General features: G+C 44.4%; 1 protein-coding gene across 1 annotated transcript; it reads right to left on the bottom strand.

Moving 5' to 3' along the window:
* Positions 1-82,793: 82,793 nt before the first annotated feature.
* Positions 82,794-134,285, bottom strand: CNP (2',3'-cyclic nucleotide 3' phosphodiesterase). The gene is made up of 4 exons (XM_069237666.1): positions 133,991-134,285; positions 110,932-111,610; positions 103,782-103,918; positions 82,794-85,347 (listed from the first exon to the last, which is right to left on the bottom strand). The coding sequence occupies exons 1-4, from the start codon at positions 134,021-134,023 to the stop codon at positions 84,898-84,900; spliced, it is 1,299 nt and encodes a 432-aa protein (XP_069093767.1). The 5' UTR covers positions 134,024-134,285; the 3' UTR covers positions 82,794-84,897.
* Positions 134,286-144,179: the final 9,894 nt, after the last annotated feature.

Genomic DNA, 144,179 nt, shown 5'->3' with positions numbered 1-144,179 from the left:
CTTATCTACGTGCAATTCTCAATACTCAAAAAGCATTAGCCTATCCAAATCCACAGAGAATACAAGCTTTTCAATAACTGATATCACAAATCTAGGTCAATCAAACTTACACAGTAAGATTTATCATGAAACTATTGGGAATAATGGCATCGTGTTTAGCAATGCACCAGTACTGCATGCAAGACTAAACTTGAGACCACTACAACAGTGTCTCTCACAACAATGGTCTCAGGCACAGGGTCAGTTACAGGATCCAGTGTTGTTAGACCGCCAGTGGTGGAATCGCAACAACTTAACAAAAGGGCGGTCCTTTAAAGACCCAATGCCACAGACCATAATCACAACAGATGCGTCAATGACAGGTTGGGGAGCTTATCCCAACAACCTAACCATACAAGGGTCATGGGACTCAACACAATCAAATTACCACATAAACCACTTGGAATGATTAGCTGTGTTCTTGGCCTTCAAAGCATTTCAACCTTAGAGCACATACAAGACAGTCTTAATAAGAACTGACAATGTATTATCTGAAAAGACAAGGGGGGACACATTCATCCCAATTGTCCCTTCTAGCGCAAACAATATGGAAATGGGTAATTCACAATCAGATTCACTTACTAGCGGATTACACCCCCAGAGATGCACAACCAGCTAGCAGACCTTCTAAGCAGGACGCAGCAACAAATACACAAGTGGGAGATTCACCCACAGGTACTTCAACATTACTTTCAAATGAGGGGAACACCAGACGTAGACCTTTTCACAACAAGCGAAAATGCAAAATGTCAAAACTTTGCATCCCGACACCCACACCCTCAGTCCGAGGGTAATGCTCTATGGATCAACTGGTCAGGGATATTTGCTTACGCTTTTCCCCCTCTCCCGTTCCATTTCTGGTCAACAAAATGCATCACACCTCTCTCACCATGATACTCGTAGCTAGCACATGGGCACGTCAACACTAGTACACAACACTCCTGGATCTGTCAGTAGTGCCCTATCACAAACTTCCAAACAGGCCAGATCTGTTAACACAGAACAAAGGTCAAATCAGGCATCCCAGTGTACTCAACTTAGCAATTTGGCTCCTGAAGTCATAGAGTTTGGATATTTACAGCTTCCATTAGAATGTATGAAAGTTCTAAAATAAGCACGTAAACCAACAACCAGACAATGCTATGAAAATAAGTGGAAACGGTTTGTATACTACTGCCAGCCTAAAAATATAGATCCACTTAAAGCATCAGTACAAGATACTGTGTGCTATTTGCTTTATTTACAAAAGGCAAACTTAGCTTTTTCCTCTATTAAAGTTCATCTAACAGCCATATCAGCATACCTACAAACCATACAACATACTTCTCTCTTTAGAGTTCCTGTCATAAAATCCTTTAGGGAAGGACTTAACGCATTATTCCACCCAGAACTCCACCAGTTCTTGCATGGAATCTTAATATTGTACTCACAAGACTAATGGGCCCACCATTCGAACCCATGCACTCCTGCGATATTCAATTTCTCACATGGAAGGTTGATTTCTTAGTAGCAATTACTTCATTAAGAGGAGTAAGTGAAATTCAAGCATTTACTCTAGAGGAACCGTTCTTCCAAGTACACAAAGTAGTACTTAGGACAAACTCAAACTTTTTACCTGAAGTGGTTTCACCTTTTCACATTAATCAGTCAGTGGAATTGCCAGTCTTCTTTCCACAGCCAGACTCTACTGCTGAAAGAGCTCTACACACTCGACCTTAAGAGCTCTTCTGCAGGAAAACATTCTAACAAAGGAGTCGATGCCCATGCGCACTATCACCGAGAGGAGGAGTAACTCGAACCCATGCCTCAAAAATAGACTTCTTAGAACAAAAACAACTTGTAACACTCTAAGCCCAACACTAGATGGCGGGATATGCACAGCATACAGATCCCATTGAGGATGATTTTTTATTTAACACCTTAACGCCTACTCATAAAGAGTATCAGTGTCTCCCCATGCTTCCAGGCATGCTTGGACATGCCGAAGATATTTTTAAACAACCCGTAAAATCAAGAGTTATTACACCAAGGGTTGATTAAAAATATATATATATATTTATATTTAAACCTGCACCCTCTGATCCAGTTTTTATTACAGCACAACTACCACCTGACTCTATAGTGGTCATTGCAGCAAGAAAGTGAGCCAATAGCAAGTCTACAAGGGATGCTCCTCTTCCAGCCAAAGAGAGTCACAAATGTGATGCAGCAGGTAAGAGTGGCTACTCAAGCTGCTGACCATTGGAGGATTGCGAACTCTCAAGCACTCCTAGCAAGGTAGGACAGAGCTCATTGGGATCAAATGGAAGATTTGGTGCAATATCTTCCACCAGAGCATCAAAAAAAGGGCACACCAAATAGCTGAGGGACAGGCTATTGCTAATATCCAAATCAGATCCACTATAGATGCAGCTGATACAGCAGCAAGGGGAGTGAACATCAGCATCATTATTAGGAGACATACATGGCTAAGGGCTTCAGGTTTTAAGCCAGAGATAAAACAAACAGTATTAAATATGCCCTTTGATGAACAACATTTATTTGGGCCAGAAGTTGATACTACAATAGAGAAGCTCAAAAAGGAAAAGATATGGGTGTGCTGTGCACTACACCTGCTTGGGGAACTTTTCGTAGGCCACAGTTTAGGGGTGGTTTCAAACCATCAGCCACAGACCCATCCACATTCCAACAAAAACAAGGGCCACACGTCTATAGCAAAGGTTAATTTAGAGGCTCTACAGAGGAAATAATTATAGAGGAAGGGGTAAATCAGCCGCTCCTAGGGGGTTCCTGTACCTCCACAAGCAGTGACTTATTACAAATCCCCACAGAGCATACATCTCCTTTGGGAGGAAGACTGGTAAAGTTTTACCCGCATTGGTACAACATTATTACAGATCAATGAGTTCTATCAATTATCCAACATGGCTATTGCCTAGAACTCACCTCTATTCCACCAAACATTTCCCCTCGTTCACACGGGCTTACTCAGAAACATCTCACTTTATTAAAACAGGAGGTGCAATCACTACTACTCAAAGGAGCCATAGAGATAGTGCCTATATATCAACAAGGATCCGGAGTATATTCACTATACTTCCTCATACCAAAGAAAGATGGTACTCGACCAATTTTAGATATCAGACCCCTCAATCTATACATCCTTTCAGAACATTTTCATATGGTCACGCTACAAAACATCATTACCCCACTACAAAAACAGGATTACATGATAGCATTATACCTCAAGGATGCTTATTTCCACATTCCCATCCATCCAGCACATCAGAAGTATCTAAGATTTGTTATAGCAGAGAAGCACTACCAATTCAAGGTACTACCATTCAGAGTAACAACACCACCAAGGGTAGTCACCAAATGCTTAGTGGTGGTTGCAGCATTCCTCAGAAGACAACATATACATGTTTTCCCATATCTGGAAGACTGGCTTATAAAGGGCAGTACAATTCAAAATTGTCAACAACATACTCCATATACCATAAACATCCTACACAATCTAGGGTTCACAATCAATTACCACAAATCTCACTTGCAACCATCTCAAATACAACCGTATCTGGGAGCAATTCTGAACACTCAGTCAGGATTAGCATACCCCAACCCAGTCAGGATTCAAGAATTTTACAATCTCATATCTCAACTACAATGCAACCACACTCACACAGTAATGTTAGTGATGAAACTATTGGGAATGATGGTGTCATGCATAGCAATAGTACTCAATGCAAGACTGCACATGAGACCACTACAGCAGTGTCTTTCTCAACAATGGTATCAGGGTCAAATTCAAAATCTAGTGTTGTTGGACTGCCAGACTCACTGCTCTCTGCAATGGTGGAATTACACCCACCTAACAAAGAGGTGGCCCTTTCAGGACCCTGTACTCAGACCACAATCACAACAGATGCATCAATGATAGGCTGGGGAGCTCATTTCAACAACCTCAATATACAGGTGGAATGAGACTCAATTCAACAGACTATACCATATAAACCACTTGGAATTACTAGCAGTATTCCTATCGCTCAAAGCCTTTCAGACACAAATCACACACAAGATAGTGTTAATAAGGACAGACAATATGACCACAATATATTATCTGCAAAAACGGGGGAGGTGGGGGGAATGAGTGGGGACACACCAATTGTCCATTTTAGCACAGACAATTTGGAAATGAGCAATTCACAATCAGATTCAAATACTGACAGAGTATATTCTAGGGATACACAATCAACTTGCAGACCTCTTAAGCAGGACGCAGGAACAAGTACATGAATGGGAGATTCACCCACAGGTGATTCAACAATACTTCTGAATGTGGGGAACTCCAGACATAGACCTTTTCGCCACAGGAGAAAAGACAAAATGTCAAAACTTTGCATCCATGTATCCACGCCCTCAATCCAAGGGAAATGCTGTATGGATCTATTGGTCAGGGATATTTGCTTACGCTTTTCAACCTCTCCCACTAATTCCATTTCTGATCAAAAAGATGAAACAGACCTCGCTCACCATGATACTCATAGCTCCCACGTGAGTACGTCAACATTGGTACACAACACGCTTGGATCTGTGCATCACAAATTACCAAACAGATCACATCTATTGACTCAAAAGAAAGGTCAAATCAGACATCTGAATCCCAGCATACTCAACCTAGAGATTTGGCTCCTAAAGTCCTAGAGTTTGGCTACTTACAACTTCCATCTGATGTATGGATATTCTAAAGGAAGCACGCAAACCCACAAATAGACAGTGTTATGCGACTAAATGGAAGCACTTTGTCTACTATTGTCAGCCTAAAAACATTGATCCACTTAAAGCTTCAATACAGGATAATATTTGCTATTTGCTACACTTACAAAAAGCAAACCTTGCATACTCCTCTATCAGGATACATTTAACAGCAATAGCTGCTTACCTCCAAAACAGACAACATACTTCCCTGTTATAAATGCTTTTATGGAGGGTCTTAAAAGGGTTGTTCCACCTAGAGCTCCACCAGCCCCTGTGTGGAATTTTAACATTGTACTCACAAGACTTATTGGGCCGCCATTTGAACTCATGCATTCTTACTGTCTTTAGTTTTTATCATGGAAAGTTGCCTTTTTAGTAGCAATCACTTCTTTAACTAGAGTTAGTGAAATTCAAGCATTCACTTTAGAAGAATCTTTCTTCCAAATTCACAAAAACAAAATAGTTCTTAGGACAAATCCAAAATGCCTACCAAAGGTGATTTCACCTTTTCATATCAATCAGTTAGTGAAAGTGCCAGCCTTCTTTCCACAGCCAGATTCCGTTGCTGAAAGAGCTCTTCCCACGCTTGATGTTAAAAGAGCTCTTGTGTGCTATATAGACAGAACAAAAGATTTCAGAAACTCCAAGCAACTCTTTGTGGCTTTTCAACAACCTCACAAAGGTAATCCTATTTCTAAACATCGATTATCTAGATGGATAGTAGAGTGTATTCAGACTTGCTATCTTAAAGCTAAAAGAAAGTTAACAATACCTCCTAAAGCACATTTTAGTAGGAAAAATGAGCTTCCATGGCATTCTTAGTGAATATACCAATCGCAGACGTATGTAAAGCAGCCACATGGTCTACACCACACACATTTACTAAACACTACTGTGTGGATGTGTTATCTTGCCAACAAACAAACGATGGACAGGCAGTGCTCAGAACACTATTTTAAAGTACTCCAACCCCTACAGGCTATCCACTGCTTAATTTGGGAGAGGACTGCTTTACAGTCTATGCAAAGCATGTGTATCAACACCTACACATGCCATCGAACGGAAAATGTTACTTACCCAGTAGACATCTGTTTGTGGCGTGTAGTGCTGCAGATTCACATGTGCCCTCTCTCCTCCCTGGAAGCCTGTGGCAGTTGTACTATATATTGTAAATATGTATATACATTGCATGGACATCTCTTTTCTTTGTTATATATCTACATATATACCTGTATACTCTTTACTTCACCCTCCTGCGGGAAAACAATCTAAGAAAGGACTTGATGCACATGCGCACTATCACCAAGAGGAGTCACTCGATCTTGTGACTCGAAAAACCTCCCTTGAAGAAAAACAACATGTAACACTCAGAGCCCAACACTAGATGGTGGACATATGCAAAGCATGTGAACCTACAGCACTGCATGCCACAAACAGATGTCTACTGGGTAAGTAACAGAGTATATATATATATATATATATATGTGTGTGTGTGTATGTAAGAGCTTTTCTTCCATCTCTTCCCATCAATGTTGAAATCATCAGTTGTCATTCTGAAATAAGCTGTCTCTGCTGTTAAGCTCTTGGTTTTTTTAAATTGTTATTTAGGAAATCAAAGCAATTTAAAGTGTTTCAAAATAATCTGCTTGCCATTATCATTGAACCTTCATAAGCCAATGCTGTGCCTCTAGCACTTTTGGTGCTGTGCATGATCTCGTGTTGTGGCTTCATTCATGAGTCTCTCTTGTATAGAACTGGGATAGGATTACTGCATTGCTCCTTTAACACAATGCTTGCTCTTCGAAAAAGTCTTTGACTCCTGCAGTACTTTTAATGTTGGTCCGACATCTGTGAATCTGATTGCAATGTCTTTCATGATGCTGGTGAAGTCGGGCACAACCTGAGCACCAATGACCCCTTGGAGGGATTTTATCCTCCAAACTAGCAGAAGAAAGCAAAGAGTAGATTACCTAAAGTGTAGAGGATTCCCACTAAAGAAAACGTAAAGGCCTGAGTTCTTTCAGTTTTGTTGATCTACTGTAAATGGTAAACCTCCTCTCACGAACCTTTGCTCATTGGTTTGCAAAATGTTTATACTCTGGATGTGTCCCATCAATAAAATGTCCCCACCCAGTATGATATTGCATGTGAGGAGCTTTCCACTTATGTCTTCATGTCTGAAAAAGTGTTGTAGTATTTAAACTTCCTCTTTCAAGCCAAGTCCAACCTCAAAACCAAGCTGGAATGTGCAGCAATTTTATCTCGCAACATTGTGTTTTTTGGATACAGGATTTGTGAAACTGTGCCCAATTCTCCTGATTAATAGCCAGAAAGCACTAACTGGTGGCTTCACAATCTTGTCTTTCTCTCACTGCACTACTTACCTGAGATTTACGTTGTACAAACCTTGATAACCAAACAAAAGCCAATGCCTTTGTCTTGCTCCTTTCATGTAAGGAATCCAATAATCTACATGCCTTAGTTCTGTATTTTACCATTTAGCAGCGGTGAGTTGCGAACAGATCTATTTCTGGTGTTCCTCATTATCTGTATATGTCTGAGTACTGTTTGAGTTTGTCTGCATCCCTGTTGTGTTAGAACATTGTTGTTGTTTTGTCCATTTGAACTAGTAATGACTTTCCCACATATGTTTCTGAAAGGCTTTTGAGGATAGGAACACTGTTTTTAGTTCCATTACATTGATATGTTGTATCCCTTCTTGTTCTTTCCAGATTCCTTTGACTTTGAGTCTCTCCATATGAGCTTCCCAACCCACATGTGAGGCATCGGGGGTAATGGGTGTGACCTGTACTGTGTGTGACAACCACTAAATCTTCCCTACTCCCTGTGGCTTGTGCCAATTGGCTTTATGCCCACTGGTCACACGAGGGAGAACTCAATCAAACAGTACTCAGACAGATATTCAGACAATGGGGAACACCAAAAATAGATCTCTTTGCAACTCCAGAAAACACAAAATACTAATTCTCAGACAACCACTCCACCACCGCTACCTGGGAAATGCGCCATTGATACTGGTCAGGGACATTTGTGTATGTTTTTCCCCTGATCCCTCTGTTACCCAAAGTAATCACAAATGCAAACAATCTCCAGTGACACTGATATTAATCACCCTGCAGTAGGCGAGACAAACTTGGTTCTCAGACCTAAAAGAGACAGCACAAAGCAACATACAGAATTTCCTGGGGCAACAAGATCTACTATCTATGCATGGGGGAGAGTTCTCCAGCAATACTTGCAAATACAGAAGGACACAATAGTCTTGAGAACAGATCCACAATTCCTACTCAAGGTCATCTCACATTTCCACATAAATCAATTCAAATACCAAGCTTCTTTCAAGAGCCAAAAAAAAAAAAAAAAAAAGCAAGCGGAAAGAGTGTTACATAAGTTGGACGCAAGAACAATAAACTTGTACTATATGGAGAAAACAAAACCAATCAGAAGGGGGAAGTTTGTTTCATTGTTTGTTTTATTTGCAGATAACAACAAGGGAAAACCACTTACAAAAAAAATACTATCTCTAGATGGATTATGCAAGCAGTCCAAATGTGTCACACAGCAGCAGGAATACAACTACAAATTAAACCAAAAGCACACTTTACTTGCAAGAAAGAAACAACAATACCGCTTCTAGCAAATATACCAATGCTGGATATTTGCATAGCAGATACTTGGTCATCAGTGTGCATATTCACAAAGCATTAGTGAATAGACATACAAATTACCAAGAGAGCTCCAGTGGGGCAAAAAGTATTAAAACATTTATTTACAAATTCAAGCTTATCTTCAACCCAGTCACCACAAGGATAAAAAACTGCGACAAAATCAATGCATAGCGTGTGAATCCAGAAAAGACAACAAAATGGTTTCTTACCTGTGTGAGTAGTTTTGCAGCTTGAATAATTTTCTGGATTCACATGCAACCTACCTGCCTGCCCAGAAGATGGGGGAGCAAAAAAAAAAAAAATCTGAAGATGGCAACCACACTTGGAAGTTTCCGGGGAGGCTGTATGATGTCAGGAGGAGTTAGATTAGGCACCAAATGGTGGGACAGTTGACACACCCAATAAAAGAAAAGACAAGAAAGAGAAGGACTACTAATACGGTGGGGAATTTCAGACCTTACCACTAGATGATGGAATAGTGCACAGCATGTGAATCCTGAAAATTCTTCAAGCTGCAAAACTACTCATACAGGTAAGAAACCATTTCCTTTCCTGGCATCTGAGCTGAAGGATACCGTCAAACAACATTCAACAGATTTTGAGGACTGGTTATTTTGGTGTGTATTTGATCAGGTCAGTGAATGTTTGGGAAATTGTGCTTGTGGCATGTGTTGCTGTAAATACAGATGCTGTGTATACTCCTGCCATCTAATATTGGGCTGGATGTTTGCAACTCGTTTTTCTTCAAAGAATTCGCTGGAGTCACGAGGTATATGGTGACACCGCCAAATGTCTGCGTTGTGCATCGGCACTGACTCAGTTTTAGATATTCCCCCCCCCAATGGTTTTGGACGTGATGATCAGAGCTTCATGATTGAGGCTCAATTTGACGCTTACTTCCACTGTTCTCAGACTTTTTTTCAACAATGATAAGAGCAGAAAGTATAGTAATGCAACTTCCTACCGAAACATCCTTAATGCTGACGATCAGCAGACCTTCCACTGCTGAGACGTGGGCCAGAAAGTACACAGGAAGCGTACTAGCATCCCGCTCTTTTTCTATATCCATATACCTTGGATCCGCTTTTGGCATCTACTTGAATTCGAGGATTGACAAAAATCATTAAATGGTATCCATCAGAACTGTCAACGTCAGCTAACTTCCGCTAGCCCATCTCTCTACATAACAACAGGCACCTTTGTGCCTTTCCATGAAATTGAAACAGCTATTAGTCATCCACATCATTCAAACTGATATAAAAGACTTCACAAATATCATGACTACATTATCCAAGTATATCCAGAACCTATTATTAAACTGACCGGAAAATTTGGCTGCTAAAACTAGATTACTACTGAACAGTACCATTGGGAATGGCCCTGATGAAGGTGACCTATAATATCTAGGAACACCGAAACGCGCGTAGGCTTTTGGTCCCCACGGTACCTCTCCGAAAGAGCAACGTTACCATTGTTTTTTTCTCTATATAGACTATTTTTGTATTAGAATATTCAATATTTGTATATCTTTATCATTGAGAACTTTTTTAGTCTTCCTGTGTTATTAGGATAAGCACAATATGTGCAGATCCTCACTTGTTTATATTCTTTTCTTTGTCTCATTTCATTCAGTCTGAGTGTGGTTTGTCTGAGTTAGGTATTTTGTCGTCTTTTTTCCTTGATTGTTTTTTATATTCGGTATCTATGTATTCTAATGATTGTATAATTATTTAATAAAAATGTACGAATTTGTAATAGAATTATTTTATCTGTGATTATTTATCAATGTTTAGCAGCTCTGTATCATCTGCCATTAATAGGTTCTAATCTATAGTGTTGCCACTATCAATACTTATAGTGATTTATTCTTGAAGATTATTATACCTTCATGTTTATTATTGTAGCTCTTTTAGTAGTTTTTCCTACATTGATTATTTCCCTGCTTGAGCTACGTGCATTCTATCAGGGAACCCCCTTATATTTATTCTCCTGTGGGCCGGAAAGGGGCCTTGAGCCCTCAAGTGTTTACTCTACGTTTCTGCTACAAGAATGTACAGCTGGTGATAGAACAAACTCATTTTAACACTGCCCCTGCTGTCACACAAAATATCCTTAGCCTGACCACCACCACGTGTGTAATTTGTGTTTGTCTTCTCAACACGATGACTCCAAGTATGAGGCCTGGCTGGTGTTTAGATCAAAAAAGGCTTAATCACAGAAGGGACAGGCACTGGGCACATCATTAGCTGTACAGAGAATACACAGATGACACCCTGGTTATCTTTGCGGAAAAACTCCTGGCACTGAAGACATTGAGGAAGCCAGCCCTTAGGACATTTCTGCTCACCAGCCATGGCCAGAAGCAGTTTTATCTTTTGCTTCGGATGAAGACCAGGAACAATCTCACCTCAACATTGAGACAACACGACCGTGCACGCTGACAACACCGTGTGCTGTGAATAAGCCAGATACTCATACCAGTCCCACAAGGAGGTGGAGCAGAACATACGCCCCTTTAGGTCGAGCCAGATCTCAGGGAGGATGCCACATGGCTCTGGACAAAACTCTTGAAAAGCCCACAGAAATCCCCCAACCACTGCCCATGCATCAACAAGCTCACAACATTCCTGACCAGCAGCGCAGCCCAAGATCTTAGCTTCCTCAACGCCAAAGCCCTAGTCAGAGCCAAAAAAGCCAACAGGCCCAAAGACTCCGCCAGCACTGAAAGTCATCACTGAGCCAACCCTTTCTTTAATGCCCAAACAACAGAGACATACCTTGGTGCCAAGGCTGCAGACCTAAAGGATGTCACTTCTGAGGCCTACCCTTTTGATGTCAAAGATTACTGACTGTGAAAGACTCTGAGCAACCAATCCTCTAGCAACTCAAAGCAAAGCTCGATGCCTTGCAAAAGAGAATGTACAACCATCCACAGACAGGAAAGATTCTTACCAAGCCACCTCCTAAGGTGGTTGACACCTATGACCTAAGCGCAAGCTGACTTTTGAGAAGGACTATGCTTGAGTGCAAGAACCTTCTTTGTCCGCCTCCTGCTTTCCCTGGCAATCCAACCACGCACCATGAGGAATACAACAGGCAGCCAAGTACCATAAAGGACACCCCAGTGTAGTTTAGGAGGAGGACTATAACTTAGTTGAGATCCTCTCTAAGACCTGAGCATAGTTCCTTGTTAAGGACCTGGTCAAAGCCAGGGCAGTAGCACCTCGGGTAGAGCGCCACTTTGTAAATATGGTGTGGGAAAATTGCCTCCTTAACGCCGCACTATTGTAAAAAAAAAAAAAATGGCTGCTAGTGTGGTGCAAGGAGGCACAGGTGGCTTGGAAATATGCCCCTTAGCTCCTAAATCAGACGGGAAGACATACCTCACACATATATTTGTCAAGGAGCATCACGAGGACATTTAGACCGTTTTTTGGACACACACCACAGATTAATGAATACATACAGTGTGTACTAGAGGATGAACAATTCATTTGCCAGGATATGGATACTGACTCGCCAGAGTAGGAGGTTAAGCTGTATCGACCTAGGTCATCTCCGCTAGATGGTATAACAGTTCATGCAGTAGCTAAGCGAGTTGCAGACACGTACGAAGAGCACGAAGATCCATGTTCCTTACTGGAAACACTTGACCCACTACAAAGAAGAAATATATTACTGTCTTCGTAGTCTAAAGTGCTGCAATAGTGTAAAGTAATCCATAAACAAGCATCAGTTTGTGCATTAACGTTTTTTCATTGAACTAAACCATCACGAAAAGAACCATTATAAATCATAACATAAGTCGACCCTGACTTTATTTGTTTCCTCTGCTAGGAAAATAGTTGAAATCTCATCTCCACGAGGGACATCCCCAGGTAAAGATCATAAACGCTTTGAAACGGTGGGGAGGACAATGAAAGCAATACAATGGAGTATGCTAATACTTTCCTAGATATATATATACAGAAGGAAATGGAAAAGCTGTTTAAGCATATCTTGGAGGAGTGTCAAAAGAGGCAAACCTTCATAGAAGAGGGTAGGACGTTTCTGTTTTTGTTCACACCATTTGTTTAATGCAAATAGTAGCCAACTATGTATTGGAACTGTACTTCTCAGGCAAGCATAGCTATGCATTGCAGGATTCAAACCAGAGGTCCAGGCGAACATCAATATGCGCTTTACTGTGGAAAGTATAGCTGTCTTGCCTGAGTGTATGTAGCATGCCATAGACCCTGCCAAGGCCGGGGAGCGATACAATGACGAGGGTAGCATAAATAATGAGAGAGGCCAAAATCATTCAATTTTTTAGAGTACACAACAAGATGCGAATACGGGGCCAGCATGTCCAAGGACAAGCCATTGTCCGCAGTCTTCTCCACTTGAGCATTATAGCGGAAGATGGCAGAGTAATGGAGGTTATAAAACATCCAAACAAGTATCTCCCTGGAGCCTTCCACACAGCAGAAACATCAGTAGAGATGTACCACAAATTACTTGCAAAACAGTTGGAGGTCAATAACCACAAGTAAGTGTGTCTTAGGCTTGTTAAACACAACTGTTGCATAGGATTCATCAAACACCGAAACCAAAACAGACATACATAGGCTGCAGCCGTCTCCTGTTACTACAAGACGAACAGGACCTTTTGTAAATGGGAGCAATAGAGATCCCACTAAAATAAATGTGGGGTGTACTCAGCATATTTCCCGCTGGCAAAAACGACTTGATTCTACAAAGAGCAGATATTAAATCTTAAAGTTCTCATCCTATTGGTATAAATACAATCATTGAAAATTGCCACTCTTTACAAAGTGATAATTTTACTAGTGAGGGAAGGTGATAGACTAGGGTGTGTATTGCCAGATCCTGATATATTCAAGTAACGGGGAGTACTTCAGATTAGTGATCAAAGGAATACCTTTCACTTCAAAGCACTATCCTTTGGCATCAAATTGGCACTGAGTGTTAAGCAGTACTGGTGGTTATAAAGCCAGGCCACTGATATATATCTAGATGACTTGTTAGTGGAGGGGAATTTGAATCAGGAATGCCAAACCCGAATAGAGAAAGCAGTCGAACAGTTGATGTAAAAAAAAAATAATCCCCAACCCAGAAAAGTAAAGGCTGTTTCTGTGAACTCTGCTGACCAAGGATTCAGCATTAGCATTTCTCACTCCAAAAATAGTATTATTATTGCAGAATCAGATTCTCCTTTTCCGTATGTCTTTGTCTTAGACAGTAAGGGCTGGTTTGAAATTGTTCTGTATCATTGTGCCTTGCTTTCATCTGGCACCAAATGCAAGTTTTCATGAGACCTATTCAGGAAAGGATGGACATTCGCTGGGCTCGGGTTTTGGGTACTGGGAAAGGGGAGAGAAAATTCCACTGAGACTTACAATAGTAAAACAGCAGCAGACTATTTAAAGAGCAGAACTGCTTTACAACCAGTAGCATCAATTTTAACAGCTGCATGTTGCATGCCATTGGCCGTTCATAGGGGAACACACGGCCAGGAGTCGATGGTTGGACTCATCACTGTCCATCAGTATCCCAGAATTTAAAACTATCTTCGTCCTGGAAGTTTAAGAAAGCTAAATAAACAAGTAGGTGTTTTCAAATGATTACGGACAGCACCACCTCTATGTTGTATCTAAACAAGCGTGGGGGAACGACACTGTATGGATTATCAAGATTGTCACAGCAGATTTGGTACCAAAAAACTTAAGAACATCATATTCCAGGAGACAAAACTGTGCACGCAGGCAAGAAGGCATATCGCAAAGACGTATTTGCATCCGAAGAAAACGTAAAAATGCCAAAGCTTCACATTCGGACATTAGCTTCACTTCCTTTGCTGTTACTTTTGAGAGACCATTTTTTTCCTCTCCGCAGAGCAGGACAAACTTGGGTGTTTTCCGATTAATTCTTGCGCTAATCAACTGTCTGCTCTGTCTTCTATTCAATCACTCAGCACCAGAACACAATATGGTGACTGTCGCACACTATAAATGTAATTGATAGTACAGCATCCTCACCCAAAGGAAGTGCACTGTTGAATTCTTATGGAACATTTGCACACATTTCCACCTATACCATTCATCTGTCTAGTGTGAGTTCTTAAATGTCCAACATGATATTTAAGGTAGATTTACTCCAAAGTAGGCACACTGTGTTAATCTGTTCTGCTAAAATGGTCAAACACAAACTTCATGCTCTAATTCCTATATTTCAACACTTTCAACTCACAGGAGGATGTATGAATACCATAAAAGAGGCTAGAAATCTCATCGATTCTTACTTCACCTTGTGAATACCCCCAGGTGCCAGACTGGATCTGGAGATGTTTCTGAGCACTTCCTTCCGGTAGGTGGCATCATGCAGCTCCACAACTGATCCTTCCCGCCACGGATGTGACGTAGAAATATAGCCAGCACATTTCTGTGTGAACATCAGTTCCTTTCTTTTCACAACTTCCGATGTGGATTGGGAGCTCACTCCCTTAGCTTCTGTCACCTGCCAGAGGTCTCTTCAGAAATGTCCCCAGTGTGCAGGGGACATGATTCCCCTCAGCAGGGCTAACTCTGCTATATTGGTCCTCACTTGGCTCAGCATGATGTGACAAATACACTCGATTGAACCCGAAGGCTACCCATGGCAGCAAGGCCAAACTGTCGCTAAGAACTGTAGGGAAGGTTGGAAGGCCTGGTCGCGTTCTGATTCAAAGATGCGTTCTCATTCCCAAGGCAATTTCAAAGGTAAGAGGAACTTTTGGAGCACCTGGGATTGCTTGAGCTAGAACTTAAGAAGCTCAGTGGGCCTAGGCTTATTCGGGGGGGATGGTTTGCAACCCTAAGATTTGTCTCCCACCCAGACCTCCACTCTCGGCTCAGGAAGTGGACGCAGAGGCTCCGCTGGTCAATCAGAGTAGTGTTGTCGTTTGCCTGCTGTCTGCGCTCAGAAGTTGATGGCAGAGCCTCTGGTGCTAATAACAAAGTCCCAGTGGGGCCTAGTCCCTTAAAGTATGAGCTTTCAACATGTGTTCCTGCCAACAGGCCAAATGGATCACGTTTAGAACTTAAATCATTGCTCCAATCCAAAACAAACACACATTAAATAAGGTAAAAATATTAAGCATTAAATATTAATGTAAACTCATTAATTAAGCACAAAGTGTAGTGATGCAAAACAAATTCAATAATAGCATGTAAACGTCGTTCTGATCTTAGGTACACAGCATGGAATCAATCAATCAGCACCGCATCAACAAAATCTTTATTAAATCTAAATAAAACTGAAGTCTAAACCATTAGCACTAATACAACAGGTAAGCTTACTCATAATATATATATATATAATTTCAAATTAATCATGACATTTGTTTCTAAGCAGAATACTAACAATTTTTTCTACAGTTCATCCAGCATAAAATACAATTTTCTTCTCAACAGATACCACCACTGTCTTCTCAAGCAACACCGGAGCACATGCAACCACCACTACACCCTCCACGACATCGCCTGGACATCTCCACTGCCTCCTGCTCAATGTCAGATCATTGAGCAAACATGTCTCTAAGATCTGGGACACCATCACCTCCCTCACCCATGACGTCATCTTCCTCACAGAGACCTGGCTCAATCCTGCTTCTGTGCCCGACATCATCACGGCCATCCCAATAGCTACAATAGCACACCCGGGACCACATCAACAAACACAGAGGTGGAGTCGCCGTCATCCACAAAGAAACCATCCACTACACTACTGCCACAGATGATGCCATCCTGATCCTGGAACACCTCAACTTCCAATTCAAAACAGACAGTAAGACCACCATCAGATGCACCTTTGCCTGCAGACCTCCATGACTGTGCCCCGGCTTCAGCGTCACCATCTCAGAGTTCATTGCACCGTAAGCCATCATCACTGAACACTTCATCTTCCTCCGAGACCTCAACTTTCACCTTGACAACACGAACGATGCCAACACAACCAACTTCCTCAAAATCACGAACAACATAGGCCTCACTCAAATAGTCACCAACCCAACTCACAATGCAGGACACACGCTCAAACCTATTTTCACAGCTGGTGACAGTCAAGTACAGCCATGTCAACGAACTCTCCTGGATGGACCACTCCATCATCTACTTCACCATCACAGCAGCCTCCAGCACCCCACACTGCAGCTGGAACAAAGTATCCAAAAGCCAATGGACCGACACCCTCAACACCTTTCACTCCAACACCGCAACCAACCTTGATTAGGTGGACAAGAACTTCACCACCTGGATCACCGACTGCTCCACAGTTGCCCCCATCAAACCCACCAAACTCAAGAGAACCACCAAACACACCAGCTGGTAGACCTCCGAACTAAGAACTACCAAAAGCAATTGCAAGCAACTAGGAAGAAAATGGCACACCAGCAAGGGTCCCACACAACGGACTACCTCCAATACATCACTCAACCACTGCCACCATCTCCTGAAAGAGAGGAAAAAGTGATAGTGCGCTTTACAAATACACGTACATAACAACATAATACATGCTTTCCCAACCACCCTGAAAGACAGAGTGGAAATGTATGGAAGTATATGAAAAATTGATGTTTTCTGCTACCCTGCCCTTTAGGTCTGTAAACTTGAGCTACCTCCTGGGTTGTTACCCGAATACGTTGTGGGATATGGTGGCCGATATCTTGCCCACAGTCCCTGATTACCTTTGAGTCAACTTCCAATAGGTAATTCAGGATGGCCAAGACACAGCAAGTATGTCAATAGGTCGGTCCTTGACACTAGCGACTGTTTAGGTAGGGCAGTTGATAGCAACATGGTGCTTCAGCGCCATGCCAGATACTCTATAGGCTTTTCGAATGATGTCCAACAATCAGTCATAGATATGCCCTTAGATGGCATCCCACACTTTAAGAAAAAGTCAAGCACTCCCCATCTTCTGCATGTAGTGGGTAAAGCAGCCTGATTCCAGGCTGAGGGCTTTTTACATTAGTACAATTAGGTGACAATCTTGATAGGCCCCCTTCCAGCATAAAGCCACCCCCCAAGAAATGTAGGCAAGATGTGCTTTCAGAGGAGCTTAGGCTTAACACAATAGTTGTTCCTACATCGCTCATTGCACTGAGACTCTGACCAGACACACTGCCTGTGTGTCAAGACCCAGAGGAAGCCGGCCAGCAGCAAGATGCATGACATGACTAGAAGGCAGACGAGGCACGACTCGACTTTGGAGCCATATCCTGTTGGGGCATCTTTGCCTACTATGGAGTAACAGCGACACTCTAAAATGTGCCCAGGAATGTGGAAGAGGAAATGTCTTCATTGAGCTCCTGTCCAGAATCGAGCATACCACAGATTTCCTGCACATGCTCAACTGCTCCCCAGGCAAGTTTAAAGATCCTGTAAAGACAAGAGTAGTCACTTCAAGGGTGGGAAAACTGCTTAAATACAAACCAGAGACAACTTGTTCATCCGCTGACTTGTACTGCTTGTTTCTGTTTTTTGTACCCAGTGCATTAAAAGAGCTATTATGCACGACACAGGGGACACTCTATATACAGATTAGAAGAATGAGAGGATTGCCACTGCTGGATCCAGGTGAGATGCTGCATAAAATTAATAAACATGCAGCACTGCTAAATCGATGGGTGTCCTCCAACGACAACAAAGAACAGGTTGCGGCTAAACCATGCACCGTTCAAAGCACCATGTGCTGTGTCTAGATATCAATATCAGCCACTGTAGTTCTTTCAGGAAAGTCCAAATCAGCAAAGCAGACAAGGGAATTATGCCTGTTGGAAGTAGACTGGGATTATACATTCCCAGATAGGGGCAGGTAACCTGAGAACCTCTTAGCTGCTTGGCCTTTTCCCCCCCAGTGCTGAGCCCTTTTTTGGCTATTTGGGGTAGTTCGCACTTAGGCCTTCATAACTTTTTGTCCACATAAGCTATCCATGCCAAATTTGCGTCCTTTTTTTCCAACATCCTGGGGATTCTAAAGGTACCCAGAGTTTCTGGGTTCCCCTGGAGGAGACCTAGAAATTAGCCAAAATACACATAACATTTTGTTTTTTTCAAATAAATTGGAAAAAAAGGGCTGCCGAAGAAGGCTTGTGTTTTTTTCCCTGAAAATGACATCAACAAAAGGTTTGTGGTGCTAAAATCACCATCTTCCCAGCTTTCAGGAACAGGCAGATTTGAATCAGAAAACCACATTTTTCAACACAATTTTGGCATTTTACTGGGACACACCCCATTTTTACTATTATTGGTGCTTTCAGCCTCCTTCCAGTTAGTGACAGGAATGGGTGTGAAACCAATACTGGATCCTGGAAAGCTAAGCATTTCTGAAAGGTAGACAATATTCTGAATTCAGCAAGGGGTCATTTGTGTAGATCCTACAAGGTTTTCCTACAGAAAATAACAGCTGAAAAAAATAAAATATTGAAATTGAGCTAAAAAAACAGCCATTTCTCTCAGCGTTTTACTCTGTTTCTTTTTCCTGCAATGTCAGATTTTTTAAAGCTATATATAGCCTTATGTGTTATGGACTCTTCTGGTTGCGGGGATATATAGGGCTTGTAGGTTCATCAAGAACCCTAGGTACCCAGAGCCAATAAATGAGCTGCACCTTGCAATGGGTTTTCATTCTATACCGGGTATACAGCAATTAATTTGCTGAAATATAAAGAGTGAAACATAGGTATCAAGAAAACCTTTGTATTTCCAAAATGGGCATAAGATAAGGTATTGAGCAGCAGTGGTTATTTGCCCATCTCTGAATTCCGGGGTGCCCATACTAGCATGTGAATTACAGGCCATTTCTCAAATAGACGTCTTTTTTACACACTGTCTTACATTTGGAAGGAAAAAATGTGGAGAAAGACAAGAGGCTATAACACTTGTTGTGCTATTCTGTGTTCCCCCAAGTCTCACGATAAAAATGGTACCTCACTTGCGTGGGTAGGCCTAATACACGCAACAGGAAAGGCAACATGGACACATCACATTTTTACATTGAAATCTGACGTGTTTTTTGCAAAGTGCCTAGCTGTAGATTTTGGCCTCTAGCTCTGCCGGCACCTAGGGAAACCTACAAAACCTGTGCATTTTTTAAAACTAGACACCTAGGGGAATCCAGGATGGGCTGACTTGTGGGGCTCTGATCAGGTTCTGTTACCCAGAATCCTTTGCAAACCTCAACATGTGGCCAAAAAAACACTTTTTCCTCACATTTCGGTGACAGAAAGTTCTGGAATCTGAGAGGAGCCACAAATTTCCTTCCGCCCAGCGTTCCCCCAAGTCTCCCGATAAAAATGATACCTCAGTTGTAGGGGTAGGCTTAGTGCCCGTGACAGGAAATGCCCCAAAACACAACATGGACACATCACATTTTGACAAAGGAAAGAGAGCTGTTTTTTTCAAAGTGCCTAGCTGTGGATTTTGGCCTCTAGCTTAGCAGGCACCTAGGGAAACCTAGCAAACCTGCACAGTTTTGAAAACTAGACGCCTAGGGCAATCCAAGATGGGGTGACTTGTGGGGCTCTAATCAGGTTCTGTTACCCAGAATCCTTTGCAAACCTCAACATGTGGCCAAAAAAACACTTTTTCCTCACATTTCGGTGACAGAAAGTTCTGGAATCTGAGAGGAGCTACAAATTTCATTCTACCCAACATTCCCCCAAGTCTCCCGATAAAAATGGTACCTCACTTGTGTGGGTAGGCCTAGTGCCCGCAACAGGAATAGATCACACAACGGTCAATGTTGGTACTTACATGAGGCAACTGTTGACCCTGGGGTGATCCATTCCTTACGCAGGCACTAGGAATAGGTACTCAAGTGGGGTAGTGTTGTTATCAAGACAGGTGAGGAATCACTGGGTGGTAGGAGTTTTGTGGATAGCAGCATATTCCTGTAGTTTGTGTGACAGAAATACAAGAAAAATAGAGTTTTTATTCAACATTTCAGCTTTGCAGGGTATTCTGGGTAAGAAAACTTTGGGGAAGCCACACAAGTCACACCTCTGTGGACTCCCCCGGATGTCTAGTTTCCAGAAATGTTTGGGTTTAGTATGTTTCCCTATATAGCCACCGAACCCAGGACCAAAAAGACAGGTGCCCGCCTTACAAAACCAGTTTGTTTTGTGATAGATAATTTTGATGTCTCCACAATACAATTTGGGCAGTGGAATTCGGGGATGAACTAAATTGGGGAGCTCCCAAGAGAGCACCCTCTTTGTGCTTGCCCCTGCATTCACCTGCTGTCTGGGTTGGGCTAACCCACTATTGCCCTGTTGCACAGACTGTGCTTGCGAACGGACAACAAGACTGCCCTCATCACCTCCCTCACAATTTACTGGAAGGAGTTATCCAATGGGACTCCTCCAACTGAAAAATCACTCCCAGAGTCTGCGCCATTGTCCTATCCCTCAGATGCTGTCTCAGTATCTGCTGTCTCAGTCTCTGATCCTATGTCAGAGCTGTCCTCTATAACCAGAGTGACATCAGCAGCAGTCATCCATCAAGATGCCATCTCTGCTATTGGCTAAACTGTTGCTCTAAAACACTAGCCTACATAGACAGTCACAAAATTGCTGGTGTGTGTGATACGTGCAACAGTAGAGGCCACCTTACATGCGCTTCTTCCCTCAATCAGCACGTTCTTTCAAGACACTCAAACACCTTGTCACATACCATTCGTCACAGTCTTTAGCACCTCCTGCGCCCAGTCCAACAATCATTATTGGTGCTCCCACTCCCATGTCCTCCTCCTCGGAATTCCTCATTACCACCCAGCAAATGTGCTCTTCATCTCTCCATAGCCACCCCCCACCCTGCACATACATTTCATTTGTATTATAGCGCAGGTAGTGGCTGACTTTACTAACGTACTCAACTTTTTACTTAAAATACAGATTTGCTCTTTGCAGTAGTCATATAAACCTTCTGTGCTTTTTTATGGCACTAAAACTGCCACTAGACAAAAGTCTGATCCTTTTGTAGCAGAAACATAATCACAAGACTTACTTGACTTCTTTATTGCTGCCTAAAAGCTATAGTTGAAATGCGTCAGTTGAAGTATGTGCACTGCTTTGAAGACGCAAGCTGCAACTGTATGACAACTGGTGGCAAATATATATATATATATATATATAGAGAGAGAGAGAGAGAGAGAGATCACTTTTATATGTGGGTCTGGTTTTTGTGGGGGCCGATTGAAGCCCCCAGGGAAAACCACACATGCACTGATAAAAGTGATATATTGTTGTGATAAATTGAGACATTTTATCGGCATCAATCATGATAATATGCATATTTATCTATTTATTGAAATTGATCCGTTTTACTGTTTCTCTTATCAGCCCCTTTCAATATAAAAGTGGGAATCATTTACTATTTATATATTTATATAATTATATATTTATATTGATTGCATTTAAAAATAAAAAAATTAAAATAAAAAAAAATTGATTGATTGATTAATTTATTTCTATATATATCATATTTAAGAGTGATGTTAGAAAATATGTATAGTTTTGTAATAGAAAGGAAGAAAAGAAAGAGAAAAAGAGAAGTACAAACATAATATACCTTTTTGCATATCATTGCTAACAATTTCAATGTGGGATGTTCAATAATGTTCAAAAGGTCTCTTTTACAAAACTTTTAAAAAATGTATTTACAAAATGTTTATAAAATGGTTTTAAAAATGTTTTAAAAAATGTTTAAAAAAAATACTTACAAATGCTTAAAAATGCATAAACAACACTCTTCAAAGGAATTGGTTTATATAAGGGATCACAGTGGATATATAAAATGTAATAGGTGGGCTTTTGAACTAATTATTTGGACTTGAATAGATAAGTTCACCCTAAACATTGTGACGTTATAAGATGGCCGCTGTTTTGCACATTTTGCACATTTGGTTAGTTAGGTTGTTGAAGACTGAAGAAGGACTAGAACATTTAAATAGATGGATCTAAAAATGTCTGCCAATGTCCAGTTGAAAGCTTTTGCCGAAACGCGTTGACATTTGGCCGGGACAGCGTGTGTGAGTTGTTTGTTTTTGGCACCTTATTGCTTCATTCGCTTTTGTATATGATTTTTCAAGTGCCGTTTCATGTATGAACTTTCTTTAAATAAATAGAGCCAATGATTATCTATTGCATTTATTTTGCAATTGTGTTAATTTTTTCATTCAGTCCGAGCTTTTGGATATTGTGCGGCTTGTTGGTGCACTATCAGACGGCACCGCGTTTTTTGATATATATATATATATATATATATACATATATATAGATCTATATACATATATAGATCTATATATATATCCATGTAGATAGACATATATATCTACATGGATTGATATATATATTTATCTATATATATCTATATCTATATATATATATATATACATATAAATATATATATATATCTGTATTTTTTTTTTTGTAGTTGTAGGGTTTCCTTGGGGCAAAATGGCCCCCAGGGAAACCCTACAACTACTAAAAGAAAATTGCCGCCACAGGGGGTCGTCCTGCCTATGGGCGACCCCCTGTCAATTTAGTTATTTTTTTTATTTTTTGTTATTAGCCCCTGGGGGTGGCGCGATTGCGAACCCCCCACCCCCCCAGGGGGCCCGAACATCAAAATTGAAAAATATGGCCCCACAGGGGATCGCCCTGCATACGGGCGAACCCCTGTCAATGTCCTTATTTAAATTAAAAAAATTAGCCCCTGGGGGTGGACGCTATCATGCCCCCCCAGGGGGCCCCAACATTAAATGGCCCGTTTTCCTAGGAGGGCCGACCCCCCCAAGTGAAATCCCTGGTGTCCAGTGGCGTTTCCTGGCCCCTGATCGCAGCTCTGCTGTGATCGGGGGCCAGGAAACACATTCAGGAAGGCCTTGTATGAAAGGGGAGAGTCTCGGGAGAGGCCGTTTGGGGCCGTTTTGCCCATCGGAGCAGGAAGTGGCCCTATGGCCACTTCCTGCTCCGATGGGGAAAACAACAGGGTGACGTCAGCGCGCCTCGCGGCACGCTGACGTCCCAAAGGTGCAGGTGGGGGCGGGGGGGAGACACGGAAGCTCTTCCATGTCTCCCAGGGATTAAAAAAAAAAAGAAAATCATTGGTTGCGACACACCCAAGGATTTTCAAACCCCGTCCCCGGTGTCGGCCACTGGTCGTGACCCGCACCAGGGAGGTAGTGCGGGCGTCGGCACTAAAGAGGTTAATGGATCATCTCCAGCGTCACACAACCCAAACTATTGTCACATTACAACATCAGCAAGGATCACCGTAGGTGGCTGTTTGAGGAAGTGGAGGTACTCCTCAAAGGAGCAATAGAAGTATATCATCACACAAAAAGGACTGAGTACATTCTCTATACTTGGTAATCCAAGAAAGGACAGGACATTGTGACTGATACTCCACAAATAGATTATATTCAGTCTTTTTCAAGATGACAATACTGCATGAACTCAATCTGCTTCTGAGGTGGGAGATACTATGATGACCCTTAGTTTCAATGATGCCTACTTCTGCATTCTTGTACATCAGGTTCTGTGCCAGTATCTCAACTTTGTAGTAAGTAGAGTTCATTACCTATTCACTGTTGCCATTTGTAATCACTGCAGGCCCCATTGTGTTCACCAAATGTTCTTCAAAGGTGGCATGACACCTAAGGCACAGACATGTTAATGCCTGTAAAGGGATAAATAATATGTGATGCCTCGCCCACACTCAATTAATCATTCTACTACTTAACCAATTAAGCTTCACAATCAAGTGTGAAGAAGTGACACCTGTATCCTCAAGAAAATCAGGACTTTTTGAGAGCCATTCTCAAAGCAGTCGCAGACGGATTGCAGAGAGGGTGACATCATTTCAAATGCTGCTCCCCCCTTAGAAGCTGTTGCATCTTCTGACAGAAGGATAATAAAACAGTTTGGAATTATGTTGTTATCATCATTAGCACTAGTTATGAATTCAAAGTTACATATGTGCAGTCCACGAGTGCCTTTCAAAATCGTGGTCGCAAACTACTGGGAATTGCAAACATTTAGGCCCATATTTATACTTTTTTAGCACCGCATTTGCATCATTTGTTGACGCAAAAGTTGTGAAGTTTGCGCCACTTTTGCATCAAAAAGCGGCGCAAAAAAAGTATAAATATGGGCCCTAGTGTTGGTGGAACCCAATGTTCACCACAAACTGGTAGGGTGGGACATGAACATATTGTTAATTGGCAGATTGTTTCTCAACCCACAACCAAAGGTGGCATTGTCTCCCACATGGGTTGGGCAGCTCACATTGGTGGTCTCCACCTTCAGCATTGCATATGCATCATTTTAGAACTCATGGCAGTATAGTTAACTTTTCAGGTAGGAATTTGTAACAAGGTGGTTCTCATTCGAACAGACATGTCGGATAAAGAAACAGGGGTGCACAGACTTCTTATATTTGTCCAGGCTCTCCTAGAACATCTGGTATTTTGAAATCCATCATCGAGTATCCTTGCTGGCGGAACACCTCCAAGCGATAGACAATGACTGCATGTTTGAGCAGGAGTCACCACAAACTCACAAATGAGAAATAAACATTGACGTACTTAGTCATTACTTCCAACGCTTGAGCATGCCAACAATAGACCTGTTTAAAGCTTATGAAAATGACAAAACCTTGCGTGCAAGTACCAACACCCGAGATATCCCAGATTCTGTATGTAGTAAAAAAACATTCCAGTGATGCCCTTTCATCACCCTAACTGTGTGTCTTTTGGAGATGTCGATCCAGCCTTGCCTAAAAGCTACAACTGCACCCAGGCTTGCTCACATCAATGCCAATTAGAACACCTCAACAGCAAGGCACGCAACCTTGAATTATGGGTGTCTGAAGTCTTAGCAATGAGATACTTAAAGCATCTTCAAGAAAGCACCAAATACTTAAGCTAGAAAACCTACGACACAAGCCTGTTATGTAGCTACACATGAGATTTGTACTCTGCTGTCCCAGTCTTAACATGCAGCCCTTAGCAGTCAAGGTCCAAAATATTACTTGCTATGTGTTACATCTCCAAATTTCATGCCCTGTTTACTTGTCTATACGAGTGCAGCAGTAGCAGATGCTTGCTTACAAAATGCACACCAATCAATTTTTAATTTTAGGAACGGTTTTAAGACCTTAATCAGCCTCTCTGCCCCCGCAAGAACATGCCAGTCCTAACAGATGGCCTTAATATTGTACTACTAGGGAGTTCCTCTTCGAGACACTTCATTCTCGTCCTCTGGTGTTCCTCATATGGAAGGAGGTTATACTCAATGCTAACACCTTTGAAAGGCATTTCTTTGGAAGGTTTTATTGGGAAGGAACAGTCTAGTGACATGAAACGCAGTTCCTGCTGAACCTTTCCACAAGGGTCAGAGGTTACCCAATCCAGCCAATGAGGGGAAGGGTATGACAGAGTCTAAAAAGTTGTCTACTTTGATGGCATGTGAAACTTTTTTGGATTAATGATCGGCTAAAAAGTTTTTTAGCACCTAAGGTTTGATGAGATAAGATATCCACCTTTCTGTTGTCAATCAGTCAGCAAAAAATTGCATCCATCGAAGCTGGCGAGGCGAGAGTTGTCAAATTGACTTCATAAATTGAAGGTTCCGATGATCTGAGTACACAGTTAAAGTCTGTGTAGTCCCCCCCCCACAGGTAGTTCCTCCAATTTTTAAATGCACCTATAATGGCCAACAATTCTGTCTCGGCCAATGTGTAGTTTAGTTCTGAAGTGGTTAACTTTCTAGACATAAAGGCTCTACAGGATTAAGTTGACCATTTTTAGGTCGAGCATAGCAGCGTGCAAGCGCTGCTTTTCTGACATGTTGGTATGTATTTGGGCTTTTAACCACGCCCATCACTATAACTTGTTCATGGGCTTGCCTTTTAAAAATCCTTTGTTTTTATTCGTAACTGCTTTACGTTTGTCCCTCCTTAGGGCGGTTTTGTTGCTGCCTTGGCCATCGACCCCGTTACATGGATAATTGAACCTTTGCCAATAACTTTGTCTGTGAGCGAACTTCTTTTTCCTTTTGTCTCTCTCTTCGGACTCACGGCAGCACTTTGAATTGGCTCACTTTTGGTGTACCCTGTGATCTATGATCTTAATGGTGTTTTACAACTGCAAGGAAAGACAGGCCAATAGAGTCACTTAGCACTAATGATCCCTCTTTTGTGAATAAAAGTATCATGCATGTTGTCACACAGCGAACATTATCCATGGCTGTCTGAATGATCTTTGATCATTGACTACCTATATCTTTCATGATTTTGTCCATTTAGCAAAGCCGTTTGATGTTTGTACCTGGTATCTGCGTTTGTTTGGAATGTTAATTTTGGAGCTTTTTTGGGTGTGTTTTGTGTTGACTATAATTCTTTTTGATTGTCCCCTCCCATTTTGTTTTCCATGCCTTCTAGTCCATCTTGTGCATTTGCCCTTCCTCCGAGTACAGCCTCCAGATAGCCCTGGGTGGGTGACAGGTGTAAAGAAGCTGCACAGCCTAATGGCATTAAACAGATAAGTGGGACAGCGCTAATGACGAAGGGGAATGTAATAAGACAAGCTGAGTGATGACATGTTTGCAGACTTGAGGGAGCATTAGGGTTGAGATATTGGAGGAGTGTTCCACAGAAGGTTTTGGGAAAGGGGTCTTTTTCCAGTCCACTCCAAAAGCCTTGCTTTCATTTGGTCCCCAAACAAACCCCTCTTCTTCTTGCCAAGACAATAACCATTAGTCTAGAATTTGCTGAAACACAAAGACAACAGCATAGGTCCTGTGTAACATTTAGTACCAGAGTAAATGGTCATGGTGAGTTTGAAAGTGAAGGGCAGGGGGGAGTCATAGTATGTGACTGTCTCCTGAAGTGGGCCTTCTGTTGCATTGTGAAGACCCTTGCAGCTTGCCAAACAAGTCATGCTGGAATTGCTTTAACCTTAGGGTGGTTTCTTTGCAGATGTATCATTTTGTGGTGTTAATGCTGTGGGATCAGGGACAATATACTGTTTTGGGAGTCATGTTACTTAAGAGGTTTCAACATTCCTGCTGCCAGACTTCTTGTTTTTGTAAAGATCAGCAATCAATGCCAGGTTCAGGTTTAGATTTGTGGTGACTGGCGTGCGAGTTAGAAGCTGATAGTGGGGAAAGATCTTCAAAATCAGAAGCAATAGAATTATGACATGATTGCCGAAGTGCATCGGTGCCCATTGAGCCTGCTTTCATTGTGCACACATTGAATACAAATTGGAATAATACTTAGAATGTTTCAGGGAGACTGTTTTTGCATAAGTTGATGTTTGGAACTTTGGGCTGTTTTTTAGACTTGAACTTGGACAGCTTTGGGCTTGGGAGAGGTCTCAAAATCTGGCAACACTGCACCCACCGTGAGGCTCGAGTAAGATGGTGGCCGCCCTCTAGGCTCTGGGCTGGGACAAACAGCTAAAACTATGAGTCCTGGTACCCTGCTGGCCCCACGCAACACCCTCTGCAATCAGCGGTGAGATCCACCACTAATTTGGCAGACACTGTCAGAGGTAAGAGACACTGCTGGGCGTCGTAGCACCACACCACATGAAACTCCAGGGCCCTGGATTTCTGGCCTGGATGTTGCTCCTGCTACTGCCGCTTTGGCTGCGGGGCCTCACACTGCATGCTCGAAGCTGTACATAGCAACATTACAGCCCTTAATTGGTGTAGGACAATGGAGAGTTAGGGGTTGCTGTAAACCCACCCCCACCCTGCGGAAGCTGTCTTCTCTTTCCCTCCAGTACCCATGGTTCCATCTGAGTCTGGTACATCTTCCTGAGCAGGGGTGGGAGGCTTGTTGCCTGTCAACTGATAGCTTGGGTCTCTCTTCCCCCTGCCTCCCATTCAATGCTGAATACAACCACCTGCTGAGCATGGGTGCCAGACAACTGTGGGCCTCTTTCGGGGGCAGAGGTGAGACCACCTGAGGGTCAAGCTGGGAGCCGTTCACCTCCCCTTTACTTCCTTTGATGACTTGAGGAGCACTGGGCCTGATGACGCCAGTGCTGGAGCAGGGGCCTCACCTCCTGGGAAATGACTGCACAGGATCACCACCACTTCCAAGATTGCATAGCAGGGGGCATACCCCTCTTCTCACTTACATTACAGTGTTCAATACTGCTGAGACTACCCAGGTGCGTTCCACACAAAGGGGGAGACTTTGAGTGCTGTGCAAGGCATAGAGATGTGAGAAAACACTATGGTGGTGCAACAAACTGGATTTGAGTCACTCCTGACACACTCAAGTGGGATACTGGAGGCCTCCCGACTGAGCTGGCTGCTTGTGCTGCCTTACTGGGTTAAGCAGGCTCCAGGAGGTGCAGCCACCCATTCACAACAACATCGCTTGACATGCGCATGAGAGGGGCGAGACAATCTCCCCGTCAACTCTAGCGCAGACAAAGATGGATCAATATAACAGGCCTATCTCTGGTGCCCTTGAGACTGAATTGCCCCGTCCCCCCCGTTGCCATTGACACTCCCCTCATCCAAGCAGACCTTGACATTATCCTTTAGGCGATTCAAGAGTCCCAGGAAGTGGTTGAAACCAAGGTGGGTGAAGTTAGCGTGGATGTGTCCCCGCTGCACCAAGACTTCTGCAGTGCTGCAGGCCGAGTAACAGAAGCCGAGACCAGAGTCTCCTCTGTGGAAGATGAGTTGATCGCCCTAAAACTTCAGGTCTCTAAACTGCTCTCCACTACGGCATCCCTGGAAGAATGCACCAAAGACGCTCAAAACCAGTCACAGAGGAACAATCTTTGATTCATTGGGTTCCCGAAGGAGGTGAAGAAGTCGGGCACAGATCGCCTATCAGAGGACTGGCTGCAGTCCTGAATCACCTCAATAAATTATCTTGGTGCTTTGTGGTCGAAAGACCGCACTGCTCCCTGGCCCAGGGCCCCTCAGGACCCCCTTCATCCTGTTATAGCCTGCATCCTCAATTACTGAGACCAAGATGCCATTCTCCATGAGGCCAGATAGCACCAGGACATGCACTTTCAGAATGCTAAGATCATGGTCTTCCTTGACTATACCTGCTCAATATATCCAAGAGCGCAGAATATGTCAAACAGAAACTTTGTGCACTGAACCTACAATATATGCTCCCTTTTCCAGCCAGACTAAAAGTGCTCTTTAACTCATCAACCTATTTCTTTGACACCCGAGAAGGCCTAGGATTCGGCGATGGAACAATGTGAAATCCAACGTCCTTGCAGATCAAAGGTGGTTGAGTCACGATTGGGGAACATGCCTTCTGTTTCCTCCCCTAAAATGTCCCCACTATGCAAAGACTGACCTGGCTCGCAGAGAAGGCTTAGCTCACTGAGCCCACGTCATGATGCTGTGGGGGCTGGTGTCCAGGATCTGGACACTCTGCTCTCTGACACCCTAGACTTTTTTCAGTCATGAGATGTTGACACGGAGACACTTCCATGACCGTTGGATCAACACTGAGCTGAGCTGTCTGGTACCCGAGCATGGCAAGACATTGTAGAAGCCTTGTTCTTATGCCATGCATTTTGACACACTGTTTGAGTTGGTGGGGGAGGAGGGGTTTAGAGATTTGGGTATGGGGGGGAGGGCCTTTGGCGGCTTGTTCATAGTAGCTGGATACACTGGAATTGCTGTTTAGCACTATAATCCTCTTGTAGTGGCAACTGGGAGCCTCTGGTTGGCCCTAGGCATTATTTTACTTGTGCTGTGTTTGGGGCGACAGATACTTCAGAGTGGAAGTGTCAGGTGGGGGGAATTGGGTGGCTGGGTTGTTTTGTTTCTTTATTTGGTTTGTCCACACACAAGGTTGATATATTTCCTGCATCCAACAAATGCGCACTATGGCATGCCACCTTCTACAGTCTCACTTTTCCCAGCTTCTTCTTGATCTCCTGGCATCTTCCCTTGGAGAGGGTCACCTCTTTTATTCTGTACCTCTCCTATCACAGATGGTTAGAATTTTATCAGCGTTCTAGATTGTATCAAACGATCTGCCATTCTGCGGCACATGAAACAATTCCAGCCAGACGTAGTCATGCTTCAGGAGACCCATCTGCTGGGCCCGTGCTGTACTTTCTTGGTCGCTTTGGCTACAACTGAGTGTTCCATACGGGGTTGTCCCTGGGTTCCTGAGGGGTGGCGATTTTACCACAAAGGACATTCCCACTGGTGGTTTCTGCCTCTCACGTTGACCCCCAGGGGCGCTATGTTGGAATCGAGGGTCATCTCAAGGGTAAACCATACAACTTCATATTGCCATATGTCTCCCAGCTCCAATTACGCTAATGACACTTTGCGATCTCCTACTGACGCTTCCCCCAGGGATCACATTGACTTTGAAGCCGTACCTGAACCTGCTTGCGACACTTCCGAGCCCCCAGACTGACCTGTCATATCTGCTCTACACAGCTGTCCCTTTGAGCAGACTCGTTGGGCCTCTGTAACACATGGAGAACATGCATCCTGGCATACGAGCATACACCCACGCTTCAGCAGCACACAAAACATTGTTTCACATTGACCAGATCTGGCTCCCGGCCTCAGACGTCATTCAAGAAATATTGGATCATGCCTCCTCCTACTTGAAGTGGGGCCCCCTGAGGCATAATTGAGACCCATGTGGTACAATAACACCTGGTATTTAGTGGATCAGGAGTGTGCTGACTCCATCGACACCGAGATCCAATCATACTGCGAAGAAAACTATGGCACAGTGGCATCTGCTGGGACCCTCTGGGTGGCCAGTAAACCCACCCTTGAGGGATTGATTAAGGTGTACATATGGGGCAAGGAGAAACTCAAAATGTCACAGATGACAGACCTGGAGTTTCAGATCCTTTGTTTAAGGCCGCAGAGTGCGCCTCTAGCCCTCAGGTGACTTGGGGCCTGATTACAACTTTGGAGGAGGTGTTAATCCATCCCAAAAGTGACGGTAAAGTGACGGATATACCACCAGCTGTATTACGAGCCCATTATATCCTATGGAACTGGTAATACGGCTGGTGGTATATCCGTCACTTTACCGTCACTTTTGGGACGGATTAACACCTCCTCCAAAGTTGTAATCAGGCCCTTGGTCCGTAAACTGGCATTGGCGAGGTATGAGCTGAGGCAAATCTCCCTGGAGGAAGGCAGACAGTGTTGGAGGGCATACACCCAACATGTGTATGAACATGGGACGAATCCAGCAAACTCCTCTTCTGGCTGGCCTCAAGGGACAAGACTTCCAAAGTAATATCAGTGCTCTGCGATGCCATAACTGCCTACAGAGGTGTACACAGACATGGCACAAGTTTTTTTTCCAAATTACTACAGGGCATTATATGTAGCAGCGCCCATGCCCACAATGGAAGCTGCATTTCCGCTACTATGAGAAATCTTAATGCCCTCGATTCCTCCTCCTTCTCAGGCACTCGAACAAACACTCATAGTGGAAGAGATTAGTGGGGTGCTGTCCGCTCTTACCCCGGGGAAGACCCACAGGTTCAGATGGTTTTCCAATAGAATTTCTTAAACGTTGCCAATCTTTCTTGCTTCCCCACCTACTGGCGATGTGTGCTGCCGCCGCGGACCAGGGGTTGTTTCCACCAGACTTAGAAACAGCAGCTATTGTGATCCCTAAGACGGACCAGTCCATAGACCGCTGCTCATACAGGCCTATTTCCCTTATCAATGTCAACATCAAGGTGTTTGAAAATGCCTCCGCTGTTCAGCTCAGTTGCGTTCCTACCTTATCTGATCCACTCAGCTCAATGTGGATTCATGCCAAATAGGGGCACCTGCAGAGTTTGGGTAGCCCTCTCCCAGGCCCATCAAATCTGTAGCCCTACGGCTCTACTCCTAATAGATTTTGAAAAGGCCTTTGATACCGTTGCCTAGACCTTTTTTGGAGGCTGTGCCACAGAAGGTGGGTTTTGGACCTTCTTCTGCAAACTTGTTGGCCTGCTGTGCAATAGCCCCACGGTTCGGGTTTGGCTTACTGGCACCCTCTCGCCGTCCTTCCCGGTCTGCAGAGGCACCTGCCCGGGGTTGTGCCCTCTCCCTGCTACTACTTGCTCTGGTAATTGAGCCGTTGGCATGCCTCATTCGAAGTGATGCTCATGTACAGGTGTTGGTCTATAGCCCTATATGCTGATCTTGCTGTTCTTGAGAGACCCACAATCCTCAGTTCCATGGTGCCTGGAGATTCTCTGTCTTTATGGAGAGGCCTCTGGACTTCGAGTTAACAAATCTAAATCCCTGCTGATACCAGTTGAGGGAGATACAAGTGTCTATTCTTGGTGTCCTCCGACCCCGTTGCACCATCTGTCCTTCAGATACTTAGGCATCTATATTTGACCTACACTGGCACTGGCATGGAGCCTTAATCTACAGCCTCTATCAACCACTCTGAATAGAGAGTTGCCGTACTGGAGTCGACTACCATTGAATCCACTAGGGCAGGTAGCCCTATTCAAAATGCTGAGTATTCCCCACTTCCTATGCATCTTTTCAAACTTCCCCACCCCATTCTTAGAAGTGGTTTGAGGTATTGGCCTCAAAGATCACTGCCTTTCCTTCGGCTGGAGGTCATCACATAGCCTTTGTCAATGACTGACAATCTCCACTGTGATGGAGGTTTGCGAATGGCAGATCTCTATGGTTATTATTTAGCTGCACACCTGGTGATGATCCATGAGTGGTCCAACGGGGGGATGGGATGACTCCACTTATCGGGCGAAATTGACTCTACTGGGCCTTAATGACCTCCTGGGCCTGATCTATGGGGCCTCATCCCCCAAACACTCCCTGACTGTACATGGGTGCCTCTGACATGCTGGATGGCGATGCTTTGATACATTAAATAGGATCGGAAGCTCACTGGGGTGACCCCACTGTGGCAGAGAACATGGCTAAAACACACTGCTGGCCTACAGGGTTTTGTGCGATGGGACAGAGTGGGGATTACTCACCTGGGAGACATTTGGCATGTGGACAGCAAGCTATTATTCTAGGACATGCAGGAGCAGTATCAGCTCTCCCACACACACTTTCGCCAATATTTGCAATTGTGCCATGCCCTGTCAGTGCACATTCCAACGTGCACACAAATTTTAGACTGTAGCCCTCTTGAAGCGAAGACCTTGATGTGAAAACTGGGCAAGGGAGCCATCTATTGGATCTACTGCTCTCTAGTCACCAATGACCGAACTGCTTCTTTGAGCTGCTTTTGCCAGGGGGTGGGGGTGGGGGGACCTTAACAAGGTTGATTGGTGTGAGGCTAAAGAAAAACAGGCATGCTTTCAAGATGGGCAAAAGTGTGAGAAACCATGTTGTATGTGCCCTCTTGAAAGTACTAAATCCTCCTGATTTACTGTCGCAATGGAACTTACCCCATATAGCTGGTCATTTCAGGTGTGGTAGATGCAAGGCCTGTGGCTGGACAGTAGAGACCAAAGATTTTGGACACAGTGCAACTACAATTTAAGAAACCAAACAAATTGCAAAAGCATAGATGTAATTTATGCAGTAAAATGCCCATGTTATAAGTACTATATAGGACAGACACACCAAATAATAAAGGTGAGAATTGTGCAACTTTGCAGTAGATATGCTGCAAACTGCTGGAGGCACCTCTGGTTGAACACTTCACCTCATTGGGCCACCCAGTAGACAGTTTCAGATGGTTTGTAGTAGAAAAGGTTGCCACCAATCCCTGAGATGGGGATATGTGTAAAGTCCTTAACATGAGGAAATGTAAATGGATACATCTGCTGAACACAGTAACAAAAAGACTAAGGGGGTCATTCCGACCCTGGCGGTCCATGACCGCCAGGGCCAGGGACCGCGGAAGCACCGCCAACAGGCTGGCGGTGCTTCCTGGGCCATTCTGACCGCTGCGGTAAAGCCGCGGTCAGAAAAGGGCAACCAGCGGTTTACCGCCGGTTTACCCCTGGCCCAGGGAATCCTCCATGGCGGCGCTGCTTGCAGCGACGCCATGGGGATTCCGACCCCCTTCCCGCCATCCTGTTCCTGGCGGTTTTTACCGCCAGGAACAGGATGGCGGGAACGGGTGTCGTGGGGCCCCCTAACAGGGCCCCATAAAGATTTTCAGTGTCTGCTTTGCAGACACTGAAAATCGCGACGGGTGCCACTGCACCCGTCGCACCCCTACAACTCCGCCGGCTCCATTCGGAGCCGGCTTCATTGTTGAGGGGGGTTTCCCGCTGGGCCGGCGGGCGGCCTTCTGGCGGTCGCCCGCCGGCCCAGCGGGAAAGCCAGAATGGCCGCCGCGGTCTTTTGACCACAGTGCGGTCATTCGGCGGTTCCCTCCAGGCGGGCGGCTCCCGCCGCCCGCCGGGGTCAGAATGACCCCCTAAATGAATTCAAGGAGATTGCAAAACAGGTCGCTGTGTGAAACAGTGGCTAATCATTATTTTACATCATAACTTCATGACTCAGATAAAACACCAGATTTATGCTGGCCTTGCACCATTCCAATGCCACATTAGTGCCATTTTTTTACGCTAATGTGGCGTTGGAAGGGGAAAAACGCCATGCCATATTTACAAAGTGGTGCAATGCTTGCATTCGCCACTGTGTAACCCCTTGCCCAACATTATGCCCGCACCAGGCATAATGTATGCAAGGGGGGAGTTCCGGCCCTAGGGTGGGGGCCTAAAAATGACACAAAGGAATCTACGAGATTCCTTTGTGCCATTTGTATCTGTATTTTTTAACGCATGCTAAGTGCAGGCGTTAAAAAGAGGCTCCCATTGATTACAATGGGCCTCTGGGTGCTTTGCACGATTAGCGTCATTATTTTTTTACTCTAATCCTGCAAAGCGCCTGACTAGTGTAAAAAAATTATGCCGCTAGTCACTCTAACTACCGCCATCATGCACAGTATTTTAAATACAGCGCTACCATGATGGCATTAGGGGGCGCTAAGGGGTGCAGGAAAAGTGGCGCTGCACTAGGTGCAGTGCCACTTTTCATAAATCTTCCCCATAATGTCTATGTTGTTATCAACTAATGGGTGAATTAAACCTGCGCACCTTTTAAATTCTGGTACCCCCTGAATAGACTGTAAATACCTTATTTTGAATGTCCATGGTTTAAATGAACGCCCTTCTTGCTCTAAATACCTGTGATTAATCTTGCATCTGTTTAGCACCGTGATTGATATATGCTTCTCAGGTAACATAATAAACACTAGCCCCATTTATTGGATGGAATTTATATATGATTTGCTCTGTTCAAATAAGATGCTTACTTTGGAAGCTTATAAAAGAATATCCTACATGTATGCTGATCACCTGTAACCTGTATAGATTGTAATAGCCTATGTTGAATGCTACGGTTTAAATGAATGCCTTTCTCTCTCTCACTACTTGGTTAGCACCAGGAGTGGTATGCGCTTTGCAAGTCACATCATAGATGCTTGCCACTTCATTGAATGAACTTTATAAGCTGATTCATTCTATGCTAATAAGATGCTTACTGTATAGGCTTCTAAAATGATATTCCATGTATCTGCTGATCACATTGCACAATTAGTCTTACAATTATTTAGTGCTGTGATCGAGTTGCTTAGCTCAGTGTTAACAACTCATAGTATTATGGCCCATATCTATACTTTTTGACGCAAAACTGTGCAAACACAGTTTTGCGTCAAAAAGTTTACTACTGGCTTTGTGCCATTCCTGAGCGCAAGCCTGGCGCAATATTTATGGAATGGCGCAAGCCGGCGGTAAGGATCGGCTAGCATCAAAAGAAAAGATGCTAGCTGGGCGGGGTGGCGGTAGGGGGAAACGGTGTTAGAGCGCCAGAAATGACGCTAGGCTGGTAAACACCAATAAATATGGCGTTAACCAGCCTAGCGTCATTTCTTGACACAATAGCACACAAAAATTACTCCTGTCTTAGTAAAGACAGGAGTCATGCCCACCACCCCAATGGCGATGCCCAGAGGACCAGTGTCCCCTAGGCATGGCCGTTGTACCGAGTGCCATGCAGGGAGGCCCATGTAACGGCCCCCCAATGGTACTTTAAAAAACAAATAAAAAATACTTACCATACTCGCCTGGGATGGGGTCCCCCATCCTCTGCTGTGGGTGGGGGTATTCCTGGGGCTTAGGGGGGGCACCTGTCGGCCCATTCCATGGTGTTTGGCCATGGAAATAGGTCCACAGGTCCCCTAATGCCTGGTCTGACACAGGTGTTAAATAATGGCACTAAGCATGCTTAGCACCATTATTTAGGCCTGCCTCCCACCCGTGCGCCATTTTTGCCCGGGGGGGGGACAAATATGGCGATACGGGATTAGAGACATTTTTTGTATTGAAACACCTACCTTGCATCTCATTGATGCAAGGTGGGTTCACGCATCCCAAAAATTACGTTAACTCTAATATTTTGACGCTAGATAGGTCTAGCGTCAAAATATAAATATGGAGTTAAGTTTGCACCATTTTTGTGTCAAAAAAATGATGCACATACGGCGCAAACAGAGTACAAATATGCCCCTATGTATGATATTTCCTTGAAAGACTGTGGCCCATATTTATGAAAAAGTGGCGCATCAGAGCTGATGTGCCACTTTTCGTGCACCCCCCCCCCCCCACCAGCACCTAACGACACCATGGTTGCACCATATTTATAATACGACACACCATGGGGGTCATTAGCACAATAGGGTCAACATTGTTTATGCCATTGTGGCGCTTTGCTACACTAGCGTCAAAAATGTTACCGCTAATGTAGCAAAGTGAAAGGAGGCCCATAGGTTTCTATGGGAGTGTCATCTTAACACGGGCTCTGAGCAGGCCTTAAAAATTACAGCAAAAATCTGTTAAATTCCACTGCGACATTCTTGCGGGCCTCCTAACGCTGGAACGCTCCTCTTGCATACATTATGCCTGTGCCAGGCAAGGGTTCACAAAGTGGTGCAATGCATGCATTGTGCCACTTTGTAAATATGGCGCAGGAAAAAAGCCACTTTAGCGCTGCCTTATGGCGCATTAAGGTGGCGCTAGGGGCTCTTAAATATGCCCCTGTGTGTTTTACTAGTATAAGTGATTATTCATAGTTTCATGATTTCAAGTCATCGGGTTATTGGAAACTTAGCGGACACTAGGTAGGGCGACCCACAAATCTTGCTGAGTACCGTGCAAGGCCGTTGCTACTACTGGCACAGCAGAGGTAGTGGCATGGAGCCCCATTGAGCCCTGCTATAATTCACTACCACAACAATAATCAGAGGGGGGCATTTTCCTTGCTTGCTGTGGGGCTTACAAGCTGTGGTATGGTGCTGCACTCATTTCATCTGTTTGAGTAGCACAGCCTTATACATTTTCGGGCGGCGCTGAGCTCTGTGAATGTTTTTTTGGGCCTAAATGTCTGGTACACTGTTCAGGCCGCCCGATGGTGCGAGTTAGGTCATGGGACGTGGATTTGGAGTATTTCGTGTGTATTTGTATAATGCTACAAACAAGCCCGTGCGGAGGCTTCCCCAGTGAAGAAGTTGGCAGAGGGCAGTCATTCCTCGCCCAGTTTGACTCTACACAAATGTCAAGAGTGTGTGGAGCTGGAATGTGCAACAGATTCCAGAGTAACATCAACAATGGCCTTCTGTGCGTGGCTTGGACACCTCGAGCCATCCCGCTCCGCCCTCTGGGTTCGCGGTGGTGTGTGTTCAAGTTCTGCCGGCAGAGGGCGAGAGAACGAAGACTCTACTGTAGGTTTGTGTGGCTACTCTCTAAGGTGCTTCCTCGGTGACCCTCCTTCCTCGGGACTGGAGACCGGTAACACTTCTAATACCGACATGGCATCACCTCCTTGTCACCACTGGTGCAGAGTGTGGACAGTCACCAGAATCTGTTCTGCACCTCTCTCGGCCTCTCCAATACGGAGCTCAGTATCGGTGATGCGTTTCCAAAGGGCAGGCACCTGGGGCTGAACAAAGCCGCGATGGCACCATAGTATTGTTACTCCTACATCAGGTCCCCTCAGGTGTGTGCTGTTGCGCCACGTCACAGCTCAGCCGTGCGAGGTTCATTCGTCTCTTGCGATTTAGGGTTCATCTGCCTACGTCCGCCAATTTCACACCTACATCCCAGGAGCTGATCCCTTCCGGGGTACTTTCTGTCCAATATGAGGAATGTCCTGGTGTCCAGGCGCAGTCCTGATAATGATATAATGTGGAGAGAGCTCTGCACTGACCTAAGCTGGAACACGGCTCATCGTTACCAAGTACACTGGCACCATCTTGGCCTTCTCCCTGATCCTCGTTGTCTAGCCTCCCCTATGTGGGTCTCATCAGCCTGGAGTCTGACAGATGCAGGATCCACTCCTCCATACTCTATCGCAGCACAATGACTGGCTCCTTGGTTGGTCCTTTATCAGCCTGTAGGGCCTTGCAGAGGATTTGATCTGTGACTCAGCTTTGCTGTATCACCGAATCAGTGCTTCAGGTCTCCTCTTAGTCATCTGGCCATACAGATCGGATCTCCACCATGAGCGAGTTAGGGATGCACTTTATCAGATTGTCTTTTACACCGCCAGCATCTTGGTTCTACAGTGATCTTCAGTCGGGTGAGTGTACAGATGGCATATACTAACACGAGAAACATGGCGAACTTGAATCCAAAATGAGCCCTAGCGTAAATTGTTCAAACCAGCCCGACGCTGCACAAGGCTGGGCTAGAAGGAAGCTATGAGGGCTTTCATGGTTGGGACGTGGCAGCCTTTCCATCTCTGAAAACAGCGCCCATAGTCTGCAGCCTCCTGGGAAAATGCCAGAGGCGCAGAATGGCAAGTCCAGCACTGAGGAGAAACTTGGGGCATGTAATCAAAGGGGTTTCCTCATTCTTTACAAGATTTACAAGAATCTAGAATCTTTACAAGATTTACAAGAATCTAGAGCATCAGTACTGATGTGCCAGATTTCTTGTGCCCACTGCCACCTAACGACAGCATGGGTGCTCCATATTTACAATACAGTGCACCATGGTGCATGTTAGGCCAATAGCGCCAACATTTTTGATGCTATTGTTGTGCTCTGCTGCACTAGCATAAAAAATGTTGACACCACTACAGCAAAGTGCAAGGAGGCCTATTGATTTCAATGGGTGCGTCCTTTTAATGCCTGCTTTTAGCAGGCGTTAAAAATTATGCCACAAATGTCGTAATGAAATCTTGTAGATTTAATTGTGCCATTTTTGCGGGCCTCCTAATGCCAGACCCCCCCCTTGCATACATTATGCCTGACGCAGGCATAATATGGTGCAAGGGGTCGCAAAGTGGTGCAATGCAGGCATTGCGCCACTTTGTAAATATGGCAGAGAGACTTTTGCCTCGTTGAGCCGGATTAGTGTAAAAAAAGATGCTAATGTGGTGCATGGAGGTGCTAGGGCCTTGTAAAATCTGCCTTTCTGTCTCTTTGGAAAAATGCGTTAGTACATATGGGCCTTGGATCCTTATTGAAGCAAGACACAATGCAATTTAGATCTGCATCTGCGGGCCTTTACAAATGTTAGTAAATTGATGCTCTGTTTTGTGCCAGGACGGCACCTGCACAACAGTTTAGTAAACGGAGCTTTAGAATTTCTCTGCTCAGATCAAGAAAATAGGTAATGATTTCCAGTATCCTGAAACTCCATCAATGATCGTCTCTCTCTCAAGTCCGGTACTGTGTATGCTTCTGCTCCCGAGATAGCCCTTACACTGGCCTGCGCTAGTCTCCATTCCTGTGCAGGGGCCACGCACTTTGGACAAGCTAGCAACAGCACCTTCCTTCTTCCTTCCTTCCATTGCAATGAAAAACAACTACTAACATGCTTATTTCTACTGCAAAGACATAGGAGTCACCATCAGTCCATATACATTCCTGCACTACACCAGCACCATACTTCAAATCCTTCACTCTGTGAGGATAGGTCACTCTGGCCCTGGGCAATAGCAATCTGTTCCCCTGTGGCACACAGCTTTGGTCTTTCCGCATTCAGACCATCCTTGTGACATGCCTGGCCAAAACATGGACATAGCAGCAATGGATGGCCTTTGTGGTGTAGTCCAGGTCATCCCTCCCTCATTGGTGCCACGCCACTGTGCAAGGAGTTTGGTGCTAACCTGTACAGAAGCAGGAGCACTTCCGAGACATGCTGTGTACCACAGTCACATATCACCTATGTGATCATGTGGATATTAGCGGGACAGCTGCTGTTAAACACAAGCTGTTGTTGCAAGCAGGCAGGTTTAACTTAGGAGACAGGTATGTAAAGCATTTAAATACACCCATACTTTTAATAATTAAGACACTACACACAATAACATTTCCACATCAATTTATAAAAAAAGGAAATATTGTTATCTTCAAAATGACACCAAAACGACACAAATCTAATTTAGGGAACCGGAAATATGAATTTTTAAAGATGAAATCAAAAACGTGATTTCTAGTGCTTAAATGCCAATAGCGCCAGCCGGAAACATCTGGTTGCACATGACGGGGACCAAATCACAATTTGAGGCTGACCGCGATAGAGCCCTGCTTGGATTCACTGAGCGGGACACATCGGTCAAAATGTCACCTTCGGATTTAATTGTTTTTCTGGAACTTTTTGTCATGCGATGCTTCTTGTCAGGTCAGGATCCGATGCAACATCGTCAGCTTGATTTTCATGGAATCCCTGGTCAAATCCTGGAAGTCTTGTCGACGGGGAAAAGCTCCAGAGCTTCAGCTGGCCGAACCTGAAATTCAGGCTGCGTTGCGGTTTGGTGGCGGCTTCCCTCTCATTGATGGGTCAGTCAACTTATGGAGCTTTTTCACATAAGTTCTCCAAACTTCTGGATCTCTTTCCAGAAGTTCTCCTTTGGGTCTCAAAGTGTCCAAACCACAAATCCAAGTGTTTGGCAGCACTGAGATGGTCCTTGGAAGTTTGGGATCCCAATTCACACAGTGAACCTGGCCAAATACTTAAAAGTCTACTGGACGCACTCCAGGCTAGGGACTTCTTGTGAAAGTTGGTGCAGGGAAACTCTGTTAACCTGTTTCTTTCAGGGTGTCCACACCTTCGCCCTTTTAGAAGCAAGGCAAAGTCCTTACGGCTGTAGTCCCAGTGTGCAACTGAAGCAGCCCTTCAGGGTGCAGTACTTTAGGGTGAAGACCAGGGTTCCAGCAGGGCAGTCCTTCTTCTCCCTGTAGTTTCAGGCAGCAGATCTGAGTTGCTATGCAGCTCTCATATATTTATTCAATGGTCATGGAAGACGGGGGGCAAGCATGAGGGCACTTCTGTCTAGTGAAATGCAGGGTGCCACCCAAAAGCATGACAGCTTCCTCCTAAGTGTGGCATATTCTTGTCCCATAAAGCATTGCATATCTTTCTGTCCTGTTCTCTTTGAAGCCCAGTTTGATTTACCCAGCCCCCTTTCTGGCCTGCAGCGCTCTCCTAAACAGAGAACCTCTACTCTAGCCAGGGCACGTATCACCTTATCAAAGCAGCCTGACTAATCCTGTTAAAGCTGGCCAATCAGGAGAGGCCACTAGCAGGCTGGATTGTGGCTGACAGAAAAGAAAGTCCTATAATGTCTTTTCTGTATTAGGTATGATAAATTCAACAGTGGTAAGTTGTTGGATTTATCATTACTGATATTTTGAGTCCTTGCGTGAAACATTTAGCTCCTTACTAGCAATATTTATACTAATGTGAATTTTTCCAATGTTATTCTACAGAGCTAAGTATCTACAATGGGAAAAAATTAAACTGGTAGCTTTTCTCCACACTAGCGCATATAAAACATCTTTGCTAATGTCCTTGCTTGTAGTTACATGGCACCCCACTGTGGGGCATCTAGGGGAGACCTTAGGGGTGACTTTAGAAGTACCTTTAATTCCAAAGTTGAATTTGCACACATTTTACTTTTTAAAGACAGTATACAAGGCAGGGCTGCCTTTAAAAACGACAGCAGACAACACTGCAGTGCACATTCTAGTGCAGGAAATCTGCTGGGCCTCTAAGCCTCTCTCCCCTGTTATATACTAGGGACTTATAGGTGATCTGAACCCCCCTTGCCCTATTAAATACTAGGGATTTAGAGGGGGTCTGTCATTGCCAATTGTTATTATACATAAATACTATATACCTTTTTAATCAGAACACTGGACGTAGGCCTGGTTAGTCGAGCCCAGGGCACAGTCAGAGTCAGTTACCACCAGTAACAGTGAGAAAAAAATGGGATGACCAGGCTAATAGGAGGACATTCTCAGATGGCCCCTCCCAAAAGAAAGATGATGGGTAACTAGTCTACACGCTGGTAATTCTCATTAGGTAAGTGGAATCAATCAGTCAGCTTTTATAAAGGGCAGCTTATCACCCGGGGAGTCTCAAGGTGCCAGCTAGTGGACGCCGGTCAGGTGAAGAGACAGGTCTTGAGGTCCTTCCTGAACTGAGCCAGCGAGGGGGACTGCCTGAGGTGGAGACGCATTGTGGTCCAGGCCTGTGTGGCGAGGTAGGAGAAGGATCTTCCTCTGCTTGTGTTCTTCCTGTTCCAGGGGATGGTGGCAAGGGCCAGTTGAGCAGAGCGGAGTAGACTGGAGGGGGTATAGAAGGACAGGTGGTGGTTGAGGTAGGCAGGTCTGATGTTGTGAAAGGCATTCTGTTAGACCTTTGCAGCTTTTTGGCATGTCTCCCCTGTCATTTTGCCCTCTGACCTCCTGTTTTTATGGTATCCTGGACTCTGTTTTTGCTGGTTTATTGTCTCTGCGCACTTTACCACTGATGATCAGTGTTAAAAGTGCACATGCTCCATATATAAATTGTATTGGTGATTGGTTTATCCATGATTGGCATACTTGATTTACTGGTAAGTCCCTAGTAATGTGCACTAGAGGTGCCCCAGGCCTGTAAATCAAATGCGGCTAGGGCCTGCAGCACTGGTTGCGCCACCCACATTAGTAGCCCTGTAAACATGGCTCAGACCGTCCACTGCAGTGTCTGTGTAAGAAGTTTTAAACTGCCAATTTGACTTGGCAAGTGTACCCACTTGCCAGGCCTAAACCTTCCCTTTTACTACATGCAAGGCACCCCTAAGGTAGGCCCTAGTGAGCCCAATGGGCAGGGTGCAGTGTATGTTAAAGGTGGGACATGTACTTATGTGCGTTACATGTCCTAACAGTGAAATACTGCTAAATTCAGTTTTCTCTGTGCAAGGCCTATTTCTCTCATAGGTGAACATGGGGGCTGCCTTTACATATTATTAAAGTGCAGATTCTCTTTCAGAGCAGATAGAAATATGGAAGTTAGGGTCTCTGAACTCACAATTGAAAAATACATCTTTTGGTAAGGGTTGTTTTTAAATTGTGTGTTTGAAAATGTCACTTTTAGAAAGTAGGCATTTTCTTGCTTAAACCATTCTGTGACTCTGCCTGGTTGTGGATCCCCTGTCTGGGTCAGTTTGACAGTTGGGCTGTTTGCACCCCTCTCTAGACCAGTGGTCTCCAAACTTTTTAATGCTGTGCTCCACCAGTTGAAAAATACAAATCATTGGCCCCCCCCTCAGAATTTTTCACAATTATTTTGTAAAGATGGCAATGTTTAAATATGTCTAGATCTATTTAAACATTGCAGTTAAGTACTGTTACCTTTTTAAAAATGCAATAACATGCTTCTGCCACAAACAAAGGCTGTTATCTGTATGATGCTTATTTTGGCTTGAGTCTGGCACCACCCCTGGGATCAATTGAGGCCCCCCAGTTTGAAGACCTCTGCTCTAGACAGTGACACAAAGGGGGCTGGGGTGTAGCCTGCATATCCCGATGAGCCATCTGAGCTAGAGGGGGAGGGAGGAGTGGTCACTTACACCAGAAAGGACTGTGCCTGCCCCAGTGCTTAATTTGTAAATGAAAAGGTGCCGGTGCCCAATGCCCTCCTCTTAAACATGTGACTGCTGCAATTAAATGTGCGAGCACAGGATACTGAGGCGGCATAATCCTGAAGCCATCTTGGGCCTCTTCAATCCATATAAAGCCACTCCTTGCCCCTTCAGCTCACTCTTCCAGCTTTATACTTTCTCCCTTTGTGATGCTTTTTCGTTTTTCCCTTCCTCAGTTTTTCCCATATGTGCCTTTTGCTCGCAGCAAATGCTTGAGGCACATTAATAAGCCCCGGCCCTAAAAAATAAGTGTCATTGCTCAGCACCAGTAACAACAAGCACAAATTAAGCACTGGCCTGCCCACACACAATGCAGTCTCCAACCCCCTGGTGTGTGTCTGGGGCCTGGCCTGGGCAAGGAAGGATTTTGCAAACTCTTGAAACTTTGAAGTTGGCAAACTTCAAAGCAAAGGCAGAAAGGGGTATAAGTATTGAACCCAAAACCACAGACTTTTAGAATCTGTCTGGGATCAATAGGAACCGCTGCCAAGGAGAAGAGCTGAAGAGCTGGAGGAGGAGTACTGTCCCTTTGCTGTGTTGCTTTGCTGGATTGGCCTGCAGTTGCTGCTTCTGCCTTAAGAGTACAAAGGGTGAACTTTACTGTGTATCCTGCTTGAGAAAGTTCTCCAAGAGGTTGAAGTAGAACGTGCCTCCTGTTGGAAATCTCAGGGATACCAAAGACTTTAGTTTCCTCGACCTGCAGCAGAGGGAACTGTATGTTTTGGGCTGTTCAAGAGGAAAAACCACAGCGCCCCCGCCAATGATGCCGCTGGCCTGCACCGTGACCTGCCGATGCCACACTGCCCCACTTCGTCTGCAACCCTGGTCTCACCGACACCGTCATCGGATTACTTCACTGAGCCGCTGCTTGCACCGCGACCTGTGGGTCCTGCACTCCGGCATCGCCTGCTCAAACTACAGCCTGGCCAGCCCCGGCGACGCCGCTCCTGCTGACACCGGCACCGATGCCTGCACAGTGGCCTGTGGACACCACTAGTGAGGTACACAAAGCATTGTCTTGTTCCGCACCGCAGCCCTGGTCCACCAATGCCAGCACCATCGACTCCAGTGTTGTCACCAGGCATCTGTGCCTGCACCGAGGCCTGTGGACACCGCTTGTGAGGGTCACGAAGCACTGTCCCATTTCGCACCACTGGCTTGGGCCTACGATGACAGCGCTTCTGCAACGATGCCACAGCTGCCTGCATTGTGAACTGGTGACACCACACGTCGCACCACCCCGCTTCACACACCAGCCCTGGTCTTACTGATGCAGGTGGAAGCCGTCACTGAGGCGCTTCCTGCAGCGTGACCTGTGGGAACCGCATGTCACATAATTCTGCTTCGCATTGCAGCCCCGACGTTATCCATGCCAGAGCTCCTGACTTCATCAGCCCTGAGTTCAATCCACAACACGTGTGACTTCAAGGGCTCGACGACCCCCGCACCAACCTCTAGAACTGACACCGCGATGCCAGCGACGCCGCTTTCCGGAGCTCACCGTGAGGATCACAACGCCCTGCAATTCCAAAGGTACTGTTTGCGGGTCCTCCCAACACCGTAGCTGGCCCACGACACCGCAGCCGGCCTGAACTATTGGTTTTGTTGATCACGACTTCAAGGAACTGTGTTTTTTAGAGTAAATCATACAAAATTCATATCTTTAGCACTGTATGTTGAATTTTTATAGTTTTGGTCTTGTTTTACACAGATAAATATTGGCTATTTTTCTAAAACTGGCGTGGTGTCCTTTTGTAGTGTTTTCACTGTATGTTATGTGCAAATGCTTTACACATTGTTTCTGAGATAAGCCTGACTGCTTGTGCCAAGCTACCAAGGGGATGAGCAGGGGTTATCGGAGCTGGTATCTCCCTTATCCTGACTAGAGCGAGGGTCCCTACTTGGAAAGAGTGCGTGAGTGACTGCCCTTCTTCCGTCGATTGCTATCTACTTGATGATCTTCTATAATAGGTAATAAGGGTAGAAGCATCTGGATGAGATGGTGTTGACTTCGCAGGCCATGAAAATTGACGAGTCGAGGATGATACCGAGGTTGTGTGCGTGGTTGGTAGGAGATGGGCCAGTTCCAAGGGTGCTAGACCACCAGGAGTAGTCCCATGCTGTAGTGCCGGGCCCAGGATGAGGATCTCTGTCTTGTCAGAGTTGAGCTTAAGACCACTGTCTCTCATCCAGTTAGCAACTCCCTTCATTCCATTGTGAAAGTTCTCTTTGGCTGCGGATGGTTTGTCTGTAAGGGAGAGAATGAGCAGTGTGATTTTAGTGTATGAGACGATGTTGAGCCCCTGGTGTCTGACGATCTTGGCGAGTGGGGTCATGTAGAGGTTGAAGAGTGTGGGACTCAGGGAGGATCCCTGGGGCACTCTGCATCTGGTTCCTATCGGCATTGAGGTGAAGGGTGGAAGTCTGACTGTCTGGGTTCGGCTAGTAAGGAAGGATCAAATCCACTTCAGGGCTTTACAGCAGATGCCGGAGTCGTGTAGTCTGGTGCACAAGGTGGTGTGGGAGACGGTGTTGAAGGCAGCGAAGAGGTCGAGGAGGATGAGGGCTGCTGTCTCACCACAGTCAAGTAGAAAGCCGATGTCATCCGTGGCTGCTAGGAGTGCGGCTTTGCTGCTGTGGTTGCTCCTGAATCGGATTGGGAGGGTCGAGAATGTGATTGGTCTCGATGAAGTTGGTGAGTTGTGTGTTGATCTCTTTTTCAATTACCTTGGCTGGAAAAGGGAGCAGTGAGATCGGCCTATATTTTTTCAGATCCATTGGGTCTGCATAGGTCTTCTTCAGTAGGGGGTTTAATGGAGTGGTTGATGTCCTGTATCTTACTGTGGAAGAAGGTGGCAAGGTTATTGCCGAGGTCCTGCGAGGGAGGGATGTCGGTGGTGTCCCTACCAAGGTTTTGTGAATTCCTTGACTATGGTGAAGAGTTTCTTGCTGCTATGTGCGTGGGTGTTGATTCTCTCCTAATGGCCAATTTTGTAGCTGCTTTGATGAGCCAGTGAAGAGCTGTGATGGGATCCTTGAAGGCTTTGTGGTCTGTTGGGCATTTACTGTTTCTCCACTTTCTCTCGAGTCGTCTGCATGCGCTCTTGGATTCTTTGAGGTTGGTGGAGAACCAGTTGGGTCTCTTGTGGAGTTGATTGAAGGCAGGTTTCCTTAGGGGGGCTAGGTTGTTGGAACAGTTGGTGATCCATTGGTGGCGGTTGTGGCTAGAGGCATTCCATCTGTGGTGTCAGATGGTTGGGAGTGGCTGAGACCGGTGGTGAGCTGGGCTTCAGTGACTTTGGTCCAGTTCTTGTGAGGAGGGTGGTGTGCGTGGTGCCGTTCGACTGTCTTGGTGAAGGCCAAGTGAATGCAGTGGTGATCGGTCCAGTGGAGTTTGGAGGTGTGTGAGAAGGCGATGTGGTTTTGGTGGAGATGACAGGGTCAAGGATGTGTCCTGCTGAGTGCGTAGGAAGGTTGACCAATTACTTAAGTCAGAGGTTAGTGAGGTTGAATATGAGGGTTGAGGTGTTTGGGTCACTGTGGTTGTCGAAGTTGAGGTCACCAAGGAGTATGTAGTCCGATGAGGTGAGGGCATGGGGGGTGATGAAATCAGCCAGGGCTTCGCAGAAGGGTGGGTGAGGTCCACGAGGGTCTGCAGATGAGGGTGCTGCGGAGGGTGGTGTTTAGATTAGTCTGGATCTGAATGTGCAGGTGTTCGGCGACAGAGGTCTGGATATCGACACTAGTCGTGAGGCAGAGTGAGTTTTTTGTACGATGGCGACACCGCCTCCTGGTTGGTTGACGCGGTCTTGATGTATGATTTTGTAGCCGTTGGGGATGGCAGTGGTGAAGTCCGGTGTTGAGGAGGTGCTGATTAACCTTCTCTCAGTGAAGAAGGTGACGCTGGGGGTAGTGGAGATAAGGAGGTCGTTCTATCACGTGCTTGATGAGGGAGCAGGTATTGAGTAGTATACGTCTAAGGTGTCCAGATGGTCCAGCGGAGGGGGATTTAGTGTGCGTGGACAGGTGAAGGTGCAGTTGTGGCAGGAGAAGGGCAAACTGTGTCCTTGGGCGCGGCCCCATGGCAGGCGGTGTAACCTCCAGAGTTGAGGGCGTGCAAAGGTGCTTGCGTCATACCAATGAATGGTGCGGGAACCAGGGTGCGTCGTGCTGTGCGGGGTCCTGGCGCGGACAGGCACAGACGGTCTTGCTTTTGGTGCGACCGCCATTAAGAAGGGGAAGGAGGTGGGAGGGGTCGCTGCGTTGGGAGTCCGGAGGCCAGAAAACACGGCGCTGGGAGGGGGAGGGTGATGGTGCCACAGGGGCAGCACCAGCAGGGGATCGCGGGGATCGCCGAGTGCAGCGAGAAAAGAGCAAAAGCAATGAAAAGAGAGTGAAAAGAGACACAAAAAAGAAAATAAAGGAAAAAGAAGAGCAAAAGGGAAAATAGAGGAAAGAGAAAGGCAGAAAGGGCAAAAGGCAGGAGAGAAACAGAAGGCCATCACTGGCCACCAGGGATGAGGCGCAGGCGAGTGCCTGCGGGTGGAGGAGGGCCTAGAACACCTCAGAGCCAGGCAGGCTCAGAGGATGAAGGGCAGCAGCAGCAACAGGTAGTGCTGCACAGGGGGAGCGGGTCTCACTCTGACCAGGGGCCTGTGAAGAGTCACCCCTTCACCCCATAGTGGCTGTCATCAAGAAGGGGAGGAAGGGGTTCCTCAGCTGTCAGACTGGAGAGCAGGAAACATGGTGCTGGGAGGGGGGGGCGAGGCCACAGGGGCAGCAGCAGCAGGGGGGCAAGGGGATAGCCGAGGGTAGCGAGAAAAGGGCAAAAACTATGAAAAGAGAGTGAAAAGAGGTACACAAAAAAAAGAAAGGCGACAAAATGCAAAAGTGAAAATAGAGGAAAGAGAAAGGCAAAACTGTCAGAAGGCAGCAGAGAGGCAGAAGGCCACCACAGGCCACCAGGGATGAGGCACAGGTGGGCCTTGAACACCTCAGAGCCAGCAGCAGCAACAGATGGTGGTGCGTGGGGGAAGCGGGTCTCACGCTGACCAGGGATCAGTGAAGAGTCGCCCCTTCACCACGCAGCGGCCACCATTAAGAAGGGAAGCGAGGTGGGAGGGTTCGCTCACCTGAGAGGTGGGGAGTAGGGCTACTTGTCCTGTAAAAAAAATCTACTTGTCCCTTTGATGCCATGTAGTGCGGCAACAAATTATGGCAGCAATCACATTATGTAAGCACTCTAATAGTCTCTCTGATTATGCCAGGGCTACTACTATAGTAGGGCTTGAATATTTGCAGTTTCATTCCCTACTATAGCAATTTCCTTATTTTGCCACCTTTCTGCAGATCTACATACTGGGGATGGAGGAATCAGCAGTAGTTCCAGAGCTAGGATGCCTTTGAGTCTGTAAACCTTCTAACCTGCATGTTTTAAGGATTTTCATCAGCTCTTCTCTAATCTTTTCCCATAATGAGAAACAATGCAGGTTTACTCCTGACAATGGCAGAAGTAGAGGTTCTTCCAGGGTTGGGAAAAAAGTGGTTGGAGGGAAAGTGAACTTGTAAATGCTCAATATATTTTTACCTGAGCATATCTACACATATTTATTTGCTTGTGCTAAAATACAGTTAACAAATATTTTCTAGGGGTATGATTTTCTGGTCTACTTCTGTAAGTTCTTGTGCATTAATGAACGTTACTAATTCAAAGACCTATACCATGGGTGCACTTTTGTGACTTTTTTTTAAAGAATTGGGTCTGGCGTTAACAAAGACATTTTGTTTTTATTAAACTTCTATTTCTCTCTCAGCTGGCTTTACTGTGAATGATCGCATTCTGCTCTTCCACAGGAGCATATTGACACACAAAGAAGTTTTGTTCAGTGCCAGGAACTACTGTGGCAATAAGTGGCGTAACAAAACTGGAGAGGACCCCCTGCAAAGAATATGGAGGGGGCCCCCACAAAGAAAATAGAGGGGGCCCCCCTCCAGACTCACTCAGGGTAGGTGCTTTGCTGAGGGGGTCCCCTGTAGACGGTATGCAAGGCCTTTGTTACGCCACTGGTGGAAATGTGTGCTTTTTGAGAACAAAAGCTTTTGTCTTTTTGCCAGTGTTTGTTACAATGGAGAGGGCTGACAGCCCCCACAACAATAAAGTGTTACAAAAGCCATGTCAAAACAAGACATGGATTGACAAACCCAAAGGACTCACAAATATGTTGGATCGCTAGGCTTTGCCAGTGCTTGTTTATTTTCATGCTTTCTGTAGAAAGTTGGCTCTGTATATACTATTTCAAAGTAAGAAATAGTGTGCACAGAGTCCACGGGTTCCCCTTAGAGGTAAGATAGTGGCAAAATTAGATAATTCTAATGCTCTTTTTTGTGGTAGTGTGGTCGATCAGTAGGCTTATCAGACGGTAGTGTTAAGCGTTTGTTGTACACACACAGGCAATAAATGAGGAACACACACTCAAAGACTTTACTCCAGGCCAATAGTTTTTATATAGAAAAAAATATTTTCTTAATTTAGTTTTAGAACCACAAGTTCAAGATTTGAAGTAAATACATAAAATGCAAGGTACTCCACACAGGAAAGTTAGGAACTTTGAATTAGAGCAATAACATATACAGTTTTTGTTAAAATGGCAGTAAGCTATTTTAAAAGTAGATACAGTGAAAAAATCAACAGTTCCTGGGGGTGGTAAGTATTGGTTAGATTGTGAGGTAAGTAAGACAACAGTTCCTGGGCATAGGCAGCCCACCGTTGGGGGTTCAAGGCAACCCCAATGTTACCACACCAGCAGCTCAGGGCCGGTCAGGTGCAGAGGTCAAAGAGGTGCCCAAAACACATAGGTGCCTATGGAGAACAGGGGTGCTCCGGTTCCAGTCTGCCAGCAGGTAAGTACCCGCGTCCTCGGGGGCAGACCAGGGGGGCTTTGTAGAGCACTTGGGGGGACACAAGTAGGCACACAAAACACACCCCCAGAGGCATAGGGGCGGCCGGGTGCAGTGTGCAAAGCAGGCATCAGGTTTTGTATTGGTTTCAATGGAGGGACCCAGTGGTCACTCTAGCGTGCAGGCAGGCACAGGGGGGGCTTCTCGGGCCAGCCACCACCTGGGCTAGGCAGAGGGTCGCCAGGCGGTCACTCCTGCACTGAGGTTCGGTTCCTTCAGGTCCTGGGGGCTGCGGGTGCAGTGCTTGGTCCAGGCGTCGGGTCCCTTGTTACAGGCAGTCGTGGCCAGGGGGAGCCTCTGGATTCTCTCTGCATGCATCGCTGTGGGGGGTCCAGGGTGGTCGTCTCGGGCTACTCACGAGGTCGCAGTCGCCGGGGAGTCCTCCCTGTCGGGTTTGTTCTCTGGATCTCAAGCCGGGGGCATCGGGTGCAGAGTGTGAAGTCTCACGCTTCCGGCGGGAAGAGTGAAGTTCTTTAAAGTTGCAAAGTTGTTGTTGAAGTTGAGCAGAGCCGCTGCTCATGGAGGGACCCAGTGGTCACTCTAGCGTGCAGACAGGCACAGGGGGGGCTTCTCGGGCCAGCCACCACTTGGGCTAGGCAGAGGGTCGCCGGGCGGTCACTCCTGCACTGAGGTTCGGTTCCTTCAGGTCCTGGGGGCTGCGGGTGCATTGCTTGGTCCAGGCGTCGGGTCCCTTGTTACAGGCAGTCGTGGCCAGGGGGAGCCTCTGGATTCTCTCTGCATGCATCGCTGTGGGGGGTCAAAGGGGGTCATCTCTGGCTACTCACGAGGTCGCAATGTGAAGTCTCACGCTTCCGGCGGGAAGAGTGAAGTTCTTTAAAGTTGCAAAGTTGTTGTTGAAGTTGAGCAGAGCCACTGCTCATGGGAGTTTCTTAGATTCAGGGCAGTCCTTTGAGGCTTCAGAGGTCGCTAGTCCCTGTCGGATGCGTCGCTGGTTGCAGGTTTTCGAGTCAGGAGACAGCCCGGTAGGGTTGGGTGCCAAAGCAGTTGTCGTCTTCCGTCTTCTCTGCAGGGCTTCTAGGTCAGCAGTCCTTCTTGTTTCTTCAGGTTGCAGGAATCTGATTTCCTGGGTTCTGGGGTGCCCCTAAATCCTAAATTTAGGGGTGAGTTTAGGTCTGGGGGGGTACTGTCCTGGAGGGTGGCTACACCCTCTTTGTGCCTCCTCTCTGAGGGGAGGGGGGCACATCCCTATTCCTATTGGGGGAATCCTCCACAATCAAGATGGAGGATTTCTAAAGGCAGGGGTCACCTCAGCTCAGGACACCTTAGGGGCTGTCCTGACTGGTGGGTGACTCCTCCTTGTTTTTCTCATTATCTCCCCTGGACTTGCTGCCAAAAGTAGGGGCTGTGTCCAGGGGGCAGGCATCTCCACTAGCTGGAGTGCCCTGGGGCATTGTAACACAAAGCCTGAGCCTTTGAGGCTCACTGCTAGGTGTTACAGTTCCTGCAGGGGGAGGTGTGAAGCACCTCCACCCAGAGCAGGCTTTGTTTCTGGCCTCAAAGGGCACAAAGGCCCTCACCCCATGGGGTCAGAAACTCGGCTCTCAGCAGCAGGCTGGCACAGACCAGTCAGTCCTGCACTGAAGGATTGGGTAAAATACAGGGGGCATAGAGATGCCCTCTGTGTGCATTTTTTAATAAATCCAACACTGGCACCAGTGTGGGTTTATTATTCTGAGAAGTTTGATACCAAACTTCCCAGTATTCAGTGTAGCCATTATGGAGCTGTGGAGTTCGTTTTTGACAAACTCCCAGACCATATACTTAATATGGCCACACTGTACTTACAATGTCTAAGAATATACTTAGACACTGTAGGGGCATATTGCTCATGCAGCTATGCCCTCACCTGTGGTATAGTGCACCCTGCCTTAGGGCTGTAAGGCTTGCTAGAGGGGTGACTTACCTATGCCCCAGACAATATTTGGTGGGCATGTCATCCTGAGGGAGATGCCATGTCAACTTTGCCTTTTTCTCCCTACCAACACCCACAATCTACAATGGCAGTGTGCATGTGTTAGGTGAGGGGTCCCTTAGGGTGTCACAACACATGATGCAGCCCTTAGGGACCTTCCCTGGTCACATGGCCCTTGGTATTACTGGTACCTTTTACAAGGGACTTATATGTGTGCCAGGGGTGTGCCAATTGTGGAAGAAATGGTACATTTTTAGTAAAAGAACACTGGTGCTGGGGCCTGGTTAGCAGGGTCCCAGCACACTTCTCAGTCAAGTCAGCATCAATATCAGGCAAAAAGTGGGGGGTAACTGCAACAGGAAGCCATTTTCCTACACTTTCTATAATCTTGTTGAAAATGGTTACACTGATTTTCCATTAGAAATATTTTTGGGAAATACTAGCATGCCTCAACACATCTTATTAAATGACGATTCAGAGAAATAGCACCTAAAATTTCATTGTAGTGAAAAAAATATTTTCCTACTTGCATTTTTTTCTCAACATTTTATTTTGAAAGCAAAGAATCATGACACTTGCTTACAGACTTCTGCAAATATTTGCATCTAATCAGAGAGCATTCTGGGAGCATTAAACTTAGCGTCATATTGCTAAACTTTTTAAACGTGTGTACACTTTTTGTTTTTCACTGGAACCACTGTCAGTAATGCACTGTGACCTTAAAACATTTATTTACAGTGCTCACCATAATAATGAAGAACTTTCATTAATGAACCAAAAATACAAGTTCGATCAGCATTAACATACGGGCACACATCACCTCAAGTGCAGACAGTTCCCCTCTGTTTGAACTGGCTGCCAAAGGATTTGTGCTGCAGGAGGCTGTGCCCACTTGTCCCATGGACGAAATAAACATGAAAACTTGTTACCCTTGACCCCCAAACAATTTGTGTCAGGCAAGAGGAATTCCACATTGCTGCAAGGGGATGTTAGGACTTAGGGTGAGGAGGAATTCCCTAATCATTTTGATGGGTCACAGATTCCTGGTGGCTCCCTCTTTGAGGTCTCTGGCCTCAGCATATAAAGCTTCATCTTCCCAGTAGACTCCGTGGAATTAACTGTCATCACTCTTCTCTTGCCTAGAGACGGTCTGCCTCAGGCCCTCAAGAGTCCCTGACAGGCCCACTCTCTTTGTCCCTGACAAAACTCCTCTCTAGTGGGCCCACCAGCTCCTGTCAATTCTGCCAAGACAGACAGATCTTGCAGGGTTGGAATTCCACCCTCAGAAGTCAGATCATCCCCCTGAGATTTACATTCCTCCTGTACTTCTGGAGTTTTCTGGGTTGTCCCACCAGACTCAGTGCCCTTTCTCTTGTCATTGGATGCTTGACCCCTTATTCCAGAGTCCAAGTGTCCAGCCTGAGCAGCCTGTGGTCACAGCATATACCTATTCAGGGAGATCCAGCATCCTTGCATGGAACATTCATCCCACCCCTGACCAGTCAGACGCTTCAAGATCATTTCCCAGAAGACAGTCCACTGAGAGGGCAGGAGACACAGCCACCTAGATAGGGCTTGCCACATCTCAGCATTTCAAACTCAACATTGCCATGGGATGGAGTCTGGTTCTGCTGTCTGCATAGTTTACCTGGTGCTACCCACCAGTATGAGCTGCTCTGCAGAAACCAGCTTCTCTGTGACCATAGTAACTCTGGCTCCTGTATCTCTCAGAGTCTCAACCTCAGTCCCATTGATTTTAGGCCTCTGCCTGTACCTCTCCATGCTGGTAGGCAAGGGGCCAGAGTTGCAATTTCCACCCCACCCGGGACACTAATGGCGCTTCTGTTGACCCTTTCCCCATCTCTGGGACAATCTCCAACCCCACACCTACACTACCCACCAGTGAGGGGCTTCTCACTCTCTCCTCTCTTGTGACCTGGCTGAAAACAATCAAAACACTGACTTGCCTTCATCAGGTCACTGAACTTTCCTGTCTTTGTAGGATCAAAGTTATTCCCCAGATATCCCTCCCTCTTGAAGTGGCATGACTTGGGGTCCTTTTGTGGACTTTGTGAGGACTCTTTCTGTTTTTGACCTTCTTTCCCCCCGGCTTTCCCCTGGGAGGGGACCTATCCTTTGATAACCCCCCCTGGTGTTGATGGGAAACCTGCGTTCTCACCCACTCATCAGCTGTCTCCCGCAGTTCCCTGGGACCAGACAACTTTGAGTCCACTAGATACTGGCGTAACTTCTCTTATACACAGTGAATCAGGATGTGCTCTTTAAGAATTAAATTGTGTAGCCCCTCATTAGTACTCACTTGGTTAGCTATAATCCAGCCCTCTGGTGCCTCCACTGAGACATCTACAAAGTCCACACAGGACTGTGTGCTCACCTTATGGGTGCCCCCGAACTGCACTCCATACTGTTCTGGGGTGAGACTGAATTTCTTGACTAAACATTGCTTTATGTTGGATTAAGATTTTGTCTCATCCCCTTGTAGTGCCCGGAGCCTATCCCTCCCAGCTATTGGGATCAGCACCCACATAAGTGAACCCCAGCACTTATAGTGATCCTCCCTCACCTCCAGGGCCTTTTCAAAGGCAGTCAGCCATTTGTCAATGTCATCCTTCTCAGTGTACATGGGAACTATTCCTTCGGGTTGCCTGGGAATAAACTCACCACCCCTGGGCATCTGAGCATCTCCTTAATGGTCACTTCCACCTTTTCTTCTCTCCTTTTCCCTTGCCCACTTCTTATTCTCTAGTTTCTCCTTCTCTATAGATAGGGCTTCCAACTGAGCCTGAAGCTTTCTCCCTTCAAGGGTCAGTTTTGGATCCCCTGGAGGGGAGCCTTCCCATCCCTCCCCTAGCTTGAAGTACGAATCTAGTACTGGAAGCGATGGACAGGGTGTCATCCTCCTTCTACTAGTGGAGGTTGTTGGGGTGGGGTATCCTTCCTCTCTCCTTCTCTCCTTCATTCTCTGGATCTGTCTGTTCCCAGGCCTTAGTGAACCTAATCAGCTCTGCCTTCCTAATCTTATTAGCAGGAGGGAGCTCCCCTGGCCCTACACTGAACCCTAAGCTCAGCCACGGAGGGTTTGTTCAGTTTAGTCAGATCAAGCTTAATTGTATCCTTAGTTTTGGGTCACACAAACTTTACAATCAGAAATAGAACAAATTTGGAAAAAAACAAAAGAATGGATTAAAAACCAGTTTTAGTCCAAATAAAAAAAATCCAAAATCCAAAGTTTTGTTCTAAGTCAATTTCACGGATTTTCACAGGTTTTCACCTACTTTACTGTATATTGTAAATTCAAACACAAGTACATATCCACACCTCTTATTACCAATTGTGTTGGTGGCTGGGTTATTAGTAGAGATATGTATGCACCTACCATGAGCAATAAGGCCACCACCCAAACATAAGGCCTCAGTACATTAATCCCTGGCTCAACCCTTTATAGCTGGCTGCGAGCAGACAGGCTTAACTTAGGAGACAAGTATGTAAAGGATTTAAATACAGCAATACCCTAAATAAGATACAACCCAAAATAAAAAACCCACACCAATTTGTTGCTTTCTAGTGCTTAAAAACCAATAGCACCAACAGGGGACATCTGGTTGTGCTTGACTAAGACCAGGTCACAATTTGAGGTCAACCGCGATGGATCCCTGCTTGGATACACTGAGCGGGAGGCCTCAGACAAAATTCTACCTTTGAACTTAGATCGGTTTTTGGAGCTTTTTCTCATGTGGTTGTGTGATGCTCCTTGTCAGGCCGGGATTGGATGTGGCATCATTGACTTGATTTTCATCAAGGCCCTGGTCAAATCCTGTAAGTTTTGTCAATGAGGAAATGCTCCAGAGCTTCAGTGGGCTGACCCTGAAATTCAGGCTGTGTTGCAGTTTGGCTGCGGTGGCTTACCTCTCGCTGATAAGTCTCATGGAGCTGTTTCACAAAAGTTCTCCAAACTTCTGGATCCCCTCCCAGAAGTTCTCCTTTGGGTCTCAAAATGTCTAAAACACAAATCCAAGGGTCTAACAGCACTGAGATGGTCCTTGGATGTTTGAGACCACAATTCCCACAATGCACCTGGTCAAGTCCTCAAAAGTCCACTGGATGCACTCCAGGCTGGGGGCTTCTTGTGAATGTTGGGGCAGGTAAGCTCTGTTAACCTGTTGCTTTCAGGGAGGCCACTCCTTAGTACTTTTAGAAGCAAGACAAAGTCCTAAGGGCTGTATTCCCAGTGTGCAACAGGAGCAGTCCTTCAGAGTGCAATCCTTTTGGGTGCTGACCAGGGTTCCTGCAGGGCAGTGCTTCTTCTTATAGTTTCAGGCAGCAGATCTGAGTTGCTATGCAGCTCTCACATATTATTCAATGGCCTGGGGGATAAACGGGGGCCACCCCTGCCCAACGAAATGCATGGTGTCACCCAAAAGCATGACAGCTTCTTCCAAACTGTGGCATGTTCTTGTCCCACAAAGCACTGCACTTCAAAAATTCAAGATGAAGGCTTCCTATCCAGCAGAGTAAGATCTGGTAAATCAACCTATTGATGTGGCTCACTTCCATTAACTCCCAGACTATCTGCAAATTCCATTCCTTGGCCTGCCATCTGACTGGGGGGTACAGGGACAGGGGGTAGGCCAGGCTGGCATGCCTTTCTGTCTGGTTCTCTTTGAAGCCCAGTTTGATTTACCAGCCCCCTTTCTGGCCTGTACTCTACAGCTGCACAGCTCCCCCCACCAGATATCCCCTGCTCTATGCAAGCCACTTATCACCTCATCAAAGCAGCCTGGCTAATCCTGTTAAAGCTGGCCAATCAGGAGGAGCCACTAGCAGGCAGGCTTTTGGCTCGCAGAAAATAGTCCTATAACTTCTTATCTGTATTAGTTATGAAACATTCAACAGTGGTAAGTTGTTGGATTTATCATTACTACTCTTTGAATGACACATTTAGCCTACCACTGCGGAAATACCTTCAATCCCAAAGTCAGATTTGCACACATTTTACTTTTTAAAGACGTCTGCAAGGCAGCAGTGCACATTCCAGTGCAGGAATCTGCTGGGTCTCTAAGCCTCCCTGCCCTATTATATACTAGGGTCAGTCAGTCAGTCAAATAACTTTGTTCGGCGTATTGCCATAAAAGTTCACATGCATACATATGAATCATCATAAAATACAATACTTATTGCATATTTCAAAAAGCAAGACTCTTCAATCTACAGGTCTTTGGAACCTAAACGTGCCACTTGAACCTACTAAATATAAGATAATAAATACTTATAAAATCATATACAGCAATAAAACAATACCTACATTCCATTAATAAATAATCACATTACTGATTCATATCGATTCCTAATAATAATAGCATATTTGATCAAACTTAAAATGGACCTACATATTTGTTTGGACGAGAGGCTTTGAATGCCAATCAATCCTTCTTTATAAGATGAGGTGTGCAAATTACGCAAAATAGGTAATAAAAAAGTTTCCCTAGGAGCTGAGTAAAGTGTACAAAATAAAATGAAGTGACATGTACTTTGTTTCGAAAAATTGTCACAAGGGCATGGTGATAATGTTTTTTCCCCACACGCATTTTGTTAGAAACGCCACTCTAAAATGTATCATATTGAGTCTAAAAAGTACAAGTAAAGAGTATAGGGAGGGAATCGGAAACCAAATAAAATAAGGTTTTAACAAATTTGAGGATGGAATTTGTACATATGAACAAAAGAACTCAAATTCTCTGCCGCTTGATATCTAGAATTCATAACATACTCTTTATATCGAGATTTTACAATTTCCTTTGCATTGGCGGGCAAGAGCTCTGGTTTAAGATACATAGACTCCAAGTCCAAGTTTCGGAAGCAGTTATGAACAAAGTTTAACCATGGAATTTTGTTATGGTTTGCTAATGAAATACAGTCTTTTACACACTCATGTGTTAAGGTAGCCACCGGATTTAACCATACTTTTATCCATAGCAGAAGGGGGACAATATCTATCAAATCTGTAATGTAACCAATCCCCAGCTCCTCATGGCATATAATATTCGCTACATTCTTGGGTACCATAAGTAGCCGGTGAAGAATTTTTTTCTCTGCCCGTTGTAGAATAATTGAGCTGGTATATCCTCAGAGGCCATCCCCATAAGTTGCCGCCGAGACCCATTTAGACTTATGAAGCGTAATGATCTGGTGTACCGGTCTGTGCCCCAGTCTGCGAGCGAAGCGAAAAATTGCTTCGACATTTCTTTCCATTTGTTGAAGTTTAAAATTCAAATGGAATTTCCATGACAGAGAAGAACTTAGGTGCAAACCTAAGTAGCAGAAATTATTTACCTTTGTTAGAATGTTCCCTCCCATTATAAAACTTTTAGTGCGTGTGTTCTTAGAACTGCAAATCATAACATGCAACTTTTTGAAATTGACTTTCAGATCAAGATCCTGAGTGTGTTTTAAAAAAAGGTCCAAGAGGATCTGTAGACCATTGGCCGTGCGAGCAATTAAAACGGCGTCATCAGCATACAATAAAATCGGCAATTGTCTAAAACCCACCCTTGGAAAATCCTTGCCATTTTGAGCTAAATAGTTATACAAGCCATTTATGTACAACAGAAATAAAAAACGGGCCAAAGTACAGCCCTGCCTGACGCCCCGATTAGATGCAAGGGTTTGCGATCTTTCACCATGTTGTCCAAAATGAATTGTAATGGTAAGATTAGAATATAAGCGTTTGATCAGATCCAACAAATCTTGCTCAACCCCCATTGTGTCCAATATTTCCCACAATTTTACTCTATTTACCATATCAAATGCGCTGGAAAGCTCTATAAAGGCTAGGTGGATGGATTCCCTTTTTGCTATGACATATTTGCTAAGAATAAGGTGTAAGTTTAGGGCCTGATCCACTGTGCCTAATCCAGGCCTAAACCCATATACTAGGGACTTACAGGGGTCTGGCATTGCCAATTGTAATTATACATAAATACCATATACCTTTACCATACACCTTTTCCATACAGCCGAGTTAGCGGAGCCCAGGGCAGTCAGTTACCACCACTATCACTCAGAAAAAAATGGGGTGACCAGGAAAAGGAAGATTTTCTTACAAAGCTTTCTGCCAAACTATAGTCATTCTACATAGACTGATCCAGGTGTTATTTGGCTCCAGCAGAACATCTCACAAAGTGATATACTCACTGGAAGCCCTTTAAAACCAAGTATGTTTCAACAGGCTCCAACTTCACTTGTACAAAGAGCAATTATGTGATTCTTTCTCGCGTATCTTACGAGGAGTCAGTGCAAGCAAATCTGAGTGCTCAACCCATAACAAAGTTCCTACCTCACTGTTATCACCGTTGTTTCTCAAATTATACTTCTTGGAGAAACAGAGAGCATCTGACTGTAAACAAAATAGTCTGTGATCTTGGGAAAGACATCATACCTGGTCACTCTTTAAAGTTAAGGCATTTTTTTCTTCTTTCAGATAATCATCTGTTTTCTTTCTTCTCACAAAGAATCAATGCTACTACTGACACTGCTAGAAGTGCTGATTCTAGATGTGGCACTGGTACCTGCACACATTACAGGCATTGCTAAAAATACAGATTCCAGATATCGCATGGTGCCTGCACACATTACAGGCATTGTTAGAAGTACAGATTCTAGATGTGGCACTGGTGTCTGCACCTCTTACTGACATTTCTACAAGTACTGATTCCAGTGTGGTACCAGAATCTGCACCCATGGAGTTGCAGGGAGTAGGGTTGGCTTCCGGGATGCCCAAGAATGGATGTCAAGTGGCACCAAGTTGGATGTCGAAGTTAGCACCTATGATCAAATCGGAGGTCAGAAGGGCCTCCAACTTGTCTGACATTAGCGTTGTTGTTACAGGGTCTCCCTAGAATGTTTTTTATTGTGCTGTGATGAGTAGGCAGGAGACAAACCACGCACCAAAAACCAGTTTCTAAAAGAGAGCAGATCAGGAATTTATGTGTACAAGGAAGTTAAGAATTTAAGAGGGCTGGAACCAGCATGGAAAATGCATGGTCCCATTCTCTTGAGGTGAAAGTAGGATGGCAGGAGTTAAATCTGTTGGGAAGAAGGTAGTAAATGAACCGGTGTGTCTTTAACGGGCTCGAGTCTCGGCGTCAGCTCATCATCCAGTGATTCTTGGCAAATAACTTAGGCCCATATTTATACTCTGTTTGCACCGGATTTGCGTAATTTTTTTTAACGCAAATTCGGCGCAAACTTAACTCAATATTTATACTTTGACGCTAGGCCCGTCTAGCGCCAAAGTTATGGAGTTTGAGTCCTTTTTTGTATGTGAAAACCTACCTTGCGCTAATGACATGCAAGGTAGGCGTTCCCGTGCAAAAAATGACTCTAAGGCATGTGCGCCTTATTTATCCTCCGGCGTCAAAATGACGCACAGGAGGAGGCGGGCCTTAAAACATGGCACCCAGCCGGATTTGCGCCGTTTTTTTAATGCCTGGTTCAGGGCAGGCGTTAATGGACCTGTGGGCTCATTTCAATGGTGGGAGACCATGGAAGCAGTCCACAGGTGCCCTTCCCTTCACCCAGGGACACCCCCTGCCACCCTTGCCCACCTCTGGAGGACACCCATGGATGGGGGGGACCCATCCATGGTGAGTACAGGTAAGTGTATATTTTTTTTTTAAGTGGCATAGGGGGGCCTAACTTGGGGCCCCTTACATGCCACTGTGCCCAATGGCCATGCCTCCGCTGCCCGGATACCGTAATTTATTTTGGCACTAACCAGGCCACCACAGCGCCGGCTAACGTCATTCCATAAATAAGGCGCCCGGCTGGCACGCTAGAATGGTGTTAGCCAGCGGTAAACTTTTTCACGCAAATCTGCCCTAGCGCTGATTTGTGTCAAAAAGTATAAACCCCTCCCCCCCCCCACACACACCAGGGGGACTCCGGAGCATAGGGGGCCCCATCTCAGGTAAGTACATGTAACTATTGCATTTTATTTTTTAAAGTGCCATAGGGGGCTCTGAAATGGTCCCCACTACATGGCACTGGGTGCAATGGCCATGCCCAGGGGACCCTGGTCCCCTGTGCTGGCCACTGGGGTGGTGGGCATGACTCCTGTCTTTTCTAAGACAGGAGTCATGTGGTATGGATGGTTTTGCATCAGAAACTGACTCTAGGCAGATTAGAGTAATTTTGTTTTACTCTAACCTGCCTAACGTAATTTATTTGGTGCAAAACCCCCTTCTTCCATAGCGCCAGCCCCACCGACTAACGTAATTTCTTTTTTACACTAGCCCACCCTTTGCACCGGCTTGCACCATTCCATAAATATAGTGCCTGGCTGGTGCGTTAGTGCAGTTTTGCACCAAAAGTATAAATCAGGGCCTAAGTTCCTAGTGGCATTGATGCAAAACCCCATGATGGTGCCGGGGAAGTTAAAATTATATGTTAACTTTCTTGTGCTGCCTTCATTCTGATGAAAGCTAAGAAGAAAATAGTTTATTTAATGTATATGTCTCAAAAACTATTAGGTATTCTCAATATGTTACCATGTATACCCTAGGGTCTGTAATATGAGTGGTCCTGGTCCTCCCCCACACCCCCCCACCCACCCCCATCTTCATCGCCATAGAAGGAGATTGAGAGTGCAGCTCCTCCAAAGCAGTTTCAATACACACAGTGATCCATCACTGCTTTCCAATTGTTTGGTTATCCGGGTAACATCAATTCATATCTGTCCAGTCCTGGGCACCCCACCTTCAGCACCACCGTTTTCAGTGATCCTCATTTTAAGGGCTAATCGTCATTCTTCTTGCAAGTAAGGGGCATATTCATGAGGTCCACTGAATATATATGGACTGACCAGACCATGGCAAAGGATCCTAGGAACAAAATTAACGGATCTTGAGCGGTGCACTCTCAACATCACTGAGTGTAAGATTAGACCTGGACAATGTTGTAGGCCAGTATTATGTGATTCCAGCACTGTGGAATATTGGGCATTGACAGGACAGTATGCAAATGTATGCCATTCCTATATATTCAACAAGCGCTGTCATATTGTGTGTGTGCTTTGTGATAATAGGACCAGTTTTTGTGCTAATGCCACAACGTTGAGTGATCTTGCCTACCACTTTCTATTTAGTTGGACTGGGCCAGCACTGTATATTGAGATAAGTGCCACTAATACACCAACCTTATGTACAGAGAATTGACCATACATCTTTTTGTTCACCAGCTTCGTTGAGAAGTAGATCTGACTGTACCTGATGTACAGGCAGGCGTATCCTCAACACAACACAGAAAATATGTTCACTGTTAGCCAGATGTAGCAATTGTACTAGTGATTGTTATGAAGTTGCAGTGCAACTGATATAATACTGAGTTGATTTATAAGATAAATTAACTGAAGTGCCCCTAGTTCTCTTCTCTAGTTGCTGAATTTGAAAGTGTCCAGCAAGGGTGGCCCAAAACACCTCAAGAGGCCACTGGCGCAACAAAAGGCCCCAGCGGTGCATATGGGGGTTGATGGAGGGGGATGCGAGCTCCAGGGACCCCCCTCAGCACAGCACCTGACCTGGGTTAGTCTGGAGAGCAGCCCCCTCCATGTTATTTGCAGGGAGGCCCCCTCCAGTTTCTACACCACTGCAAGAGGCCCAGACTGGGTGTGAATGCACACTGTAAATAAGGTGTGATAGGAGTGCATTTCAGGGACCAGCCTTTCTTTACAAGGTGAAATGGGGAAGGCATTTTACCTTTACATATGTTAATAGTGAGTGGTGTGAAGACATGCCGGGAATAGACACTAAATCAAAATGGAAGGACCCCTAAACCATGAATGCAGCCAAGCCATCAACAGCAGCACTATTGGCCCCAGCAATAATCGGTGTGCCCCTGGAAACTGACTGGAATAGCAGCCTTAACAATGACTTCTATACCAGGTGCAGCACATATCAAAATATGTGAGAAATGTATTAATAAAACAGATTAACTCGTCACACAAAATGTAGGCCAAACAGGATGATATTCTTTGTTTTGTAATATTTTCAGCTTGTCATTACCATTCTTTTTAATGCTTGCATTTGGCACAATACCTAAATATTCTTGAATGCATGTACACCCAGAAATAAACAAGCAGACATGCAAAAACAAAGCATTCCACACATTTTCATTTAAATATATCCTAAGTGTCCCGATTCTCTCCCTCTTTCCATCGCTTTTCTCTTGCACAAAACATGCACACACAATCAAGCCAACACACATACACAACCAGACACTCACGCAAAAGACTCAGGTGGTATGAAAGCCATTTCAAACTCCTTACCTCCATGGCTTGTGGCTTTCTTAATTGTGGCTGTTAGTGGACTTCCTGGATTCCGTGTGTTCACATATCCACAAGATAGTGTGAATGAGATTGACAGTGCAGGGCCTTCGGGAAATAATTCAGTGACAGCCATTTAGTGTAAAAGGTCATTTATTAGGACAGGATTGCAACAAGCAACACAAACGTTAACTTTTACTCCGAAAACCGCAACTTTAATAACGCCCTCCCTTTAACATCTCTTCGCTCATCTTTCCACTCCAAACTCTCCATTTCCATTCCCCTACACACTCCCCTTTTCCTTTCATGCCCCATTTGGTTCGTGCATACCCCCACTCACAGCCTTCACCTGCTTGTTTATTCCCTGGAAGGGTGGCCAAGCCCGCATCTGACCCACCACCCTTCCCCATCTCCTTCCAACCAGCACAAACCCATTTGGCGTTTTGCTGGCCCACCCCCGTAGACACGCTACTGCAACCTAACCTCCTCACTCCTTATTCCTGATCCACATGTTTTCCCCCCACAAATCCCCAACCAACAGTCTCAAATCCATTAAATAGTATGCATTCCCTAACGTGGACAAGTGGACACCATCACCCCTAAAGAGCGCCTTATCCTGGTCTGTAATGTCCTCATGTTTCAAGATTTTTATCCCCTGTGCCCAGCAAAAAACTCTCATCGCTCTGTTAAGTTTCCTGCGAGCCCGCTCCATGGCTCCATATTTGACTGCCCCTCTCCACACCCTACGAGGTACGAATTCTGTCCACACCAAGCATGTGCCATGCAATTTCTGTTTGATAATTTCCAAGTCTCTCTGCATGTGTTGCAGTAGCGTGAGTCTTGATAGTTTAACAAGATCATTTTCACCCAAGTGGATGATTAACAAATCTGGACATCCCCAGTTCAGTAAGTTAGATGTGATGAAAGGAAGCAGGTTACCCCACCGCATGCCGCTCTTTCCCCACCATAACACCTTGTGCCGTTCCCTGGAAAATCCTAGGGCCCGACCATAGATTTGTTTCTTTGCGAACTTTGATTCCCAGTGGATAAACGAATGGCCTACCAGCCACGTGACCATCTTGCCATGCGGTGGACCATACGCACCTCCTATAAAGGAAAAATAACTGTAACATATGTTCACATAACGTACCACACCCCCCCCCCCCCCACACCCCGCCACTGTTGTCGTTCCCCGCCCTTCAAGGCCTCACATAACGTTGGCAGCACTGTGACTTCCAGCGACCTATTGCTCTGATCTTCACCAAATCCCAACCTAAGTGCGCCGCGGCCGTAGCTGCCCCAATTCTGAATGAATGTGTGCTAAAATCCATGGCCCGGCGGCCAGTCCGTCCCAGTGCCATCCTCAACATGTGTAAGAGCTGAAAACTGGTAAGCTTGGACCCAGACCTGTGTACAAACACTCCAGCTTCCCTATTCGAAAAACTCAAGGATTGAAACTTCATCCATTCCGAGACTGGACAGGCCAAAGCATTTCCCCCTTTTTCCAACCACACCCACTTCCCTCTGCCTAGCTGGTCGGTCTTAGATCGTCTAAGCCAAATCCCCAATCTTTTGCTATGTAAGCAAACCTCCCTGTACCGTACCCCTATCGCTGCTCCAACCCCCAACAGTTCCGACACCAGAAATGTGCCAAAAAACATCCACACCATACATAAACGGTGCTAACTCATATTCATCAGTGCAACACACAGGCAGCACATGCAACAACTCCAGCAACAATTCAAAGCTGATAGGTTCTCTAACCGCTCTACCCTCAGCTGATATAACCCTGACCCAACCTTTTACCATCTTCCCCACAAGTCATTTCTAGCCGGGTCGTGATCGAAAAACAATTTCCCATAAAATGAAACACCCGCCAGTTTTCCACCAATAGTCGCCGCTGACAAACCTTTCTGTATCATGAACAGCACGAAACGCAAGGCACGACGCTCTAACTGTTTACCCTTCTATAGCCAAAACTTCCCTGCAAAACGCTCAAATGATTGAAAGTCCAACCAGGCCAGACGGTAACTTCGCCGAGTGGATTCCCCTAAAGACATCTCCACCAGCCCCGTGATCATCATGCCCCCCCATTCCCAAATGTCTGCTGGGACCGCTGTCTTGCTCTGCTCTGCTCCTGGCGCCAGTTTGCGAAAACGCTGCCACTGTGAACGAGACAGGGAATCCGCAATCTCATTGAATACTCCTGGTACATTCACAGATAAACACTGCAACATAAACTGGCGCAACAAGCGCAAAACCCTAAGGTCCCTTGCCTTCTGTCTGTTAACCAGTTCCACCACTGTCATGTTGTCAACTCTAAATAAAACTGTCCTATTTGCTAACTCTCGCCCACATACTGCCATTGCTACCAGAAGGGGAAAAAATTCCAAAAAGGCAATACTCCTCCCTTGTTGCAACTATTGCGCTGGCGACGGCTCTGTGCACCACCTGCCGTCCCAAAAGACTCCAAAACCATTCGCTCCAGCCGCATCCGAAAATATCTGCACCTACCATACTGTCACCTCATCACAGAAGAACATGGATACCCCATTGAAATGCCTCAGGAATGTTTCCCACACCCTCACGTCTTCTCTCAGACTCATTGAAACTCGTATTCTGTGGTGTGGCATCACTGCTCCCGACATAGCCAGCCCCAACCTCCTGCAAAAAGTCCTCTCACCCCGACTACCCTACAAGCAAAGTTGAGATAACCCAGCAACTTTGTGCCATTCGCAAATCAACTTTTCGTGCCTCCCTCATTCTACCCAAGAAGTCCAGCATTTCTTTGACTTTTTGTGTTGGTAGTCTGGCTGTCAAGGTAATGGAGTCTAGCTCGATGCCCAAAAAAGTGAGTACCGTCAAAGGTCCTTCTGTCTTTTCCGGGGCCAGAGGCACCCCCATCTGGCGCGCCATGTCTTGAAAAGCCATCAAGGCCTTCCCGCAAGCCCCAGAGTCACCCGTCCCTACAAACAGGAAATCATCCAAGTAATGGGTCACCGCATAATGCCCACTGATTTTGCAGAAAACCCACTGCATGAAAGTGCTGAATGCCTCAAATAGGGCGCAAGATATCGTGCAACCCATGGGAAGGACCCTGTCCACATAAATGGCCCATCAGATTGCATCCCCAACAAGTCAAAATCTATTGGGTGTATAGGCAGTAGCCTGAAAGCTGATTGTATATCACACTTTGCCAATTCAGCCCCGGAGCCACATCCCCTGACCAGTTTTATGGCATCATCCACAGATGCATATACTACTCTGATGTCCTCCGCCACAATAAAATCGTTGACAGATGCGCCCTCCGGCCATGACAGGTGGTGTATCAACCTAAACTAACCCGGGGCCTTCTTCGGAACTACTCCTAAAGGGGAGATCATCAGCGTTTGACTCGGCCAATCATAAAAAGGCCCCGCAATTCTGCCCAATGACACTTCCTTATCCAGTTTACTCCTCACTACCTGTGGCAATTCCTTTGCAGATCGCAAATTGTCTGCCCATCGCCTCGTACGTGGACCTTGGTAGCTGACCCTAAAACCCTCCTGAAAACCCTCTGCTAACTTAATTGCTGTGTCCCTATCCGGGTATCTGTGCAGCCATGGTATGAGGAAGTCTATCCTAACTGGCGTAGGCCCCCTTTGGAGCAGGAATGCTCTGTGTGCCTCTGCCCTTGGATGCTCTCCATTGTTCTGCTGGACTGGAGAGTGAAAAACCGGGAGTGTGACAGAGTGACGGCCCCCACATTTGGAACAGTCGTGTTTAAATTTACAAGGCTGTCTGGAACAGAAACCCTTGTTGAAGTTCCGGCAAGCTCCCGTCGTATTAGTCGAGGATCTCTGCCCCACGCCAGCCCCTCCAGGGGCGGGACGTGCCTGAAAAGGCTTATAAACCACCGGCAGATCACTGCCCGTATGGGTAAATGCCGTGGATTGCGACGCCATCCATTGCATCCATAATTCTGGATCTACATCACCCCAAGGCTTGTCAGGATTGACACTCACACGAGCCCTGAACTCCTCATCATAACTCAACCAGCCAAAATCCCCGAAATGCATCTGTGCCTTCTGAATGATGTCCATATATTTGAAACGTGCTATGGCCCTGTCTGGATATTTCTCGCAATATATGCTTGTGAAAATCAGAAATGCAGATGTCCAATTATCCATTGTAATTGGTGCCATTGGCCTACGGGCCAATTCCCATTCTTCCTCCTAGGAACCCTCCTTGGCTTGTATGTCCCTATGCAAGAGTTTAAAAACGTCTACGTACTCGTGTCTCCATATCCTCGACTTTGTTTTATCTGCCACATGAGATCCCAAGGGCATAGCCAGTCCCATATAAGGAAGCCTCTTTTTATGACCTCCATTTTCTTTCTCCTCTGCCCCTGTATTCTCCCCGATTACCTTGGCCCCGCTGTCACCTTCGTTTGAAGCACTGCCTTGCAGCTCTTTCCCCTTCACGCTGTCCTGAGTGTCTTTGTCCGATATTGTGTCAAGAATAGAACAGTCACCTACCCCAATGGACTTCCGTCCCGGAGCCTCCCCGCCCCCTACGCCATCCCCCCAAACGGACCACCATTCCCCTTTACCTCTTCCTTGTGTTCCCACAGGCCGCAAAACCTTCCGGGCCCCTCGGCCCTGTGCTTGTTCCTGCCTCCCTTCATGTTGTTCTCCGCTGATAGCCCGATCCTGAAAAATAGAAGCGGAAAGAGGGGTTGCGCCGCTCCTGCGTCCTCTTCCCCTCCCCTTCATGCTGCTCACCTCTGCCTCCCGAATCTCCCCATCCTCCCATTCATCCAGGTCCTCCTTATAGTCGAGTTCCAACACATCATCTTCGACCACATCCAACCTCTTATCCAAACCACCACTATCATCGTGTAGTTAGCTGAAACATCGTCTTGACCCTCATGGCGCCCACCATCTCTGTGGAAACCCTGATCCTGCGGAGTAGAGAAGGCCGCCGAAGACCCTCTAGCGCTTCAGACCAACGTGCTGGAGCCGTGTTGCGCCCCGTTGGTGTCGCCTTCTTTCTGCCAACCTCGTGTGTTGGCATTGACCTTTCGCGCCACTCATGGCTGTGTGCGCCACTAGCTCCCATTGTGCTACCTAACCCACTGGCCGCACCAACCTCCTGGCCCTTACTATTCGGTACCCAGACCCAGCTGCCTTTGCAAGCCTCCTGCGGCATATTTCCTGCACTCCCTGCGCTCTCTGCTGGCCTCTTCAATTGCCGGCCATATGGCGCGGCCACCTCCCGCTCCATACATAATTGGGCCCACCTGTCTTCTGTTTCTGCTACTATGCGGCGTTGCTCCCGGATCCTGGCCTCTAGATCCCATGCCTTGCCCATGTCCAGCCTGTTGAGCCTGGGGCCACCCTGCCCCGACCCTGTAAGGGGCTCAGGCGCTCCACCCCCACCAGCTTTCTTAGTTTGCGCCTTGCTGGCCTTACCTTTTGTCGTGCCACCCCCTAGCCTGGGGCCGTTGACCTTCTTTTTCGCTGTCACGGGGGCCCCTGTTGTATCGGCCCCCCCTCTGAGGAGGGACAGGTCCATAGGTGTCATTTCTATACTGGGGCCCGGGTGCTCCTGCACCACTATCTCCTGCAAGGGGGCCTCGTCCCCCAATGACTGCTCCTGTTGTGCCTCACTGCCCCATCCTGTTGCTCTAGTGCTGCCCCCTCCTCTGCTGCCTCAGTGTCACTGGTGGGTCCTTCACCTTCACCTTCACCCAAATGGCTGGAGGGGGAGGCTGCACCACGCGCCCGCCCCGCCGCTTTTTTGGGCTTTTTGGCCCTTTCAGGTTACAACCGTTGCTACCCGGCCAGACGCGCTGCACGTCGGCCGCACCATTCCCACCCAGGCCTGGTCCAGATCCCCAGGCCTAAGGAGGTCAGCCCGTCCAGCCTCACCTAGTATTCGGAGTGCGGCCTTTACCACCTCTGCATCATGGCTAGTTGCCATGGTGCCAGGCGGGGCTCAACTGTCTTAAGAAATGCCTGTTAATTTATATATGGACGCTACCCGGCCTGAAAGGAAAAAATCCCTGAGGCCTGGATGGCTGTCGCGCTGCCTCTAGCGAGCGCCGCTGTTTATATTTATAAATGGCCCCCATTGGTCGACGAGCATGCCCCAAGCGCTCGTCGGCCGTCAGCGCACCAAGAACCTAACGAGTTAATTTGTCGGCAAGCCGCTAACGCGGCCCGGCAACAAGCACACGTGTGCGCTGGCGGAAAGGCGCCTCGTTAATGAGTGCGCCTCCACATAAGCCCAGACTGCCCTCGCGTACCCGAGCAGGAAAAACTGCTCGACATCCGTATGATATTCAAAAGAAATTAGGCTCCCCCCGGCCCTGCCCAACTCACACTTGCCTGCTACGCTTTTTCCCCCAGGGACCGGCCAAACTAACTGCACCCCACAAGAGGCCGGTCCCTCCCCCCCACACCCCATTTATCCCCACCCTCGCAACACACCCCCACTTACCCAGGAGCCAATCCCATCCCGGCTCCGTCACTTCCCCTCCCCGAAAGAGCCCGCGGAGAGAGTAGAGCGGGGCTCTTTCTCTCCGCGGGCCCCTCCATAATGGGCCCTGCTCTGTCCTCCAACACAGTGTGTGATCCTGGGAGACCAGACATTATGCAAATTAGACTATGCTGAATAGTTCCGCAGTGGCTCAGCTCAGGGCTACAGACAGTTTGGCTGTCAGAGTTTCGTCCAGACAGGCTCCACTTTGACAGCCTCGAGCTCAGCAGCAGGAGCAGCAATGAGCCTCTACCTTTTATGAGTACCGGGACTCTCCTTGACAGTAGAGAAGTGCCGTACTCACAGCGGTAAAAATAAGAAGTGCCAGTACTCAGTACCTGTGAGTACCGGCCCATTTAAAGCACTGGATATCTCATTCTGCAGGGAGGAGCCAGAGACCAACCAAGATGCGCAGTCCGCTTGTAAACCTCTCCTTCTCCACAGTGCTCAGAAGTACAAGCCTGAAGAGAGGGTAACGCGGCAGCTCAGCAGCCACAAGAGGGCCTGTAAGGCCTCGAGCTAGTGATTTTGAACAGCTACACATACATATATGATGTGAAAGAAATGTAAGAAGTCCTCAACCACCCTCCGGCACCTCATCGGAAGCCGGGAGGGGTGATGTAAACCTGAACATCTTCCCACAGCATTTACCCCCGCAGAGAAACTCCAATTGGGTTAGGTTTAGCTGAAGTAGCCAGTTCATGGTGACCCATTCTGGCTTCCTTCCAATCATCGTTATTAATGGTCCTAGGTTGTTTTCCTGCTTAGATCAAAGTGTGAAGAATCTGTCTGATGCAACCTCTTCCACTAGGTCTTCAGTCCATAAAGTGGACTAGAGGTGGGTCAATTAAATCCTAGAGCATGGATACTCAAAGTACGGCCCGCGGGCCTCATGCGACCCCTCTGACCTTTACATGCGGCCCCTTGGGCAACAGGAGCACTGGGCAGCTGTTTGCTCGACTCCCCACTAACAATAAAAATATTAAATAGACACACAATCATTTATTTTAAACTTATTTTGTGTTAAAGAAAGGAAGTAGCTAGGGACTCCTGCACTTAACTTTAGAAACGCCTTCATTTTTAAAGACATCTTGCAGCACAAGTGTAAAACTAAGACAGTCTCTTCAAAATTAAAAAAGTGTATTTAGTTAACATACAGAACCTTTTCGACTTAGTACAATTTATTTTATCAGTGCATTGAGATGTATTCATTTAAAAGTGATAGTTTTCAAACATAAATTTGGAAACATAAATTCTTTCCCTTACCCTGTGAACACCACCAATCGTAAGTTACAGAGACAAATCACTTGGTATGTGCACTTTATGGGTGGCCTGGGTTCCTATCATACATGAACAACATTATAGTTTAATAAATCAAACATAGAAGCAGGTTTTTTGGAGCGCACACCATGAATCATGTATTTCGAGGTCATCTTAATTGTGATAATGCAGAAAAAGGAGGGAAAGTGAGGGCAAACAATTGCCTAGGATCACACAATTTGGAAAAGTGGGTAAGTCGGGATTAATTCCAGGTTTTCTGGTTTCCCATTGTTTTTTTCAGCCACTAGATGTATATCATTTGCTTCTGCTACACCTACCTTGCCACCAATCCCCCCAGCCACCCCACCCGACTGACACTGCCCTGACATCAATGCGGCCCCCAGGCACATCACAGACCAAACTTATTGGCCCCTGGGAAAATGTTTGTGAGTACCCATGCTCTAGAGCTACTATACAGAGATGAATGCTTTCATGTTATGTTGTCAAAGAGAAACATCTTGAATTGCTACTCTGACCATTCTGAACCAACAAGAATATCGCTTTGCACTCAGGTAGACTGACTCCAATCCTACTTGAGTAATGTGCATTGAAGGTATAATTTTTTTAGACTCAGTTTCATGAGGAGACACTATACCTCACTGTATTCACTTTTGTTCTCTCTTCACTCTTGGTTCTTCCCTTGCCTTAACCCACTCCCTCAACTCACTTTATACTTCTGTGTTTTCGCACCATCCCGCTCCAAAATGGCTTTCATTAAGCTCCATTCCCATCACCATCTTAGGTACCATCTCCTCTCACTTTCTTTGTTGCAGTTTCTTCTGACATTTTCAATCTGTCCTACAGCTTCCTCTTTAACTCCTTCATGTTCGGGTCGTAGTGGACAAAGAAAAGAGAACACAGCTACCCCTGTTTCTTTTTTCACAGTTCCACTTCACATGTTCCTATAATTTTAAATAATAATTCCAATAATTTCACGCATGGCTAAGGGCTATGTGCTTTTATCCCACCAGGCTTTAATCAATTCTGGGCTGGGGACGTCAAATTTGTCTGTTTAAAAAAAATAATTATACTGTTCTTCACCTTGAGAGTTATTTGTCTTGAACGTTAGACATACTGCATTTGCCATTCAGACATTTTTATGTTTCTTAAAAATTACAATGCCTCGACTAACAATCTCTTGCAGTCCACATTGTTACTAGCTATACAATTTCTCCCCTCAGTATAAAATCCATATACATACTACAAGGAAATATCCAGGGCTTTTACTTGCCGTGTATCTACCAGACACATCAGTAGAGATACACGGTATTCGTTGGATGCCTCTTCTAAAGACACAGGGGGTTATTCTAACTTTGGAGGAGTGTTAATCCGTCCCAAAAGTGACGGTAAAGTGACGGATATACCACCAGCCGTATTACGAGTTCCATAGGATATAATGGACTCGTAATACGGCTGGTGGTAAATCCGTCACTTTTCCGTCACTTTTGGGACGGATTAACACCTCCTCCAAAGTTAGAATAACCCCCACAATGTGCCACGAAGTGCATATGTGTAGATCATGGCAGTTTATTGCAGCATGTGGTCCTGCCTTTGTGTCCTTTTATGGTAATATAGAACTTCTAGTACAACTTTTAGTGTGAAGAGTAATAGTTTCAAGGCGCATGACTATCTGGTGGGTGTCTCACTTGTTTGTAAAGAGACTAGGACTAAACCTGCCAGAGTCACCATACCTTACCCATCCGTTTATTTCCTCCAGAACAGCACATCCTTGGACAGATCTGACCCTGTGAATGACTATACTGTTCCTTTAAAGGAAGGAAAGGAACAGATGACAGCCAGCATATTCCACATAGCACAACACCTTGCTCCCCCTCAGCAGCGAATGGAGGACAAGAAACCATCATATTTTCTTAGTGCTTTCTCGAGTTTATTGACATAAGACGTACAGTTCGTAGAGTGCAATTAACCAGATACAATTGACTAAGCGTTTAGCTGCTTGTTATTACAATTCGAATAACCTGTCAGTAAAAATGTATTTCTTTGCAGATACAAGTAAAGGTATTCACTTGGGGCCTTTCTGTTTTGACCAGTATTTAAGGCTGAATGCGCAGTCAGTCATATATAAACAATAGTGTTTTAACACCTCAACAGGGTTAGTAAGCATTATGTAGATGTCAATACATACAATAATAAAATTCATTGATGTTTAGGCAAGCAGGCTACATTAATTACAAACAAACTGGTATTCTAGAATAAAATAGCAACTACTTATTTTTACCACCATGAGCCTCTGGCAAATATAGTTCTTCAACAATATATTCAAACATTTGGGCATTCCTTTATACTGCCATGATATACATCGTAAAACCATCCTATATTTTCCAGTGGATTCTTAAATAACCATGTCCAAGTAACATGTCAAACATGTATGACTAGTAAAAGTAATACTTAGTAATGTTTTCAATGTAAAATTGGTGCTGTCAGTTCAGGAAGTGTCAACTTCCTCGTTGGTCCCCTGAAAGGTCAAAGTACATGGAAAGGTGCCCATCCATGAACAATAGAAGGGACAGGGCAATAGCAGAACTATCCAGTAGAGGAAATTAGGTCTCATGAAATGGCGAAGTTGTTTTGACGAAACAGGCCATGTTTCAACAACTTGCCAGTGTTGTTTTATCTCTCACGAAACAAACCAATACTTTCTTTGCTGTTTAAGAAACAATTTTTAATTGTAGAAAAATGATCCTGGTACAGATTTAAATCCACTGGAATACAGAACCTTAGGGTACATAAAAGATAACAAACCAAAGTTTAGTGTGGAGATAGGATCATGTCCTCGAAGCTATTCCAATTACTAATGGTCAATAAATGACAGGAAGCTGGGAAAACGAAAGAACTTGGATATACTATATATGCACACATTTAATAATAACTTGCAAAATTAGCTTGATTCTGCTGGGGCAATGTCCCATGTGAAAACACATTTCATGCGAACTGGAAAATTGGTTAAATTGTTTTAAAACACACATCAAAGAAACACATATGAAAACAATCTAAAGATGCCGTCTCTTACGATTTACTGTATGCACTCCAATGTATCTTTTTTTTGTCTTACGAGCAGAATTTCTGCTCTAAGGAAGTATACTTTGTCACTTCCCTAACTAGTTTATCTTAAATCATTCCGCTTCACGCTATCTTTTGAGACGTAACCAAACTTCAGTTTATATTCAGTGATACTTGAAGTTGACTCACAGTCAATAGAATGCTTTTTAAACCATTAGATGAAGCTGAAAGCTACAAAGTGCCCTACTTGCCTTTTCCCAACTGATGCATACCGGCCATGCTTATAACTTCTTGTTTCACCATATGCATTTGGGGGCATATTTATAAGCCACTAGTGCCACAATAGCATCATTTTTTGGTGCTGATGTGGCCCAAGGCCACAATCCTCGCACCAGATTTACAAAGTGGTGCAATGCATGCATTGTGCCACTTTGTAACCCTTTGTGGTAAATTATGCCTGTGCCAGGCATAATGTATGCAAAGGGGGCATTGACTTGTCAAGGGGGGGGTGAAAAAATGGCGCAAGGAAATCTAGAAGATTTCCTTGCGTCATTTTTTACGGCACATTTAACACCTGCTCATAGCAGGCGTTAAAAGGGGGCTTCCATTATTTATAAGGGGCCCCTGTGTACTCTGCAGGAGTAGCACCAATATGGTGGCACTACTCCTGCAGAGTACATCAACGGCATCAATAAAAATGATGGTGTTGCCCCCTACCCTGCGCCATGGTGTGCCATATCTTAGATACAACACATACATGGTGGGGGAGAGGGAGGGTCAGGGGGGTGCAAGAAAGGTGGCACTGCACTCAGTGCAGCGCCACTTTACTTAAATATGCCCCTTGGTTTATTTTATCTGCAAATAACATGCTACTCTGTGTTTAACCATAACTTAAATAAATATAATAGTGCATACCGACTTAGAATTTGTGACGTATATAGTATGACCACATCACAATAAACCTGTAATTCTGCGTTACTGAAACTACCCATGTTTTCCTTTGCCATCCGTTTCCACTTCTCATGTTTGTCCTCGTGTGATGCTCTGCCAGAGGGGGTCCATCAGCTAAGACCCCCAAACCCCATTGGGCCTTTTTGAGACTTTGCAAAACAGATGCCAGTTTTGCTTATAAATGCTCTGTACGTGTGCTAGAAGCAGTCGTCTTTATTGAGAGGGGACTTCTAGTCCTGAGATTGCGCGCCCACCATTGCATACTAGAGACACTGTTTAAAAGATCAGCGTACCCTGTCATTAATGAGGCCAATCCCCAGTTACAAAACACAAAATACTTCGTTCCACAGTAGTAATGTTTTAGATCATACTGGATTTCCCAACACGCACTTTCATCTTTCTCAGTTTTATCTTGGTAGTAACAGCATTCTTACTAAAACTGTCCTCTGCTTTGTGAGCTGCTGTCACCCCAGAAAAGAACCAAGGAGGTCAGGAAGTGCAGTCCATTTACCAGCAAAACGAAAGCGATCAGGTAGGGTTTTCAAGTTCGTGCCAACGTGAAAGAAAAAGCAGCCTTTCACAGAGCTCTTATACTACTGTGCTTGCTGTCCTCCTCTTTCAAAGGCTGAAAGCAGGTCTCAGGATAGTTGGTAGCCGGAGTATTAGCCATCCTTCCAAAGGTGCTAACAATTAAATAAATAAAAATATATTTTTGATTGGTAAATGTGAATGAAATTTTAACAGTAAGGAACGCCATTCACATTTTTCAACGGCATGCCTCCTTTAAATGGAAATTCCAACTTTAAGGAGAGGGGCACAACTCTGCCTTCACAAAATCAAGCCCTTCCAAACTGAATTAAACTTCAGATTTACCACTCTGGTCCTGTTTTTTTTGCACTTGTGAGGGGCAATCTCAATGCTCCCAGGCAACACATATTGGCACCTACTGAAGCATGCTCAGTGACGCCACCTATACAACTAAAGGTCTGCACAACTTGTGTTCAATGTTATTACAGACAGCCCTTTGACAGCCAATGAGGAATCATCAAAGTCTGACTCATGCAACCTTTCTGTTCATTTTTGTGCCCAAAACTGGCAAAAGTGTGACAGCTTAAAATGAAGGCAGCCAGTCCAATATGTTGGTTTCTGACCCGGTGGGGTTGGCAGAAGGCTTTGGTGAGGTTGCCTCCTTGGACAGGTTTAAATATGCACAAGCCTTAACTCCATTCCCCATTGTGAAATTGGTGGGCTAACCTTGGTGAAAGTGTGCATATTAGAAGTGACTGTTTTCATCGGCTAGTGCATTGTGTGGCATTTTTTACTTTTTAGAAAACACGTTCTTTTTAATTTCATCAGAAGTTATGAATATTGTATTTTTCATAAAAGAGGCATGGTTACACTAATTAGGGAGGAATGAAAAAAAAATCCATCAAAATACCAAAAGCAAAAATCAAACAATTATGCAGACAGGCACACCACTTGCAGTGGGCTAGCCAGAAAAGCTTTCAAGTGTTGAACACAGGATACAATTATTGTCAGACATTTTTAAAGGAGGCAAACAGCAAACACTAGTTTTAACAGAAGGTTCCTTAAGTCACCACATCCCAATTTCCAATATACTTAATTATCCATGACCATAAATCGAACTAAAGATATTCACAACTTTCGGAAGTCAAGAAGTCAACATCTGGCTTAGCAATACTACAATACCCTGTGGAGGTGTTGACTTTATGTAGCCCTCGTCTATTTGAGAGGTGTTTTCAAAATGCTACTGATCTTTGAAATCATCGCTCCATCATACAGACATGCCCAAGGATGTCAATGTTCTAGAATATATAGGAGTGATTTGAAATGAAGCCGTCCTGTATGACTCCACGAAAGAGGACTAGTTTAGGAGATTATATCTCACTACATAAAAAATACCCATAGAGTGAATTACTGTTTCTGGTAAGAAAAATGCCCTATTGCAAATGTTTAATGATGGTTTAAAAATCATATAAATCAGAATGGAGAAACAAAACGGATGTCTCTAAGAAATGAACCTCAGCATTGTCCATTTTCATGGAGTTATTAATACTCAATAACTCAACATCCTTTTGGAATTATGTCTGCAGCAATAGTGTGGACTGGTGTGAACTCATGCCCTAGATAATAATTATTTGTAAATGTCAACAAAAAGGATACTATGCCTAGCAGACCGTAGTACAGCAAAGAAGAAATTAGAAGCCTTTCTTGAAACAGATTTTAAGCAAGCTTCTTAACATCGAAAGACAGATTCCCTGAAACTACTTTTCCAGATTCCAGAGTTTCATCTTTTATTTAAGCTTGGTGCTCACCCAATAATACCACAGTGATAGTTGCCCTCATGAATATGGATCAGAATGGAGTCAGACTAGGAAATAATTAACCCAAATTCCTTTTAGTGATGACAGGAAAGATGGTAATGAAATCTCACTTTCTTGTACATAGGTGTAAAACACTACAGCCCATATTACGAGTTAAAAGCTAAATTCTGATCCCTGTGAAAACACGTCTGCACAAGAATCAGAATTATGAGTTGTGTGATAATTATTACACACTCCCAGTTTTCCCGATAAATTACAGCACATCAAACCCGTCAAAGTTTATCAGGGAATAAGGCCTGGGAAAGAGACGAAGCATCTGGAATTTGGTGTTTTAAATCCGATTCCACATGTTATGCACCATTTTAAAAACCTGGAATAGGAGGTATATATCACAGGTGGTAAATTCTCACCTGGGCTTATGGTATTCACCACAAACTCATAATGAGAACCTAAGTCTGCTGGGAAGATACCTGTATGAATATCCTGACTTAGCAGAAAGCCCTATGGAACTTGAAATGTTGCCTGAAAAACACAACTTTGAACAATGAATCGGAAGTTGAACATTGTAGTGAAGTGTCTGACTTGGCAGATGAAATGAAAATCTCTCAGAATCCACTAGTAGATCAGGAACTCCTAACCATAACAAACGAGTGTCACCCAATATGTATGTATATGTGTGTGTGTATATATATATATATATATATATATATAAAAAATTTACCAAATGCCACAAACATGATGCCAAACGCCTTTTAATGAACATGTGTTCTCTTGTGGCAGTGGATACTACACCAGCTTATAGAGCATTCAACGGCTTTTCTCAAACATCTTTAATAACCACAAATGCGTTTTAGCTTCTTGCCTTTTTCAAAGCTGGTTAAAACAAACTGATGTCACAAATCAGGTTAAATGCACCAGAAGTTATTCTCATTGGACGGTAATTCATGGTAATCAATGACAGACCAAAGTTTTTGCATTCCTTAACCAGCCACTGCCATCATTACATGTGGAATAGTTCACTTTAATATACAAGTATACAGGCTCATTTTCCTTGAGTGGATGTTTTTTCCTTTTTGTACTTATAAGCCCAAGTCGTATCTTTAAAATATGAGTGCTGGATATTTTTTATAACATTCAACGCCAGTCAATCGTCAAGCAGACCTGCTTATTCCTGTGAAGTTCAGGTTTGTACCCTTGTTCAGCCACTCAGTGCCAGCTTCCTATATGCCACAAACCTTCAAGCACTTGTCATTGTGATTCATGCCTGGTCATTTTGTAACGACTGATCTCGGATCAGCAGGTGTGTCAACTTACTCCTGGCTTTGCAATGGTTCTGGCATTCTTTCACCAATATTTACCAAATGCCACAAACATGATCCCGAACTCCTTTTATATGACCGTATACATGTATATTAAAGTGAACTATTCCGCATATAAAGATGGCGGTGGCTGGTTAAGGAATGCAGATACATTGGTCTGTTGTTGATTACCATGAATTACCATCCAATGAGAATAACTTCTGGAGCATTTAACCTGAAATGTGACATCAGTTTGTTTTATCCAGCAGTGAAAAAGGCGAGAAGCCGAAACACATCTGTGGTTATTAAAGATTTTTGAGAAAACCTGTTGAGTGCTCTGTAAGCTTCGTGTGGAGCATTGTTTATATATATATATATATATATATATATATTTCCCCCCCGGGTGAGAATAAGGAAGACCCACACAGTAGTTAAACATTCTTACATATTCAAACATATTGTCACAGAACAGGTACATACTGGATTCTCCACGTCTCTTATCAAAAGCTTTTTGATAGATTATCCCAGAAAAGCAACAGTGTGATTTGTGTATTATGATAGAGTAGCAGAGTTGTAAAATTACTATATTGCCAAAGAAAGGTATATTGTAATTTAATTAGTTGATCATGAGGCTCACCTTAGCCTGTTCTTCTTGAGTTAATGTGTACAAGATCTTGTTTAAATAAATTCACCCAACCTAGCGTATGTCTTATTGCTGCCACAGCTGTGTATCACTTACACTATGGCACTTGTGCCATCACCTGGAGAGAAGCACAATCCGTTTAGCCACTGGTCCAAGCATGGTTGAAAACAAAGCTCATCTTAAGTAGGACTGCTATCACTGCAAGGCAGAAGGAGCTGACCAGGGAGAAGAACTTCCCATTGGTAATGCTACTCTCCATCACCACATCTAACTTAGACCACAGAGTTTTGAACCTGTCTTGCTATTGCTGGAGTATTAAACTGAGCACCCAGCAGAGTCTGTGCAGCAAACATCTTGGAAAGTTAGTTCGCAATGACAGATGAGAAGCCTCAGCTCTTCAATAGATTATTTTGTCCTGCTTTATTTTAGTTTTCTACGAATCATCTGTATCTTCAACTTACAGCTTATTTCCTTAGCAACTCCCCAATGGCGTAAGAATAAGTGACTCATGCACATAGTGAAATGTCTAGGTGGAAAGTAGGATAGACACTCGAACACTATGCTATGTTTGTTGTGATTACAGCACAATGTTAGCTTCTAAAGTACTTTTTTGGTGCTTCAGAAAAGGTCAAATCTGCTCCTTCTGGAGTGTAGATAGAAACGGAAAGGTAGAGTCTGACTGCTTCTGTCTGGCCATAGGCCTGAAATGATTTGCTCCCACTTTTCTTTTTCAGGCTTTTGAATATCTCTTTGCTAATTGACCGTGGTGAATTGCTCTGGGTCTTGTAGATATAAAAGAGATTAAAACTTATACGAAACATCCTTTTCTCCGTGTCTATAATCAAATACTCAGACAGAATTTCCTCTGTAATATAAACCATTATGTCACTACATACTCGCTCTAAATCTGTGAGGTCATAATGTCAAGGTTCGATTTGAGGCAATTTTATCTTCTTCTAAAACTCTTCCTCCCATTTGGAAGGGACTGCAGAATTCATGTCTTCCTAGTTCTCCCACAGCCCAATACAATAGCACAATTCACAACAAAGGGTCTCCAGGTGGCACCTCCCAAACAGAAGATCAACAATTTATTTGCCATGTTTAAGGGCGTTTGTCAAACGAGCCTGTTTTGTTGATCAATGCCTTGCTTTGCATGCCATCAGGAAAACCACAATGGTACATGCACGGATATGTGCACTGTTGAAGCATGGAACCATGTTTTTCTCAAGTCTCAGTAAGTTTAAACAATATACATAAGAAGTTACGAAGAGGCTTGAATTCTGCTTTTGTGCAAACAAGTTCAAAATATATCTACATAGCTGGCATAAACCATCACAGGGTAGAAATAAAGATTATTTAGGGAAGCATTTTCAGACAAAAAGGGAGCTTTTTGAAGATCCCAAAAACCTTTACACTTAAGATCAGCATTCAATTCGACCTTTAAACCCCGCTGCTAGCTATAAAATATTTCCTGTTTACTGAGAGGATGAAGGTTTGCTTGACTTATGGGAAACTCATCACTGAATCATCTTTAGGTTGCAGGTCTCTTTTGGTCCATTCCACTTTAGGAACCACAGACACTGTGCCACATTAACGTCTGGCATAGAAGGGCAAGAATTACACAGGTCTTAGAACACGTGGCAGTGACTATTTAGGAAAAAGATGCTGTTTAGGATGTTTTTTTCAAGCCAGGAGGGCCTGGAAGTTGAGGGCTCTCACCATGTTAGCCCTGTCAGCCAACATGTCTTCAAGAGTTTAATCCCCAAAGTTACACTTCAAACGTTCATACTTTGGGACTGCAGGGGGTAGGATAACTATCAAATATAAAGCCATTCATTGGAAGAATCAGTCTAGGGAGAACTGGATTTCCAGGCCTAGATGAAAACGTATGGGTTATATGCATGCTTTAGTTTCCACCCGAGGGAGAAACAAAAAGGAAACCTGTAGCTCCATGTGTCATTACAACATTTTATAACGCTCCCAATAAGCTTTTGTAGAAAGCTTTAATGAGACCCTGCAATTGGTAACATCTGGTCAGATGGCAGGCAGTATACTATCTGCTGAAAGCCATTTTCGCCAGCCAACACAAAACCATACATTAAAAATCATCAGATATATGCAACCAGGAAGAAAAACGAAAATAGTTGTAAAGCAACATGTGTTTTAAACACTAAATTATAATGAGGCATTTAATGTCTAAAAACATTGCAAAAAAGAGCTACAAACAGAAAGGGCACAAAAACAAACCTTGCTGGGCCTGTAAAAAAGACCAAATATTGAGAGAACCTAATCTGAATGCTCCATAAACTGCATTAAAAATGAAGCTGAAGGACAGAGGTTGGAACTTTCCATAACTGATAACATAGCACGTGCTTAGTTTTTATAGTTTACATTTTGGTATAAATCTTTACGGACTACTGTTGTTGTTGTTTTCCTATGTTCCTCTTGCAAATAGTTCACTGTGCACGTTTTCCACACAATAGACACACTCATCTGTATGCTTAACTATGCTATCTTCATATATATTCCAAAGAGACAAAACTAACAAAACAGAGAGAAAGCTAATAAAAGCATATTAGGTGTATCTGAATTTAAATATCACAAATGATGGTATACAGAGACCACAATGTAACCTTCAGCCTTCCCCTTATTTTGTGTGTTAAATCAGAAACCAATTTCACACAGAAAGTTATGGCAATGAGAATTGGAATGTGTGTTTGGTGGTGATGCATAAGGCATTCTTGCAAAAAAATGTTCGGAAAATGTTACTGCACAGAAGGCAATGGTTCAGAAACGTGCAATTTATAGGAATAATGCCATACTTGGGAAATACTGTCATGACGTATGGGAACTACATCATTCTGCGAATTTCGGATCTCAAAGAATTTGAAGCCTGAATAGGTGCTTTGCATGCAGTAACTATTTTAGTCCCTATACCCCTATTTCAGAGTACAATTTGACCAGAACATTTTAATGGTAGAAGGCGGTAACACAGTTTCCATTTCGAAAGTATATCCGGAAAACGCTTTTATTTTCCAATAGAGTAAAAGCGAAACCTCAATTTTGCATAATTTTAAAATTAGGAAGTAAAGCTGAAATAGTCCTACTATTGCTGGAACAAAAACACAAAAGTAAGTTTAACTCGTATGCTTGTTCCTTGTTGAAAGCATGTCCATTTTTTTTAGCTGAAAGGAAAGCAATAAGCCTTTAAAATGTGGAAACTTTAAATCATTAGACCTATCAAAACTCAAAGTATGAATGAATACCCACTGCAGGATTTAGAAGTATCCATTAAAAAGCAGTAAATTATGGTATTCTCAATCCAGCAATTCTCATCCTAGAAATGGGTGACTGCAACAAAAGGGGGGGGTAATACGTTTGAAATTACTGTTTGCATACCACATTCTGGCAATTCCTCCTGGGGTTGCTTTGTTTAAAACTATCCCAGTATAGACCGAGGAAGTGGAAAATTCAAGTACTTTACCTGTGTGGTCTTTTTTCCTCCCATGTCTGAAATAATTTTAAATCATTTTAACATAATTCTTGGTGCACAGAAATGCCAGTCAATCGCAAAATACAAAATAAATGCTTTCCTTCAAAAGCCACTATCACGTTATACAACAGGCACATGCGCAAAGGACCCCAACTTCTGAACAGTGTGAAATTTCAATCCACTATGCAGACGGTGCAGTGTATAAACAAGTCAAGTAGATTCATATACTGCTTAGGAAAAGTGAAACAGCTAACAAAGTAAGTGAAAATGTTATCAAGATCTTCAGCATACCAAACCATGTGTGCAGCCCTCTACACCCTGCAAGAACCTGGTAATTATTACAAATTTAGCATCCTTCAATTAAGATGATCCTAATACGGGCACATGGCGGTATAGTGCATGACACATATGATTATGAACGAAGAGGATGCTTTGTAGATAGATGACATCGTAAATTCAATTCTTGCTTGCACGGGGATAAGATGGTTGCTGAATGATATTCAATGTTGGGGGAAAACGTGATCCAAAAGAGTTAATGTTGCTGCTGTTGCAGCGTATGGTAGTTCTGCATTTTTTATTTTTCTCTTTGAAACGCTCAGACGATGGTGCAAGAGATCAAGGCAGAATTTTTCTTGCCACCTTCATGACTCCCCTTGCTCTTGCCATAAAAGCCAGAAAATAGAGCCTTCACTTCAACCTTCTGGGGCAAAAAGAGAACCCACATGTCATTATTGAAGTATCGCAGCTCTCCCCCACAAAGCTCTCCAATTTCTTCACCTTTCTCTCCTTTTGTTTGCAACTGGACAATCTTCAAGAGCTCAATCCCGGTCTGGACATCTTTCACGTCCTTTGCACACCCCAGGGTAATGTGAGCTCGGCTTCCCTTGGGTAGGTTTTCTGTAGGCATTACCTCCTTTTCAGCATCAGCTGGCCACAAAAGCAGCTGTTGGTCATCAAGATCCACTCTAGCTCCAGCTGCTTCTGGTGTGACGAAAAGAGCTGAGATACTTAAGGTAAAGGCTTTTCCGTATCCTTTCTTAACAGCCTGTTAATACAAATAATACAAATACAAAGATAAATTACATTTTCATAAACAGTATGCCCAAGCTCTATATTAAATCACTATTTATTTAGAAATTGTAAGTCCTGTTTTTTAGCTCTGAAAATAGAACAGGACACCATAACTGGATTAGTCATGTTGAGTTTTTCAAAGTCTCCTTTTAAAAACGTGAGTAAAATTATAGCTACTTACCTGTAACAATACTTAAACTAAATTTTTAAATTGTGCTGGAGAATAAGAAGGATTTCACAAAAGTTTAAAATTATTTTTAGCCTATCAACAACACTGAAAACTGGTTATCTTAGAGAGCAATAGGTCAATAAAAGGAACAACGCTAAGCTCCCTTTCCCTAAAAGGAGAACAGAAAAGTATGGCTCTTTTCTTTCATGCAGGTTTCCTCTATCGTTGAAAGAGAAGAGCCATGCTTTGCTGTTTATATATATATTTCAAATGGAAAAGATGTTACAGATATGCAGCTTTAAATTCCAATATGGCATCTGCTATAAATTCATATGTTTATGGAGAGTCGACTAATAATTGTTACCAACTTGAACATTTATACAGGAAGCAATAATGCAAGAAATATGAACCAACTGCCAAATGGGTGCTTTTTATGACAGTTCTCAAAAAATGTTGCAGAAGTACCAAGATGGATCAGAACTCTTCTCCTGTCAACTTGTCAAACAAGGGAAAACACACATGTTCGAGCTTGCTAAATCATCATTGAACAAAATGCAAGATTCCCCTGCATACATTTCAAAATTACTTTATCTCTGAAGGCTATTTGAGATTAAAACTGTTTTATCATTTGATATCTGAGGTACTGGTTCTAGAATTGCACCTCCAGAGCAATTCGCACACGCTTGAGAGGAAGAATATCACTGACAAAGGTCTTGCCCTGGTGTTGTCACAAATTGAATCATTCCAATATTAAGTCTACCACTGTTAGTCGAACATCCATCACTTTAAACAACCTTCAACCATTAGACGGCCTTGATGCAGCTTTGTGTCCAACAACCCTATGTGAGAAAAAATTCGTACTATGAACGTAGTTACCTGGGCATTTCAAAAACCATGAACAAAATGCATGCCTAAGTCTGATGGCTTCTAGTCCCTCCTCAGACAAGGAAGCATTCATGTGTGGAAAAAAGGAATCTGGGATAATCCATAATCGTCATTGGTATTTATAGCACTAAACAGCCAGAGATATCTAAGCATTGATATGTCCTTGGACATGTGGAATTCTGAAAACACCTTTGGGCCAAGAGAAAGCTTTCTATTTTATTGATTTCTCATTGTATACAGAGCTAACTAGACACCCAAGAGAACAATTGTCTAAGATCAGGTTTTAGTATGTTTAAAGTTACAAAGTACAGTTACTGTAACATGTCAGAGTGAAGTTGCATTATGGTATGATTTGCATCCTACAGCTAACCTCGACATATTTGGGGTCTAAAATGGCTGCTCAGACACTCTTCACACTAAGAAACAACAGCCTAGTTCTTGTAATTACAAGCAAATAACCACTACAGCTTGCATCAGGGTGGTTTATGGCTCACATCTGTAATTGGTTTTAGAAGTAGTCCATAAATCTTGTGGTTGGAATGCAGGTTGCAGGCTGGAGGCTGGAGAGGGAATTTAGAAAGTGAGGCTAGGGTTGAGAGCATCCAGGAAAGTAATCTGCTCCAAACTACGCTTACATTGTCACACTAAAGCTTCCACTAGCACACCTGGAATTTACTCAAAATCCCCTATTGGGGGTGGATCAGAGGAATCACACCACGCATCCCCTGGGCTTCCTTTTTGTCCCCAGTGTGCAGAGGGAGCGCTATGGGGGATCCTAGTTTCAGGTTGATATTATTTTTCCAATAAATCTTTTTATTGTAGATATACAAGATCAACGAAAACAAATTTGTGTAGCATCGCAACTCAATGATAAAAATGTGTTTCTTCCCATGTCCCAGGACACCTCCCCTCCATCCGCTCCAATACCCCTCTAGGCGCCTCAACTGATGTCAAGAGATCTTGGCGCCGTGTAGTCCTACAGGTGATTTCCAGTGGGGCATAAAGTACACCCCGATAATCATTCCATCCGCCCCATATTTAGCCCCACTTTTTCGAACAGCCTCTGCTCTCATAAACCACCCTCTCCGCCACCATGCACCAATCCATATCTTTCTTCAAGTCACACAGCTGCTGTGTCCATTCAGCCCTCTAGAGGTGTGCTATGTTACGTTTAGCAACTGTCAGGCCCCGTGTTACCCAGACCTGGTCAGTCGCTCCCCAAATATTCAGAAGGCACTACTTGGCTGAGGCCTGACTTGTTCCCCCACTTATTATGTTAAGGCAAGCCACTATTGCTTCCAAGTACTGCTGGATGAGAGGGCAGCTTCACATCTGTGGAAGTATGTTCGTACTTGGCCAAAGTTTTTATGACATTGCGCCGTTGGTGTCTTCCCCATCTTTTCTAATGTGGTACATGCATAGTAGCACCTATGTAGGACTTTTAGTTGCTCTAGTCGATCTATATGGTATGGCTACTTCTCAAGGGGACATAGTGCCGTTGGTGTCTTCCCCATCTTTTCTAATGTGGTACATGCATAGTAGCACCTATTTAGGACTTTTAGTTGTACTAGTCTGAATCTATATCGTATGGCTACTTCTCAACGGGACGCCAATGCAGACTACCACTCATCATCCTCCAGGTGTCCCAGATCTTGTTCCCATCAAAGTCTCAGTACAGTTAGGGGGTCGAGTGAGTTGTTTTGCAGGTTGTGATATGTAAGGGAGATTGCTTTTTTCGGCATTAGTTCATGAAGTAGTCTATCTTCCAATAGGGAAGCCTCAGGGAGGACTTCTCCCCTTGGTATAGCTTTTTGCAAGGCATGACACTTTTGTAAATATCTATGTCTCAGTGGGTGCCAGTTGATACTCCCTTTGCAATTCCATTAATGGGCTTTCTTTGCCCCCTTCCAGAGGTCCCCAACCCTGAAACTGGGAATAAGATCCCATCTAACAAATCCCTTCTGAATTCCCAAGGTACCCAAACATGCTGAGTCCCAAAGGGGAGAGGCCAGCATGATTTGGCTCTCCATCCCAGCGCTTTTGATGCGCTATGCCATGTTTCTAATGAGGCTGCTGTGGGGTGGACTTAGTGCGTTTACTGCCATATAGCACCTTAAGGTGGCCTCTGGGCTATATTACATATCTTTTTACATGGTAGGCTGTTTCTTCTACTGATGCATGTACCCACTGGTTAATGACTATCAGCTGGGCCGCCCAATAGTATTTTTGAACATCAGGCAGGGAAATCCCACCATCATACCAAAGTTGTGTTAATTTTGTAATCAAAACTCTTGAGCCCATATTTGTACTTTTTTAGTGCCGCATTTGCGCTGCTTTTTGACGCGAAAACGGCGCAAACTTACAAAATACAATTGTATTTTGCAAGTTTGTGCCGTTTTTGCATCAAAAAATGACGCAAATGCGGCGCTAAAAAAGTATAAATATGGGCCTTGGTGTCCCCCATCCCAGAGTAGAGTAGAGTAGAGTACGGACTTCATTGTGAATGGCCTTGAAGTAGGATGTCAGGGCGGGGTATGGTGTGTTCTGGAGAACGTATAAAAAACGGGGTAAGGCCATCATCTTAAATAAGGCGGCTTTCCCAAGGAGTGAGAGTGGTAGAGTTCTTCAGTGTTGGGAATCTCTCTCCAGACGTGCGAGCGGTGGTTCTAAGTTCCGCACATAGAAGATCCCTGGGTCTGACGTAACAGATGCCTAAATAGTGAAAATCTTCTGTCACCACAGTGGCTTCACAGTCATCAGGTAGCCCCGGCCTTTGAATGCTTTGATAAATCAGGGGTTTGTTCCAATTAATCGTATACCCAGAATGCGGCTTGTAGAAGGCAAAAATATGCATTTTTCTGTTTAGTGTATTGCATGGGTCAGCAACATATAGTAGGAGGTCGTCCGGGTATAGAGATATTCTGTCCTCCTTGTCTTCTGTCCACCTCAGCCCCCTAATCAGTGGTTCATGTCTAATCCAGGCCGCTAGTGGCTCCAGTGTCATGGCAAAAATCAGGGGTGGGAGACAGGACAGTCCTGTTGTGTGCCCCGCTTCAGACGGAAAGTGTAAGACACCACCATTTAATGTCTCCTGCGCTGCACATATAGAAGCTTTTACCATTTCAGGAAACGTGGGCCAAAGCCTAATCTGGTCAAGATCTCAGAGAGGAATGGCTATTCGATTGTCAAAGGCCATACAGGCATCAAGCGACATTATAAGCGCATCTTCGCAAAGTTCTGCCACTCTTCCCAATACACCATATAGAAGTTGCTGGTTGAGTGCTGTGTTGCATCCAGACAAGAAGCCAGACTGGTCCGGAAGTATCAATGTCTTGATCACCTGGATCAAGCGTGTTGCTAATAATTTAGCTAGTATCTTGCATTCCGCATTTAACAATGATATTAGTCTATATCCTTCATCAGGCGGCTTTCCTTCTTTATGTATGATAACTATAATAGCCAATCTCTGGTCGTATGGTAGGGATCCCTTTTCGCAGCTCTTATTGAACATGTTTAATAGATATGGTGCAATTTTAGTTGCTGTGAGCTTATAAAGTTCTACAGGCAATCCATCTGGGCCCATCGCCTTTCCAGAGTAAAGGTCAGTGATGGCCTGTATTATTTTCACCTCTGTAAGTGCCTGATCAAAGAGCACTTTATCCGATTCGGAGAGCCCCGGGAGTTGGATAGCTGCTAAAAAATCATGCGCCCCTGTAGTAGTCATACATGTCAGCGAGTAAATATGTGAAATGTAAGTTGCAAAAGCCTCCGTAATTTCGAGTCTTCTCTTTACACATTTCTCTTCTTCAATCTGTATGCCAGTTACCCAGTGGTCAGCCCTACTCTGCTTATCTAGCCAGGCCAAAAGCTTCCCTGTCTTATAGGCAACCTCATTGAGGTGAAACTGGGGTGCCCGATGGTGGGCCCTGGATTCTTCTCTCGCTATGTCACTATATCCTTTTTGTGCCAGTACCAAATTGTGATGTATGCCTGAAGTTTCTGTTTTTAGGAGTCTGGAATCTCTTTTTCTGAGTGTCTTATATGCCTCCCACATGTCTGTGGCGAACTCACCTTTCCCTCGTTCTCTGTAAAGTACCTGTCAGTCGTTTTGCGGAAGCTAGACTGGATCTGAGGTTGCTTTAGATACCAGGGGCTCAAGAGTATAAGTCTATGAGCATGTTGGTCCGGTAAGCTATAGATAGTCTATATAGGGGAGTGGTCCGAGATGCCCCTCGCCAAGTGGCAGATTTCTCAGAAGTAGGGGAGCTGGTGAGAATATAGTCAAGTCTCGATAGGCTACCATGTACAACTGAGTAGAATGTAAACTGTTGTGCCAGGGGATTTAGTGCCCACCAGGTGTCTACCAGACCCAGGGTGGTCATAAATTCTGCCAAAGGACCATACGGGAATTGTACTGCTTGGGTGGACAACTGTTTTTTGTGTCACAGAGAGTGATATTGAAGTCTCCCCCAATCACCAGCCCACCGTCTGGAAGATGTAGAAGTAAAGTGATCAAATCTGCAAGCATTCTGTCATGCAGTCTTGGGGGAGAGTATATTGAAACTATGTTTAGTGGTATGCCCTCCCACGTCCCAGAGTCAGCCACCTCTCTCCCCATATCATGTTTGTTAAGGTGAAGGGCAGTGCCCGCTGCACGAGGATATTCACCCCTCTGGAACCTGAGGCATAGTCTGCATAGGCAATCATTCTGTAACCCCACATGCCTAACCCCCGGTATGTGTTTCTTGGAGGAGTACAAAGTCTGAGAAAAGTCTTTTAATGAACTGGAGCACCACTCCTCTTTTAATCCTGTCCCCCAGACCATTGACGTTCCAGAAGAGTACTCTAAATTGGATTTCGGCTGGTGTTGTGGCCATGGACATTCAGGGTTAAGTAGCCTCGTGAACACTCTGAGTGCGGTGGAGAGGAGATGGGCCCCAGGTGGGGTCGACAAGGAGGAAAACACACATCTAGTGCAGTGCCACACTTACAACATTTCAACAAATACACACATAACCCAACAGTTGAACTCATTAACACCCCCTCCCTTGATCGTGAACTAGAGCGTGTCTGTTTCTCCAACCATGCAGAGAGCCTGTTGCCCCAACAAAACATTATTAAACTACAGGTAGTAGAGTCACTCGCCAAGCATCATCCTACAGCGTCTCCTACACCCCAGGACCACTGATATTACCAATGCTGTGTAGTTTATTATGTTGTCTTTCTTCAGCAGTCATGGCAATCCCACCATATTAGGCCTGTAATCATAGCCGAGTTGGAGGAAACGGGCCTGATGCGATGTGCATTTGTTCTGTGTCCGTTGGCATCTACTAGTTAGGGATGTGCCTCAAATTGATCCCGGAACCTGCTCCTTCAATGTGTTTCATTTGGGGAGTCACTCTGTCCCTGTGGGTCAATCTCGCCATTCTGAGTGTCTGGCATGGTATTGACTCATCCCTGTTTCTTGGTTCGTGCCCGGGCTTTGGAACCAGGCACCTTCCTCCATCCATCTAGCCAGTTCCATGCCTTCTCAGGAGTGGTAAAGTACCAGGTTTTACCCTCGGCCGCCAGTCACAACTTTGCAGGAAAAATGATTGCATATTTGATCTCACGCTCCCTCTAAGCTTTTTTCACATCTAGGAAGCTGCAATGCATCTTTCAGACTTGAGCGTAAAGTCGGGAAAAACGAGATGGTGGCATTTTCATGGGTGAAGGAAGGGGCAGTATGTGCCGTTTGCAGTATTACATCTTGATATCTAAAACTGAAGATACGGGCAATGATGGGCGAGGTGGTGCTCCCCGTCTTGGTAGGATGCCACGAATCCTGTGTGCACGCTTCACTGAAAAATATTTAGACAGGCCACGCAGTTGTAGATGCTCTAATATTAGGTTCTCAACAAACAAGACCACCATAGGGCCTTCCGAGCACTCATGTACTGCAATTATTCGAATGTTGTTTTGCTGTGATCGGCCTTCAGAGTCCTCAAGTCTCATCTCCATGCTTTTGGCGGCAGTTCGCAAGTCACTGACCTCGGCCTGCAGCTATTTCATATCGGTCCTAAGTGCTACCGTAGCATCTTCCACCTCCTTCATCTTTGTGCCCATGTTTTGCAGGTCTGCCCTCACCAATGTTACCTCTACTGAGACCGAGTCTATTTTTGTCTCCAAGGAAGTCTTCACGCCTTGTATTGCTGCCATGATATCATGGGAGTGTAGTGATAAACTCTCTGCAGACGAGCTTTCTGTCTCTGCTTGCGAAAGTAAAGTGTCTTCTCCCGAGGTAGGCTCTTTTGCAAGCATATACTTTGCAAGTTTGGTCTGGTGTATGCTCTTCACTCCTTTGGCTCCTGCCATCCTGTTGGCGGCCTTGTTGCCCACTGGGCTGTTGTACAGCCATTTTAGTGATGTCTGTGGGCACATTATTTCAGCAACTAGGCCTGCGGCCTGTGCCCTTTAGCCTAGTAACATTTTATTTTACCCTGGTAGAAGTGGCCACATTTGTGGTGATGTTTTATTCTCCTTTATCTTGCTGTCCTTTAACTTAGGAAAGCATTTACATTTCTTATCACGACATTCTTTTCACTCTGTGCTTTTACCATTGCTGCAACGTATGGGGAATGATGTCTTCCCAAGAGGATCCTTAAGGGCAGATTTGTGCTTAGCCTGCTGTGCTCTAACATAGAACAGTAGTAGTAGTGTAGGTAGGAATCACATTTATTGTACATAGTGACAGTATGATGGGACTTTTCTTGTGTTTCACTTTTCTTGTCACCATTCTGCTTCTAGTATGTTTCATCATCCTCATTATTGCATTTCATGGTATTTTATCTAAGACACAGCTGATTCAATAAATCTTAATGAACCATTCACTGCTTCTGTTTGTCTTATCATGTGTGAGACGAATGTAAATGAGAGAAAAGGATGAGATCTGATCCACCACGATTTCCCAGAGAAGTTATGATGTCATGCGCCCGGTTGCCACAAATCCTCCCGGCACTTCTAGCTGTCTGGAAACGGATTAGGCCGACAATTGTAACATGGTGTGGGACTGGACTAATTTCCCCACAATTCAGGCGATGCTGCTGCCCAAATTCAGCAGCCTCACTGGTACAATGAGAGCCAACGCAACAGGGCTTTCGAATAGGACCGGTGGTGTGTGTCTTATGGGGATAGGGTTTACCACAATACTCGCCACATATTTGATCAGATATTAGTAAGTGAAATTTTGGATGAAATCTTCAAGCCATTAAATATGCAAGACTTGATGAAATTTAGATTAACTTTATGTGGTGAAATTCCATTTATTTCTCTGCAGGCTGTTATGCAGTATGATGAAGGCTCCTTCCCATCTTCCCAAAGTCCTTATTTCACAGAGCATGAAAGAATCTCTAGACTTCAATTGCAACAAACGTTTTAAGCCCCCCTCATTTTTTGGAGATGTCACCTAGGAGACCTTTCCATCAGCATACCTTGATCATCACAGGAAAAAGTCCCACAGAAATATGCAGAGACTGCAAACAATAGAGTTCGCATAGGCTCTTTTTCACCATTTATCAGAGTACAACATTTCCAAAAGAGGACCAACACAAGGTTAATGTATTAAACATTTCGATTGTGTCTGCCCTTTGGGATCAGAAGTCAGTGCTCAATAATCTGATAGGAGCTCCACAATGTGTCTCGCCTTTCCATTTACTACATCTGCACCCTTTGGATGACTGATAGTTTGTTTAGCGCAGTAGTTTCCCTTAAAAGGGTGTTCTATTGCTTCCATTCCATTAGTTCTAGCATGAAATGCCCTTCATACAAAAATGATACACCAGGTCTTTTCCTTCTCTGGGTCTTCTTTAGTACAAACAAGCAATAAATGGAATACCAAGTTATTTCTTCTCGAAGTAGGTGGAAGAGTCATAAGGAATTGAAGTAGGGGAAATATCTAGCTGGTGAGAAATCAGAACCACATATGTACCAAATAAGCTGAACTACTTGGAAGGTGCATATGAAGAAATGTAGAACAAATAATGTTGGAAATGGCCCTTTTTGCAGGGTTATCCCCAAACCTTTTACCTCTGACATCCTATAATTCACTGTGTGCTGCATTTCGTTTTTGCTGGCTTTAGGACTCTGGGCACTTTACTACTGCTGACCAGTACTAAAGTGAAAGTGCTCTCTGCCTTAATAGTATTGATGATTGGATCATCCATGATTGGCGTAGTTGATTTACTAGTAAGTCCCTATTATAGTGCACCATGTGTGCCCTGGGCCTGTAAATCAAATGCTACTAGTGGGCCTGCAGCACTGATTGTGCTACCCACATGAGTAACCCTGTAAACATGTCTCAATACCTGCCACTGAAGTGTCTGTGTGGGCAGTTTTTAACTGCCATTTCGACCTGGTAAGTGCACCTACTTGCCAGGCCCAAACCTTCCCTTTTACTACTTGTAAGTCACCCCTAAGGCAGGCCCAAGGCAGCCCCCTGCGCAGGGTACGGTGCATTTAAATGGTAGGACATGTACCAGTGTGTTTTACATGTCCCAATAGCGAAATACTGCTAAATTCGTTTTTCACTATTGCAAGGCTTTTCGTCCCATAGGGTAACATGGGGATTGCCTTTAAATATCTTTTAAGTGTAATTTAACAGATAGAGATGTGGAGTTTGGGGTCTCTGAACTCACAATTTAAAAATACATCTTTTACTGATGGTTTTTAGATTGTCAATTTGAAAATGCCACTTTTAAAAACTGTTCATTTTGTTGCTTAACCATTCTGTACCTCTGCTTGGCTGCTGAATCCACGGCTGGGTCAGATTGACAATTAGGCTGGTTGTGAATTTACTCTAGACAGTGACACAAAGGGAGCTGAGGTGTGTCCTGCATATTCTGATGTGTGTTCCTGAGCTAGCGTGGTGGGAGGGTTGACACTTGCACCAGAAATAGGGCTGTGCCTGTCCTTAAACAAAGCAGTTGTCAACCATCTGAACTCTGTCTGGGGCCAGGGCAAGAAAGGCATTGTCTTGTACACTAGTTTGCCTACTTAAAAGGCAGAAAAGGGTATAAGTACTGGAACTCTGACACCAAAAAGTTAGAATGCTTCTGGAATGAGGACATTCTGCAAGGAATAAGTGCTGGATGCTGTAGGAGGGACTGCCACTCTGCCTGTTGCTTTGCTGTGCTGGCCTGCTGCTTGCTGCGTTTGTCCTGGAAGCTAAAGGACTGGACTTTGCTTTCTACATACTGCTTCCAAAGGTTCTCCAACGGCTTGCACTGAGCTTGCCTCCTGTTAAGAAGTCTCAGAGACATCAATCAATAACTTCAGCATCTGGGCTCTCTTGCGAAGTGTCCTGACTTGCCAAGTGGTGCCAAATCAAGTTCCTGGGCCCTTGGGAGTGAGTTCTGGTGCAACCAAGAAGATACAAAATACAATGATTCCAGAAAAACTTCAAAACCAGCGCTGCTGTCTAACTCCGCACCGGAGCCATGTTCCCGGCTGAGTGCAATGACCATGACAGATGCTGCAAAACCAACGCCGCAGCATCGCCTCTGAAGTCCCGCCACAGGTGAGTCCCAAGTGCTGTGTCACCAATGTCCATGACACCAGACTATGGAGCACCACCTGTGGCCCTACGGTGTGATCCTGATACTGCAAAGTTGATGCCTCGTATCTTGGCCTACTGGGTTCATCGACCCTGCCGGCTTGTAAGGAACCCACGCCGCATCACCTCCCATAAAACCATAAGGAACCAATGCTTCACCTCCCCTTTCTATCAGTAAGGAAGCAATGCCTCACCTCTCCGGTAGCAGTAACGAACTTACACCCCACCAGCGACACCTCATTTCCCCGACTACATGCAATGTCTGTTTCCTCAGTCCTATGGTACTGTACCTGGGGTCCGTGTGACGACGTGTCGGACTGTTGGGAACAATTCCGTTAGGACTCTGTGATAGCCACAGTTGGAGCTATTGTGTTTCTAAGCACTTTACTAAGATTTAATCTTTCAAAATTTGTATCTGTACATGTGTATGCTGGATTTGTATTGTTTTGGTCTCGTTTTACTCAGATAAATATTGGCTATTTTTCTAAACTGGTGCGGAGGATGTTTGTGGTGTTTTCACTGTGTTACTTTATGTGTGTACAAATACTTTACACATTGCCTCTGAGATAAGCCTGACTGCTCGTGCCATGCTGCCAATAAGGTGAGAGCAGGGGTTGTCTTAGTTGTGTGACTCCCTTACTTACCCTGATTAGAATGGGGGTCCCTACTTAGACAGGGTGCTAAGCACTGCCAACTAGAGACCACATTTCTAACAAATAAGAATTAAACTAATATTCAAACTGAACATCCAATCTGTTTCTACTCAACTTATATTTACATAACAAGAATGAACATTTGATTTTTGATGCTTGAGAAATACAAATATGCTGCAACCAAGGGCCTTTAGACCCTTCAGTAAAATATGGATACAATCAGAAAAAGCACCTCAATAGGCAAAAGTCTAAGCGACTGCACCATAATTCATAACACAACATAGCCAGACAGTTACCTTCTGGCTGTAAATGAGAGGGAAAACACAGCAGATGGAAGAAATAGCAGAAGTTAAGGAATGAAAAACATAAAAATAAGGCAAAGGAAAATGTGAGTAAAGATTACTCGGCTATAAAACTTATGTAATATTGCACTGAGATTCCAAATAGTTAACCTCATTAGTGCGGGTGTCGGCCACTTGCTGACGCCCACACTACCTCCCTGGTGCGGGTCACGACCAGTGGCCAACACCAGGGAGGGGGTGAAAAAATCCTCTGATGCGTTGCATTGGAGTTTACGGGAGATCTTCAGTGTCCCCCCCCGCCTGCCCCTTTGTGACATTGGCGCACTGACGTCACTATCTGTTTTCCTGCTCAGATTGTGAAAACGGGCCCTAAACGGACCTCCCCGACGTTCAGTAAGGCCTCGTTTGAAAGGGGAGATTCTCCCCTTTCAAATGAGGCCTTTCTGGATTTTGCTTGGGTTGGGGGGGATTGCCCCCCTCGGCAAACAGGCCACCCTCCTCCCCCGGGGCATTTTTATAAAAAAAAAAAAAAAAAAGTAGATTTACCCCTGTGTGGGGGGTTTGGCGCAATCGCGCCCCCCACGGGTTTAAAAACTTTATGGAATATTATAGCACAACCTCATTGCTAAATATTTATGGATCTGATTAAGGATCCCATACAGGGAAAAAAATTATGCTTTAGTGTATGCTGGCAGGCACTAAAAGAGGGCTCCAACCCGTTTCTGAAGTGTATTGCTCAAATGAAAATAATGTCATTATGGGCTCATTGCTTGGCTGATTAACACTATTTCCTGTTGATTGAAAATGAGCAATTTTGTCAACATTTAAAGCCCATGATCTTAGAAGGCAGTATGATACTGATTGTTTTAGGAAAAGTATAGTATTCCCTATTTTAGCTACCTTGGGCATAGAAGAATTTTTGTGAGAAATGTACAGTTAGGGAATGGTGTTTGCAAATCCTGAGCCTAATATTGGGTTTATGGTTTTATGTCTATGATACAAAGAAGAAATAGGGTCTGCGTACATCACTTATGAAATAGAATTTAAAACATCTCTTATTAAACAGTCTTCCACTTGGATTCCAATAGAAGGTATTCTGCAGCCTACATACCAAAAAAATATAATTGTAGGGATTGACTGCCATTTCTTTGATATCTCACATCCCTTATAGAGATATTATTGCAATTACTTTTCTAAAATCTGTTGTTATTGAAGTATAACGATATGAATTTTATATTATGCATGGTTTTAACACTAAAGTATTTTATTTACTCATTGCATGTAGCCATGCTTGAAGGCGAAGAAAAAAGAAAGAATGTAGACTAAGGCCCTCATTCGCGAATGACGGAAGCACCGCCAACAGGCTGGTGGTGCTTCATTCGTCATTCCGACCGCGGCGGTACAGCCGCGGTCGCCCAGCCGGGTCTGGCGGTTTCCCGTCAGATTTCCCCCGGCTGGGAGAATCCTCCAGGGCAGCGCTGCCTTGGGGATTCTGAACCCCTTCCCGCCAGCCTGTTTCTGGCGGTTTTCACCACCAGGAAGAGGCTGGCGGGAACGGGTGTCCTGGGGCCCCTGCACTGCCCATGCCACTGGCATGGGCAGTGCAGGGGTCCCCTAACAGGGCCCCAGCCTGCTTTTCACTGTCTGCCTAGCAGACAGTGAAAAGCGCGATGGGTGCAACTGCACCCGTCGCACACCTGCAACACCGCCGGCTCCATTCGGAGCCGGCTTCAATGTTGCAGGCCCCCTTCCCACTGGGCCAGCGGGCGCTAACATTGTTAGCGCCCGCTGGCCCAGCGGGAAGGTCGGAATGCCGCCAGCGGTATTTTGACCGCGGAGCGGTCAAATGGTGGTTCCCGCCAGGCGGGCGGCGACTGCCGCCCGCCGGGTTCAGAATGACCCACTAAGTCCCTTTGACTCTGCACTGGTTGATCATACTCTTGTATTGAGAACACCGGACTTCCTTCAAAGAAATGTCTTCAAATCTATCCTGGGGGTATAGAGACGGCTTTCCTATATTAGATAAATTATCAGCCATAATTGATCTTGCATTGAAGGAAAATCCAAAGGACAACTGATAACATCAGAAGGTGTGAACTCAATTTCAGAAAATATGTGCTCCTCTTCTGTGTAGATAGAAATATATTTTTCTCTTGGATGGAAGATCATGACCATGAGTCTGCCTAAGGAGATTGTGGCATTTCTGGCAAGAAAAGGCAGTTACTGTTCATGCAGAACCATTAGTTGAAAATAAGGAAAAACTGAACAGAATAAAATCCTGCAATGTTTTTTTTCCAACATTTGACTTGCAAGAAAAGCCAGTCTCGAATTTCTTGAACTTGTAGTCTGTTGCTTCTAAGACAGTCTCAGAAGGTGCATATCTACTCTTAAAGATCACAAAAATCATCAACTTACTTTACATTATTCACTCAACTCTGTTTGTAAGCAGAAGCAGAAACAGCTTTCAACCTGTCTATGTTGAGAGCCCTGCAAGGATTCTCTCTGCTTCTTCAGCACTAAATCATGGTACCAAACCATATTTTAGCTCTTCGGAGCCAGAAAAACTGATAGAGTAATATTTGGAACCCATCGGAGGAGTGTGAAATAACTGGTCTAAAGACCATGATGTTTGACTCAGTTATTTTCATTATTGAAATCCAGAACACAAATACATAATAATAGTTTATATACTCATAGACTAATCTAGTGATGCTTATAGTCTTTGCACTATTGGACAATATTTCAGTATGAAAAAGTCAAAGAAAAGCTTAGTACTGCATTCACAGAGCTGTAAAATAGAATGAAGCCTGCAACTGACTCTTGCCACATAGAAGCTAGAATTGGAAGCTAGAACAGGGACATGGTAGTAAGTCAGCATTTTGCAAGGCTATGTAAGAACACAGTTCTATAGAGGTACAGTAACCTTGCTTAATTTTCCTTATTAATGCTCAGAGGTGAATGCATCGAAATCACTTTCAAGACCATCTCTTTCCTAAGCTTTGCTTTTAGGGGTCAGAATGCAATTGTAAACTTTCAAAAGTCTGATATAACATTTCCTATAAAAAGACGACAAGTGGAAAGTGTTGGGAGACAAGCAGCAGATGAACAGACTGCGGGCCTCATTAAGAGTTTGGTGGGCGGCAGAGGCCACCCGCCAAACTCTTTAGGATGGAAGATGGTCAGTCTGGTCTTCCGCCCACTGGCCCTATTAAGAGTTTCCCGCTGGCTCAGTGGGAAACTCACCACAACACTGACTCTGGCTCGTAATCGAGCCGGCAGCAATGTTGCGGTGGGTCGGGTGCAACAGGCAGAGAAAAGCGCAACAGGGCTGTCCATGGGGTCCCCCGGCACCCCGTCACCGCCATGCAAAGGATGGCGGACAATGGGGTCGTAATCCCCAGGGCAGCGCTTCAAACAGCGCTGCCCTGGCGGATTAAGACCGCCAGCACCACCAGGCTGTCGACTGACGGCAACCTGGCGGCGTCGGCGCACAAACAGTGGCGCTTTCGCCACCGTCAATATGTGGAGGCCGGACCGCTGCACTGACAGCAGTCCGAACACCCCCGTTGCCCTGGCGGTCCCATGACCACCAAGGTCGTAATAACAGCCTGAGTGATTAGGCTTTAGTTCAATTATCACATTTTTCAGGTCACACATGTGCTGTCTCAATCCAAGAAAAGCTGTATCTACTTTGTGGGCTTACATCCCGCCCACAGGCTTCCCATTTGCTAGCATCATCAATGCTCCATTTTTTGTTCTCCCCATTTGTCAAGGGCATGCATATATCATGCCTCTTCTGGTATTTAGCCCTCCCCAAGAGCACTGCTTAACTACTTTTAAACCTAAGCAGCAGCCATTTTCATCCACTGTTTCAGGACTACTTCTTTCTCTTTTTTTCAAATTGGTGACCGAACGTGCATCTGGCAGGACTTTCTGTGGACGCAGGACTCGCAGCGCGATGCATTTATAGTCATTTGATTTTTTAAATGGTTGACCGTGCGTGCATCAGACACTTTCACTTTCCACATCGCTACTGTTTTTACTCGCAGGTCTTGGTTTCCTGCTTGTGCCGCCTCGTTATTTCTTTATTTCTCTTTGCCTCTGGAAATCCCTCTATGTTACTCTCACACATTCATTCACTGTCTGTTATTGCATCCTCTCTCTAGCTCGTGCTAGTTTTTTTGGCACTTTTTTTTTTTACAATGCTAACTCAACCCGAAGGGATTGGAGTGCTTTACTTGAGCACTAGTTACATTACACAAGGACACGTTCATTTCTTGGGGGCCCCAGGGAGATTAAAATGATTTGTCCAGAATCACAGGATGATGAGCTGATGCAGAGTCTGGAACCTGGTTATCCAGCTCCAAAGTCGGCACCTCTGGGCGTTACGTCATATCCTCTCTCCAACTGCTGGGCAATGATCAGTACAGACCTAGGGACAGCGCACCCTGCTCTGTTTGATAAACTATGCCCCAGTGCAGGGGCCACTCAATGAGCCCCAAGTGAGAGCACTGCTGCTTGTACAGGGTGATGGCGAGACTTGCTCCTCAATGACGTCGGCATTGTTACACTATGGCAAGGCCTTTGGTTCCCTGCTTTCATTGCGGCACAGAGAACAGTGCAGGGTACTCCCAGCTCTTCACCCTGTGGTTAGGGCAGGATCTCTACCGGGGCAGTGCCTGCTTACAGGACAGGAAGTGAAGGGTTTCAGTGGTCATTGTGTCACATTTGGTACACTCCGCTCACCTGTGCGGACGTTTTCATGATCGCTCAAACACCACAATGCAAAAAGGTAGTGCTGATTTACCACTGTAAAGGCTGTGTACTGAGCAATAAAGAGCCGCACAAACTAGAGGAAATGTGACCCCCCTTGTACTTTTGGGTGCCAAACTTTGTTTTGTACAGCAGGCTCTTCTATATTCTGCATTTGTCTCATAAGCCTGCCCTACATGCCCTGCAGTGAGCTCCTAAGAATGTCCGTAATTCGATTGTAGATGTAGTGCCTGCTGCGCGCTGATAAATATGTTCTACAGCGTGCTCCACATATGCTCTGCAGCGTACTCCTTAGTGAGCCTACAGAGTGATTGTAAGTGTGCTCTGCATTGTGCTCTGCAGTGAGCCTGCCGTGTGAGTGTTACACAGAAGCTGATAGATTGTGTGGCAAATGCAGCAAGTCTATAATTATGTGAAAATCGCCACAGCTGCACAGTGGCATAATTCCAGAGGCTCCAACTCTAGTTTTGAAAACTGATTTCTTCTTGGCAGAGAAGAGAACTGTCATACTCAAAGTATGATGTTAAGCTGTTGAACAATCTGTTATATCAAGCTTATTATGTGACATTCAATGCTCGCCCAAAGCCATAATGCCAGAAAACGAACAGCCCACAGAGCAGAGACAGGCTGCAAGTAAACATAGAAAAGAAATGTTAGCAAGGCCAATTTGTCTCCCTTACGTGAGGTATCGAATTTGTAAATGGTCAGCAGTTGCACAGCAGTGTCATTTCATGAGCCCTGTGGGATATATGGTACACCTTTATGCACAAGGGTAACCATCCCTTTGGCGTATGTGGAGAATTGCTGACAGGAGACCCAAGGATTGGCAAACCACACATAGGTCTCTTCGTAACAGAGCAATTTATATGTCATATCTGTTGAGATAGTGCTGCCTGGATGCGGTTTGTCCAATCCTCTGAGATTCCATGTGAGGCATTACATTTTTGCATGTGGAGTGGCTGTGGAAGCTGCAGAGTTCACAGACGTTTTAAGGTGGGCGGGATCGAGTGGGACATGTATGATGGGTAATACCACAATGTGAAATAGAACGACAATATACCAGCTGTAAATATCGGTGTTGATGTGCACTAAGGAACAATTCCAACAAGCCTGTGGCCACCCTCCTCCCACACTGGCAGCCCAATCCCGCCATGGATTCATAACCCACCCACAAAACCAGGTGGTAAGGTACAAACATTTTAGAGAGTGTAGGTGAATATGCAATACTGAAGATTCAATAGAGCATGGAAAAATTGTTTAGTGACACAGAGGGAGTCTAGTGCATAAAATCAAAACAAGTATGTGAATCTAACCAGGGAGTACAATAACAAGCGGAAAATTGAGGGGTAAGCTGTGGAGGTCTGCCAGAGAGCCAAACAGACTCTTTCTCGTATATACGAAGGTGCCCAGTGTAAATACGTTAATTAGATTATCAGGCATCTTGTACATTGGCGTGCGCAGTAAACTTCCTTTAAAATGTCAGCGCAGGCTGGGAGCAACACTGCGCAAGCTTACCAATCAGGTTAATATGGATCGTGGAGAAGATGAGGCTGAGGATGGGGTTGATGTGTTTGCCAGGGAACCTTGTTTCAGGTAATGCTTGACAAATTCAGTGGCTGTTGTAGGGTTGATAAATAAGTGCTCCTTGCCTTGAAAAGAGACGCGAAGGCATGCCTGGGTAGAGCGTAGCATATGGATGCCTGTTGTAGTTTTTACTTGATGGGTGTGAATTTTCTTATCGCCTCCTGGACTGCGACAGTGAAATTCAGGTAAATTGACACTTTGTGTCAGTCAAAGTGTAGCATGTGTTTCTACCATGCCAGTCGTAATGGGAGCAAAATACTTCTTCTGATTCCCTACTCTGGAACGGTTACCACTTTTAAAGAGATAGCTATGGGAAAAGTGAAGGGTTCAATGATGACCCATTAATAAATAGCTGATCCTTTGCTAAACAAGAAAATGTTAAACAAATAAACATACAGCTAGTGATCCCCCGTGTTCTACAGCAGTAAGAAAGAAAATTAAAAGAATACAAACATCATTTTGAGCATACTCCTTGGATCCAGGTGCAGTTCCATAGTTGCAATATTTTGTAGTACAATGCAAGATGTTGGGTTTGTGTCCAAAATAACTGATCAGATCTACTTTGCCTTTGTGGCTTTCATCGCGGACGACTAAAAGCAAAATGGAGACAGAAAAAAATATTAACCACTTTATACAACATGTTCCATTTATAGATAAATGATAAACAATTAAAAGAACAGAAAGGGTTGGTGTTGCTACTGGAAGTGCATCTGTTGAAACTACATTGGCACCAAAAACAGTTACCTGTAACATCAATTAACACCATACACATCGGTTCACTGACGGTATACATAGAACAAGTAAAACTGCTCATACTCAAACTATGATTTCTGATGTGAAACTGATTGTCTCCATTTTTCGAGATCAGCATGCATGAGGGCATTTTCTAATAGGGACTCCAATTTAAGTGCTTCAGTGGACAAATGTCCTGCACTCTTCTGTTAATACATTTCCACCCCAAGAACCTTCCATCTCAGAATGCATGATCTACTATTACCAGAACCTGCCTATATAGTTTTGGTTCCATTAAATAATCATTAGATCTCTGGATCGATAGCATTGTAATTTTCAACGAGTTGTGAGTGTGTGATTTATTTGTGGCAAAGAGATATACCTGTTTTTTTTGTTGAGTTGCTCACGTGCTTCTTTGGACAGGAACAGACCATTTGCCCACAACATAAAGACACACTAGCCTGGTGTTGGCATCTTTGAACTGTTTTTGAGTACGCAAGATGTTACGTTTGATGCACTGTTGGAGGTTTGTGAATAGTGCATTTTCTTGGCAAGATGTGGTGCGATAAAAAATCCATATGGCATACCCTTTCGGGGTGCTCTACAGTACATGTATATTGTATTTTTTCATGATAGCTATTGTTTGGTATTGCATCAGTTAGAAAGCTGATGCAGTCCTATCATGTATGAACTACAAGGGTGACATCACAGTAGACTAAGGCTCTAGTAAGCCAGATCTTTAGATGAGCAGGACCTACGAACTTTTTTAATTCCTGGCTAATTGCTTCTGCTGTACGGTTACACCAAATGAAGAAGATTAAAAGTGAACAGCTTTGCCTTCTCTTAATGGGCTCTGGTAATTTATGTATATAAAAAAGTTTGAGAAAGACCATGGTCTGCAACCCCATGTTCTACCAAGTACTAGATTAAGGCTGGTAATGAAATATCATTCAAGAATGAACAATTAGACTCAATAGACTCAGCTCTTTGAGGAAACATGACTGAAATAGTTTATTTCACACTTTTCCAAAGGCAATTTTGTAGCATTCTTAGTACCCTATGAAGAAATCTGAATCAGTCCATAAGGCTACAGCATAGTTCTTGGGTGTTATATCTGGTTGGTAATGGATGTATAACATAGCATGGACATCAAAACACCTACTTGAAAGGGCCAGTAAGCCAAATGTATCCCCAGCAGTAGCTAAAAGTGAAAAACTGAACTTTAGAATTGCAATTTCCAACTGAGTCCTATTCATGAAAAACCCCTAAAAAGTAAAGGGATATATTTACATCTCCATCTTCGACATATTTTTGCTATTCACAAACATTGTCAAGAGTAGGCCTAGAAAGCTGCAGCAGGTCCAGGTTGCCAGGAGTACTTCTGGTAATATCATGACATCTACTGTGGGGAGGGATGGAACCCGAGGTGCAAACTCACTTTGTGGGGGAGGGGTCATTAGAAGTTTGGAGGTCACTTGACTGCCAGACTTGCTGTGGAGGTCGAACATCCGCCAATGTGGCGGTCCAAGCACCACATTATGACCACAGCAGGCGTGCTGCGGTTGGACCGCCAGGATCAGAGATCCCAGTGGTCTGGCGGTTGCGGTAGTCATAATCCACACTTACAACCTTGTTCTCTGCCAGCAATTTCATGGCAGTAAAACACCGCCATGAAAAGGCTGGTGGAGAGCGGGTGCAGGGGGCCCCAGAGGGGCAGTTGGCATGGGCAGTGCAAGGCCCCCCCTGGTCAGCACCCTTGCAATGTTCAGAAAGTGAACATTGCAAGGGTGCTGGTGCACCATGCATCCTACAGCATTGCCTCTGGCTCGATTACAAGCAGGAGACAATGTTGTAGGGTGTTTCCACTAGGCTGGAAACTCAGGTTTCCGCCCGCTGACCTAGTGGGAAACTCTTAATGGGCCCAGTGGGGAGGTACCCACTATGGCAGCAACCTTCCCATCGGAAGTTCGGGAGACGGCCTAAACCATCTTCTGAACTCATAATGATGCCCTTTATCTCTTTGGGGTAAAATATTTTCCCTGTGGAGAAAGCTCTGTAGAGGTGATCCATTTCGCTCCATCCCGGGAGGAGACAGGACCATTTGCAGGGTGGGAAAGGATCAGATTTCTTAATACTTCCTTGGTACTTAAGAATGCTAACCAACATATGTTTGTGAGCATTCACATACGTCTAAGGCAAACCACATTTTGGAACAACTCATTCCCACCACTTAAATGGCATTTACTACTGCAGATGTCTCTGCTCTTGTGGTGAAGAAATACATAGTGGTAAATGCTTCTTCACCGGTCAGTAATCATTTTGTGAATTATTGGCAGATGTAAATGCCTATCACTGAAAGGCTGGTAGGGCCATGACAAAGTCTGTCATAAAACAGCCTCTTTGTCTAATACAAGCCTCCTGAAAAAAGCGGCAATTTTTAAATAGGCCAGTTCAGCTTTATTTACATGCGCCACTTAAAATGCTGCAGTTAGAGTCAAATATTTGCAAATGCAAATTAAATACGTCTAACGAGCAGAGCTCGCCAGCTACCCCAAATCATTGCTTTGCTGCCTGTGTAGAAGCAATATGGTCACAGCTGCTGCAATGTTGGCTAGATTTCATTTCCCTTAATGTTTCTTCATTAGTGCAAAAGAATACATTTCCACACTGGTGATTAACTGGAAGAAAACAAACATTGTGTAGAAAGGCCGTCTTTAAAACCAATCTGAGAAATGCCACTGCAGAAAATCAGCAACTTCATATTCTTTCCAAACGCAGTATTTACTTTTTGACGCAGAGGGTTGCTTCCGAGGTTCTTTTGAAATAAACATTTGTTGTTCATACAGTCATCACTTCGCCTAAAATATCACACAAAGCAGCAGCAGCACCACCACCACGTTCATAATCATCATCTATATAGTGCACCTAAAGTTTGAACATTCAAAACGAAAGTTCAGAAAGAAACTGTAATGTAAGCAATGAAAACCAAAAATGGGCATTTGAAAGTTTCAATGTGTGAGCAAGAAAAAATAAACGTCATAGACACCCTTAAATAAATAATGCCTTTTAAAGAAGCCAGATGCCAACACTCGCTGTAGCTTTCCAAGGTCATTGTGGTTTTATTTTAGCTAAATCAGTACAGAACTAAGATTTCAGGAAAGTACCAAAGAAATGACAAAATGGGTTCTATAAAGAATATTTTTCGAGTGTGCTTTCCTTGGTCTCAACGTTGACCATCACTTTCCACAACTTTTTTACAGATATCTCCTCATTTTTAACCTTGCAGCACTTTGGGAAGTATTGTGTGGTATTCAGTCTATGACTACTAAAGATGACCATGAAAGCTGTGTATGATTTTCCTCATTTAAGCGTCAGTTACACGCTTCCAGGAAAGCATGTTTATCTGAGGTGCTGTCTCGTACCTAAGGCATCAGCCACGGCCCTAGCTTCCACATTTGGCTAAAAGGAGTGATCCTACACTCTTAGTGGCAATCTGCCTATTGTATCTTTATTATTCGCTATATAAAAGTTTTTTATTCTAAAGCAAAACTGATGCAGTAAGCTTATGCGGTGCAGGACATTATTCCTCTACCAAGGATCACTTTTTTCCAGATTCAGGAATCACTGTGGGCACCAAAGAGGATAACTTGTTGAATCTTAAAGGTTGTGTGTTCTTTATTATCTTGAAGTCAGAAACATCAATAGCCTACAGGTGCATCATAAGGCCCATCGGACAAAAAAAAAAATGGTATGACTCAAATAACATACGATATATATCTAATTCAATTTTTACCAATAATCAAGGTAGTTTATTCATCACCAAATTACAATTGTGGTAAATTAACAATATTCAATTTGTCTGGTGCTTGCAACTTCTGTGCACGTAATTCATATGATACAAATATAGTTACAATGTTCCCGGGTGTACTGAGTCCAAAATACACGTATATGTTGGTAGAAGTTAGTCGAAATTAAATATGGATGGCATCACTTGAGCAAAAGAAAACCAATTCACCTGAATATTATATTTCAAAGAAAAATGAGGGTGAATGAATCCAAAGAAGTGTAAATTAAATTCAACTATACGAAACCAAAATGTGACATGCCGATGTATCATAAAGACATACCTGAAAATAGTCCGGCCATTAGATATATTCTTAATATGTCAAGCAAGTAAAAAACAGGAACACTGCAAAAATACAATACTATTATATATATATTCACTGGAAAAAAACAAAAAGTTACAGGGATGTTAGTTAGGTTCTGAATTTACTCAGACAAAACTTTAGAAATTCAGTAGTTAGAGTTATTTCAAGTAACTATAACCCACGCCCTACGGTAACTATAACTTGCACCCACGTCATGCATGTTTTTTCTTCATTAATTTGACAGCTAATGCTTCATTTATATTTTTAATACCGTTATAGAAGTTATCATGAGTGCTGTAATATCTGGGGTAATTAGCAGTGAATGGCGAGGGCACGAGTTATAGTTACTTGAAATAACTAACTATAACTGCTATAACGTCCCTGTAACCTTTGTTTATTTTCAGTGAATTTCTATGTTTTTTAAATTCTATTTCCTCAACTATAAAGTCTCTGTAACCTTTGGATTTTTCAGTGAATTTCTGTTTTAAAAAATAAATAAAGTGATTTTAATTACTATACGTTAATACACCAACGGACGTGCACTTCCCTGTGACCAACCCCCATAACCACCCAACCCTGCACCTCACATGGTTGTCCCTCTAGGTGTGAGGGTGTCTATGGGTGTGAGAGTGGGTGTGACGGTGTCGGTCTGAGAGAGTAGAGGGGAGATGGAGTGTCTGGATGTGAGAGTGGGTGTAAGGGTGTCTCTGAGTGGGTGTGTGAGTGTCTGAGTGGGTCTGTGTGTGAGTCTCTCAGTGAGTCTGTGTGTGTCTGAGTGTGTGGATGTGTGAGAGTGTCTGCGGATGTGTGAGTGGGTCTGTGAGTGGTAGCATGAGTAGGTCTGTGGGTGTGTTGAAGACTGAGTGGATTTATGAGTGAGTGTATGAGCATGTGAGTGGATCTGTGAGTGGCTGCGTGAGTGGGAGCATGAGGGTCTAAGTGGGTCTGTGGCTGTGTTGAAGAGTGTGCAAGTGGATTTGTGAGTGGGTGCATGTGTGTGAGAGTGGCTGCATGAGTGTATTTATGGGTCAGTGAGTGGGTGAATGAGTGTGAGAGTGGGTGTGTGAGTGTGAATGGATCTGTAAGTGGGACCCTGAATGGGTCTGTGAAGGTGTGCATTAGTGTGTGAGTGAATGTGTGAATATATATATTTTTTTTGCTCTCTCGTCTGGAGTTGTGACTTTGTTGCGGCTTTACAAAGAGGGGGGTCCGCGCTGAGCGCCCTGACAGAGTCACAACTCCACAATCATGGCCAAAAAAAGGGCTTTAAATCTTTTTTAACCTAATAAGGAGTCCCCCAAGACACCCTTTAATAAGCCCTATGGGATCAGAGTACCTCTACCCTAACCCCTTCTATTGTTCTCAGCCTCTATTTCCATCCCCTGTGACCATGCTCCAGTTCATAAAATAGCTGCCGCAACTTTGAGCAGGCTGCGGCCAACCAATCACAGAATTCCTCGTGGCACGAGGGTTTGTGACGTCCCGCACAGCTGTTGCAATGGATCCGTGTCTCTAAATATGAAAAATTTGATTTTCTTTAATTTCTCAGAAACTACTGCATGGATTTACACCAAACAACAAAAAGGGCTCTTTCTGGACCAAGAGCTACCTTTCTGCCATGTTTGGTGTAATTCCCTCCAGTGGTTTGGACAATATTGCTGTTCAAAATCCCTATGGGAATTAACATGGGAAACGCACCTTTATTGACTCCTCCCTCCCTCCCCCTTTTCTCTGGCCCCCACTTGACGGATCACCCCGAATCTTTCCAGACAGCAGCGGACTGGACTGTTGCATTTTTTTGGAACATTTTGTGAAGATCCGTCAAGCGACATATAGAACATTGGCACTTTCATGTTATAGTGTCTTATAATGTACCATCTGGAGTCAACACTAATTATATATAAATAAATAAAAACATTTTTTGTAGTGTTTTTTTTCTTACTCAGTATATTAAGAATATATCCAAATGAACAGTATTATTTTCAGGTATGACTTTATGTGCTTTTTATACACTGGCATGTCACATTTTGATTTCGTATAGTTGGTTTTAATATTCTCTTTTCTTTGGATCACTTTCCCCTTGTTTTTCTTTAGAATATAATATTTGGGTTAATTGGTTCTCTTTTGCTCCAGCGATGCCACCCACATTTCATTTTGACTGACTTCTACCATCACATACATGCATTTTGAAGTCAATACACTCAGGGGCATTGTAGCTGTAATATTTGTATCATATAAATTATGTGGACAGAAGTTGCATGCACCAGGCATATTCTATATTGTGAATTTACCACAATAGTAATTTGTAGATGGGTAAAATATCTTGATAAATGGGAACAATGGAATAGTTTATACACATCATGTGGTATTTGAGCCCTGAAGAGGTTTAAGGCGAATGGGTCTTATGAAACACGTGTTGACTATTGATGGTTCAGATTTCGAGATAATAAAGAACTAAGATCTTATAAGATTCAATGAGTTCTCCTCTTTGGTGTCCACAGTAATTCCTAAATCTGTTTTTGACCTTTGTACCAGTATCTTGAAGGGTGTAAAATGGACCCCCTTCTCGTGAGTTGGAACACACTAAGGACTTATTAGACTGGTTACACTGGAGGTGTATTTTTGAGTCACCAATGATTGCTTTGGCTACCTTTTTCTGATTGTACAATTCCTTCCCACACTAGACAAAAATCTCTAAAACAAATGCCAACTTAACTACGTACAATTGGGCTTTGCTCGCTTCCTGAAAGCTTTGAGGCTGCCAAGGTGTTCCAAGAAATTGTGTCTCATTTTTTTCAAGATATCCGAACTTGTGGTGGTCAGGAACCAGCCAAAGTATAAAGGCAGAACATCCATGTCAAAGGGAGCTTTCATGCTCTTCAGCTCTTCCAATGATAGCTTCCAGTGACTCTTGTCCTTCAGTTGATTGCAATCGCGACGCCACTGTGTTTTTGGCTCAACAATGACAACAGTAAAATTGTGTTCATCTGCAATGTCAAAGATGGTTTCCAAGCGCTCCTTATCATGGTGCGTATCATCCAGGACAACAACACCGACACCTCTTTTGTTGCAGTTGCCAATCAAAGCTTTATCCAATTGGCTGTACTCATCGGAAATGACAGATCTAACTGCCGGCTTAATGTCATATTTATCAGCTGAAATCACGCGGGCAGCATCCCCATATTTGTCAAGAATTTCTTTAGCCAAATGACTTTTGCCACTTCCAGGGAGCCCTCTAAGCACGATAAGAGTTTTTGATTCCTTTAATGCACCAACTGTGTGATCATCCAAGAGAAAGGGAAAGTTCTGGCTCTCTGCCTGATCCTTTGACGCTGGAGAAGACATTTTGCAAGACAGTATCGTAGATAGCAGAGACTGGATCTTCCTTGTAATGCCTCTTTTCTAGTGGGTAAAAGGGAAAAGAAAAACAACTGCTTAAAAAAATGGACATGCGATCCATTGTATGATTGTGGATATATTTGAAACTATTTTTAGACACATTAAATAAGTCTAGCAGTTTTGCAGGTCATTTATTTAGCTGAAATGATAATATACATAGAGACTGACTTTTAAAACTTGGACAAATTGCAATACTTCCAAAAAAAACATCTAGCCCTCTGTTCAACAAATTCAACCCTTTGCCTCTCCCATGCTGTTTATTATTAGCGGGTCGATGTTAGAAAACCTGTAAAGATGCTGGCACACATTTTGGGACTGCAAGATGTATGTGGGAATGCAAGATGTATGTGTAAAAGTTATTTGGGTGAGATCAGGTAAGCAATTATGCAATTCAATTCATAATACAACAGCTGATCCACCATTTGATACATGAACCTAAGATACTTTCAATAATAAAGACTCACACACTGAAGTGACTTTGGCTGTTTTGTAATTTGACAGCAGAAGTCCTGCTCCAGCATGGGTCCATCTCAGTTTCTGTGGCCCACCAAAAGTACTGAATGTCAACACAAAGACAATCTTTGATACATGTGTGGGACATTCATTCAGGGATGCACTCATTTAATGTCACACTACTTGCCATAGCACACTTCTCGTTTACTCACTAAGAAGGTGCTACAACTTCTGTAACCATCTCCGTACACCTCAGAGATCCAATGGGTTTGGTGGGTGAGCGATCTTAACCTTGCTGACACATCAGCTTATGTGAGTACAAATGGTCCCGGGTCTTGACTCTCAATGCCTTTCTACACCTCATCCAGTCATGGATGTGGTGTAATACCACAAGAGTCATGGGAGTCCACCCGCCACTGGCACTAACCAGCCGAGTGCCAGCCCGTCTTACCCTTTGTTCCTTATGGAGCTTGACTCCTCCGAGGGAAGGCCCTTTTCCAGGCTTAGGACCCTCCCCACCTACCCACATATCTTCCTATTGGTACACGTCTGATAGTCTGCATGAGATATCAGCACTCACTCCATCAATAGTAACTCAAACCTAGACTTAAAAACGTTCATTCTTTGCAGACAAATAGCCCACCAAACAGATCAGCACCCAATTAAGTCCCTGCAGGCATTGCCATCCATACAGACTCAGACTATGCACACTGGTAGCAGCATCCCCTGGTGACCTCATAGACACTGGGGTCACACACAATATGGGATCCAGTCTTTAAAACACTTCTTTTCCCCTAGGACAATGATCTCTAGAAAGAGCTGACCATGCTTACACAACCTATTCAGGGAAAACCAAACCAGTCTTCAATATAACAGTGGAAACAAAGCAACAGCCATGACATTTAAATATGTGCAGTTATTCCGACACTGTGTATCAGATTCACAATGTTCACTTCTTAATAGTTGTTTAAAAGAGAGAAACTACTATGGCAAATGGCAGAGAGGAAGAATCAAGAGATTTAGGTGGAGGTTTAGCAACACCAATCCACCAAGTAGTCAGTGGCTTACATAACAGAGGACAAGCAGGATCCTCAGAAATTGCAGGGGAGCTATGCAACATACATGTATGGGAATATAATAGAGTCATGTTGGAGAAATAGGACAGACATATAACTAAGTGAACTAACGAATATGGGAGTAACATAGCAAGGTAGCTAATTAGAGACACGATCAAGGTAAAAGGTACTAGAAAGCAGCAGTGAATTCTCACAGTAATGACTTTGTAACATTACAGCTGTAGAAAAATATTTTTGCTGCCACCTTCTTTTGGGTAACTAGGACCCAAGGAAGGCTGGTGTGAAGATGGAAGAAAAAGCTGTAATACTTCATTAACAACATTGGTGGTCAGTACTTCCCTCCTCACGCCTGTACTGTTGCCTCTAGTCGGTTGACTAACAGGAAAAGGGGCAGCAGCAAAGTAAAAAAAAAAAAAAAATGTAACTGAGGTAAATAGTACGGAGAAAAATGTCCACCTCAGAGTAAAAGAAAATACATAGATAACATAAGGAGTTAAGAGTAAAGGTTAGGATAATAAAATATCATGCTATTTGTGGAGGTGATTGCTTAATGGAATTCTTTGTGGAGCAGGCCACAATTATGAATTTTCTACCAAATTAGAAATCTTGGTATATGCTGCCATAACACACACCTTCTGACTCTTGCACTAGTAATCGCCCATACTATTGGCATGTGCTAAGTCACATGCACAGCAAAAAATCTTTTTTGAAGCCAGGTGCATGCCCACCTCAAGTTCTACCATTCCCCTTACCACACTATCCAGCTCATATACCCCAGTCGATTCCAGAACACCTCTGGGTAACCGTGCACTTTATAAATGCAGGAACGAAACAATCTCAACTGGTTGTATAGGTACACAAAGGAGGAGCTTGTTGGTAGATAATCCAGACATTAAGGGATATACTGAATACCAATATAAAAGCCAATACCGTAACTCCTATTTACTCAAAGGTCCCAGTCCTCTGCCTCCAGATCGACAGGAAACATGTAACAAGCATTTGCAATGCAACGGGTCTCGCGTTTGCTCATGTTAGAGCTGATAGCGTTGTAAACTCCTAACCCGACTTTTCACCTATCGGCAAAAGTGCATTTATGTACGTAACCTGAAAAAGTGCAATTAACTATGTAAAGCGCGCGACTTCTGCCAAGCGAAATCGCGCTAGTAAATTAGAGAAAAAGTAGTCCACAAACCAGACAGAAAACAGCGAGCCTCGCATGTTTTCTGTACTTGGTCGATGCGCTCGAGGAGGGCTAGCCACCGAAAAAGGCATGACGTATGCATGCCTTCGACTAATGAGAGCAAGCAGATTTTATTAGGCAAGACCACGAACCAATGAAAAACACTGACGTGATATCGACAGGGCTCCAAGCCCTTTTCTAAACCCTAAAGCGTCTTGCTGCGATACGCATGCGCGAGCGCATGCAACGCAGGCTCGACCCTAAAAAGGAGTAATTTTACAAAGGGGGAGCAGAAGAGGGCGAGCCGACTTTGAAAACGGCGGGTCATAAATACCTATGTAAATCAACACTAAGCAAGCAAGTGAAGGTGAAAATGTCAGATTTCTTTCATGGGGCTTTTGGTGGACGGAGGAGGGCGATTTCTCCCTCTTGCACCCCAATAAAAGATTAACAAACCCTGCTAAATGTTGAAATCTGTAGTACAATTTTCACATAAATTGTTAAAAATTCAGAGGTTCTGAATGAAATATTAGGATACTACTTCGATGTCTCAGGCAAACCGTAACCTCCCAAAGGGTACTGGCACTCAAACTTAAAAAAACATGGTGCAAATTTATGACATTTTTTCAGCACCATTCCCCTAAGAGTTAACTTACGATTATACGTTTTACAGGTAGTTAAAATCTAGTTATGCAAAGTAAGATAGCCCAACATTTTTCAAAGTAAAGAGCATACCTTCATACTTTACATGTTAATCCTGTGTCTGCAAGGTAGAGTCCTGTTTATATGTTAAACAAGATTTGCAATGGAAATAGTTCTCGCATTTGCTCGACTTAGAGCTATTAGCATTGTAAAGTTGTAAAGTCCTAACCGGACTTTTATTGCCACATAAAATGAAAATGAAAAGTAATACAGTTTTACATAAGGGAGCCGATTTAAAGCGCCACGCCATAAGCGTGAAGGAGTACATAAAATGAAATAGAAGTTTGCTCACAGTCAAACGTATCGGCAAATGTGCAGCGAAAATATAAAGAAAAACTAGTCCAGGAACCATGCTGAAAACATTGAGCCTTGTATGTTTTCAGTAGTTGGCCGGTGCGCTCGAGGAGGGCTAAACTCTGGAAAACGCATGACGTATGCATGCCTTTCACAAATAAAATCAATCGATTCTTAAAAGGCAAGCCCACGAACCAACAAAATTGATGGACATGGGGTGGGCATGGTTAAAAGCCCACAGAGATTACAGCAGGCTAGAGTGCTTGCGCACACAACCCTAAAAAAGAGAATATCTATAAGAATGTGGCATGGTGGAAAAAGTCATGTGACACAAATGTCACAACGACACACAAAAGAAAGTTGATCAAGACAAGCCCAAAAGGCTCATACGACAATGTTATTAGTCAATAATAGCTTAGAGGACCAGAATGGTTAGTTACATTAACTGTACAAGCTCATGCATTAATAATACCACAGAAAACCTTATTAATTTAGGTGGTACAATAAAAGCCCCAGCAGTTAAAGTGTGCTGCCACCACTAATCCAACATCAGTTGCAAACCTACCCAAACTCAGCATGAATTATTCTCCAAATACAGGGAGTGCAGAATTATTAGGCAAATGAGTATTTTGACCACATCATCCTCTTTATGCATGTTGTCTTACTCCAAGCTGTATAGGCTCGAAAGCCTACTACCAATTAAGCATATTAGGTGATGTGCATCTCTGTAATGAGAAGGGGTGTGGTCTAATGACATCAACACCCTATATCAGGTGTGCATAATTATTAGGCAACTTCCTTTCCTTTGGCAAAAAGGGTCAAAAGAAGGACTTGACAGGCTCAGAAAAGTCAAAAATAGTGAGATATCTTGCAGAGGGATGCAGCACTCTTAAAATTGCAAAGCTTCTGAAGCGTGATCATCGAACAATCAAGCGTTTCATTCAAAATAGTCAACAGGGTCGCAAGAAGCGTGTGGAAAAACCAAGGCGCAAAATAACTGCCCGAGAACTGAGAAAAGTCAAGCGTGCAGCTGCCACGATGCCACTTGCCACCAGTTTGGCCATATTTCAGAGCTGCAACATCACTGGAGTGCCCAAAAGCACAAGGTGTGCAATACTCAGAGACATGGCCAAGGTAAGAAAGGCTGAAAGACGACCACCACTGAACAAGACACACAAGCTGAAACGTCAAGACTGGGCCAAGAAATATCTCAAGACTGATTTTTCTAAGGTTTTATGGACTGATGAAATGAGAGTGAGTCTTGATGGGCCAGATGGATGGGCCCGTGGCTGGATTGGTAAAGGGCAGAGAGCTCCAGTCCGACTCAGACGCCAGCAAGGTGGAGGTGGAGTACTGGTTTGGGCTGGTATCATCAAAGATGAGCTTGTGGGGCCTTTTCGGGTTGAGGATGGAGTCAAGCTCAACTCCCAGTCCTACTGCCAGTTCCTGGAAGACACCTTCTTCAAGCAGTGGTACAGGAAGAAGTCTGCATCCTTCAAGAAAAACATGATTCTCATGCAGGACAATGCTCCATCACACGCGTCCAAGTACTCCACAGCGTGGCTGGCAAGAAAGGGTATAAAAGAAGGAAATCTAATGACATGGCCTCCTTGTTCACCTGATCTGAACCCCATTGAGAACCTGTGGTCCATCATCAAATGTGAGATTTACAAGGAGGGAAAACAGTACACCTCTCTGAACAGTGTCTGGGAGGCTGTGGTTGCTGCTGCACGCAATGTTGATGGTGAACAGATCAAAACACTGACAGAATCCATGGATGGCAGGCTTTTGAGTGTCCTTGCAAAGAAAGGTGGCTATATTGGTCACTGATTTGTTTTTGTTTTGTTTTTGAATGTCAGAAATGTATATTTGTGAATGTTGAGATGTTATATTGGTTTCACTGGTAATAATAAATAATTGAAATGGGTATATATTTTTTTTTGTTAAGTTGCCTAATAATTATGCACAGTAATAGTCACCTGCACACACAGATATCCCCCTAACATAGCTAAAACTAAAAACAAACTAAAAACTACTTCCAAAAATATTCAGCTTTGATATTAATGAGTTTTGTGGGTTCATTGAGAACATGGTTGTTGTTCAATAATAAAATTAATCCTCAAAAATACAACTTGCCTAATAATTCTGCACTCCCTGTAGTTGCTTTTTATATGTTTCATAAATGTAATTATTTTATACAAAACAGTTTCTGAAAATACAGATATTTCACCATGAAATACAGAATTTGCTTTAGCTAAATAAGTTTAATTCCCCCAAGCAGAAGTTTCTTTTTCATGGAAAAAAAAAACATTGCCCTGAAATCGTAGCTCATCATTTTTCTTAATGAGTTTAGTTCCCAAACAGCTAACACCAATCCCACTCTCATGCACCGTGACACAGAACAGGTTCTACCTTGCACGTCCATTTATAATTTTCATCAAATACAAATGGTTTAAATAATAAGGAATGAATTTCCACCAATACTTTTCAAGGAATAACCAAAGTTATGTGAAAAAAGCCCCCAAAAAGTGAAGAACTGGTACAGTGTTGTCAGGGTCATTATTATGCAATGCCTCGCTATAATTGCACGTATGTCAAGGATGGGCAATAATTATGTTGGGATAGCTCGAGGCTGTCAATAATGGCCAGAATGTCAAGTAAGAGCCACTAGTATACCAGAGCCAAACAGCACAGTCAAGACTACTCACAGTGTATCAAGCATGGGTCATTGTTATACCAGAAATATTCAGCGTTTTGTCAAGAATATACAGAACAAGAATGAGTCGTTATGTAAAAAAAGAACAGGAAAGCCCATGCCATGTCAATTGTGGGCCACCAATAAGCCAAGGATGGTCTTAACGTTGTCAAAATGGCCCAGAATGTCAAGGGTGAACCAATATAATAACAGGAATATAATAAACAAGCATTTGCAATGCAATAGGTTACAGCTATTTGCTTTTTAAATGACAATGTCTTTTACCTATGTGTTTTGTTTGGAGTGCTTTGGATGTACGAACAGAGACGCAGCTGCCGCACTGTCTAGAGGATGAAGAACAGGGAATTACCACTGGGAACAGAGACACAAGTGCAGCACTGCCTAGAGGACTTGCATGGAGGAGTTGCCAAAGTGAACAGAGAAGCAGATACAGCACTGTCTAGAGGACTAAGAATGAGGAAGTACCTACAGGACCAGAGAAGCAGCTTGCAGCATTGTCAAGAGGACTTAGAATGAGGAATTACCAATGGGACCAGAGAAGCAGCTTGCAGCATTGTCTAGAGGACTAAGAATGATGAATTACCACTGGGACCAGAGAAGCAGCTAAAGCACTTTCCACAGAACTTAGAATGTGGAATTACCACTGGGACCAGAGAAGCAGCTAGCAGCACTGTCTAGAGGACTTAGAATGAGGAATAACCACTTGGACCGGAGAAGCTACTAGCAGCACTGCCTAGAGGATGTAGAATGAGGAATTACCGATGGGACCAGAGAAGCAGCTTGTAGCATTGTCTAGAGGACTAAGAATGAGGGATTGCCCCGGGGACCGGAGAAGCAGCACCTTCTAGAGGACTTAGAATGTGGAATTACCACTGGGATCAGGGAAGCAGCTGCAGCATTGTCTACAGGACTTAGAATGAGGAATTACCACTGGGATCAGGGAAGCAGCTGCAGCATTGTCTACAGGACTAAGAATGAGGAATTATCACTGGGATCAGGGAAGCAGCTGCAGCATTGTCTACAGGACTAAGAATGAGGAATTGCCACTGGGACCAGGGAAGCAGCTGCAGCATTGTCTGCAGGACTAAGAATGAGGAATTACCACTGGGACCAGAGAAGCAGCAAGCAACACTACCTAGAGGACTTAGAATGAGGAATTACCAATGGGACCAGAGAAGCAGCAAGCAGCACTGTCTAGAGGACAATGAATGAGGAATTACCATTGGGACCAGAGAAGCAGCTAACAACACTGCCTAGAGGACTTAGAATGAGGAATTACCACTGGGACCAGAGAAGCAGCTGCATCATTGTCTGCAGGACTAAGAATGAGGAATTACCACTGGGACCAGAGAAGCAGCAAGCAGCACTGCCTATAGGATTAAGAATGAGGAATTACCACTAGGACCAGAGAAGCAGCTGCAGGACTGTTTAGAGGACTTTAGAATGAGGAAGACTGAAAGTGGAGGAGTGTGTGTGTGCCGGAGGGTGCAATACACACACACAAAGCCAATTATCCAAAACAGCAGTGGAGAGAAGAGTGGTTTAGAAAACATCAATTAAGTATACCCGAGCAGAGGCATAAGATAAACGAAACCTGAAACCTTTGGTTCCTTTCTAAACACAGTATTTTCACTGGTGTGGTGTGAACACGTTGCTATGGACAACCAAAAAAGAACACTAAAGCTGCAATACCCAGGAGGGAGGAGGGGCCATCACAAGCTGTAGGAGGAGAAAGCGTGAACACATGTGAATGTAGTGTGACAAACAACAAAAATGTTCTCTTAGTGAAATCGCCTGGGACGGAACTAAGCACACAAAGCAGGAACATTTAGAAAAATGCACCAATAAAAAGGAAGCACTTAAGACAAACACAACAAAGAACAAAAATTTCAATAGTGGGCATGGTTAAAGCCCATAGACTGAATATAGCATGTCCTGCAGACAGCGCATGCGCGGTGCCTAGGCTCGGCCTAAAAAGGGCACTGTACGCCAAGGATAGGACATTATTTTGCTGTGGAAACCCAGAATGTCACCAAAAAAGCAATTAGGGAGCTCAGGTTAAGATACAGGTCTCTGCCTCCAGAGTCCTGAGGAGGGCTGGCAACTACAATGGATGGGTCTGTATGGTCATAGGTGCAGGGGTGAGAAAAGAGTTCAGTGAGAAGCTTGAGGCTGACAGGCTGTTTTCATTTCTGTAGGCAAGTCAAAAAAGGAAAAATCCTCACATTCTGAGAGGCCAGAGAATGATGGTCCACAGAAGGATTGGGTAGCAGACTCCTCCCCTGACTAGACCTTTTACTTTTCTTGGTAAAGGGTGGGATGGGGTCTGTTGCCCCTGCCTAGGACAAGGCTAGTAAAATGTAGAGTCAAGGATGACAAGGCAGAGGCCATGTCCTCTCTCCTGGTTCAGGCACGATTACATAGCTGCATGCCTACAGCAAGATTCAAATGATTGACTTTGGCGTTCCAGCAATTCAGTGAGCAAATCAGACAGCTGCACAACGCTGTGACCAACATAATCCTCATATAAGGACAGTGGGTCACTCAACAGGGTACAGAGCACTACAGGGAGGCATCGTAAACAGCAATGACTCACTGGCTCATTATGTTATGGTAACAGGGCACTAAACTGCTGCATGGTTCGCTTAGTATTAATAGGCTGTCAAAAAGGTTTTATTTCCTCAGTGGACCCTCCACTGCATCCACTGGTGATCCTGGTGGGCAAGGCTGGGGAAGATTTGGTATACCCATACACTGCTCCTAGGGCCAGCATGTTACCTTACTCCTAGCAGCTAAACTCACGCTCGCCAACACTTGGAAGAATCTGCTCCCTCGGAGCCCCATGATGTTGTGGTTTTAAGTTTGACATATCTACCCACTGATCAGCTGCCTGCAATAATCAATGACAGAATTTAAAGTTTGAGAAAATTTGGTTACCGTTTAAAACTTAAGCTAAGAGTGAGAGGCAACGGGTTAACCCAACGCTGCCATGTCCGACATCTTGCAGAGGTCTCACCTGGAGGGACACTCAACGTCAGAAACTGACTCCGACAATGATGATGGTCCAGTACAGGCTGAACTCTGTTTCGTGGTTATCCTCAGTTGATGATAAATCATCTTGTGTAATTGAGCCTACACTGTGATCCACTGTATTTTGCCCTGTATTGCTGGAATGGATACTGATGCTATGCAACCTCCCTTGAATACAAAATCCTTAAATAAAGTGTTTTTAAAAAAAATAGGGTAGCACTCTAATGCCAAAAATGAGGAATCACCAAGGCTGAGGACTGAACAGACTCATAAGGCAGGTTTGAATTGGAGAAAATCAAGGAAGCAAAATATGCACATTAAATGTGGAAATCCAGAAATATATTTTGAAAAGGAAGGCAAGGTGTTTATCTATGAACAACTAAAAAGTTCAAAATAAGGAGCCTGCAACTTGCTACATTAAGGTGCCAAGATAATGTGGAAGCACAACACCAAAATCTTAAACACCCTAATATTACTACCTTCAGATATTCTGCTCTGACAGCAATTATCTAGTGTTAAAGAACACCCCCCTCAACAACCGACCCACCATAAGTTTAGAAGAATAATAAAACAGTAACTGGGGCCACTCAATAACTGAGTTTTAGATCATGAAAAAGTTAACGGGTTTTATTACAAAACATGTAGGCATTACAGAGAAGCAGAAGGTATATGCCATGAAGGCCTAGATACAGAATACATAGTCAGAAATCAGAATTATTATAAGTCCCAAATGAACTCCAAAAATCATAAAGGAATGGGCAACATCCCTAGAGGGAAAGGAAAAGTCTTTCTCTGAAAAAAACAGGACAGTATCTTGTAAAAAAAAAAAAAAAAAAAGGTAGTCATCTGGCTCACCCCCAAAACCAAAGACTTAACACATATTTTATGAATAGGTAATACGCAAAAACAACAAATGTAGCATGGTATGACCACTGATTACACATACTGGCCAATTCAGAATACAGATCTTCACAATAATGCACATAATACTAACCCATTTTTAAGAAAGGTAGCTTCTGCGCTGCTGCTGTTCGGCGATGCACAACACAATAGGAACCATTTTTCAAAAAAGACCCATACAACAGTGTCTGCTTGCAAACCCAAACTGGAAATTACTTTGGAAATGTACTTGGACTTTAGATACTTTTGGAACACAAAGAAAGTTTAATTGACTACACATTTCGTGCATTCAAAGGAAAATAACCCGGTGTGTCACAGTATCCTGTGCTCTGTAGAGACTCTCTACAGAGAAAACACGCAGGAGGACACTGACTGGCAGGGATAATGAGCAGGAGCAAGATGACCAGAATGCCAAAACAGCATCCATATTAATAAAGATTGTGTATCTGTAAAAATGTTGTCCATCCAAACCACATGAAGAACACACTTATAAATGTCTAATGAAAATTGTTTCAAGTGCAATAATAACAATTCACCATTTATGGCTAGGTTCACCACTAAAATCATTAGAATTCAAAAGAATTATTTGTCACCCAAAACTGTGCATCTAGAAAAACCTTTAACACCAGTACCAATCGAAGACACCACAATCCAGCTCACTAATGTTACTGGCGATCAGGGGTTCAAAGGGCTGGTGGCTTAAAACAGACACACCTCGAATGACGTATCACACAGATGTGGCATCCTAAAGCGTGAAAACAAATTCAACTGCCCCAAAAGAAAAGTTTTACACTGTGCTCTCTGGGGACAAGTATTAATTTGCATCTTAATCTGGAAATATACACACATAAAGTGGGTGTTACACAGCCAGGTCACAAATCCACTGACTCAGGGGAAAAGAGAACACAGTCGAACCAGTGGTTCCCATGTGTTTCACCCTGTCAGGAAACCAGCAGCATTTGCCCAGAGGGAGGAAGTCATTCCGATAGCCTTTTTCGAGAAATAACCCAATAATATAATCTCCTCGTGTAATATATATTTTTTTGGCTCCTTACCTGAAAATGAGGCTGCTGCCCATTCTTATTAGCCACCATAAGCTACTGGGCCTGAGCGATATTTAGGGGATTTAGAAGTCAATCACAGATTCGACCAACAATGATCAGGGTTCCAACTTAGAGGTCAATCCAAACCATTGCCTCTGATAAAAGAAACAGAGAGCCTAGCGAGGGCGGGCTCAGAGGCACCTCGGATGAAAGCCTTGGAGCAGCATCCCCACAGAAACCTGCTCTTGTGGGTGGGAAGGATTGCTGTACCACAGGTGGTGGCATGCTCATCTGAACTGGTGACGAGAAAGTATTTTGTATGCGGTGGCCTTGAAGAAATTAACTTTCCTTGGCGACTGTCTCCATTACTGAGTCAATACAGCTCATCCTAGGGTGGTCCAATAAGGAACCAGAAGCACACTGCTCTGGTGAAGTACAGGAAAAAGTGTTGCCAGTGCCCAAACATGGTTTTTAATCACAAACGAAGGTACTGAGATGGGGATGCAACATGCAAGCAAGATCCTTGAAGCGCCATGAGGGACTTTCACCCATTAGGGTTCAAGTTGAGACTGCCTTATCCAGGTTCCTTATTATTATGAACATTCTCTTCTAGCAAACATAACTGATGGAAGCGGTTGATTCACAGCAAGACTTCTTCTTAACCACCTTTGAACAGGAATGTGGGCGACCACCCCATCATGGCCAATCTGCACATATAGAACAGTCACCACTCAAAACAGTCCTGTTGGTGGGTTTTCTATTTTGAAGGAGTACCAGGGCGCCCAGATCTATTGGACCCTTATTGGGCACCACATAACGTTAAAGTCCTCTGAACACTTCTATAATACCAGCACATCTGTTGTTCTAGGCAAAGAAGAAAATGGTAGTGTAAGGCAACAAGAGAATCACCTTTTGGGCACTGTTAGATATAGGCATCTTTGAAACATGGAGTGGCTTCTGATTGCAGGTATGACACACATCAATTGCTAGATAATGAGGGACTCTTCTTTAATGGACAGTCTGTCTAGAAAGAAAAGTGTGGGCTCCTAGGGAAAAAACACTACACACACACACACACACACACACACATACATAATAGCACTTGTGTGTCATAACTAAAACTAAAATCCACTTCTGGTTTCAAAGATGCCTACATTTATTGACACTAAAAAAATTAAAAAATTAAAAAAAAACACTACACACACACACACACACTTCACAGTAGTTTGTGTTTGTCTGGTCGAAGTAGCAGAGTAGTGATGGCAACTGTGCAAAATATGGTAATTTCAACATCGCAGAGGTAACTTTGCGGCGCTAATCACTCAAGCAAGTAAATTCTTAAGTAAGGTTACCAGATAACTCAACGCCATCAGGGACACTGTGCTCTAACTCAGTTTTTTCTTCTACGAACAATTTACAACTTTAGTCCTACGGTTTCAATTGTGGTTTACCAAACCGACAACACCCAGCTTGCACTGGGTGGTTAATTAAAGCCCCGGGGCAGAAACGTGGTATCGTTGGTAATATCTAGTCATATCTAGTCATCTGGTAACCTAATCCCAATATATACCATACTTCCTCAGTCTAAATAAATGCTTTAAACAATCAACTTTAAGAAGTTTACTTTTAAAATGATTCTCCAGAGGGAGCGGTGGAAAGTGTGATGAAAAAAGCCACTGGCCGAATTAGCTTACAGGTATGGACACTCAAATGGTTGAGAAAGCTGTTATGTATAAAACATATGATATCTGAATGATCGTTTTACAAAATAGATCTATCATTAAATAAAACACGTACAAGTTTAGGGCTCAAAGTAATCTGGAAAACAAATAATAAACATATATGCATAGTAAGGGAATAGGGCTATTCCGTTCTTAGGACTCTTTACACATGCTATGTGTATTTTAGTCATCCTACACAGACCAGAACATAAGATTAAACAAATAATAAAAACACATATAAGAAACCAACTGTGAGAGTAAATAAAGAGTCGTTTGGTGGCAACAACTGTTGTATTATCCAAAATAGAAAACAAGACGGGTCTATTTTATACAAGTGAATACAGTCCACATGAAACAAAACCTTATTATAGAACATAATTAACAATCGCTCGCATTGATGCCACGTACACGGAATAGCCCACTTGCAAGTAAACAATTCCATTCTTTTAGAGCAACTGGCTTTCTTGTCCCTCTCAAAAAACAGTCCAACAAAGATCAGGCTGTCTTGTGTGTCAGTTCAATAGGAGCCTGGTACAGAATTGGATAATGGCTTTTGTAAAGTTGTAAGAATCCATTTTGTATTGCTCCTTTTCCATATAGACATTTAGTTTGAGCTCTCTAGCTAAACGCACTACCTATTGCATATGCTATCTTATATATTTGTTTAGTAAAAAGCCTGGTTCTACAACGGGCTTGCAGCTGGTTTCTTTCCCTAGCTGGGGCACATTACTCATTATAATCATGTGGTAAAAAATAAACTAACCAACCTCGGCTCTTGTATTTTGGGGAGGGAAATGTTGATAATATATGGCAGGAAGGCCTGAATGTGATATCGATATCTTTGAACCATGAAATCCTTTGAAGGGTTCTCAGAATGTGAGAAGTCAGACAGCTGCAGAAAGTAGTAGAGGACAGAGCAAGGACGGGAACCAGTGTGTGGAAACCGATTCCCTCCTTAAATTCCTGTATGACGTATATCATTATTTACATATTTTATGTACCCTTCTATGTAGGAGTATAAATATTGCTGGTAAAAGCACCATGTCAGCACACTTTACTTCGGGCTGGGGATGCCAGTTGTAAATCTGTTCTCTTTGCTGCAGCAATATAAATAAGACCTTGGTCTGGATTCTCAACTCCGACTCTCCGTGTCTAAACTCCTTTGTAAATGCATTTGTAAGTATTTTTGGATCGTGCTTTACAAAGCACGGATGCTCTATACTTGCCAGTTCAGTTACTGAGACTAAAATTTTACCAGCTGACCCTGCTTTGAGGGGGGTGCCCGTTAAGTGGTAGAAATGAAATTCTTTATTTTAATAGGATTGCTAGAATTTGCGCTGTGAGAACTTTGTTACATTCCAAATTGATAACCAAACCATTCGAGAAATCCAGCTGTCAATGCTTACTCTAGGAAGCAATAGAGGTTACAAACTCAGGTGCAGCACCACACGGTAAATAACACAAACTCAATGTCCAGCCAGTGCAGCAATCCTGAAGAAGACTTCTAAAATCGGATAAGTAAACGAGAAGTTACAATTATTGCACATGCAATATATTTATTGTTTCTTCTGTCTTGTTTTTTTTTTTTTTTAAATAACAGTGAGCCCTAGAGTTATGGCTTTCAAGGGCACAATACTCAGACATCTTTTACAATGGTCAGCTTTTTCTACAAAGGTATCAGATAGCAGGATGCAAAACAGCAGATTTCCCAGGATACATGTATTTCTCAGTTTTTATGAATGGTACAAACTGGGCAACTGTGAGACCCTGCTGCCAAATTTCCAGTTAATCATTCTTCTGAAACCCTCAGCCCAAAACTCCAGACCATACAGGTCCCACCAAAGTTGAAAGTAATGACGAGTGCAAGAGTAATGGTAGCCAAGGTACTGAGTCTCTACAGCTAAAGAGGTCCAGTCTCAGTGTCCAGCAAGGAGCCAAGTCACAAAGGCGACGTAATAACTCAACTAGTTTCCAAGTCAGTGGTAACTCTTTCAATGGGGACATATTTATCAGTGAGTCAGCAGCGGTTGTAGTGGCCCTCTGCCGCACCACACTTTAAGGGGCTGTAACAGGAAAAGGTACTGTCAGTAGCAAACTTTAATGTGCTATGGGAATCCACATGACTGGGGATACCCACTAGACCTACAGTCTCGACCGGACATGACTGGGAACTTGGACACAGGGTCAGAATGCAATGCAACTTTAAAGTCATTAGCTATAGGCATCAGCCAATGGAATGCAAGTTCATTTAAAGGAAATACCCCCTTGTCTCTCTATGGCAGATACAGGCACCCGAATAGTATGAAGGGAATTGTGGCAGGGTAGGCATGAATCCAACCATGGAATTTAGCATGTCCACTAAGTAATGGTCTAAAACAGTTCCAATGTATTCAAAAGGCAGCAACCAGAATAATGACTGATTCAACATCTCAGCTCCTATCAACATTTGTGCACTCTGCGTTCCAGGAGTGCAGACCTTCTAGTGGTCCCCCGATTCCAATATCAGAGACTGGGAGGCACTTGTTCATTCTGTGCTCCCTTATTGAGAAACTTGCTCCTTTGTTCTACTGAAACCAATCAAGAACTTTTCTTTTGCAAAAAACTGAAAACCTAGTTCTCATCTCAATCTTTTGAGTTCCATTTGTCCATGTTGATCAGTCTGGCCCCTTATGTAGCACCACGAAATTGTTTGGTGTGTGAGCACTGTAGTGTATGTTTGCCTCTGTAACTCTGGCCAACTGGGTTGTAAGGATGGTAGGTTTCTGGGCAGATTAGTCCATTAAGTTGACAAACATGCTGAGCTTCAGTCAACAGGGCCCGGTGCAGGTCTTCCTGGCAATCGGCTCCTTTCTGTGCTAGTCTTTCCTCTCTATGGAGCCTTTCCTGGTTGTTCATAGCAGCAAGTATTATCTAGTGTCAAAGGTGGAAAGCTACCTGCAAAGAAGGACCCGTCACTAGCAATTATCTCTACCAGTAGAGAGGAAGGCCTTCTCAATGTCCAGTAGAGAGGAAGGCCTTCTCAATGTCCCGGTGAAGCACCAGTTACTGGTTCAAAGTAGCCAATAATTATCCTATTTCGGGTGAGCAGGCGGAAGGCCTGGACAACCAATATTCAGTTATATCCAAGTTCAAAACTCTACTTCCAATTCTGAGACAGTGCATCTTAGGACTTGGATCCTTGTCTTGATGAGTGTTCTGCAGCAGGAGACACAGCAGCAGAAGTTGCAGGTCAAACTTATCAGAACTAGTGAAGGTTATGATGTTTTATCAAGACACACTGGATAGGCTAGAGCCTCCCACCCCCATCGCCAAGCAATGGCCAGTAGCATAGGAAAAGGAAATAATTTTACCTTGCTCTGGAGTGACCTTTAAAAGCAATTAAAATGAGGATCTCTTCACACACCCAGTTTCAGATTCAACACAGGAGTCGCACCTTAAATTAGCTTTCATACTGTTTTCTGATTAATGCGAAAACAATGCAGATCAGAAAAAAGGTCAGGTAGAAAGAACTACACTGCTTTTCCAAGCTTTGAAAAGAACTATACAAACAGCAAAGTTTTCAGTCCCTTGTACCTGCACACTAGTATGATTATTGGGAGTGTTAAAGGACACTTCACTTGACTACAAAAAGTGTACATGGGCTTAATTAAGCATGAAATATCTCATTACTTTTGTGGCAGTTACCACGAACCGCATAAAAGCGCAGAGACAGCAGCACACTTTGGTGCAAGTTATTGAAGCAGTATATTTACTCAGCTTCAGCTCCTTGGTAATACCTATGTCCCCATTCATACAGTAAAGTGTTAATTAGGCCCACACTGCTATTGACACTGTGCTATAAGTGACCCCACAATCTGCCAATTCACCTGGAAGGCCCACTGGGCTACCACAGCAGAGTGTATACAGCTCAAAGCAATTAAAAATACCCACCCACACATTTGCAATTATAGATATAAAACGTTTATCTTTTTCCACTACATCCAGGCAATGATGACTAGCTGCACTGTGACTGATCACCACAGCCTTCACAATGTCAACCAGTTATTCTATGTGATTCATTAAGGCATTTTAATAAACACCAGCATGTCACTACTATTATGATGGAGTGAGAAAGATCACAGATCTTACAGAAACTACCATGTTAAAGTTATTGAAGCCTACAAAAGCCATATGTGCGTTTTCAGGTCTTGAAGCAGGCAAATGCAGTGAAACTTGTTCTATGGTTTTTAATGGTGTAGATTTCAGTCTCAATTTTAGATCCTCTGAGGCACATTTACTAAAATTTCATGCAATGCAGGGCAGCAAGCAAAGTTGTTGTGCTGCTTTAAAGGGAAAGAGTAGAAATGCTCCATATTTACAAAGATATGGAGCATTTTGTCTCTCTCCTTGCGCTGGTGCACTGTGTGCAGCCTAGCACCAATGCACCAAGGGTGCCTTCATTCCAGGCAGGATTGTTTTTGTGCAGGAAGGGGCACATTCCTGCATGAAAAAAAAACATGTTTCCTCCATGTGTGCTACACAATGCAGCAGAAGTAGACAGAGGAAATAACAAGGAGAAATAAACATATTTCTCCTTGTTACACCTCACTTGGGAAGGCACAGCATTTTGACATATTCCCAGGTTTACAAGCCTTTGTAAATATGGGAATATGCTAAATTCCAAGGCTGGATGCATGGGAACACCCACGTTCCACCCGTAGAACACCTCACAAGTAGCTGAAATGTAAGGTAATGCAGCGGAAGCAGCTGCACTTGCATTACATCTCTTTACAAAGCTATACAAGATCACGCAAATCAGACCTTGTGTGGCTTTGAAAATATTACTAAAGCCTATGTTGTTCTTGTGAAGCACATTGGCTTCATAAATATGGGCCTCAATCTCTCTCTGCAAGACTTCTTAGTTGCTACATTTTCAGAACTATGCGGCTGAGGAATATGTGGGGTGTTGGGGGGGGAGGCGTGTGACACACTCTGTGTAGCACACATATGCTTAAAAAAAAGAAGTGCATCACACGTCACCTACATCACTTCAAAACGAATGTGTCTCCCACGCAAGAGCATGGAACAGTCACATATGATAGCTTGTTTATGATATTTTAAGACAGGTCAAATTAGAAGGGCTGTCATATCAAGTTTTTCCCTTTCTAGTATTCCCACATAGGATGATAGGAGTTATGACTACAATGTGTTCCTGTTTGGACTACATCAACGAAATGTATTTGTGTCTTAATTTGGAGCGCTCAAAATAGCCCCAGTGAAGCTAGAATAAGAGCTACATCTCTCTAGTAAAGACTTGGTCTACAGCAGAAAAAAGGTTGTTTCAATGGCCTCTTCATCACCGTCAAACCATTTCGCTTTTTTGGATGAGCATTAACGTTTTCAAAACTCCTCCAAAGCACTCCTGCAGAGACTTAATTTGGTGCCCCGCTTACACAAACTGAGATATTATTCCAGAACTTTTCAGGTTTGAAGCCTAACTGTAACATTCTTTGCTCTTGTGTTCTTGAGGTACTTGACATTAGGATGTATGTATGTATGTGACCGTTGTCGCACTAGTGTTGTGACTGGCTCAAGAGTCAATTTCTAGATGTTCTTTAACTGTGTATGCCATATTATCGTGGCATGCTCATACTAGACGAATCCCTTCAAATAATTAATGGATGCCTCACTTCAAATCACAAAGAATTTCAGAAGCTTGAACTGTTTTACCACTCAAAGCACAAGGCAAACAGAGAATAATATAAAATAATACAGAAGAAACCTCCGCAATGACTCTATTTCAGCCTATTAAGGCAAAAATCTAACTCTTGAAAGATATATTTCCGCTGTAAAGTACAGCGCCGTGTAATTTTAAATAGCCACCAAAAGTATGGTACTACTCCACAAAATAAAATATTACATTGTGATATAATCAACCAACTATCAGGCAAGATTCCCTTGAGTAATGTTAAATAGTGCCATTATAGCATGTAAAATCATGTTAAATAAAGTCCCAATGTAAGAGCTAAAGACAGTATCTTTGACATCAATGCTCCACAGAGAAGAGAAACACGCATTTGCGGGTTAAAACACTCCACACAACACAAAGTCTCAACAATATCATGTTCCAAGTCTCTCAGGAAACGGGGCCCAAGTACCATCACCCCTCCTCCACCAATTTTGGTACTGCACATAAAGGTGGCCATTATGACCCTGGCGGTCTTCCGAATGCCAGGGTTAATGTGTCGGTATCACCGCCAACAGGATGGCGGTGAAGACCAACACATTATGAGTGTGGTGGGTTGGCCGCAGCCAACCCGGCACATCTCCACCTTTACCGCCATGGCGGTATAAACCGCCGGAGATTTTCATCTCCAACCCGGCGGTCCACAGACGACCGCCGGTGGTATTAGGAGCCGGCCTACTGCCATGGTTTCCGCGACGGTAGCACCACGACGAAAACCATGGTGGTAGGGCTACCGGTGACCGGGAATTCCTTCCTGGTCACAGGTAGACGGCTCCTCGATACCCCCAGCAAGCACCTGACTACCCCAGCCCCTCTACAGCCACAGTGCCTCCACTGCCCTACTCACATATTGCCCCGCAACCCCCTTCTAGCATACATGCACACAGACACCCACACGCACCACGCATACACCCATTCACCTACACTTCCAGACACGCATTCACTCACATGCATCCATATACACATTCACTCACATGCATCCATATACGCATTCACCCAAAGATTCTCTCACGCATTCACTCACAGGCATACAATACTTACAGTCGCATTCACACATGCACACCCACATTCATACACACACGCAGACACCACACACAACACTCCCCACCCACCTCCCCTGTCGGACTCCCAACTTACCTTGTCCGGCCAGGAGGTCATACCGCAGGGTATAGGAATGAGTGCTGCCACCCCCAGCAGCGCCCCGCCAGCAGGACACCTCCAGGCCGTATTAATGGTCATCATATGGCTGGCGGCATCCTACTGGCAGGGCAGGTGGTAGCAACGCCGGAGCGCCACCACCTGCCAGCATGGCTGCTGCCAGATATCCGCCCACAGTGTGGTGGAAATCCGGCAGTACCCATTACATGGCAGGCGGAAGACCGCCAGCACTGGCAGTCTTCTGGCGCACGTGGCTTTGGCAGTCTCGCTCAGAGACCGCCAAAGTCATAATGAGGGCCATACTCACAAGCAACATCTGACTGGAGCACTCAGAGCAACAAGGTAACATAAAAGTGACAGGTACACGTTACCCAAAAGGAATAGTGTCTATGATGAAGGATATCCCTGATTCATACAAATAACATCGCAGGCAGAGAGCACATGACCCCTACCATCTTAATGACGTTAGGACAAAAGGTTTTCTTAATAGAAAACGAATAACCCTAGATGTGTGACTATTGATGGGACAGTGCTCCACTGTGCCAGGCTCGCCTCCAATGATTGACACTAGAAACACGACTATCTGTACAGTAAAATGGGTAGTCATTTGAAACCTTTAGGTCCTCATTAAGGGTGGGCTGGAATTTTTTGATCCCTGTGCAGACCCCTGCATAGGCCCCTATCTGTGCAGGAGTATGAATTCTGAGTTACACAGAGTTTACAAGATCTAGTAATCACTCGTGGGGATAAAGGGCTTGATTAGGACCTTGGCGGAGGGGATTACTTTGTCACAAACGTGACAGATACCTGGTCCGCCGAATTAAAAGTTCGGAACTTTTAATACGGAAGGCGGGATATCCGTCACGTTTGTGATGGAGTAATCCCCTCCGCCAAGGTCGTGATCCGGCCCAAAGTCTGCACCTTCATCAAATTTCAGGAGGTAAACCTGCCAACATATAAGCGGGGAAAAAATAAAATACATACAGAAAAATTCGGATTTTGGAGCAATTAAATATCACAAACATTTGGAACAGGTGCAATTCATCTGATCTGTCGGTTGTGATAAACGACACCTATCCTCGGCCCCCTCGTAATTAAGGTTCAGGAAGGAAAAGTACTCGAGTCTTTACATTTAGCATATTATTTACCTAAAAAATGATTGACCTAAAAATGCACAAGCAAATGTTATCCCAGCGCACACCTATAGACACCAAACGTATACACCCACAGCTCAATGAATAAGGCATCATCACAGGGTAAGACTCCGGACCGCGATAAAAAATAAAATACAAAAATAAATCACAGACCAGTATTGAAGGGACCCAGACAAGCAATACGATACAATACCAGAGGCATATTGTACGTAACAGAAATAATACAACACCCCATCTCCCCGTGGCCTCATAAAATACATACACTTAACGTCTTAACTGTTGAAATAAGAACTGGTGATATGTTGCCATTTCATTCCATCGGTCTGTTTTGCAGTTAAGAGCATGCTAAGAGGGAAATGACTGAGGAGCGCCTCTATATACGAACAGGAGGTGCTTTCCGTCAAATTCCCTTCTTCTCACATTTCAAACACAACAATGTGTCACCTACCCTGAATTCTGACTCTACTGCCATCTACCCTTATGACAGGCGTGTTATCAGTACCGACTTGGGAAAAAGTTATATTTTATAGGAAGAGTCCCCATGGTCTCAACATCCAACCCCGCACATTCAGCCTCCCCCGATGGAGCATCCTAATGTGAAGCAAAAAAACGCCCTTTCTGTGCGTCATGTTGCTGTGAAGCATGCAGCTCTCAGCCAGTGCTTTAAATGAGAATATGGGTGTGTTGTTACTCACACTACCAGAGTACCTCTCTCAAACTGAGAAGTGCCGGTACTTGCACATATACATCTCCTGCGAAAATGAGTGCAAGTACTCTTCCTTTTTCAGTCCCCCCACCCCTTAAAGCACAACGCTCACCCCCATGTGAAGCAGTACACCCTCTTATGTGCCACGTGCCTGTAAAGGAGAGTACCCCTTTCTGCCCATGCCATGGCCTGTAATTTAACAGATCACTGCATTCCAAGAGTTGTAGTCTAGACCAACTAGACTAATATGTGTAGGGATGTACGTGATGTGAAGGAAGGAAAGCGTGGGTCTACATCAAAGTGACGTGAAAAAAAGCACCCGTATGCCCATGCAACGCGCCTGAAACAAAGCAGACCTGTGCCATGCACCTGTTCAAGAGATCCCCCATTACACTGGTGACCAGCCCCGCCCTTACACAAGCGCCCCTTGGTAACAGCCACAGGCAAAGCCTGTGGAAGTCGCCCAAACCCTACTACTCCAGGGCGGAGTATGCACGCCCCTAGCCACACGGCCACCGCACTCACCCCCAGCAAGAGGCCGCTCGGCGTCAGCAGCATGTGCGGAGAGTCCCGGGCTAGGCTCTGCACGGGGTCAGGCCGGGGCTTTTCTACTCGGCTCTCAGAGCGAACAGATGTTCTCCCCACCCTCCTGGTGAGCAGGGCACGGGGAGCCCCCACCCACACACTCGAACAAACGCCCTACTACAGATAACGAGCCCGCTGAGGTCTTTCCACGCCCACGCGCTGGGGAGCAGGCCGGGCACGGTGCCTACTTTCGCTCTCAGAACAACAAGAAAATTCAGACACACTCGAGGAAACGAAACAAAACGGCAGGGCAGCTGCTGATTGGAGGGGAAGGTCGAGCGGCCTCGGCCCTCTCAGGAAGGCAAACACACGGCCTTCGCGCGCCCTCTGGCGGGAAACGGCGCCTGACCGGGAAACGCACGCGCCTTCTCGTGAAGAGATCCTCGCGCTCGCCTCCGGCCGCGCACATACTTACGAGTCGCTAAAAGAGCGCGAGGCGGACAAAACGCGAGACCGGGGTCCGCGCGCTCCCAACTAGCGAAAGAACGAGCCCAGTGCTACCTGAATTATTGACTTCACTGAGCCAAAAATAAACCGTGCTTTACTAAGTTAATTTAAAGTTTACCCTTTAAGCAGTGCTTATTTTGAGTGAGTGTTTGCCGGTGGAGCCTACCTGCACTCGTGTTTTTGTGGGCCGGCACTTATTTTTACTCATGAGATATTGACCGAGAGCAAGAGACATGAAAACAAACAGGAAAAAAAAAGAAGAAGAGAAACAGGACACTGTCCCTAAGGGAGAAAGCAGAAACTGCGAGAAAGGGGAAGGGTGTGTCTGGTATTGGATTAAAAAGCATGGAGTTGCATCAAGACTACCGTTCGGCGCCCTGGCATTCAATATAGCGTGACCAGGCGTCCCCTTTTCCGCAGCCAGTCCTTGTTCTCAGAAGACTGTTCCAGCATCCCAACGCTTTTCTTAATTTTAAAAACATCTCCTGGGTTTTAGGACAAAGGTCAAGTCATCCTGCAAAACAGAACTGAAACTCTGCTTTCCTTTACATGCACCTCTAAAGCCTAAAATTATTTAAGTATTTATTTGTTTGTTTCAGGTAGGCCAGGAGGTGGTTGAATGTATGTCCCCAGCAGAGAGGAGGAGGACTTAGGGTGGAGGTCCTGCCACAGTTAGTGCTTGTAAACATAGCCTTGTAAATGTGTGTGTGTGTGTGTGTGTATTACCTACTGGCAGTAGCAGTAGGTATATTTAGGACTTTTCCATAGAAAGCGTTTTTTGGTTTGCTAATAACTTTGGCCCCATTTGACCAATCGTCATAAAACTGTCTAAAACAAGTTAATCCCCCTCAGCTCTTTTTTGGGAAGTTTCAGGGAGATCCGTCAAGCAGGGACCAAGAAAAAAGGCGGGTCCCAAAACGTAAAATCCCCATGCATTTTCCATAGACTTCTACAGCAAATACTATTGAACAGAATTACACCAAATTGGGCACAAAACCAGATCTTGGTCCGCAGATTGTGCTTTTTGTGATTTCGTGTAAATCCATTCAGTCGTTTTTGAGGAATTAAAGGTGAAAAATAATTGTATATTTTGGCAGTTGGGCTTGCTAGAGCCTTATGATCCTCCCCCGAAAGTGCGAAATCAAATGGAGTCCTGTGATTGGCCGAGAGGCCATTTTTGTCCTGTAAGCCTTCATGCTCTTGCAAGTCTAACAAGCGCTCTGATAGCCTGGCTGTTGGAAAGTTTGAAAATGAAATGAATGCCATTACTGTTTACTGTGAAAAATTGGAGGTCTAATAGAAATGAAAAAAATAGCTATAAAAGGGGGGCAGAAAGGCATGCTGGCCCCCTAAGTTTAGAAAGTAGGCATCTAATGGATGACTACAGTGAAAAAAAATGTATATTGTTTTTAACTAATTTTTACGATCTCGCAGGACTCTTGTGGGATCGCAAATAGTAAAAAAGAGTAGATCATTTCACCATACACTCCATTAGTAGGAATGCATATTGTGGTCATGTACTGTGATGAGTAGATGGTTAATTCTTATTTTCAAAAAAAAGTTATGATCTTGCGAGACTCTTGCGGAATCGTGAACAGTAGAAAGTAGTGGGTGATCTTTGAATACATTGTAGTATGAACACTTATTACTATGGGAAGGAATCTAACCGGAGATAGTGTTTATCAGAGTCTTCTATTTACGTCCATTTGCTTTGTAAGAGTTGTGAGTAGTTTATAGTCTCTTCCCACACCCTACTATTCACACCCATAGTCAGAGAAAGGGGTGTTAGTAGGGTGACCGTCCCTGGACAGAGCATACTGTGCACAATTGTAATCCAAGAGAAAGGTCTCAGCGGAGAGGCCAGCCTTTCTTCATATAGCCTAGCGCCCACATCCGCCATCTGATAGGGAGGTCTGACAGAAGAGGCCAGTCCATGTAAACAGCCTAATATGTACACCCATCATCTGAGGGAGAGGTCTGAGAGGAAAACGCAGTCCCTCTCCACTCACTACTAGGCACACCCGTCATTTGAGAGAGAAGTCAAACAGGAGAAACCAGTCTATGTATACAGTCTATAAAATGCACCAAAAAAACAAAGGTTAAAGTAACGTTATAGGTATGTGAAATTTTTTGAACTAAAGTGCAAAAATTCAGCAGAAACTCAGCAGTTATAGTTAGCAGCACTATGTCATTTGAGATGTCAACAGTATGTCATAAATGATGCCATAGAACATGTCATGAGTGATGTCATATGCAAGGCAATAAGAAGTGCATGGCGGGGGCGCAAGTTATAGTTAGTTCTACAAACTATAACTGCTGAATTTCTGTGTTTTTTTTTTGTTTGTTTAGTTCAAAGCGTTAAGGTCAGTGAGAAATTCACCTATCTTTAATGTTACATTAACCTTTTAGTTTTTTCAGTGAAAAAAAATAAATATATATATATATATATATATATGTATATAATCGACCAGTGGTTGCCAGTATATATAGTTAGGACCTAGTCTCCGAAGGAAAAGTGTTTTTTGTTTTAGTAATTGTGAGAAAGTAGCCTCTTTCTAGCCTTGTTACCCCCACTTTTGGCCTGTTTGTGAGTGTATGTCAGGGTGTTTTCACTGTCTCACTGGGATCCTGCCAGCCAGGGCCCAGTGCTCATAGTGAAAACCCTATGTTTTCAGTATGTTTGTTATGTGTCACTGGGACCCTGCTAGCCAGGACCCCAGTGCTCATAAGTTTGTGGCCTATATGTATGTGTTCCCTGTGTGGTGCCTAACTGTCTCACTGAGGCTCTGCTAACCAGAACCTCAGTGGTTATGCTCTCTCATTTCTTTCAAATTGTCACTAACAGGCTAGTGACCAATTTTACCAATTTACATTGGCTTACTGGAACACCCTTATAATTCCCTAGTATATGGTACTGAGGTACCCAGGGTATTGGGGTTCCAGGAGATCCCTATGGGCTGCAGCATTTCTTTTGCCACCCATAGGGAGCTCTGACAATTCTTACACAGGCCTGCCACTGCAGCCTGAGTGAAATAACGTCCACGTTATTTCACAGCCATTTTTACACTGCACTTAAGTAACTTATAAGTCACCTATATGTCTAACCTTTACCTGGTAAAGGTTAGGTGCAAAGTTACTTAGTGTGAGGGCACCCTGGCACTAGCCAAGGTGCCCCCACATTTTTCAGGGCCAATTCCCCGGACTTTGTGAGTGCGGGGACACCATTACACACGTGCACTACATATAGGTCACTACCTATATGTAGCTTCACAATGGTAACTCCGAATATGGCCATGTAACATGTTTATGATCATGGAATTGCCCCCTCTATGCCACCCTGGCATAGTTGGCACAATCCCATGATCCCAGTGGTCTGTAGCACAGACCCTGGTACTGCCAAACTGCCTTTCCTGGGGTTTCACTACAGCTGCTGCTGCTGCCAACCCCTCAGACAGGTTTCTGCCCTCCTGGGGTCAAGCCAGGCTTGTCCCAGGATGGCAGAACAAAGGACTTCCTCTGAGAGAGGGTGTTACACCCTCTCCCTTTGGAAAATGGTGTGAAGGCAGGGGAGGAGTAGCCTCCCCCAGCCTCTGGAAATGCTTTCATGGGCACATTTGGTGCCCATTTCTGCATAAGCCAGTCTACACCGGTTCAGGGACCCCTTAGCCCTGCTCTGGCGCGAAACTGGACAAAGGAAAGGGGAGTGACCACTCCCCTGACCTGCACCTCCCCTGGGAGGTGTCCAGAGCTCCTCCAGTGTGCTCCAGACCTCTGCCATCTTGGAAACAGAGGTGCTGCTGGCACACTGGACTGCTCTGAGTGGCCAGTGCCACCAGGTGACGTCAGAGACTCCTTCTGATAGGCTCCTTCAGGTGTTGCTAGCCTATCCTCTCTCCTAGGTAGCCAAACCCTCTTTTCTGGCTATTTAGGGTCTCTGTCTCTTGGGATTCTTTGGATAACGAATGCAAGAGCTCATCCGAGTTCCTCTGCATCTCTCTCTTCACCTTCTGCCAAGGAATCGACTGCTGACCGCGCTGGAAGCCTGCAAAACTGCAACATAGTAGCAAAGACGACTACTGCAACGCTGTAACGCTGATCCTGCCGCCTTCTCGACTGTTTTCCTGGTGGTGCATGCTGTGGGGGTAGTCTGCCTCCTCTCTGCACTAGAAGCTCCGAAGAAATCTCCCGTGGGTCGACGGAATCATCCCCCTGCAACCGCAGGCACCAAAGAACTGCATCACCGGTCCCCTGGGTCTTCTCTCAGCACGACGAGCGAGGTCCCTTGAATCCAGCAACTCTGTCCAAGTGACTCCCACAGTCCAGTGACTCTTCAGTCCAAGTTTGGTGGAGGTAAGTCCTTGCCTCCCCACGCCAGACTGCATTGCTGGGAACCGCGACTTTTGCAGCTACTCTGGCCTCCGTGCACATCCAGTGGAAATCCTTTGTGCACAGTCCAGCCTGGGTCCACGGCACTCTAACCTGCATTGCACGATTTTCTAAGTTGGTCTCCGGCGACGTGGGACTCCTTTGTGCAACTTCGGGTGAGCACCGTTTCATGCATCCTCGTAGTGCCTGTTTCTGGCACTTCTCCGGGTGCTGCCTGCTGCTGAGAGGGCTCCTTGTCTTGCTCGACGCCCACTCTGTCCCCAGACGCAATTGGCGACATCCTGGTCCCTCCTGGGCCATAGCAGCATCCAAAAACCCTTACCGCACGATTTGCAGCTAGCAAGGCTTGTTGGCGGTCTTTCGGCGGGAAAACACTTCTGCACGACTCTCCACGGCGTGAGGGATCCGTCCTCCAAAGGGGAAGTCTCTAGCCCTTGTCGTTCCTGCAGAAACCTAAGCTTCTACTGTCCAGTGGCAGCTTCTTTGCACCCACAGCTGGCATTTCCTGGGCATTTGCCCATCTCCGACTTGCTTGTGACTTTTGGACTTGGTCCCCTTGTTCCACAGGTACCCTCGACTGGAAATCCATCGTTGTTGCATTGCTGGTTTGTGTCTTTCCTGCAGAATTCCCCTATCACGACTTCTATGTCCTTTGGGGAACTTTAGTGCACTTTGCACTCACTTTTCAGGGTTTTGGGGTGGGCTATTTTTCTAACCCTCACTATTTTCTAATAGTCCCAGCGACCCTCTACAAGGTCACATAGGTTTGGGGTCCATTCGTGGTTCGCATTCCACTTTTGGAGTATATGGTGTGTGTTGCCCCTATCCCTATGTGTCCCCATTGCATCCTATTGTAACTATACATTGTTTGCACTGTTTTCTAAGACTATACTGCATATTTTTGGTATTGTGTACATATATCTTGTGTATATTTGCTATCCTCAAACTGAGGGTACACTGAGATTCTTTGGCATATTGTCATAAAAATAAAGTACCTTTATTTTTAGTATAACTGTGTATTGTGTTTTCTTATGATATTGTGCATATGACACTAAGTGGTACTGTAGGAGCTTCACTCGTCTCCTAGTTCAGCCTAAGCTGCTCTGCTAAGCTACCATTATCTATCAGCCTATGCTGCTAGACACCCTATACACTAATAAGGGATAACTGGGCCTGGTGCAAGGTGCAAGTACCCCTTGGTACTCACTACAAGCCAGTCCAGCCTCCTACAGTAATAACATTGGCACCGTTTGGCAAATCTTCATGAAACTTTCAAAACTAGTATCCAACTTACTTCAGCTGCTGTGTGGAAAGTTTTAGGGCAATCTATCAAGTGGGGGCCGAGAAACGTGGGGGGGTCCCAAAACACTTTTTCCCCATGCAATTTGTTACAGGGATTTTAGACATGACTACAGCCTGAACCTCTGGATGGAATTACAACAAATTTGGTAGGAAGCTAGCTCTTGGTCCAGAAAGAGACTTTTTAAATAATTTGATGTAAAGCTGTTCAGTAGTTTAGGAGTTATTAAAGGAAAAATAAATTTGTATACCTAGGGACGCAGATCTGCCGCAGATCCTCCACAGATACTGGTGGACTTGTGAATCTACATGCTAACACCAATGCCGTGATTGCCTGGCTGCAACATGAGAGGGAAGTTGCGGCCACCATTTTGTTAATCAGCCTAAGTTCTCAGTGGGAAAAATAAAATAAAAGGGGTAAGGGTAGAGGTACCCTAACCCAGGGGACTAATGGAGGGTTCTGTAAGGGACCCCTCATGGGCAAGAAATTGTCTAAAAATGTTTTTTTAAGCACCCCCGGATCCTCCCATATCCTTAAGGACTTGGGTGGATTCAGGTGGATCTGCGGATCCAGACCCTAATTAAAAAACATCCACACACCCACTTATGCACCCATACAACCACTCACACACCCATACTGCCATTCCAACACCCACTCATGGACACTCAAAGCCACTCACACCCCCACTCAGACCCATATAGCACTCACACATCCACTAACACTCTCACACAATCACATACACACCCACACTACCATTCACACACCCAATCACACACCAACTCACAGACCCACAAAACACTCACACACCCAATCACAGATCCATACAGCCAATCACATACAGACTTACACATCCACTTACACACCCACACAACCACTCCCAAACCCATGTTACAGGGACGTTATAGTTAGGAAATAGCATTAAACATGACAGACATTCACTGCCCCTGCAGCCCCAGGGACCGCCACCTCCCTGAGGTACAATTTCTAACAATAAAATGCAGGGGGCACCCAGCCTCCCACCACCCCAGTGGCTGCCACCTCCCCAGGTCACAGCATCTAATGAGATGCAGAGGGAGGGGCGCCCTGCCAAGTCAGAGCAAACATTCCAGTTCCATCAAGTGACAGCTGTCAGACAGCTCTCACTTGCTGAGAGTGGAGGTTCCTCTGTTTCCCTGCCTGCAGAGTATGGCTCCACAAACCCTGCCAGTCTTGTGCTGAGATATGATTGGCTGCCAACTCTTTCACAAGGAAGTGTTTGCAGCCATGTTGGTACTCGGTTATAGTCGAGTCCCAGGAAAAAAGCTGAAAAAAATTAAAAGAAGCCAGGGTAGGTACACCCTGACCTCTTAGCTCTGGTGCTGGGGTCCCAGAGGGAAAATCCAGAGCAATTTTTGGTGAGAATCGCAGTGGATCTGCTGAAAGCCCCTGGGTGGGCCAGGTCCCGGGGGCATATAAAATTTGACCCCCACCCCCTGGGGCTAAATAGAAAATGGATGTGGGTGGCACCTGGCCCCCCCACAGCCCCTGGGATCACCACTCCATGGATCCTTGTAGAAAATGGATGCAGGGGGACACGGCCCCCCAGCTGCCTCGTGGACCACCACCTCCCTGGGGAACACATTTGAATCCAATGCCACCCGACCCTCCATGGCCCCACAGCCCCGGGGACCACCATCTCCCCAGGGCTTTGTAGAAAATGGATGCAGAGGGCCACCCGCCCCCGCAGCCCCTGGACCCCACCTCCATGGGGCATCCGTTTAAATCCAATGCGGGGAGCCCCTGACACTGTAGGGCAAATATCTAGTTCTGTGCAGGTGGCCACACAGGATGTGGGGAGCCGCTTAGGACCGCGGGGACCTTCAGGCTATCTGCGGTCCTGTTATCGAAATGGTCTCTCTATACAATGACTTCAAAGAGTAAAACTAGCAAGATGGTTGGTACGAATATTATAATTATGTTTGGATGCAGAGTGGAACAGAGTCACTTCTGGGCTAATAATGAATGTCTTGTGCTGTCACTCAGTAGGCTGAAGGTTCAAATCCTAGTATGGCTTTCCAGTGTGTTTGTTTATGTACTATTTTTTTGACTGTTAAACCTTTGCAGTGATGAAACATTCATGTTTCTTTCCAATCACATGTTTGGGTTGACTGTCATAGGTATGTCTGGAAGCATCACAGTAAGGAGTCGCCTATGGCTTAAAGGATAAGGTCACAGACCCTTGCACTGGAAGTTGAGGGTTCTACTCCAGGTGTGTTGTGGTCATTTTCCTACTTTAATTTCTTTTAAACTTCAAAAGTTTAAGGTTCAAACTGAAAGGTGATCTCACACTTTTTAACTGATAAATACATTTTTTCATTTCAATTCGTCCAGAAATATCTCATTCTAAGTGTATCATTCATCAAATCTAAAAAACTCTCTATCTCTCTCCCTCTCACTCTCTTTCTCTCTCTCTCTCTGTCAATGTCTGCTTTTCAATCTCTTTCTCCCACTCACACACCCACTCGGACCCTTACACACCCACTCAAACACTCACACACCCACTCACAGACTCACTCAGAAGCTTGTGCACCCACTCACACCCCCACTCAGACCCTTGCATACTCACTCACAGACCCACTTAGACACTCACATACCCACTCACAGACCCACTCAAACTCTCACACACCCACTCCCAGACCCACTGAAACCCTCAGATACCCATTCACAGACCCACTCAAACACTCCAGCACCCACTCACAGACCCACTCAGACCTTTATGCACTCACTCACAGCCCCACTCAGACACTCACACACCCACTCAGAGATCCACTCAGACTCTCACACACCCACTCTTAGACCCACTGAAACCCTCACACACCCACTCACAGACCCACACAGACACTCTCACAGCCACTGTCACACCCAGATACACCCTCTCACACCAATTCTCACACCAAGAGAGACAGGCCACGGCCAACTCCCATCGCACACAGCCAAGTCAGTGAACAACGTCGGCTTCAGTGGCTAGTGGGGTTGGCCACAGGGTCAGGCTGCAGTTTAGGTCCTGTGGCCAACCCTCGCCACACACGGTTGGGTGACCAGGCCAGGCCTTGGGGGCAAACCCCGCCGCCATGCGTGGCGGTAGTTGGATTAACGTATAGTAATAAAAAAACATAAAAATTCACAAGTTACACAGGCATTATAGTTAGGAAATAGAATTAAAAAAGCATAGAAATTCACTTAAAAAACCAAAGGTTACAGGCTCACATTTTAAACGTATAAAACCATAGAAATTCACCAGCAATAGTTATCTCAAGTAACTATAACTCGTTCCCTAAGGTAACTATAACTTGCGCCCTCGCCATGCACTGCTAATTACCCCACAAATTACAGCACTCATGACATCTTTGATAACATCATTGGTAATATCAATGTAAGACTAGCAGTAAAAGTTTTGATAAAAAAAAAACTGCATGACAGTTACTTGTGATAACTCTTAACTATAACAGGTGAACTTCTATGGTTTGGTATGTTTAAAATGTGAACCTAATTATAATATCCCTGTAACATTCGTTTTTGTTTTTTTAAAGTGAATTTCTATGTTTTTTTAAAGTCTATTCCTAACTATAACGTCTCTGTATCATTTTTTTCAGTATATCCATCCAAACCCCAAAGCGTTGCCGCCGTGACCAGGTTTCTCCTGCAAGGAGTGTCGTGTGCAGATACGGGCACAGCCCCGCTCAATAATACTTTTAAAGTCCAGCCCCATGGCGCCTTATGCGTCACAGGGGCTGGATGCTTTGAAATAAAAAAAATCCACATTTGACTTTGAGCAGTGCGTGCATTGTCTTACCTGTCTATATATATATATATACAAAATACACAAACATTTACTAGCCTGGTTAGAAGTAAAGTAACAATAAAGTCTTTAATCCTACTTTAATGTCTGGCCTGTCCCCGTGTTTGCTTCTCAATATCTGGTCACCCTAATTTATTAGCATGGGACGTGGGCAAGTG

The sequence above is a fragment of the Pleurodeles waltl genome, chromosome 6 (genome assembly GCF_031143425.1).
Source record: "Pleurodeles waltl isolate 20211129_DDA chromosome 6, aPleWal1.hap1.20221129, whole genome shotgun sequence".
Taxonomy (NCBI): Eukaryota; Metazoa; Chordata; class Amphibia; order Caudata; family Salamandridae; genus Pleurodeles; species Pleurodeles waltl.
The sequence above is the reverse complement of the archived record's forward strand: the minus strand, read 5'-3'. Positions and strand labels throughout refer to the sequence as shown.

Excerpts from the sequence above, each read along its gene's own strand:
- CNP (XM_069237666.1), bottom strand. The coding sequence starts at position 134,023 with ATGCTGCTGACGCCGAGCGGCCTCTTGCTGGGG. Across the intron at positions 111,611-133,990 it reads CGAGCGGCCTCTTGCTGGGG|AAAAGAGGCATTACAAGGAA; the intron begins GTGAGTGCGGTG and ends TTTACCCACTAG. Across the intron at positions 85,348-103,781 it reads AGGAGTATGCTCAAAATGAT|GCTGTTAAGAAAGGATACGG; the intron begins GTTTGTATTCTT and ends TTGTATTAACAG.